The sequence below is a fragment of the Entelurus aequoreus genome, linkage group LG11 (assembly GCF_033978785.1).
Source record: "Entelurus aequoreus isolate RoL-2023_Sb linkage group LG11, RoL_Eaeq_v1.1, whole genome shotgun sequence".
In the NCBI taxonomy this organism is placed as follows: domain Eukaryota; kingdom Metazoa; phylum Chordata; class Actinopteri; order Syngnathiformes; family Syngnathidae; genus Entelurus; species Entelurus aequoreus.
The window spans coordinates 47,383,541-47,512,779 of record NC_084741.1 but is presented as its reverse complement, the minus strand read 5'-3'; the positions used below and the strand labels follow the sequence as shown (position 1 = coordinate 47,512,779).

Genomic DNA, 129,239 nt, shown 5'->3' with positions numbered 1-129,239 from the left:
CCCACACACCCCTATCCCACATCCCTATCTCTCAACCTCCCTACCTCACACACAATCATACCCCCCACCAAAAAACCCACATCAACTACCACTCACCACAAACATTCCATCCTCACCAACAACAACCACCACATCCACCCACCAACATCCCAACCCATTCCCCCACTTCAACTTCATCCATTCCATACTTACCTTTATCGTCTACCTGCACACTTCAGCAACAACCAATCACTGACCCAACCCACCAACTCCAACAACCCATCATGCCTACAAAAACCCAACTAAACTCCAAAAGGAAACATCAGCCAACAACTCCAGACAAATCAACACACAAACTACATCAAACACCACCAACCAATGGAGAACTACAGCAGCAGTAATCAAATGTATTAAGCATCCAAGACAACAACAGCACAACTTCATCTCCTTCGATGTCGAAGAATTTACCCTCCATCACGCAGACCTACTGACCAAAGCACTAGACTTGCTCGACTACGACTCAACACAGGCAACGAAAACAACATCATCAACCACGCAAACACTCCAACTCATCCGCACGGTACACCATGGCAACACAAGAACAATTCACATTCGACGTCACTATGGGAGTTTTGACGGAGCAGAAACGTGCGAACTTGTTGGAGTTTCCTCCTCTCCCAGCTCGCTAGCCTCAACCTGAACCTTGGTATTTACCGTGATGACGGACTGGCAGTGTGTCGCGCCTCGCCAAGGAGCAGCTAGAATACCAAGAAGCGTATATGTCAAATCTCAAAGAGAACGGTCTACGGATCACGATTGAAGCCAACAAGCAAACCGTCAACTTCCTCGATGTCACTTTCAACCTAAGGAATAACAGCTACCAACCATTCACGAAACCCAACACAACACTCCAATACATGCACCATGACAGCACCACCACCCACCACCACGAAAAGAATACCTACCGGAATTAATAAAAGACTATCGATGCTGTCATCTAGCAAAGCTGAATTCGACAAAGCAACCCCCCGTACCAAAAAGCACTTGATGAATGCGGATACAACTTCACCCTCACCTACGAACCCACGCCAGGAAACCAACCAAAAAGGAGCAGAAAACGAAACAACATTATCTGGTACAACCCCCCCATACAGCAAAAACGTCTCAACTAATATTGGCCACAAATTCCTCACCCTGATCGACAAACACTTCCCCAAAGGCAACACCCTAAGAAAAGTATTCAACAAGAACAACATTAAATTGAGCTACAGCTGCATGAACAACATGCGACAAATCATTTCAAACCACAATAAAGCAATTGAAAAGGAGCCGCCCACCACCAGGCAGAACGACTCCAAAACCGACAAAGACTGTAACTGCCGCAAGAAACCTGATTGCCCTCTCAACGGGGGGTGCTTACAATCATCAGTTGTTTACCAAGCAAAGGTAATACGCAAGGACATTAACACATCCGACACATACGTAGGATTAACTGAGGGAGAATTCAAAACCAGATGGAACAATCACAAGGCTTCTTTCAGATGCAAAAGACTCCGGAACACTACAGAACTCAGTAAACACATTTGGAATCTCAAAGACAATAATGTTGAATACTCTATAACATGGCAAATTCTTGCATCCAGCACACCTTACAACAGTGGTAACAAAAGATGCAACCTATGCTTAAAAGAGAAACTGTTTATCATATATCGTCCAGACTTGTCATCCCTCAACAAGCGCAGCGAAATTGTATCAGCATGCCGTCACAGAAGGAAACACCTCCTAGGTAACACATGAGTCAATCACCACGCCCCCACGCCTGCCTGTACCCACCCGCTCTGTGCCCTATATAAACCATGGTATGTGAATGCTTCCATTAAAATCTCCTGAGGATTGAGGAAAACCCCTCATGAAACAGGCCTGTAGAGATGAAATAGTCTTGTGATTTTTTTCCCACACATACATATTATGCTCTACCACGGTATCGAGCACTATTTTTTGGATAATCTAATTAAGACATATATATATATATATATATATATATATATATATATATATATATATATATATATATATATATATATATATATATATATATATATTGTAGGAGCCAAATAGAGAGCCATACTTGAATCTATGTTTATATTGTTATTTTTGAGTGATTGATTTGTGTATGTCAGTGTGCACCGTTTGCAGGTGGTGAAAAGTTCCCACGCAGGCCTATAAGGGGCAGGAGTGCGCTGGGCGCGTGATTGACAGTCGGGCACCAGCATACCGTCTTTGACCTCACCGGTCTGTAGACCTCACCTGTCTGTAGACCTCAGCTTTATATAAGCTACAATTTATTTTGTTTCCCAAATATTCTGTTACTTGATTATTGTAAATAAAACAATCTTCAATTGCGCTGCTGGATCAGTTTGAATTAGTGGATGGAAAGCGGGAAAAGGAAGAATACGTGACAAGGAAGGCTGTGTATGGTGTGAGTCAGACAAGATGCCCGCGCCACAAGTGGAACAAACATTTGAAACAAAGGGGTTATAGGAACAATCACTTTCAGTGTTTTATGCCACTTCAAGTTGTCAAAGACGTGCTGTGGAAGTACAGCCGACAGGATTGCGCACCAAGCAGGAAGCAAGGCCAAATCGCATGGTGCAGGAACAAAGGACTTATTTCATTAAGGTTTGTGATAAACCATCAAACTCATTCGTTAAAAGGACTCTATAGTAATATCAAGTGAGTTTTTCTGGACATTATCATGCAAGAAATGTTTATTTTTGGGACCGCGATCACCGCGTAATGATTTTTAAAAGTTACATTACAAACATTTGGTGACGGGCTTGCGCGCGCGCGCCCGACGGTCCGTGAACGGACATTTAATTCCCAAAAAGGATAAAGACTATTTTTGGACCCTTTTATATTCACTTGGAAGTGTAAACATTTTTTGATGTACCAAGTGAAGGATTTTTGTTGATTAAAAGAGGAAAATGTCAACTAATAATTCAACCGAAGGAGGGGAAATGACGACTATTGCGCAGGAGGCTTCTCGTGTGCGCGCCGCCAGAATAGGCAAAATGTCACACATAACAAGGCGAATGAACATTGTGCGCAATTTGATGGTGGATGCAGAGGCTTTAAAAGAAGTGAAAATAAATATGAGCAAGTTTAATGAGTTCTTAATGGAGTTTAAATCTCTGCACAGATCATATTCTGAAGGTTTAGAGCCAGACGAGCGAAGGGCTGATGACCAAACATGGTATCAGCCTAAAATTGCTCTAATAGATGCCTTTGAAGCTGAGGTGTCCCGATGGATATCAGATCTTGAAAACTCCTCAACCCACACCTGTGCTCCTCCACCCGACGACATTGATATATTTAAAGACAGTGATTTAATAACTGGTAATTTTAAGGACAATTTAGAGGAAGCGGACAGCCTATATAGGCATGAACTAACTGGTCACCCAGGCATAGTGTCAACCAGGGAGGCATCAGTCAAGTCCTACAGTTCAGGACAGTCATCCAATAATTCCTCTTCATCATTGCGGATTAGAGCGGAGGCGGAAAAGGTTGCTTTGACAGCCAGGGCAGCAAGGTTGCAGGAAAAGTATAATATTGAAGAACAGGAGTTAATGTGCAGGAAAAAAAGAGAGGCTTTGGAGTTAAAAACAGAAATAGAGGCGGCTAATGCTAAAATTAACTACTTGAGGGAAGTAGAAGGTTTAGAGGTGCATGGTGCAGATCAGAGAGCAGCGGTTACAGGGGTAGCATTTGATCCATCAAGGTGTGGTTCACCTGTGGGAAGCCCAGTGGTTAGGCCCAAGGAAGGAGTTCAGATGCAGTTCCCCACTACTCTGTTCGATGCATCTATACCCCAAGTTCCACCTGCCAGCTTCCAACCTCAGCAGGCCCCAACTCAACCGCAGCAGGTCCCAGTTGTACCTCTGCAGGCCCCTTGTCAGCCTGCCGGTCTCTATCCCCAGCAGGCCCCTGTTCACCAAGCTGTGCCTGCCAGTTTCCAGTTCCAAACTCAACAAGCCACCCCCAGCTCAACACAGAACAATCAGCTGATCAAAATTCTGGAAGCCCAAAATGAACTGACTAAGATTCTTGTGAAACAGCAGCTTCTGTCCACCCTCCCACAAGGAAGTGTTCCCTTCTTTGATGGAAAAATCTTGGAGTACAAGTCATTCATCCATTCCTTTGAACACATGGTCCAAAGTAAAACGGACAATGACAGGGACAGGTTGCAGTTTCTCATCCAGTACACAAAGGGCCATGCTCAAAAGCTAATCAAAAGTTGTGAATATATGTCACCAGACAGAGGCTACCAGAAAGCCAAAAGGTTATTAAAAGAGAACTTTGGTCATGACTTTAAAATTGCCTGTGCTTACCTAGATAAGGTCCAGACCTGGCCTCAAATTAAGGCAGAGGATTCCAAATCCTTGCAGGAGTACGCCATGTTCCTCAGGAGCTGCTGTAATGCCATGGAGGAGACAGAGTACATGGACGAACTGGACACAGTGGCCAATATGAGAAACATTGCGTTTAAGTTGCCCTTCAAGCTGAAGGAGAAATGGCGCAACAAAGCTTATGAGCAGCAGGAAGAGCACAACCACAGGGTAAGGGTTTTAGACCTGGTTAGCTTTATAGAAAAGCAAGCTCGTGTGGCAGCCCATCCAGTCTTTGGAGAGCTAAGGGTACAGGAGCAGTCAGCCATAGGAAAGGCTAACGCTAGACCCTCTGTAAATCCACAACACTCAAAGTCAGCTGGTAGTAGTTTTGCCACGAGTATTACTATTAGCCCAATGGAATCCAAGCCAGAGTCTGACTCAGAGCCCATTTGTCCACTTTGTAAAAACAAACACCCACTAGAGTTGTGTAGACTGTTCATTAAGAAGAAGCACAGAGACAAGCTTAGTTTCCTAAAGAGCCAGGGCATGTGCTTTGCCTGTCTTTTAATAGGGCACAGGAGTTCTGTTTGTCCAAGTCGTCAGACATGTAGACTGTGTAAAAAATCTCACCCAAGTGTCTTACATTATGATAGGAAAGACAAAATATCGAAAGAGGTAGAAAAGCACTCTAGAAATGTAAGCAGCGCAGGACCAGAGCTATGTGGCCATATAGGGGCCGGGGACCAAGAGAGTGTTCTGTCCATTGTCCCAGTCAAAGTTAAGGCCGGGAAGGGCAGCCAGGTCCTCTCAGTTTATGCTCTCCTTGACCCTGGATCCTCCGCTAGCTTCTGTTCTGAACAGCTTATGTCCCAGTTGAACATAAAGGGAGTAAAGACCCATATCCTACTAAGGACCATGAATCAGGAAAAGTCTGTCCCAACTCACATGGTAGCAGGGCTGGAAGTTTCTGCACTGGACAGCAATCATTTCCTACCTCTTCCTGTTGTCTTTACACAGAAAGAAATGCCAGTCACCACATGCAGCATCCCCAAACAGGAAGACATAGCACCATGGCCATATTTAGGCAACGTTATACTCCCGAGCATCAGTTCAAAGGTGGAGCTGTTGATAGGCACAAATGCTCCAAAACTGTTAGAGCCATGGGAGGTTATAAATAGTCATGGTGGGGGTCCACATGCAGTGAGAACATTATTGGGATGGGTGGTTAATGGGCCATTTAGAGGGGGGAATAGTGAGGCAGTGAGTGCAACTGTGAACAGAATTTCAGTTGCAAATCTGGAGGAGCTTCTGATTTCCCAGTATAATCTGGAGTTCAGTGAGGTAGTGTCAGAAGAAAAGACTGAGCTGTCAGTAGAAGACAAATAGTTTTTAGAGATAGCCAAAGAGGCAGTCCTACAGGACGGACACTACAGCCTGAAATTACCCTTCAGAAAGCTCACGGTCAACCTGCCCAACAATCGTCCAAGTGCCAAACAGCGCCTCCAAAGCTTGAAAAGAAAAATGGAAAGGAACCAGCAATTCAAACAGGAGTACATTGCATATCTCAATGACATTCTGCAAAACAACTATGCTGAGGAGGTGCCAGAGGAGGAACTCAGCCAGACAAATGTTTGGTACGTACCACACCACGGAGTGTACCACCCCAAAAAGAAGAAACTCAGGGTGGTCTTTGACTGTGCAGCCACCTACAAAGGTGTGTCCCTCAACACAGAGCTACTGCAGGGTCCTGACCTGACAAACTCTTTGATAGGTGTCCTTTTAAGATTCAGGAAGGAACCCATTGGGGTCATGGCGGACATCAAGTCGATGTTCTATCAGGTCAGAGTCGACAGGTCTCAGGTAGATTACTTGCGCTTCTTGTGGTGGCCACAAGGAGACACTAGTCTGAGCCCAAAGGAGTACCGTATGTTAGTGCACATATTTGGGGCAGTGTCCTCCCCAAGTTGTGCAAGTTATGCCTTAAGAAAGACTGCCAATGACCACCAAGATAGTTTTCCTCCTCAGATAGCTGACACCATCCGACACAACTTTTATGTAGATGACTGTGTAAAGTCAGTGTCCACAGAACCAGAAGCTAAACAGCTGGTGAAAGACCTTACTGCATTATGCAGTAAGGGGGGGTTTCAGCTTACCCAGTGGGTTAGCAACAATAGAGCAGTCCTAGCTTCCAATCCCCAAGAGCAGAAGGCTAGGGAAGTTAGAACTCTAGACCTCGACAAGGATAGCCTCCCCATAGAAAGGGCTTTGGGTTTACAGTGGTGTGTGAACTCTGACACCTTCCAGTTCAACATCAACATCATGGACAAGCCACACACCCGCAGAGGTATCCTTTCTGTTGTGAGCTCCATATATGACCCACTCGGCTTTCTGGCCCCTCTAATCCTCCCAGCCAAGCAGTTGCTACAGGTGCTCTGTCAAAAGCGCTTTGGATGGGACGAGCCCTTACCCCAAGATCTGAGGGATAAGTGGGTGGATTGGACCAAAAGCCTGGAGGGCCTCAAATGTTTTAGCGTGACACGTTGCTTTAAGCCTATGGCCTGGGGAACACCTACATCTGTTCAACTGCATCATTTCGCAGATGCCAGTGAAGGGGGCTATGGCACAGTGAGCTACATTAGGCAGGTCGGCCCTCAGAGAGTTGTGCATGTTGCATTTCTTCTCGGAAAGTCCAGAGTCCCCCCACTTAAACAAATCACAATCCCACGACTAGAGCTGGCTGCTGCTGTACTCTCTGTAAAGGTGGACAAAATGCTCAGGAAGGAATTACACCCAGGCCTGCAGCCCTCCATCTTCTGGACAGACAGTCAAACTGTCCTCAAATACCTCCAAAATGACCAGGCACGGTTTAAGACCTACGTGGCCAACAGAGTCTCACTCATTCGTGACAACACAGACCTGTCTCAATGGAAGTATGTGGGCAGTAAGGACAATCCAGCTGACGATGCCTCCAGAGGACTGAGTACTGGCAGGTTCATGCAGCAAAGGAGATGGATACATGCTCCTGACTTCTTATGGAAAGCAGAGGAAAGTTGGCCTGCACAGGAAGCATGGGGCTCCAAGTCAGTGTTACAGGATGACCCAGAAGTCAGAAAGAACACTACTGTCTTCACTACAGTGGTAAACACTGAAACCCCCACAAACCAGCTGCTTTCCTCCTTTTCAAACTGGAAAAAGCTCCTTAGAGCAGTGGCATGGTATCTGAAGATGAAGAACATTCTAAGCTTGCTTGCTAAAAGGAAAAAGGAACTCCTCTCAGGTCAAACTGCCACCCGTTCACACAGCTACAACGTGAACAAGGAACTTAAAACTTTCAGGTCCACACTTGGTGGACAGCGCCTCACAGTGGAAGATGTCTCGCAGGCCGAAAAGTCAGTGATCATCCATGTCCAAAGACAATCATTTCCTGTGGAGATGGCAACACTCAAAACGGCTTCATCTAGTGTTCGTAAGAGCAGCAACATCAGCAGGTTAGATCCCATGCTAGATGAAGGCATGTTAAGGGTAGGGGGTAGGTTGCATAGATCTGCAATGCCTGAGGAAGCCAAGCACCCCTGTATCCTCCCCAAAGATGCTCATATCTCAACTCTCATCCTGAGACACATTCACGAACACACTGGACACAGTGGTAGGAACCACATACTTTCTGAGCTCCGAAAGAAATACTGGGTGGTAAAGGGAAACTCCGCAGCCAGAAAGGTGATTTCAAAGTGTGTTGTGTGTCGACGTGTGAGAGGAAAAACAGGAGAGCAAAAAATGGCAAGTTTACCCCAAGAGAGAATCCTCCCTGACCTCCCTCCCTTTACTTATGTCGGGTTAGACTACTTTGGCCCAATCACAGTTAAAAGAGGGAGGAGCCTAGTCAAAAGGTATGGGGCCCTCTTTACCTGTATGAGCAGTAGAGCGGTGCATTTGGAGGTAGCCTACACACTAGATACTGACTCATGCATCCATGCTATAAGGAGGTTTGTCTGTAGGAGAGGACAAGTTAAGCACATTCGATCCGACAATGGCACTAACCTGGTGGGAGCTCAAGCTGAGCTCAAAAAGGCCCTGAGTTCACTAGATGACCGGAAAATCCAAGGCTCCCTTCTCTCTGAGGGAATTCAGTGGACATTCAATCCACCCGCAGCCTCCCACCACGGTGGAGTCTGGGAGAGGCTCATCAGGTCTGTCAGACAGGTACTCAACTCTACTCTCCACCAACAAATCATTGATGATGAGGGCCTGCACACCATCTTTTGCGAGGCAGAGGCAATCCTCAACAGTCGTCCCCTCTCCACAGTCTCCCCAGATCCACAGGACTTAGAGCCGCTGACCCCAAACCACATTCTCCTTCTAAAAACTCAACCCATCATTCCCCCTGGCACCTTCGAGAAAAGGGATCTCTACGCCAGGCGCCGCTGGAAACAGGTCCAGTATATGGCTGACCTTTTCTGGCACAGATGGACAAGGGAGTATCTGGCGCTTCTGCAGGAAAGACAGAAATGGACCCAAGTGAGGAACAACCTGCAGCCAGGAGATGTGGTCCTGGTGGTCGACCCCACAGCCCCACGGGGCTCCTGGCCATTGGGCAGAATACTGGAGACTCGGCCAGATGGAGGAGGCCTGGTCCGGTCAGTCAAGCTCCAAACAAAGACTTCAGTCATCGAAAGGCCTATCACCAAGCTGTGCCGCGTCCTGGAGGCTGAGGGCTGACTGGTCAGTCATGGAGACCAGACCACAAGACACGCACAAGGGACGTAATGTATATACTTTATTTTCTCTCAAGGCTTTGCCTTTTGTTTGTTTATTATGGAATAGGCTCCTTTTTTTTGCATTAAATTAATGAATGTGATTGAGTCTGTAAAGATCAATCAGGGGCCGGTGTGTAGGAGCCAAATAGAGAGCCATACTTGAATCTATGTTTATATTGTTATTTTTGAGTGATTGATTTGTGTATGTCAGTGTGCACCGTTTGCAGGTGGTGAAAAGTTCCCACGCAGGCCTATAAGGGGCAGGAGTGCGCTGGGCGCGTGATTGACAGTCGGGCACCAGCATACCGTCTTTGACCTCACCTGTCTGTAGACCTCACCTGTCTGTAGACCTCAGCTTTATATAAGCTACAATTTATTTTGTTTCCCAAATATTCTGTTACTTGATTATTGTAAATAAAACAATCTTCAATTGCGCTGCTGGATCAGTTTGAATTAGTGGATGGAAAGCGGGAAAAGGAAGAATACGTGACAAGGAAGGCTGTGTATGGTGTGAGTCAGACAAGATGCCCGCGCCACAAGTGGAACAAACATTTGAAACAAAGGGGTTATAGGAACAATCACTTTCAGTGTTTTATGCCACTTCATATATATATATATATATATATATATACATATATATATATATATATATATATATATATATATATATATATATATATATATATATATATATATATATATATATATATATATATATATATATATATATATATATATATATATATATATATATATATATATATATATATATATATTAGCAATTTTTTGTTTTGTTTATTTTTTAGCCATTTTTATGCTTGGAAAGGCTAAATTTAGGACCAATATTTGAAGCCTGAAGTGGCAAGGGCTGACTGTATGGAAAAATGAAAAGATAATTAAAATAAAAAATGAAACATTTTTATATTTGATGTAGCTCTGCAAGTGAATCTCATTACATTGTGACCGTACACCTAATTAAAATGTGTAAATAGTTAGTAGTTATCGCAAAATGCATTATTTTTTCACAAAAAAAATTAGAAGGTCAGCCAATGTTACCAATAGTGTTTAAGAAACAAATTTAACCAATACAGTACATGTTTTAATTGGTCACAAAGTAGCTTTGTAAAAATTGCCGTTTGGCTTCAATAAAACGGCAGTCATGGCTGTTAATAAATAAAGAATGTCCTGCGCGATAAGCATCTTTAAGAATGGAAAGATTTAAAAACAGATGTTATGGTTAACTTATTCAGCGTTCGTACAGCATGAAAAACCTGGAAGTCACGACATTTTTAAATGATTTTTCCAGGTCCTGAAAAAGTTATGGGAAATAATAATTTTTCCAAAGTTTTGGAAAAGTAATGGATATATATCTAGAGCTTTATTAATCCAAGCATTATAAATGTGTCATAGTGAGATGTAAATTGCTACGGGCCGTTGTATTTTGGTGGTGGGAAATATGTATTCAGTCTAGTCCGTGTGGACATTCGAGGGTAACTGCCTGCATGCCCACTAGCGAGTTACATCTATTAGCGAAGTGACGAGGATTATAAAATGCCAACGAAGTGCATCTTCAATAATACATGGCTTTTTAAGGATTAATACATATTGTGGCTGGCAAAAGACACTGACCTGAAATGCAAGCTGTAAAGTAAAATATTTGCCATTGCAAATATGGGCAGGGCAGCGCTGGTTTGTCACTTGAAGAGGTTATAAGCACAAAATTGTAGCCACAGTTGCTTGGAGAAGATGCAAATATAATATATATATATATATATATATATATATATATATATATATATATATATATATATATATATATATATATATATATATATATATATATATATGTATAAATATAAGCATGTGCAATGTGATTTTTCAAGACTATTACTGTTCTGGGGCGCTATTGTGCGTCTTTATTTAGCACGTCTGCAATCTTCGGCTGTGGGAAAAGAGGGGATTGCGCTGCAAAGACACCTGTACATATCGAAAATCCATCATCTTACGTGTTTGTGTCAACATATTTGGACTGTAAGGAATAAATAAAAAAATTGACACATCAGTTATCATTTATTCAGCAATATAATTGCATAATCTTATAGCTGCTGGCCGACTTAACGGGCTGATTAAAACCAAACCAAATGATGCATTTTGGTGTCTGCTGACGATTTTTTATTTTTATTTTTTATTTTTTAATGGCATTTGTTTTTTAATTCAGGAAATGTACTATTGTATTACATCTCCTTGCAGCGTGCATTTTCTTGCGTTTGGATCATTCCAGACACATGAATGCAATCTGGTGTTGTGATGGTCCAACGCCTCCCTGCAGAATGCGCTGACAGTGCGCTAAAAGTAGTTTATTTTGTTTGTAGACTGTGATTACATATTGTAGAATAAAATATAGATGTGTGCTGTTTGTTCGACAACAAGTTGGAGAGCATGATAACATGAATGTAGTGTTTCCATGCGCACCGAATGCCCGTAGTACATTCAAAAACCTCATGTAAATAGGAAATCTGTGCCGCTTTTGCACTTCTTATCAGTTGTACACGCAGTCTTAGTATATCACTCGCAACACGCCCACTTATGTTTAACAATAATGAGTTTTCGGTGGTACCACTGAGATAAAATTATTTGTTTTGGTCTTGAAAATTCAGTAAAACATTTTGGAGAAGTAATGGAAAACCACTGATTAAAAAGTACACAAACCCTGTACATTGAGTGAAATAATATGCTTTTCAAAACATTGCTTTTGTAACATAATGTTGTCCTTCTACTGCGTGCATGTGTATTAGCGGGAGGTAACTAACACGGTTTTAACAGGAAGCGGTATCTGCTGCAAACAGCACCTTTTAAAAGGCTGTTGATTTATATGCATGGTGCGCTACTTAGCAAGGTGAGATTGTCTCCCTCAAAAGCACAAACAAAATCCGTAGCTTGTACAAGCTCCCAAAGAAAGTGGCCTCGTTAAATCTTCTAGGGTTAGTTTTGGCCTCAAGGTTACACCAGAGTGGCAGTTACACCATTTAGACAATTACAGGATTTTCAAACTGACCCGAGGGCATTTGCGATGCTAAAGTGTGATGAGAATTAAGTACAGAAGTGTCCAATTAATAGAATATGCAGATGGACAGCGGTTAGAAATAACCTTTATACGCCACTCACCAGGAAGTGTCCGATGAAACATACGAAGACAATCAGGGAAAGGATAAAGAATGCCATACCAAAGGATATCCCCAAGATTGCAGTCCTGGAAAAAAAAAGTAGTCTTTTAATCTTTTTAAAGAAAATAAAATAACAAATGTATTCAAAAGACCACAATGTTAGACGATGTTAGACACTAGTGTTAAACAATGCTAAAGAGTCGTATCATAATCATACGGTTCATGCATTTCTGCGTGAGCTTGCACACAATTTTGGGTGTCTCTGTTCGTGGGGTTTTGGAGTATTTTTTTTTTTTTTAGATAGCTATGGTGTAACGTCACAGTGAGGTGGACGTAATTGTGTGGTCATTCTTGGACATGCTGTGTCGGCAATCCTCCTCCCTCTTTGCTGAGCGAGACTGCTGCTGCTGGAGCTTCTGTATATTACTTCTCCTTTCATGCCTTCCCGCCTGATGTATATCTACAAAACAAATACTATGTATACTTCCGTGTTAATTTGTCCAGGACATTTGGGCCACTACGAAATGGGATTAGCTGCTGAACATCCGCGGAAAAAGACAGCAACATTACATTTTGGTTTAAAAAAACACAAAAAAAGGTACATGTATATGTATAGTACTATTTTGAGCTAATAAAGGCATGCACACAACAACACCTGTGTGCGACACGCAGTGACATAAATGCTGGTAAAAACAGCTTTTTTTTATAGAACTCTTAATCATAATTGTAGCATGTGCAAGTGTACCTAATGTTGTGACCAGGTGAATCTAATGTTTATAAAGTTTATTTACGATCTTTTCTGAAAATAAAATAGTGTTGACGTTTTCCTTCAAGATATATATTTTGAAAAGATTGATTCTGATACTTTTGGAGAGGGCGGGCCGTGGTTTCATTTGCAATCTGTGAACATCTCCATGGAAAAATATCTTGCAGACCGACTTAAAAAACAGACAGTGGAACAAAATGTTGGCAAAATTTACACAAAAGCATATCTAATACATATTATCTAGCCCAGTGCTTCCTAATGATACAGCCAGGGCCCATTGTTGGGCCGCAAGCACCCTCTGGAGGGCCACCAAATAATATCTGTTCCTCAGCTGTGACCTGTACTGGCCGCAAGAACACTTTTCCACCATTTATGGCACTAATGACAATCTCAAACAAACAGAAGAAGTCTAGAGCTGAAGTCATGGAGAAGTTCCTAAGTGAAAAAAATATGAATAATGTGGCAATTTAGATAAGAAACATATTCATTATTGATATAGTTTATTTGTTTTAGCACAAAATAATTGTATGTGAATTTAGTTTTAATCAGTTATTTGTAAGTCCCTTCTTATGGAGTATATTTGGTTAGTACTTTACATTTTTTTCAAATCAGCCTGACCTAAGCCTAAGGCTAATTGTCACGGTCCGGGCACACGTCAGTGCGCATTAATGTGTGCGCTGCGCTGGGCGCACCTCCAGGAGCACGCCAGGCGCGTGCCAGTCTGGCTGCAGCAAGCAGCTGCAATCAATCGCCGGCAATCAACACACCTGAAGCTGATGATGAGACCTGCCTTCATAAGCCGGCACAACCTGCTATCCCGCGCCAGAACGTAGTTTCCTGTTCAGTACAGTAAGCCGATACGTCAAGCTCTATGCGCACTTTTTGCTCTCTGTGTTTTCTCCCCCGTCTTGTTCATTGTCTCGTGTCCTCCTTGTCGCCTCTCTGCAGCCTGCCTTCGTTCCCACGTCACAAGCTGTGTAGACTCCCCGCGTTCCCTTTGGTTCCCTGGCTGCATCTTGGATCGCGACCTCCCGCCTGGCCACAGACTTTTGACGCCTCGCTATTGCCCCGACTCCCTGCCTGTGCTCACGGACCTACGAGTCTGCCTCGCCCGGTAACACACAACAGTTAATTCACACACATAGTCACACCATACACTTTTGGATGGTCCCCGTACTAGCACCTGCTTCTACGCTGGTCTCCGAACCGGCACCAGCTCCAAGGCTGGTCCCCGTACCAGCACCCGCTCCAAGACTGGTCTCCAAACCAGGACCTGCTCCAAGACTGGTCCCCGAAGCAGCACCCGCTCCAAGACTGGTCTCCAAACCAGCACCCGCTCCAAGACTGGTTTCCGAACCAGCACCTGCTCCAAGACTGGTCCCCGAACCAGCACCCGCTCCAAGACTGGTCCCTGAACCAGCACCCGATCCCAGACTGGTCCCCTTACAAGCACCCAGACTGGTCCCCATACCAGCACCCAGACTGGTCCCCGTACCAGCACCCAGACTGGTTACCGTACCAGCACCCAGACTGGTTACCGTACCAGCATCCAGACTAGTCCCCGTACCAGCACCCAGACTGGTTCCCGTACCAGCACCCAGACTGGTTCCCGTACCAGCACCCAGACTGGTTGCCGTACCAGCACCCAGACTGGTCTCCATGCCAGCACCATGGCCAGCTCCTCAGCCAGCTGCTTCATCTCTGGCTCTGACGACATCGTACTCCTCGTCTTTGACTCTGACGACATCGTCCTCCTCGTCTCTGACTCCGATGACATCGTCCTCCTCGTTTCTAGCTCCGACGACATCGTCGTCCTCGTCTCGGACTCCGACGACATCCTCCTCCTCGTCTCTGGCGGACCTTTCCACAGCGCCGCCATCCTCATCGTCTCCAGTATCGTCGCCCCCGCGACCTACGGCTGGCCGGCCGCACAGGCGGCCATCAGGCACCCACACGCGGCACCCTCTGTGGCCATTGCATAGACGCTTTTTGTGCCAACAGCAGCGATGCCCAGGACAGAGACGTGGAACTCGTAGACTGCTGTGGTTCTGGCGCCACTCGCGTCCGCCTTCCCGAAGGCCAAGACGGTGGCCGTTCCTTGGTCGCCGGCTACCAGGGTTGTCCTCGGTGGATTCGGGGACACTTGGGCCGGCGACCCACCACCAGTTCTCCCCTTCACCCTCCCTTGACTCTTGATCTCTGTGTTCTTCTGGTTCCAGTTTTAGGAAATCTGGAATCTGTCCATAGGAGGTGGGTACTGTCACGGTCCGGTGATGTGCGCATTCATGTGTGCGCTGCGCTGGGCGCACCTCCAGGAGCATGCCTGGCGCGTGCCATTCCGGCTGCAGCAAGCAGCTGCAATCAATCGCCGGCAATCAACACACCTGAAGCTGATGATGAGACCTGCCTTCATAAGCCGGTACAACTTGCTATCCCGCACCAAAACGTAGTTTCCTGTTCAGCACAGTAAGCCGATACATCAAGCTCTATGTGCACTCTTTGCTCTCTGTGTTTTGTCCCCCGTCGTGTTCATTGTCTCGTGTCCTCCTTGCTGCCTCTCTGCAGCCTGCCTTCGTTCCCACGTCACGAGCTGTGTGTCGTCTCCCCGCGTTCCCTTTGGTTCCCTGGCTACATCTTGGATCTCGACCTCTTGCCTGGACACAGATTTTTGACGCCTCGCTATTGCCCCGACGAGCCTGCCTCACCCCTATTGGACTTCCGCGCCTCTCGCGCAGCACTACCGGTAACACACAACAGTTAATTCACGCACATAGTCACACCATACACTTTTGGATTTTGGATATTAATATTTCTTATTTATATACTGTATATTGTTTATATATATAAATAAAGAGAGCTAATACGGCATCCCTGTTGTCTGTGCTGTCTCCTTCCTCCTGTACACATAACATCCATCCATCCATCCTGTGTTAAATAAATAATACTATTTTAATCAACACATGGTTTTATATGGACAAGGTTGTTAACCTGTTAAACCGTGAGTAAGTCAGATATAATTATTGAATATGATTGAAATGTAGAGTAAGATTACTAATTCAATGTTAATATTTTAGCGGGCCATGGTCCCCTCTGTACTGGAAAAGTGTGCCCTGAGGTCAAAAAGGTTAAGAATCCCTGCTATAGACCACAAAAAAGTGCTTTAAATGTCAATCAAAATCATTACAGATATGGTACCTCTAAAAGGTCAAGAAAATGAGTTGACAACAATATTTTTCTGTATACAACATAAGAAATATACTTACTTTGGCAAGACAAGAATCTGCACAATGAAAATGCAGGAAAAGATGAGACAGGCGCAGGTGACATAATATTTGAAGGCTGGCAAGATTGTTGTTCTGTACTAAATAGACAAAAAAGAGACACAAGTGTACAAAACATCCAGAAAAAAACACAAAAGCAATGTTAATTTACAGCTGGGGTAGGGAACCGCGAGCCAGATGTGGTTCTTTAGATGACTGCATCTAGCTGGCAGATAAATCTTAACACCCTAAAACATTCTCACATCTGAAACATATCAAACCCAACCTACAATCATGTTTAACGGATGGACGCTTCAACGTCTGCTTGAACCTTAACATCACCAAGTATCAACCAGACTACAAACCATCAGCAAAACAATGCAGCACCAGACTCATTATACTCTAAAATTATTTGTCTTAAAAAGGCATACACTTAGTTGTATTCAGTGTTAAAAAAATCATAACTCTCATGGAAATACTGTACATTTTCAAATATGTGGGTTTCATGGCTCTCTCAGCCAAAAAGGTTCCAGAATACTGATCGAAACAAGGTTTCATAATGTTCTTGTAACGACCAGTACTGCTCCTTACCTCCTTTTCCAAGGACTTGTTGTGAAAGAACAATGATATTCTTTTGATGTCCTCAGACTTGAGCCACTGCCTGCATAAATCCAGTCAATTTGGATATAATTAGGATAGTTTCCAAACATTACAACAGCAATGATAAAACAATAAAGTATTCATACTATTTTCCTTACTTTTGTGAATTTATGCCATCAAAGGTTCTGATCATTCTTTCATTAAGCTCCTCCTCAAACCGTTTCTTCTGAGACTTTGTCCTTTTAACAAGTGTGGAAAGAGACAGAATATTTTAATTTGACTCAAGATTCGTCATGCATATCAAAGCAGGCAGCAGAAGTCATGAGTTATTAGAAATTGTGTTGCCTTTCACAGTACTGTCATGGGGAAGGGATAATCGAGTCAAAGTAAAAGATCCTGGAGCAGTGAAGTAAAAAACATGCCTTTCTGATCTCCTCTGGAAATGATACTGTCCCATTGGCACGTCCTAAACAGACAACGGAGATGAGAAATTACAAGCTTGCCCATCACTTCAAATGGCAACAAATACATTGTAAATGTAGTGAATGTTACACACAGCTGTGTTGATCTTTCCATTCTCGTTGGTCATGCTGTCCCTGTGGTGCAGGTTGGCAAAAGGCTTGGCTGCACCCCAGGATTCCAGATAACGGGTCATCCTAACAGAGGCTCTCATCTTTGCTCCATCCAGAGTATGTCTGGGCCTGTAGTGATGCTGCGGACTGCGCCGCTCCACCTGGACACAGTCAGCATTTTAGTTCCATCGTTAACAAACTCTTATTAAAAACATGCTTCATTACCTTTGGGTTAATAACCAGATATGTGATGACTCCATGTTCTTTCAGATATGGATCTCTCTCTTGTCCATCCCCATCTTCTACCTTGTAGGCACCATTTAAGTGCTCTAGTGTGACTGAAGTGATGTGCACTCGCCTAAGAATAAATCATTTGAAAATTACCAATTGATCCAGTTTTTTGTGAATAATAAAATTCAATTTATTATGTTCCTCTGTAAGCAGTGACCAGATCCAGACACAGTGAAACATCCAGTGTGTCCAAAATTTTAAAATACTCTATATACAAGAGTTAGGGCTGTCAATCAGTTAGAATATTTAATCAGATTGTGTCCATAGGTAACTAAGCTTTTTTCTCCATTATATATATATATATATATATCTATCTATATATATATCTATATCTATATATGTATATATATATATATATATAATATATATATATATATATATATATATATATATATATATATATATATATATATATATATATATATATATATATAGATAGATATATATATATATATATATATATATATATATATATATATATATAGATATATATATATACATTTTGATTATAGCTGTCAAACTATTAAAATATCAAATCACGTTTTGTCTATAGTTAACTTATAATTAATAACGAATAATGGCATATATAAGTTTTTAAACAGTAAGTGTATCTTATGAAAATGTACACCTAACATGGGACTGAACCATTTTTTTTTTGACAGCTCAACACAAAATGAAGACACAAGACACAACATTTACCAACTGGGGACTAATTGAGTCCTAAAATGCTCTCTCCTCTCCCGTTTTGAAATATATATGATTTTTTTTTTAAAAATAAGGCTGTAAAACGATTAACATATTTAATCATGATTAATTTGTCTATAGCTATCTCATAATTAATCACAATTAATTGCGAATATAATTTTTTTTTTAATCTTTAATAAGCGTACCTTTTTAAAATGTACACCTAACATGGACTGGATAATTATTTGATTTATACAAATGTTTGTTTTTTAAACATTACAGTATGCTTTTATTAACAGTGCAACACAAAATGGTCACAAACAAACATACACACACACACAAACACAAACTCAAGACATTTTCTACCTGGGGGTCTAATTCCGTCCTTTTGTGCTCTTTCGTTCTCCTAATGTGAAATATTTACATAAAGGGGCTGTGAAACTATTACCATATGTAATTGCGATTAATCATGTTTTGTCTATAGTTAACTCATAATTAATTACGATAAATCACAAATATATTATAATATATATTTAATAGATGTACCTCATTAAAAGGTACACCTATCATTGGACTCGACAATTAGTTGTATTTATGCAAATTTTTATTAAACATGCTTTTTTAACGGCTCAACACACACACACACACACCTACCAGCGCAGTCATGTTTTGCTTTATTGTGGGGTTAACAAAAAGAAGCCCAAATAAGCAATCACACGTTCAAAAACAAGCATGGGGCAGGTGGTCCCTTGTTCCCTGGGCACCGCACTTGCTGGTTTGGGTTGGGCTCTCTGGGTGGCTGGGGCCACACTATGGCTCTCGCACACACTGGGAGGCAAATATATTGTACATACAAATTCACATACATACTCACATACACACAATTATTAGTACGTAGAGTATATACACACATACGTATATTCATTCATTATTACATACATATGCGCACACATCGGTACTTACCCACACACATAGATACCTAGGCCCCACATACATACACAAATACAGTACATACATACACACTCACGGTACATACATCCACACGCACATTCACTGTACAAACATATACACATACTGTACATATACAAGCACATATGCATTCATACAGTCATGCATATAATAACGTTTCATCACATATATATTAACATTGTTCCCCTACGGAAAACTGGGTAAAACAATGCTTAATACTGTTTGTATAACAATCTACAAGGTTAATACAGTTCGCTTCTTTTTTGTTCCCTACATTTCTCTGCTTTCTTTTGTAATTCAAGTTATCATTACATATATGCATTGTTGCATTTGAACAATTGTATTGTTGAAAATAGAGATAATTATTGTTATTATACACTATCAATAGTGTTATTTCTATTGGTATTTGTATTGCTCCATTTGTAATGCAATAATGTTCATTCTCATTTCTGTTATTAACATTTACTTCACTAACTGCTACTTTGCTATCACTTTTCGTATCATATTTCATATGAAGTTGCTTGTTTTACGTTGCCTTGGCAACTCTGCTGCTGCTAGCAGCTCGGAACTCCGGTGATAACTCACAGCGACAACAGATGGAAATAACTTTGTTCTTTTAGAGAAAGCGACCTGCCAGGGCTTCGAGGTTAAACTTAACTTCAATTGATATGTTTCTTTCAATTTAACATCAGGCGGACTGTGGATCACACAAGACGCACAATAATCACACAACAACAAAAAACTTTTTGGTAACTTGTTATTATTGCGTTAACTTTGACAGCAATAATAATATAATTACAATATAGTATATCATCCTATATCAAGGGATTCTGTTTTTGATTTTGCTTTTGGGGGATTTTTTTGAATTGCGATCACAGATGGATAAGCACTGGCAATGAGTTTGATCGATTATTATCAGATTACTAATTTCAAGGTTAAACTGCATCACAAACATAGGCTAAAAGAAGGCACCGATGTAATATACAAGCAGATCTTTTGATTTTCTCCGATGACTTTACTCACCCAGGCACGCCTCCCGCTTCCATATGATTAGCCAGCGTGACATCGTGTGACCAGACATCATACTGCCATTTCTGAAGTCCAATCACACCACACAGAACGTTCCCTGAATGCACGCCAACACGCATATTGATGTCAACCCCTGTGGCATCGCGCACTTTCCTGTCATGCATCAAAACCACACTTAGAACTGTGGAGCAGGAGGGAAAAAAATCAACATCCAAACTATCCATCTAGAAAAGACAGCAACTGAATCAAGCACACAACCAAATATAATCAATCATTTCAGTTATTTTTCACACAGAACCTATTTGCAGGCTTTGTAGACATATTGTATTTGTGACCGTTTATCTCAGGATTGTGGAAGGGATCTTTAAACGAAGCGAACTGAATCTGATAAGTGATCAGAGTTTATGAATTAACTGCTCATTAAATACAGCAGCACTGTCTTTGCTGTGTTTGCATTGGATGAAACATATCTGGTATCTTTCTGGATTCCATGAGTTATTATCATCAAGTTATATTATTTATTTATATATTATTGATTTATTGACTTAAAATGGGGCTTACTTCTGTCAAACTGGCTAGTGGTTTTACTGACCTTTCCAACCCAAAAAAATGTTTCCTTAGTAGTGTCATAACCAGTTCAAATGTGAAGTTATATATACACAATAAAGACTCACTAGTATATGAATGAGAATACCCTCATTACTTTGAAAGTCTGGCAATTACGCATTTCCATGGCCAAATAGCAGTGGTGTGCCTTTCTCTGCTGGCCTAACATAAATCATGATCATATATTAATAAAAGTAAATTTTAATCTACTTTCCATAAAGTATTCATCATATTCTCTTCATGTCTTATTAGGTTCCAGTGTTGCTTGTTTTTACGTTAGAATCCAATCCAATCAGAATTCAGCTAGCTTGTTGCCAGCGCTGTATGAATTCTGCCGGATAGACAGTTGATAGACAGTTGATAGACAGTTGCGATAGCCAATCAGATGACGAGTTGTTGACAGTAGCCCATCTAGGTAGCCTTACACTAAACGTGACTGTGATTGGATTTTTACTTGTCACTCCCAAGTGAGAATCCAATCACAAGTTGTAATTTGCGAATACCGGATCCACACCCGGCCAACAGAAAAATTATCAGTTCTCACTTATTTAACTCACAAAGAAAAAGTTCAAATATTTTATTTATTTATTTTTCCACATTAATATGTTCTTTACAATTATTTTAATTTTGACAGTACCATGTAAGGTATGTTTTAAATGCTGATGCAGGTTCATTGATTTTTAAATGTGCCGAAATATAGCCTGTTTTGTACACTGTTGAGGTGATCCAATGCGCAGTAGTGCACAAGTGTGTTTCTGTATAGCATTTCTCCAGCCGTGGTCATGTGGTGACATAAGTTATGGTATTTTGAGGGGTCCTTATCATTGGCGTTGTTAAGCCTATTTTAGGGGGGCTCAAGCCCCCCTAAAATGTTCTTAAGCCCCCCTAAATAATTTGGTGTTAAAAATAAAAAAAATAAAAAATATTTTTTATTTTTTTAACAAATACATGCCAACATATTCATTATAAAGTGGCCCGAATATGAGTTTAAATAAACAATTATATAACCTGTCATTATTCACTCAGTTTCCCCTCACTTCATAGTGTAAGGTAGAGAGCCCCTTTAGTGCGTCGGTATCCAATCCATTCCACTTGTTCATATAGAAAATGCCCACATCACTCAAAATCCAGTCCGCATTTTCTCTGCGACCTTGCTTGCGGTCCTGCAGGTGTACGAAGCACATTAGCACACAGCACTGCAGAACAAGAACCTTGTGTCTGCAATTGTAAATAATTTAGTTTTTAAGTTTTGTGTTTCTTGTAGAATCTATATAAAGTAATATACATTAGCCTATTGTTAAAATAATGAAAACAACATCATTAACTATATTTGTTTTATTGTATTGTTACATTAATAGCTGTTGTATTATTATAGGATGGCTTGTTAAACATTTCATGGGATTTTCAGAGGGTGGAAAAACCAACACATTTAATATAAAATGTAAAATAAATAAATACATAAAAAGAAAAAGAAAAATAATGGTTAAAAGCCATCGTCCCTGGGAGCATTTCATTTCGTCCCGTGCATTTTTTTTACCGTCCCCGGGACGACGGGACTACATTGATCTCAAGCCCTGGAAGTTACATTTTATTGTTTGCATTATTTGTTTCAGCATTGCACTTTGAAGATGGTCCCTCAGCTCTTTGACAGCTTTGGCTCTTTTTCAGATCAGCAGACGGACTCTAAGTCTTTCTTATTTACAGTATATATAAACGTTTCTCATTTCTATTCAGACTTCCATATATATTTAATTTCCTTAACGGCTTGCCATAATATATATATATATATATATATATATATATATATATATATATATATATATATATATATATATATATATATAAATATATTATATACAAGCCAAATCATCCCGATCCAGATATTACTTTAATTCAAGTAATTAAGTAATATTTCCAGGGCTTGAATTTACAACCATTTTAGTCACATATGTGCCCAAAATGTAATCTGTGCAACTTCAAAATATTTGGGAACAAACAATTATTGTATTGTGAGCGAAAGTTGTGGCAGTAGTCTCTATGTTGTGAATGAATAACATAGAGGCTAATGCCATGACTTTCATTGTGTTTCAGTGTATCTTGAAGGATCATGCAAGTAATTGTTTCTTGTTGATGCTGTAAACAAAATGTCACAAACCCATGTTTGTTGTTGTACTGAACACAGATTGAAAATAAACCGACTGAAATAATAATAATAGCAATGAATAATTTCTAAGTCTTTGTTAGCCGTTTGTGAAGTTTTGTGCTTGTGCGCTACGTTCGCTCGCATCCTGCATCTCCTGGGGGCTAAGCCCCCCTGTCCTTAAACGCTAGTAACGCCCCTGGACTCTTTATTAAAGTGGGACTAAATAAGACATCACTTAAGGCCTAGGTGGGAAATGTACAGTTTGCCACTGCCAGCTAGTGTTTTGTTAGCACAAAGCTTCATGTGAGGTTTTTGTATTATGTCTCTGTAAATCCTCCTGAGAGCTTTTTGCTTGATTATGGGGTGCCAAATATACAAATTAAGTCATGATTTTCTGTCAGATACATTTTGAATATTGAGCTCACTTTTCCTACCTTAAATTAAATGTTAAATCTAAATATAAATGTTACATCTATGTCAAAATGTTGAATATTAATGGTGAATCTCAATGTTAAATAAAAAACTTAATTATACATGTGAAATTAAAATCTAAATCTTGCATCCAAAATATAATGTTGAATCTAAAACTAATAGTAAATGTTAAACCTCAATGTTTAAATCTAAATGTCTTGCCAAGCTAAATATTTGCAAAGCTAAATATTTAGAAAATATGCTAATCTCCCACTGATCCCGCGCCTCCCAGAGCGCAACACACCCGTGGGCAAATGATGACTTCATACTGTACTCTTGTTTTTACCATTTAGTCCACAAGGCCACCGAACAAATATTGTTTAGAACAGAAATAAAGTAACAGGTGAGCAAGATAACGCGTTTTTTTCCAAAAAATTAATGTTAATACATTGATACCATGAACTAACAGCGCCGCAAAATGATACACATACAAACATGTATTTATGCACCAAGATAGACATGTAAGGAGAATACTTTTACTCTGCCCCATTTATTATGTCTGATGCGGAACCAAAGTCCTCACATCGGTTTGATCTCCTTGTTTTCAACTTCTTTCATGTCTCTGTGCAACACACAATGGAGCTAAACATTTGGAGATCAACATTTCAAAAAAATGCACAGTTATTGTCGTCATTCTGTCATTAATCCTCTATTATGCTTTGCTCGTAATCACTGAAAACTGCACACACCATTTACAGCACCAGCTGTCACGGATGTGTGCGTGTCTTTGTGTACTGAGAGGCGTGGGGATGGTGGAATATTTGCATATTTTCTAAATATTCAGCTTTACTCTTGGCAAAACATTTGCAAGACAACATTTAGATTCATATTCAGCATTTAGACTTAACATTCAGATTTGTATTTACATTGAAGATTTAAGATTCATATCCAACATTTAAGATTTGGATTTAGCGTTTGGATTTAACATGTATATTAAATATTAAGAGTTCAAAATTATATTCACAATTAAATTTTACCTCAAATGTGAAGAAAAATTGCTGGATGTGAGAAAAGTGAGCTAAATCTGAGAAAAGCAATATGTGAGAAAAGTAAGCTAAATATTCAAAATATTTAGCTAGAAAAGTGTGATTTAAATGTTGTATTCGACATTCAATACTTACAGGCACTGCTTTCCATCCATTTATCCATCCATTTACATGTGTTTTCACACATGTAGAATATAGTTTGCGTATTAGTTGTTAATAGTCAAAATTAAAACGGTACGCAAGACACATTTCCACATAGACCAGGGGTTCCCAAACTACTGCCCGCAGGCCGGGGGAAGTCCCAAGTTAAAAAAATAAACCAACATATTGTTTTTGTTTTTTTTAATCTGTCCTGTCCAGCCACTCAGGCAAATCATATTGTTGATGTGTATATCTGCTGTACAGATTTACTTTACTTCTACCATCCTAGTCATGTCCGTTGTGTCCTTGGGCAAGACACTTCACCCTTGCTCCTGATGGCTGCTGGTTAGCGCCTTGCATGGCAGCTCCCTCCATCAGTGTGTGAATGTGTGTGTGAATGGGTGAATGTGGAAATACTGTCAAAGCGCTTTGAGTACCTTGAAGGTAGAAAAGCGCTATACAAGTATAACCCATTTATCATAGCATTTATAAGTGTGGGATACTTCTCTTGTTGCGTCATTTCTATTTGACTTTATTAAATGTTTGGATTTTTTTTGTGTTTGGCGCAGCTGGACCAGAGCACAAGGGGATACGAAAAAAAGAAAATAGAAAGTGAAATTATGAGGACAAGACATATATTTATATGTATATACACTGTATTGCCAAAAGTATTTGGCCACCTGCCTTGACTCACATATGAACTTGAAGTGCCATCCCATTCCTAACCCATAGGGTTCAATATGATGTCGGTCCACTTTTTGCAGCTATTACAGCTTCAACTCTTCTGGGAAGGCTGTCCACAAGGTTGCGGAGTGTGTTTGAAGGAATTTTCGACCATTCTACCAAAAGCGCATTGGTGAGGTCACAAACTGATGTTGGTCGAGAAGGCCTGGCTCTCAGTCTCCGTTCTAATTCATCCCAAAGGTGTTTTATCGGGTTCAGGTCAGGACTCTGTGCAGACCAGTCAAGTTCATCCACACCAGACTCTGTCATCCATGTCTTTATGGACCTTGCTTTGGGGCTGTATAGCTCGGTTGGTAGAGCGGCCGTGCCAGCAACTTCAGGGTTGCAGGTTCGATCCCCGCTTCCGCCATCCTAGTCACTTCCGTTGTGTCCTAGGGCAGGACACTTTACCCACCTGCTCTCAGTGCCACCCACACTGGTTTAAAAATGTAACTTAGATATTGGGTTTCACAATGTAAAGTGCTTTGAGTCACTTGAGAAAAGCGCTATATAAAAATAATTCACTTCACTTTGTGCACTGGTGCACAGTCATGTTGGAAGAGGAAGGGGCCCGCTCCAAACTGTTCCCACAAGGTTGGGAGCATGGAATTGTCCAAAATGTTTTGGTATCCTGGAGCATTCCAAGTTCCTTTCACTGGAACTAAGGGTTGAGTTGCTGTTGTTCCCAAACTCTTCCATTTTCTTATAATAAAGCCGACAGTTGACTTTGGAATATTTAGAAGCGAGGACATTTCTCGACTGTATTTGTTGCACAGTTGGAAACCTATCCACACTGGAAATCACTGAGCTCCTGAGAGCGGCCCATTCTTTCACAAATGTTTGTAGAAACAGTCTCCATGCCTAAGTGATTGATTTTATACACCTGTGGCCGGGCCAAGTGATTAAGACACCTGATTCTGATCATTTGGATGGGTGGCCAAATACTTTTGGCAATATAGTGTATATCCATCCATCCATTTCCTACCACTTGTCCCTCTCGGGGTCGCGGGGGGTGGCTGGACCCTATCCCATTCGGGCGGATGCTCATATATATATATATATATATATATATATATATATATATATATATATATATATATATATATATATATATATATATATATATATATATATATATATATATATATATATATATATATAACCATATTTTTCCGAGTATAAGTCGCTCCAGAATATAAGTCGCACCGTCCGAAAATGCATAATAAAGAAGGAAAAAAAACATATATAAGTCGCACTGGAGTATAAGTCGCATTTTTTGGGGAAATGTATTTGATAAAACCCATCACCAAGAATAGACATTTGAAAGGCAATTTAAAATAAATAAAGAATAGTGAACAACAGGCTGAATAAGTGTACGTTATATGACGCATAAATAACCAACTGAGAACGTGCCTGGTATGTTAACGTAACATATTATGGTAAGAGTCATTCAAATAACTATAACATATAGAACATGCTATAGGTTTACCAAAAAATCTGTCACTCCTAATCGCTAAATCCGATGAAATCTTATATGTCTAGTCTCTTAGGTGAATGAGCTAAATAATATTATTTGATATTTTACGGTAATGTGTTAATAATTTCACACATAAGACGCTCCTTGGTATGAGTTGCACCCCCGGCCAAACTATGAAAAAAACTGTGACTTATAGTCCGAAAAATATGGTGTATATATATACGGTATATATATATATATATATACATACATACATATATACACACATACACGTACAGCAGATAGCCAGGCCACCGGCAATTCTTTTAACCCAATGTGGTCACCGAGTCAAAAAGTTTGAGGACCCTTAACATAGACCAACATAAATTGGCAAAACATTTTCAAGACAACATTTAGATTCATATTCAGCATTTAGACTTAACATTCAGATTTGTATTTACATTGAAGATTTAAGATTCATATCCAACATTTAATATTTGGATTTAGCGTTTGGATTTAACATGTATATTAAATATTAAGAGTTAACAATTATATTCACAATTAAATTTTACCTCAAATGTGAAGAAAAATTGCTGGATGTGAGAAAAGTGAGCTAAATCTGAGAAAAGCAATATGTGAGAAAAGTAAGCTAAATATTCAAAATATTTAGCTAGAAAAGTGTGATTTAAATGTTATATTCGACATTCAATACTTACGGGCATTGCTTTCCATCCATTTATCCATCCATGTTTTCACACATGTAGAATATAGTTTGCGTATTAGTTGTTAATAGTCAAAATTAAAACGGTACGCAAGACACATTTCCACATAGACCAGGGGTTCCCAAACTACTGCCCGCAGGCACTAACTTTTTTAACTTGGGAAGTCCCAAGTTAAAAAAATAAACCAACATATTGTTTTTTTTTTTTTAATCTGTCCTGTCCAGCCACTCAGGCAAATCATATTGTTGATGTGTATATCTGCTGTACAGATTTACTTTACTTTACAACACCAAGAATAGACATTTGAAAGGCAATTTAAAATAAATAAAGAATAGTGAACAACAGGCTGAATAAGTGTACGTTATATGACGCATAAATAACCAACTGAGAACGTGCCTGGTATGTTAACGTAACATATTATGGTAAGAGTCATTCAAATAACTATAACATATAGAACATGCTATAGGTTTACCAAAAAATCTGTCACTCCTAATCGCTAAATCCGATGAAATCGGCCAAACTATGAAAAAAACTGTGACTTATAGTCCGGCAATTCTTTTAACCCAATGTGGTCACCGAGTCAAAAAGTTTGAGGAACTTTAACATAGACCAACATAGATTGCTGTTTACTTACTTGATGGCCTCACACATGTCCAAGCCCATCTTGACACAGTTCTTGGCATGGTTTGGGAGAGATTCTGGCAATCCAGATACACAGTAGTAACAATCCCCAAGGATTTTTATCCGCATACATTCATTTTCCTGTGTACAAAGGAAGGAGCACATGCTCAGACTTTTAGGCTGGTTTTACCCTGCATAATTCAAGTGACACAATTCAGATTTGTTTACTCCCAAGTGGGATATAATATGTTGGTAATATTTGGGTCATACTGTAGCAGCAAAAAAAAACATACAGTCAAATATCCTCAGTTCCTAATCAGGTCTTCTAAATCTGCCAATGTGACTTCAGTGCAAACGGAAATATTGACATCTGGAGTTAGGCATATGCATGTCTACACAAACCACACACACGTTGTGGATAAATAAAGCATCCACATCAAATCAACTACGGTGAATGCATAGACCATTAAACCTCTTTGCCTTTAACTGTGGATATAGAGCCAACATGACAACTGTTCATATAGAATTATGACAAAGACTATGGTTGCATTGTTAAACGATTGCAATTTAAGTGCAGAGGCAATGAGTATTAGTATCAGTGGCCTAGTGGTTAGAGTGTCCGCCCTGAGATCGGTAGGTTGTGAATTCAAACCCCGGCCGAGTCATACCAAAGACTATAAAAATGGGACCCATTACCTCCCTGCTTGGCACTCAGCATCAAGGGTTGGAATTGGGGGTTAAATCAGCAAAAATGATTCCCGGGCGCAGCCTCCACTGCTGCTCACTGCTCCCCTCACCTCCCAGGGGGTAATCAAGGGTGATGGGTCAAATGCAGAGAATAATTTCGCCACACCTAGTGTGTGTGTGACAATCATTGGTACTTTAACTTTAACTTTATTAGTCAAAATCAGGGCCTGTCCCTGGCATACACACTCTATGTGGTTGTTTAGAGACACAACCACCATGGGCAGGAGGGTATTCATGATTATGGCTACCTGTCACCTCAGTAGCTGATCATCAACGTGATCGTCGTGTTTTGCAGGTGTTTGCTTGTTCTACTCTGATGGATTGAATGACCACATAGATACTTTAATTATACTTTGTTTCTGCTAAACTTTTATTCTGCGGTGCATTAAAATGTCCATTGTGATAGTTTTAGTTCGGTATAGCGGTATCGCAGCCGTGTCCATTCCAAACCACAAAGAGATAATTACTAATTTAGCATCGCTTTGAACGCCAGAATTGTGACAGATTTACGTCCGTATTTTTCTTAAACGGCCGTACTACTTACGTTTATACTGTAGCCAAAAATATAAAAATATAGGGCCTGATTTATTAAAGGTTTGTATGTACTAAAATATGTGCAAACTTGAAAGCACATGCAAAGCTGATCTACTAAGCGTGTGCAAAGTAGATTCTAAACGATGTGCAGTCCATTTTGCAACGCTGTCTTCATTCATGTGCAAAATATATGCTGATCGTCAGAACGCCCACAAATCTGGGAGGAGAAAATGCAAATATATTTATTTAGCACACGCAGTCTGATTTACTAAACTAGAAAGTGATTGTGGCACCTAAATTAGTGTATTTATTTAGCACGTAGGAAAAGTACATGCAAACTGACAGTTCCACAAAACAGCTGCAGGATCAGTGTAAAGACAGACGATGGACAAACGAGAATCCTCCTTCCAACAGGGCGTGTTTGTGTCAAAATATTTTACCCCCAAAATGTTTTTGTCTATTCAGCAACATCCTTTTATAATTTTATAGGTGCATGCTGGGTGATTTATAACCTGACTCTCGCCAGATCCTTGTAGTTCGCTGAGCTCCACACAAGGATCTGGGACTTCTCAATTGGAGATGTATTTCAGAAGGCGGGGCCTTGTAAAAAAATCATTGTATGTGATTGGATAAACCACTTGTCCGTTATCTTGAATGACGTGCTACTTCAACCACTCACATCGAAATCAACCCGTGATGCTAATGAGAGTGACGCTGGGAAATCCAAAACAGAAAGCCGACATATTGGATAACGACAGAGCGAAAAGTTATCTGTTCATCTTTTGAATAATTAATATTTGATAGATTCGACAAAACAGTTGCAATAGCAGAATCAATGTCAGCACACGACTCCTCGCTGCGTGCAGCCATTGTTGTTTGAATCAAACAGCCGCTTCGGCGCTATGTCAAATTTATGAAATCCCGCCCGGCGATCCTGATTGGTTCATCCCTTTTTGCTATCTTGAAGGAGTTTGCACTGCTCTCAAACCCAGATCCTTGTGTGGAGCTCAGCAAACTACAAGGATCTGGTGAGAGTCAAGTTAGGAGATTTAAGGGGCTGATTAAAACAAATTTAATTGATGCGGTTTGGTGTCCTATTGTGATTTTTTTTTTATTGGTGTTAGTTTTTTCACATAGAATATATATTATTAACATATCTCCTATATGAAAAACACTTCTTGAAGTATGCATTTTTTGCGTCTTGAGCACATAAATTCTCAATACTCAAGTTGTTTCAATGTAGATGCAGAACATGACTGTTTCTAAAATGCCCATAAAAAGTGGTGCATGTTTGAAGAAACGGCACAAGTAGGAGCATGATATGATGAATGTGCAATGAATAATCGAGTGTCTCCATGGTGATGCCCTGTAGTGTACTGGCAAATCCTCATTTAAACAAGGCGTTCTGCATCAATTTTCAATTGTACACGCAGTATCACATGCCACACAGCCACTAATAGTACTCACATTTTTTTTGTTTGTACACGTTGTTTTAAAGGCTACTGCACTTTTTTAAATTTTATTTTGCCTACTGTTCACAATTATTGTGAAATATATGACAACGGATAAATAAATAAAAAAACATTGTAAATATTAATGAAACGTAAATAGAAGTCCGCTTACAGTAAAGCCAATGGAAGGTTCACTATTTCGCCCATGAAATCCAATAGATAACCATTCAGAATCCGCCAACAATACTCTATTTACATTTTGTGACTTGAATATTAACCAAGTATTAGTGATATTGTTGTTATATGTTCTGACGCGGACAAACTATTTATAGTGGTGCCGTGATCACTGCTGTGTGTCCCTATGTTTACATCATTGAGGTGTCTGCTGCTTTCTCGCTTCCTTGCTCCCTGGAAGTTTATTGTAGAATATAAATCATGCATCTCACCTGGACAGAAGAAGTCTGAGTAGGCAATCCGACAAGTTGGTACACTTTGACAGACATTTAGGGCACGGAAATGGCAAGAAAGACACAAAAATACGTTTAGACCAACCCCCCGCTCCACCCAGTTTCTTTTTGAGGATTATGAGTTATTCTTAATTTAAATGGGAATATATGAACATCCCAGTAGTCGGCATCCTAATGACAGCAGACATTTTAGAGTAAGTGAGATTTTATTATGTTTGTTTATCAGTGATAAAGAAGAAAAAAGCAAACTTGATGCGTGATGAGTTTTTGAAATGAAGGCGCCGCATATGCTTAAAATTATCAAAATACGTAAATATTAGATATTATTATAAATGTGACCTTTTACTACATTACATACATACTTACATCATGTATATAAAATCCCGATGGAGGTGTTTGGGTGTTTTTTCAAGGGCTTCATAGGCTCCATTGTAAGCAAACCTTTGATCGCATTTATTTAATATTTAAAATGCTAATAAATAAATAACATCCATTGTCATGTCTCTCATAAAGATTGTAAACGATAGGCAAAATTCCAAAAAAAGTGCAGTTCCCCTTTAGCGCCTGGTATTTACATCTTAGTAAATCAGGCTCATAATTTCTTAAGAACATTTGTTTTTTCATTGTTTTTTTCCCATTTGATGTGGTTTGTTTACTTTTTTAAATTAATACAGAAGCAGCATAGCAGTATTGAATTGGCTTCACTCTGGTAGGAGATATCGAACACTTTGCTGTTCCTTTGACCTATCACCCTATTGTTTCTTTACTTTTTCATATTAACTTTCGCTGATGTGTTGGACTTTCACAATATTATGTCAGACCCACTCGACATCCATTGCTTTCGGTCTCCCCTAGAGGGGGGAGGGGGGGGGGGTTACCCACATATGCGGTCCTCTCCAAGGTTTCTCATAGTCATTCACATTGACGTCCCACTGGGGTGAGTTTTCCTTGCTCGTATGTGGGCTCTGTACCGAGGATGTCGTTGTGGCTTGTACAGCCCTTTGAGACACTTGTGATTTAGGGCTATATAAATAAACATTGATTGATTGATTGATTGAACTTTGAAAATTATCTGGAATATAAACACATGACTATTTAACATATTGGACTGACCTTAATTGCAGTATTTTTGTTTATTGTTCTTGTGTATTTATTTATAGTAAATGCACATCTTTACATGGTTACCAAAAGTAATACAGTAAACCCTTGTTTATCGCTGTTAATTGGTTCTGGGCCTGGCTGTGGTAAATGTATTCCCGCAAGGTAGGATTTACTAATTATATATTTAATATTTTCATAGCTACAGCATAAATTCCTGTTTACAACTTTCTAAATACGTTTAACAGTCTATATAAATAAACATTGATGGATTTATTGACCTCTGCAAACTTTGAAGTGCGACGTGGCGAGGGACAAATGTAAATGGGTTGTACTTGTATAGCGCTTTTCTAAATGGTAAATGGTAAATGGGTTGTACTTGTATAGCGCTTTTCTACCTTTTTTTTAAGGAACTCAAAGCGCTTTGACACTATTTCCACATTCACCCATTCACACACACATTCACACACTGATGGCGGGAGCTGCCATGCAAAGCGCTAACCAGGACCCATCAGGAGCAAGGGTGAAGTGTCTTGCTCAAGGACACAAAGGACGTGACTAGGATGGTAGAAGATGGGGATTGAACCAGTAACCCTCAGATTGCTGGCACGGCCACTCTCCCAACTTCACCACGCCGTCCACTTCTACCTTTTTTAAGGAACTCAAATCGCTTTGACACTATTTCCACATTCACCCATTCACACACATTCACACACTGATGGCGGGAGCTGCCATGTCAGGAGCAAGGGTGAAGTGTCTTGCTCAAGGACACAACGGACATGACTAGGATGGTAGAAAGTGGGGATTGAACCAACCCTCAGATTGCTGGCACGGCCACTCTCCCAACTTCGCCACGCCGTATTACAATACTCACTATTGGCTGCAGTCAGGCATACAGCACCTAGCGTGTTACACAAATAATGTTGATGGGGCCACAAACAAAATTTTTTAGGGACACAAAAACCCTAGGTCCCAGTCAAGGTCAAGGTGTCGTTAAATTACATTTTTTCAGGTGTTCACGAAATGTAAAGATGAAACAGATAGAACAATCATATGTAGGCTCTATATCAGAGTTAGGCACTTGCTGTTCAAAAAAGCCTTACATTCATCATGAAAGTATGAGATATTACTGTGAGATAATTTGTTCTCCTTGATTGGTAATGGCAACATTTCATTATGGACACAAACCATACTTTAAAGTCTTCTTTGCATAAATCGTATCTGTTATGCATGATGAATTTTGTATGGGACAATATGTAGTATGTGACAGTGAGCTTTAACTGATGGAATATTTACCTTGGCAATTTGGTCAAATTTGCCAAACAATTCATTGAGCATGTGCACCAACTCTCCAGGTGAGCAGTCACTGGCAAGGCGTGTGAATCCAACTATATCAGCGTACAGTATGCTACAAATCAAAAGAGAAATAATATAATAACACTATTAATCATTGTTATATCAAAACATTGAATTTTTTTAAAGAAGAGCGTTGTACAAATAAACAATACATGCCTGACATTAATGTGTCTCTGAACATAGAGGTTGTGAAAATTGTTTGTGTTCTCTATTTGTCCAAAATTAGGTCCTTTTAGTCTCTGGATGATCTCTGCCTTCATCACACGGGCAATGTGCGCTGGCAGCAGTGACAACAGCAGACGTTCCTGATGACAGCCCAAAAAGTAAAAAGTAAAAAAATAAGCATATTTGAAATGTAAACACATTATGAACACATGACTTAATTGCATAGACCAGTTAGAGCAAATGTAATTACAATTCCTACATCTTGTCTGTGAGCATATGGCATTTTTGAAAATCAATATTAGTAACAAGAATTATCCTAATACAAAATCAATTCATTTAATCAAACCATTACTTAGAATCATTTAATTTTTTAATTTATTTTTTTAATATGAGGTGATATGTAAATGAGTTTATTCTTACTTTGATTTTGTAAACTCTCATGTCTAGAGATGGGTAATTGTTCAAATCGTGCTTGGCCGGTGCTTGAACAGTGCCCGAGCTGGTACTTTAAAAAATACAAATCATACTATAATTTAAAAAAACAACTAAAAAACACACTTAATTTAAATGGGGAATAGGACGTGGGACAACTAGACAAGAGATATCAATGAGATAAAAATAGTAGCCTGTATGTCACTTATCAATCACCTGTTAAACATTTCAGCTGTGTAGTATTTTTTGCTTGTTTGTTTCATGTTGTGCCTGTTTTGGTTTTTTACACAATAACTAATCAAATAAAATAGCATCACATTAGTTCTCTGAAGGCAACATGATAGGGGACACTTCCTATCCTTTTTGCTAAGCTATCTGTCATGATGATACATTCAGGCCAAAAGGCTGAATAAAACATTTGAATCTGAATTGAAACAATAAGTTGAAACTGTAAAAAAAAAAAAAAAAAAAAAGATTTTAATGATCAAACATTAAAATATACGAAAGTAAATGAAAATAAATAATTTGTTCAACACTGATGAATTTTTCAAAATTTAACATCAAAAATGTATTTTTCAATTTCAAAGTCTATTTCTTAAGGCCCTGAATCAGCTTCTTTAATATTTAAGTAATGCATTTAACAAGAAATAAAATAAAAACAGCAGCAACACAGAACACATAAAGTAGGAAGGGGATTCATATAGCGCCGTTCGTTGCGGTTTACCTGACACTTGAAACGTGAGGAATTGGAGGATGTACTATTCACTTTAGCTACCAGACAGCAGCAGAGTGTTGACTTTCTTAAAATAAATGTGTTTTGTGGCAATTCCAACTTAGACCACAGCATCAGTTGCTTTATAGAGTGGCGCTTTCTATCATTTTCAGTAGACTGCATAGCAAAATTATTAACCCACCTGTCTTCCTCTCACATGAGATACACCCAGGAATGGGGCCATATGACTATTTTCCCTACTGTACACTGTGCAAAAAACAACTTGCTTGTGTTGCAATATTAATTTCTAAAATCCTGCGGTTAAGAAAAAATAGCCTTGCTGATTGGTGCATGATATGTAACTGTTGTGTTGCTGTTGCTGTAGTTGCTACCGCCATTGCAATATGTGTGTGGTGTTGAAACTGAGGACTTAAGGTCGGCAATACATTTTAAAAAGTGCATCAGAGTCTGTGCTTCTGTCGGAATACTACATTACTTGCGAGAAGTTACTTGCACAATATTGCCGTCAAGCACTTGTTGCAGGTGGCTGAGTCTGCCTTGATTTAGCACCGAAATGAAGCAAGATAGCTACTTTTTTTGCGACCTCGTTTTATTCTTGTTTACGTCCACACCGGTGCCATTATGTAACTTTCCTTACTCCTGACAAAGGAGTCAAAAACTGGCTTCTGCCTCCTGCAGTTTCAATGATGTATGTCACACTTAACGTATAAATCAACAACTATAATCCAGGAACACAAGTAATCTCATTTTATTGCCAGCTGCAATGAAAGAAAATACGATAGTTTACCATATGATAAATTCCAGGCATTAATACTGTAGTTGCCCACTATGTGCCCTATTCTCCTGTTTTTGCCTAAATGTTTATTTACGCGTTTGAAGTTACACATGTTTCTCTTATACGTATTTTCCAATCCAGTCTGTGGGCATGCACACCCCGCATCAATTGGGCAAAAGTGCCTAAGTCTGGAATTAACACGGGCTCAATACTAATGCCAAATGCCTAGTTTTTGGCTGTTTGCAAATTGTGAAGCATGGAGTTTTACTAACACTTGCGAATGTCACTGGAATCCAAGAAAATGTTAACATTTTATAATTTGAAAAGGCTGTGTCAATTCAGGACGCGCTACAGTAGATAGTATGTTTTGTCATGGTGATGTTTTGTGTGTATGCACGCTACATCAGCGTCTTCTTCCTGTGTGGATGTGAATATTGAGCCGCAAATGAAAGTTTGTTTTAGTTATTGTTTGAGTGACAGCTGACAGTTAAAAAATGTATTGAATCAGTTGATTAAAATGTATAACATTTTTGGTTATCATGCTTTCTACATCCTTGTTGATCATTCATGTTCAATAAAGTGATTGTTGACGATCACCTCTGTGCTTTTTAATAGCTTCTGATAGATGCGATTTGTATGCTACTTCAATGATCAAGGTCCAACCAAAATCGTTGCAAGTATTGAAAGTCCAAAGATGTCTAAACGGGGTCGTCTTGCATTTTATGCCGTTGTCGCACCCTTCTTCAGCCGTTCCACTTACGCAGAGAGCAATTTTTATTTTGATAGTTAATTCAGAGTAGCAATATGGTCCTGTTGTCCTCTAACAGTGGATGTATTCATATTTCACAATTGAAGGGATCAGATTATAATAGTAATAGTTTTCTTGAAGTACAATACAAGAATTCACATGGGCTGAACTCTTTGCAGCCCGAGACGTGCATGAGAAGAAAAGTACTCAAGTCAATGAGAGACTACGTGGAAGGCCAGATTCAACAGGGAACGCCCATATTTAAGGGTTGCTCTAACAAAAGTGTGCATCTTAAATGACAGAGACGAGGGAGAAAATGCTGCACAGTCAGAACCCGCACAATGGTGCAACATAAGGCAGAGCCCCATGGTGACTCCTTAGCTAACAGGACTTTACATTTATGACAATTCACATAGTCCCCCTTGGACCGCTCATTCAAAAATCTGGTACTCTCACTCTGCAGCATGGTACTTTGGATAAAAGCATGAAGCACACAGCATATATTATGAGTGCACTCAGCGCAAAATAGGTGTCCCTGCGCTGTTTCTGCCATCTGTCACAGGCAGCTATAACTCCCCAGGGCAATTTGAAATGCTCCACCCAAGGCAAGTTTTGCTTCAACTGTAAAAACACAAGATTAATTCACCATGGCGAAAACCAGCATTTCTTTTCTTTTGTAAATCAAAGTGGCCAAAATAAAAACACAGCAGCAGCCCAAACGTTAATCAACACCCTGATGGCTCCCACCTTGCACGTAGAAGCAAGTGCTAATTTGTGTGGAGCTTCCTGCTGGAGGCCCAGCAAGTGGGAGGGTAAACTGTTGCTTGGGCTGAATGAAAAATAGTGTTTTGAGGAATGCATACACACTTCATACAAAGAATAGGAATGAAGAACTGACTGCTTAACAGAGACCGTACTTTGTGGTAATGTAGTGACTCTTCAGTGAAATACCATTAAGACTCATGACGACAAAACGTTTGGTATTCTGCAAACAGCATTTCTTAAGGTAGAAATAAAAAGTGTTGTAAAGGCCACTTGAGCATGTAACCCTAACCCCTATTTCCAAAACCATGTATATATTTTTCAACAGCTTTTATGGACTTCCTAAAGTACAGAATTAATGTAGTAATAATAATTAAAAAAGGGATTTATATGTCCCTTATTTTAATTGAATGACATCTAACAGGGTTTCCGCTCTTTCTCTGAAATTATTTTTCAGGACACGCTAACCTGGTAAAATACTTGATAATTGTACCTGCTGTCGCTTCTCAAATTCCAGTTTAATGGGGGATTTGATGCAGTTGCAGGTGTCCTGGTAGGTCTGTTTGAGTGCCAACTCCATCAGATGTTTGTGGTATGCCCCTGCCATGTTGCCACACATGAAAATAATGATATTGGCCAAAATCTGTAAAAAATAAATAAATAAATAAGGAGAAAAACAAATATACTTATTAAGAGTTTGAATCAAACACTGTCCATCAAAAATGTGTTTTCTCTCAATTGTCCATTTTAACTATCCACACCTAAATAAATCATGTAATCAAAACAGTAGTTTTGCTGCTTTGGTTCAAGAAATCAAAGTGGATACATTCATTAAGCCTTAGCAACAAGGTCTCTAACGTGCTGAGGTAGTAACCATAGACAACTGGCCCCACAAATTTGCTATTGAAAAGAATGAACACCTGACTAAAGAGAACATACATATGATGTATTACTCTCTACTTCTGTCTCCTCTCTTGGGAATTTTATTCAAACACAATAATGTCTGGGTTGGGTAAAAGCATTGTGTTTCCTAATTATGTAAGTCAACAGTGTCTTATTAGCAACATACGAGATCCATACTCTTTAACACATTTGTTGTTTGACTGTCATGTCTAATTTTTGCTGAGGTTTCTCTGTTGCAACAACACAGGCCCAAACAACGACTGCATGGATTGCTTTAGAATAATTAGGACGTCACCTTTGACATTCATATGTAAGCATGACTCAGGGAGGTTTAAGAGGTCTTGATTATTTATCCAGCACAAGCTGGTACTCAATGGCTTTTTTAAGTGCTTAAGTAGGGTGACTATCTTACGGTTGTTGGCATGTTTGTGCACACGTTCAGAAAATTCAAACTTTATCATGCCAGTAAAATCATATCTGTGGATATGCTGAGTTTGTATATAGTAGATTTCTAGAATTGTGTTTTGAATGCCACAGAATTTACCAGAGGTCACTGAAAAATCCTCTCAAGTTGCAGTCAGAGACAAAGAACAATGGAGACTGCAATGGTGGTTGATGTTAGAAAGTTCAATTCAATTTCAATTCAAACAGCAGTTATCTAATGGCCTTTATAAAACAAACCAGATATCGACCTTCAGCCCTTACGTATATTCCTCTAGATAATAATCCAATCCCCAATTACTAATTTAGGAATCTCCACCTTTCATCACTATCAGAGGTAATTTAACAAAAAGAAATGTGAGTAAAGCTACAGTCTGGCATCTCAGATTTTTTTTGGATAATTATAACTTTTTTAAGCATGATCTAAATAATGTTGGCCTAATTGAAATGTTGAATCAACTAACCTTATACTGTATGTATTACAGTGCAGTTTTTGTCTTATGTTTCTTTTATAATGTTGTGGCAATCAGTAAAGATTTTCACCAAGGCTTCTGAGAATTTACAATAGCACTCACTCAACGCTACTATAATGGGTGACTATGTGGGTTAATGTTTAGAGGGATCTAATAATGTTTTAAATATATAATCAAAAGGTTGTATACAGTTTGTTTTATGGACTAACACTATGACGATATTTGAATATTTTTTTTACTTTACGGAAATTCATTAACCACATGCGGGCTTGATACCACTTCGCTGCTATAAACAAGGGACTGTAATTGTGCTTTATCTATATGACTGGCAATATTTAAATTGTACTTCTTGTATAAAGCAGATCCCCACTCACACTGTAGTCATTATCTTTGTGCTATTTTATGGTTATTTGTCATTAAATAGAAACATAATTGAATTAAATTGTTGTAAATGATCACCTTACACCTCACTCTTACTCTCAACATTAAATTCAGATTGAATCCCAATAAAGTGTCTTCTCAAAATAACAATCAGAACGTGTACAGTAGAACAGGTCCCGTATACATTTACTGTTAGACAATGCGTAAAAGAGAAAATAAAATAAGCTATAAATGGTTTTCAGTATTCAATGCAACAAATATGAGTGATGTGTTTTCACCCAGGTAGACCTAATACTTCACAACTGCTGCCAAACAGTACATATGCATACTGTAATAAATTCAATTTTTTATCTGACAGCCTGAGAGGAGCTTAATAGGAGAAATGTTTGTTCAGTATTGAGTACACTGTAAGCAGAATGCTCACTTATGTAGCCAGCTGTGGAAATCTGAAAGTGCTGCTAGTTTTGTTAGTTGGAATTATTTTATAAAATAAAAATATTTTTTTCCTTTCCTTAAGTGCCAATTTTAGTTTCAAAATACCTTCGGTTAAGAGGAAACAGTGATAATTATATCGTATATCATACATTACTTACATTACAACTGCATCACAACATTGCTCTATTACTGCAGGGTTTGTAAATTAATAACAGTATACCATGCGGCACATGTCAACTGTATAATAGTACCTTTAGCACAAGCTATCAAAATCTGAAATTTTATGGTTTACTTATTTTGAGATACGAGCGGTCTCTCAGCTTTTTGTTACGCTTTAAGTTGCAGGCATGAGTTAAAAGCCTCTCCTTCGCTAGATGGCTAAGCCAATGTCACAGTGGACGCCTTAAGATCTGGTCTTACTTGCTGGCATTAGGTTATTATTAGAGTTTGATATAACTGAGTTTTCCAACCATAGGAAACTCAACCTTTAGCAGCAGTCTAACTTCCAAATTTTTCTAGCTGACAGCTTCCTCTTACTTGGGCCTGCTTTTCTACCCACAGTTTGACCTCCTGCCCACACCTGAAGCTGCTACTGATGTTCAGGGCGGTTTGTCGCTCTGCTGTGATACAAATGGCCGATGTCTCCAGTCCTGCTGCCCAGCCTTGTGTGATACTAACCCTCCCAGCACATTGCCTGAAAAACAATGACTCTTCTCCACCACTGCACTGATTGTGGGATATAGCATTGTAAGAATAACTGTTTTTTCAACGCCATTACTCACTGCCACCTCAACCCTATTGACCTGCTGTCCCTTTTCGGTAACTTGGCTCACGTTGGATCTAATGAGACGGGTAGACCCTTGTTTTTAATTTACAATGATTTCAATTCATATTATAGGTAACAGTGTTTTGAGTCACGATTACTGAACAAATTGAGCTGGTAAGTTCAGGTACCACTGTACTCTAATTTCCAGTAAGAGGTTTACCATTCCATTTTAAGATGTAATTCTGTTTTTACCTGGCATGAAATAGAAATGATAAGGAAAGAACATTTCAAGAACATTTCAGTACATAACACAGAGGATGTCACAGGAATGACAGGCCAGACAACCAGAGACCTGCAGACTGATGTCCTGGTCTTGGTTCTGGTATCTTGCCATTAGTACAATTAGCAATACAATTCCAGTGATTTGATAGCTGTAAAACAGACACAGGTTTTACAAGGCATATTTTGTGGCATACAAAAGTAAGTTCATGCTCTAACCCTATAAGGTATTTATTGACTGCATCACATCAAATTTATGAAAATGAAAAATATACATTATAGTTCTAAATAGTTTGTACTTTAATTTGGACCCAATGTGGGATAAAATCTCTTCCTTTAAAAAAACAAGCTGCAACATAAAAGAACATTCTTTTAAAGCTTAATACATTTTGCTAAGTTACTGTGACATCACAGTGAGTGTTCTTCAAACACCACCTGGTGAGATTTAAACAAATAATAAGGGTTGTCAAGAACACAATACCTGACATTTAAAAGCCTTAATGAGATAGACTGTTTTTTATTCTGAGCTGCTGAGCTCTAAAGATTGATGTGATCTCACTTTAAAGTTAATAAGAACTCCAAAGTACCGCTTACTGTGAACTGAAACTGTGAGTTTCAAGTGGGTTTGTGATAGTACTTCTGGGCTGCGATGGACTATAACCAAGAAAAATGTATGTCAGGGCTTTAATTTAGCTTTTTCTTTTTTAGGCTAAGCGGTTGAAACATTTTGGTCTTATTGGGACAGTTCAAGCTTATCTGAATCTGCTTATGACATATTCTGTTGGCCAGCTAGTAAAATGAAATGTAGGCAGAAATCACTGCAACTGTGGACTGACGATATACTGGAACTGTTCAACAAAATGTGGAGAAATAATAATATAACAGCACAAAAAAAACTGGTCTCGCTTCTGCCAGTCAGTAAGGTATTACACAAGCTTCCTAACCCACACCAAACAAGAGTGATGTATATATACATATAAATATATGACAAATGTTTTGGTATTCTATTTATTATCGCGACTTTGACTGCCTAAACAGTTCACACTTAAGAGGTAAATACTGATGTCAGCACGAATGCAGGGTTTCCGCTTAAAGGGGAACTGCACTTTTTGTTAGAATTTTGCCTATCGTTCACAATCATTATGAAAGACATGACAACGGATGGATTTTTTGTAATGCATTCTAAATATTAAATGCATGTAAATAAAATGTGGGAGCTCCACTATTCCGCCCTTAAAATCAGATAAAGAACCATTCAATAAGCGCCAACAATACTCAATTTGCATTATGTGACTTGAATATTAACCAAGTATTAGTGATATTGTTATTATAAATGTTAACGCAGACAAACTATTTAGAGCGGCCCCGTGATCACTCCCGGGTGTGCCTATTTTTACATCATCGAGAGGTCTGCTGCTTCCGTGCTAACTTGCTCCCTGTACCGTAAGAAAAAGAAAAAAAAAAGCTAGCGTCGTTATGCGTTTTTTAAATTAGTGAGCTACGTATGCTTAAAATGATCAAAATATGTAAATATCAAATGTTATTATAAATGTGCCCGTTACTTTATTACATATATACTTACATCATGTATATACAACCTTAATGGAGGTGTTTGGATGTTTTTTAGGGGATCTATAAGCAGAATTGAACGGCTCCCATTTAATATTTAGAATGCATAAAAAAAGCCATCCGTTGTCATGTCTTTCATAATGATTGTGAAAGATAGGCACAATTCCCCAAAAAGTGCAGTTCCCCTTTAATATATTTGATTGTGGCATTATATTAACCACCAAACCTTAAAAAATCTGGGTTTTTACTGTGAAAAAAAATTAAAGTAATACAATGTATTGTAGCGTCCACAAGAAAACACACAAAGTCTGACACTTTTTTAGCTTTTATTGCCAATTATGTGTTAACAAAGACCCCAATTCAGACAAGTATTTCCTCCGTGCACACACTGTGTTTCACTCATAGACAAACATGTCCTCATTCTTCAGCAACACGGTGCATTCACAGACATGGGAATAGATTTATCTAATTTATTTTTTGTGCACTATTGACTAGTGATGCACTGAAAATTTGGCCGCCCAAAAATTACTTTAATCACCGAAAAAGCGCTGCAGAAACCGAATGTTGTGATGACGTAAACTATACGCCAGGGTTGTCTGGAACGAAGGCACATGTCCACGATGTGGACTTACTTAAGTATATGCGAAATATACCCACAGACACAGCGGTCTCCAAAAAAATTCAAGATGACATCGGCGGCTTTTAAAAAGAAGGCTCACAGCAGCGCAAAGCAAACAATTTAAGATGACACGGGCAGATTTTAAGAAGAGGAAGAAGTAAAGACTCTCTAAATATGAATACAGTCTACTATACAGCAGAAATAGATGCTAGATTTGTTGCTAGTTGTTTTTAATAAAATGAGAGTGATTAAAAGTTTTGGAGAAATATCTGGAACATTTTTTCTCAACAAAGTACATTGAACTATAAGCAGCAACAATTGAGAATAGGCAAAACTGTATTATGTAAAAAAAAAAAAAGGGGAAAAAAATCTATGAATAATAATAACAGATTTGCCTTTTTAAAGAAAATACATGCATCATAGCAAATAATGTGATGACGTATATTGACCACGACGGAAACCAACATGCGCAAGTCAGCACAATCGATGACCAGCAGCAACAAAAAGAGAAAAATGGCTGTGGCCACTAGTAACAACAACGCAGGGAAAAACATCCAACGTATAAAAACATCTCACCCTAAACATGTAAAAGCTGGCCTTGCTTTTAATGGCGATGGAATTGTGTGAAAAATAGCTATAACTTTTTTTTTTTGCCAAAGTCCGACAGCTAAACTGTGTCTATATACCCTGTGTGCATCTTTCATTAAATTGTTTTTTTATTTTGACAAAGCAGATAGATTTTTCAGTTTGTTTTTATTGCTGCAGTTTGCCGGACCTTTATTTACATACAAATTGATTACTTTTTCTTTTTTTTTATCAGCACCTTTGCTGCCCTTATTTTAAATGGACACAATTTTAAAAGAGTCATTTCTCTAACAGCCTAATCAGTAGCGCAGTATAAATATGTTCTTTGATAATGGAGTAATCTTTATCGTAAATTAGCAAATCCCTAAAAATATCTCAAGGTGAATTCAAAAGCTGATGGCTAAGTCAGAGGTACTGAATAGGTATACGCATCATAATCCAATTAGTCCATTAATTGTTAAGATTGTCGATGACTAGACGATGATCGAAATAGTTGTTAGTTGTTTTTATTACCGTGACAACACTTTGGCTATTGTGCGTGTAATTTGTCTGTGCAAAGCTTTTGTATTACTCTTGTTTGGTCACACCTACCACCTGACGCACAATGGACTACTGCTGTTACGAATCAACACACCTGTCATTTATGAGAGACCCGCCTTCATAAGCCCGCGCGTCTTGCGTTCCAGTGTCAGAATGTAGCTACTTGTACACGTACAGTAAGCCTCATTACGTCTCCAGCTTTCCTTGCCTATGTGCTTCCTCACTCTTTGTGTTTCTCCCCCGTCGTGCTCACTGTGTCTCATTTTGTGTCGTCATCCAGCAACCCGTCTTCCTTCCCCGGTGTCGAGCTGTGTGTCTCGTTTCCCCGGATCCCATCTGGACTCTCTGCTGCCTCCCTGGATCTCGACCTCAATCCTGCCCTCTGACCACGACGCCTCGCTCCAGCCCTTGACCTCCCGCCTGTCTCTAGACCTCTGAGCCTGCCTTGCCCTATCTGGTCCTACGCCTCGATTTCAACACGCACCTTCAACACCGCCTGGTAACAACCTTCACATACTTGCGACACATAGTCACACCATATTCATTTGGATTAAGTACACACTTCACATAGATTTGTTTATTGCAATAGACACGCTGCAAGCTAACGACGTCACTGTCTCTGTGCCGTCTCCTTCTCCCACTGTACTGTTACAACTGCAACAGCGTCAACAATGAGGGTTGGTGTTGCAAACGATCAGTGGACATACTTTCAATATAATCCAACATTAAGAAAAACATAAGGCATAGTAAAGGGAGACAACCCTAATATATGTAGACACAAACTCTCTGATCTCATAAATGGACCTTGTCTTAAACCTTTTTGAGTTTTCGTCGACTCTGTGATGAGGTGGCGACTTGTCCAGGGTGTACCCCGCCTTCCGCCCGATTGTAGCTGAGATAGGCTCCAGCGCCCCCCGCGATCCCGAAGGGAATAAGCGGTAGAAAATGGATGGATGGATGGAAAACTATCACATATAGAAACAACTAAAATGTGTCTAAAACTAATGAGCAAGTTTGCCTAAAAGACAAAGACGAAAACTAAGATGGCTAGAAATAAAGGTGATGTGACCAAAAGTACAATACAAACATGTCTGAACAAGGAAATAATTGTTTAAAGTTGTATCAGTACAAAGAACAGTAAGTTATTATTTAGACTTGTCACAAGGCTTACCTGCCATACCACAGGTTCCATGTGGTCAGATGTGGTGGACAAGCAGGCACTCAACACAACAGTGTGAGAAACAGAGGTGAGGACGCTGGCGATGATGGCGTCCCGCATGGAGAATGACAGCATTGTGTAAACCACGAAAACAATAAATAAGAAGAAGGACACCTGTGGAGAAAGATGTTTTTGTCAGACTTGAAAAGTGTCTTCTACAGTCCATTATTTTATTTAAACTGCATATAAAAGTGATGAAAAGTCCAAGATTCTAAAGAATCTGTTATCTGAAGCCCAATTAACATTTACTTAGTTAAGACCAAGCAATTCCCTTCATAAACACATGGTCATGGAAAAGAAGCAAATCCTTGGGTCAAGACACTAGAGATTCGGAGGAGTCTGATTTGACTATCAACCCAGCCAGTCAAATCGTCTGCTATTAAACCCCTTTTCCTCTGTGGGAGGAAGGCAAGTTAAATACCTACTGTGGCCCCCTGCGTACAGCAGGTGTGTTGGGAAGATGGATCGATTGCATTCATAATGTCTTCTTTAAATATTTATTAAAGACTTGTGCGTGCAGACAAACATTATTTAGAGTGTGAGTGTTTATTCATATCCACTTTCAATTCCGGCTGTCACTGGGGAGCGATCTTTGCTTCCGGTCACCGGCTCACACCGGAAGTGTAGCGCTCCTTTTGCAAAAGTAATGATCCTTCCGTAGGTGCACATATGTAAACTTTGTTACAACTTTTACTTCCTCCATTTCGTCAATTTTGATGTCCTCTTGGTCCTGCGCCAAAGCCCAAAGACTTCACAAACTCTGATTTTGTCTTTTTTGAGGTAGAAAAAGTCGCAAATGATATCTTTGTTTTGTTCACTTCAATGAAAGATGAAATTCCTTTGCTAAATATACATAAGTATTCCAAGTTAATTAAATATAAGAGCGAGAGCACATCCATGTGATGTTACTGACACCTAGTCACCAGTCAATATACACTACTTTATATAATCATTTGTTTATTTCTCAGCCTTAGATTTAGCTGATTGTTGACCAAATCTAACAAATCAGATTCAACTTTCAAAATTCTTATTTGAAGACAGCCCTACAAGTCACTCATCCTCAGTAACTACCAGGATGAGTTTACATTATATTATATATATATATATATATATATATATATATATATATATATATATATATATATATATATATATATATATATATATATATATATATATATATATATATATTATATAAGAGGTTCCGCAGCCTCCGAAGCAGAACCTCCAGGTTCTGTAACAGCTTCTTCCCTCAGGCCGTAAGACTCTTGAACGCATCATAATTAAATTATCCCCTCAACTCCCCCCAAAATGGATTAACTCGCTGGAATAAAAAAGACAATATAGCATGCATCCATAAACGTGGACGCATGTGACAAAGTGCAATATATTTATCAGTACAGTAATCAATTTATTTATTTATATATATATTTATATATATTTATTTATTTTATATATATATTTATATATTATTTATATATATTTATTTATTTATATATGCACCTTATTGCTTTTTTATCCTGCACTACCATGAGCTTATGTAACAAAATTTCGTTCTTATCTGTGCTGTAAAGTTCAAATTTGAATGACAATAAAAAGGAAGACTAAGTCTAAGTCTAATATTTTCATGAGATGTAGTGTCCATTGCAGAGGATGCTCGTTCTCAGGAGAATAAAACATTGTTCCACTTATAAACTACCTTTACCCAGCCCTTTACCTAGCTGCCTTAATTCCTGCACACATAGCATTCATCATAGAATAATACACAACTCACATAATGTTTTTTCTGTAGTGACTGTGCCAGACGTGAACATGCATTCTACTGAGGTAGCAAATTATGACGTGTTCAATCTATCGCAGCATCAAGCAAATAATCTCAACATTCCCATCATATCAATTCTTAGATGTGATCGAAATTATTTAAGGCGCACTAAACAAAATAAACGTAATGTTATTTTTATCACTATTACAGATACCATTAACACAAATTCCTCAAAACAGTCCGTCACACTGCTACCTCTCTATCTTATCTAGCTGCCTTATGCAGCCATTTGCACAATGGTGATGGAATATGCTACTAAGGAGGGAAATCAATGTCTTAATCACACGGCATCAGGAGCGTCAAACCTTTGGACTTAAAAAAATTGGCCGGGGGCCGAAAGCGGACTGCATGCAAAGTAACTATATATATATATAATATATATATATATAAAACCCAAAACCAGTTGGCACGTTGTGTAATTCGTACATAAAAACAGAATACAATGATTTGCAAATCCTTTTTAATTTATATTCAATTGAATAGACTGCAAAGACAATATACTGTATTTAATGTTCGAACTGAGAAGTTTAATTTTTTTTGCAAATAATCATTAACTTAGAACTTAATGGCAGGAATACAGTGCAAAAAAGTTGGTATAGGGGCGTTTTACTACTGTGTTACATGGCCTTTCTTTTTAACAGTACTCAGTAAAAGTTGGGGAACTGAGGAAACCATTTTTTAAGCTTTTCAGGTGGAATTCTTTCCCATTCTTGCTTGATGTACAGCTTAAGTTGTTCAACAGTCCGGGGTCTCCGTTGTGGTATTTTAGGCTTCATATTGCGCCACACATTTTTAATGGGAGACAGGTCTGGACTACAGGCAGGCCAGTCCAGTACTCACACTCTTTTACTAAGAAGCCATGCTGTTGTAACACGTGGCTTGGCAATGTCTTGCTGAAATAAGCAGGGGTGTCCATGGTAACGTTGCTTGGATGGCAACATATGTTGCTACAAAACCTGTATGTACATTTCAACATTAATGGTGCCTTCACAGATGTGTAAGTTACCATGCCTTGGGCACTAATACACCCCCCATACTATCACAGATGCTGGCTTTGGAACTCTGCAATCCGGTGGTTCTTTTCCTCTTTGTACTGGAGGACACAACGTCCACAGTTTCCAAAAACAATTTGAAATTTGGACTCGTCAGACCACAGAATACTTTTCCACTTTGCATCAGTCCATCTTAGATGAGCTCAGGCCCATCGAAGCCAGCGGCGTTTCTGGGTGTGTTGATAAATGGCTTTGGCTTTGAATAGTAGTTTTAACCCACACTTACAGATGTAGGGACGGACTGTAGTTACTGACGGTGGTTTTCTGAAGAGTTCCTGAGCCCATGTGGTGACATCCTTTACACACTGATGTTGCTTTTTGATGCAGTACCGCCTGAGGGATCGAAGGTCCGTAATATCATCGCTTACGTACAGTTATTTCTCCAGATTCTCTGAACCTTTTGATGATATTACAAATGGTGAAATCCCTAAATTCCTTGCAATAGCTGGTTGAAAAATGGTGTTCTTAATCTGTTCGACATTTTGCTCACACATTTGTTCACAAAATGGTGACCCTCGCCCCATCCTTGTTTGTGAGTGACTGAGCATTTCATGGAAGTTGCTTTTATACCCAATCATGGCACCCACCTGTTCCCAATTAGCCTGTTCACCTGAGGGATGTTCCAAATAAGTGTTTGATGAGCATTCCTCAACTTTCTCAGTCTTTTTTGCCACTTGTGCCAGCTTTTTTGAAACATGTTGCGGGCCTCAAATTCCAAATGAGCTACTATTTGCAAAAAATAACAAAGTTTACCAGTTCGAACGTTAAGTATCTTGTCTTTGCAGTCTATTCAATGAAATATAGGTTGAATAGGATTTGCAAATCATTGTATTCTGTTTTTATTTACCAGTTACACAATGTGCCAGCTTCACTGGTTTTGGGTTTTATATATAGCCTATACATATACACTACCGTTCAAAAGTTTGGGGTCACATTGAAATGTCCTTATTTTTGAAGGAAAAGCACTGTACTTTTCAATGAAGATAACTTTAAACTAGTCTTAACTTTAAAGAAATACACTCTATACATGCTAATGTGGTAAATGACTACTCTAGCTGCAAATGTCTGGTTTTTGGTGCAATATCTACATAGGTGTATAGAGGCCCATTTCCAGCAACTATCACTCCAGTGTTCTAATGGTACAATGTGTTTGCTCATTGGCTCAGAAGGCTAATTGATGATTAGAAAACCCTTGTGCAATCATGTTCACACATCTGAAAACAGTTTAGCTTGTTACAGAAGCTACAAAACTGACCTTCCTTTGAGCAGATTGAGTTTCTGGAGCATCACATTTGTGGGGTCAATTAAACGCTCAAAATGGCCAGAAAAAGAGAACTTTCATCTGAAACTCGACAGTCTATTCTTGTTCTTAGAAATTAAGGCTATTCCACAAAATTGTTTGGGTGACCCCAAACTTTTGAACGGTAGTATATATCTGTACATAATATTATTATTATTATTATTATTATTATTATTACTATTTTATATATATATATATATATATATATATATATATATATATATATATATATATATATATATATATATATATATATATGTATATATATATATATATATATGTATATATATGTATATATATATATATATATATATATATATATATATATATATATATATATATATATAGCCTATACATATATATATATATATATATATATATATATATATATATATATATATATATATATATATATATATATATATATATATATATATATATATATATATATATATATATATATCTGTACATATTATTATTAATATTATTATTATTATATAATGGGTATATAATTATTAACAATTATGGGCGGTTGGATTCGCAACTGTTAACCTTTAATCCTGAACAACCTGTTTCAGGGTCGGGCTGCTATCAGTGCCCAACCGGGGCTGTTGAGTTGGGTGGCTAGATCTAGCAGGGTAGGAAGAGCTCAACATCCTTGGCCAGACATTTTCCCAGGAGACAGATACTCCAACAAAGCTGTACCTGCCGGGGTCGTCTTATATGTGGTAGTTTATGCACCTCTTCGACATTATGCGTCGGTAGGCGAGACGGTGAAGAAGAGTCCGCACACCTCTTCCTCACTTTAAAATTTAATGTTCTGGTCAGGCATACAGGTGGCCGAATACCAAGCCAGGCACCACACAATATCCAACCGTGTTCAAGCCCTACGGCGATGGAGAAGTGGTGACAGGAACAGGCAGAGGATGCTGCTGGGAGTTCATAGCCATGACTCTGCATACAGGTGGCTGTGGGGGGATGGTCGTCCATGTACACAGGGGTAGATAGAGTGCCCATATCCTCCCACAGCGACAGAGCAGCCCTTGTTCGGGATAGCACTGCAACATACTAAGTTAATTGCCAGGTTACTACGCCAGTACCAGATAGACATAGCAGCTCTAAGTGAAACAAGATTCGCTGGGGAAACGCTGTTCAAGGAAGTTGGTAAAGACGCCCAGACAACCTCTGGCGTTGGATTTGCTATGCGCACCAAACCTGCAAGATAGCTTGACAGCCTACCTCATGGGCTCAAAGATCGACTGATGACCCTGCGTCTCTGGCTCACAAAGGACTGCTTTGCCACTGTCATCAGTTAGTTAAGTTAAGTTAAAGTACCAATGATTGTCACACACACACTAGGTGTGTGTGTGACAAGCGGACAAGTACAAGAACACAGTGGCAGTGGCACATGTTAGACCAGGGATCCCCAAACTACGGATCCGGCCCTCCAACGTCCAAAATCCGGCCCGCGGGAAGTCCCAAGTAAAAAAAAAAAAACCTTTATTTTTTTAATTTATTTTTTTAAATCTGTCCTTTCTAATATATATTCTACCACTTGTTACTCTCGGTGTCTCCTAGCCGCTCAGGCAAATCATGTTGTCTAAAAATGCATTTTCCCATCGATAATGTGACATCATCGCACTCTGAATATATATATATAAATATATATATATATATATATATATATATATATATATATATATATATATATATATATATATATATATATATATAAAACCCAGTCCACGGCCAAATTTTTTTAACCCAATGCAGTCCCCGATTTAAAAAGTTTAGGGACCCCTGTGCTAGACTATGCTATAGTGCGCCAAAGAGACCGGTGTGATGAGAGGAGCAGACTTTCTGGTCCGATCCTCACCTTCGGAGCAGATGAACATACAGCAAGCCTGGAAAATGAAAACGGCTAGAATCAAGCACCTGAGGAAACTCCATAACGTTCGGCCAACCCCCAATATCGAAGCGTTGCAGCAGAGCCTCCAGAAATCCCTGTCCAACACAGAACGGGAGCACTGCAGCTTGGAAGAGGAATGGAAGTCCTTTCGAGAGGTCGTCTACAGCGCTGCAGCTGATACCCTTGGTTTCGTGGGGAGGAAACACCGTGATTGGTTCAATGAAAATGAAGAATCTCTTTGATGACAAGATCAGAAGCAAAAAGAAACAGGACTACCAGAAGGCAAGGTGACTTCTCCAGCAGAAACTGCGGAAGATGAAGAACGACTGGTGGTAAAAGAAGGCTAAGGAACTACAAGCAGCAGCCGAGAACCATGACATGAAAACACTTTTGTTCCGTTTATGGACCTAAGGCATCCGGTTCAACCCCAGTAAAATCTTCTGACCAGTCCACCTTGCTAACAGCGAAAGCAGACATACTTGCTCGCTGAGCAAAACATTTCAACAGTGTCTTGAACGGAGAGTCAGCCTTTTCTGAAAAGGCAATTGCATAGCTGCCTCAACTATCAGTGAAATGATGGAAGACCTCTCTACTAGTGCCGAGGTTGCCGAGGCGTTAAAGCAGACAACTCCTAGAAAGGCACCTGGTGCGGACTGAATTCCTGCGTACATCAAGCATGGAGGTGGCATACTCTTAGACAAACTGACGTCCTGTTCAGGTCCATTTGGACAGGAGGAGTCCCACAAGACTTCAAAGATGCATCCATAGTGCACGTACACAAGGGGAAAGTAAACAAGATATCCATGGAACAACTATCGTGGGATATCACTCCTGTGCATCGCTGGGAAGATTCTTGCCAGGGTCACCCTCAACAGACGGACGGCCTTCACCCTAACATAAAAGGTACCATCACTCTATCTAGGAACATAGATTACTGGCTGAGTCACACTTGACTAACTACACTTGAGCAAGCTCGGACACACTTACAGTGTCTGTTAGTCCGGGTGAGGAGTCAGTTAAGATAGAACTAACCAGCGCCAGGCTGGAAAATTCCTGCACACATAGCATTTCTCATAGAATAATACACAACTCACATAATGTTTTTTCTGTAGTGACTGTGCCAGAGTTGAACATGCATTCTACTGAGGTGGCAAATTATGACGTGTTCAATCTATCGCAGCATCAAGCAAATAATCTCAAGATACCCATCATATCAATTCTTAGATGTGATTGAAATTATTTAAAGGCCTACTGAAACCCACTACTACCGACCACACATTCTGATAGTTTATATATCAATGATGAAATCTTAACATTGCAACACATGCCAATATGGCCGGGTTAACTTATAAAGTGCAATTTTAAATTTCCCGGGAAACTTCCGGCTGAAAACGTCTAGGTATGATGACGTTTGCGCGTGACGTGAAGGGTTGAAGCGGAAGTGTTCAGACACCATTGTATCCCAATACAAACAGCTCTGTTTTCATCGCAAAATTCTACAGTATTCTGGACATCTGTGTTGGTGAATCTTTTGCAATTTGTTCAATTAACAATGGAGACTGCAAAGAAGAAAGCTGTAGGTGGGATCGGTATATTAGCGGCTGGCTACAGCAACACAACCAGGAGGACTTTGAGTTGGATAGCAGACGCGCTACCGTGACTACAGCTTTGGCTTCCAAACATTTGATCGCTTGCCCGTACGTGCGTGTCGCTATGTACATGTCACGTACGTAACTTTGGGGAAATATATGTTTCTTGCCGACTCTGACGGCGGCCGGGGTGTTGTCGAAAGCTACAACGCCCGCCGCCGCGCCGCTGTCCTCACCTTGACTTCCTCCGTCTCCGGGCCGCCGACCGCATCGATGAACGGGTGAAGTCCTTCGTCACGCCGTCGATCGCTGGAACGCAGGTGAGCATGGGTGTTGATGAGCAGATGAGAGCTGGCGTAGGTGGAGAGCTAATGTTTTTAGCATAGCTCTGTCGAGGTCCCGTAGCTAAGTTAGCTTCAATGGCGTCGTTAGCAACAGTATTGCTAGGCTTCGCCAGGCGGTACAGCATTAAACGTGTGGTTACAGGTCCAGAGTTTGGTAGTATTGTTGATCTTCTGTCTATCCTTCCAGTCAGGGGCTTATTTCGTCTGTTTCTATATGCAGTTAAGCACGATGTTATCACGTTAGCTCCATAGCTAAAGTGCTTCGCCGATGTATTGTCGTGGGGATAAAAGTCACTGTGAATGTCCATTTCGCGTTCTCGACTCTCATTTTCAAGAGGATATAGTATCCGAGGTGGTTTAAAATACAAATCCGTGATCCACAATAGAAAAAGGAGAGAGTGTGGAATCCAATGAGCCCTTGTACCTAAGTTACGGTCAGAGCGAAAAAAGATACGTCCTGCACTGCACTCTAAACCTTCACTCTCACGTTCCTCATCCACAAATCTTTCATTCTGGCTCAAATTAATGGGGTAATCGTCGCTTTCTCGGTCCGAATCGCTCTCGCTGCTGGCGGCCATCATTGAAAACAATGGGGAAATGTGAGGAGCCTTTCAACCTGCGACGTCACGCTACTTCCGGTACAGGCAAGGCTTTTTTTATCAGCGACCAAAAGTTGCGAACTTTATCGTTGATTTTCTCTACTAAATCCTTTCAGCAAAAATATGGCAATATCGCGAAATGATCAAGTATGACACATAGAATGGATCTGCTATCCCCGTTTAAATAAAAAAAAATCATTTCAGTAGGCCTTTAAGGCGCACTACACAAAATAAACATAATGTTATTTATACCACTACTACGGATACCATTAACAAAAATTCCTCAAAACAGCCCAGTATCTATAATATGGGCTTTTTAAACATCAGATTATTGTCTCCCAAAACGTTATTAGTTAATGAGGTCAATAGAGACAACGATCTTAACGTCATTGGTCTCAGGGAAACCTGGCTAAAACCAGATGAATTTTTGCCACTTAACGAGGCATCTCCTCCTAACTATATGAATGCACATATCTCCCGTCACCTTAAAAGGGATGGAGGGGTTGCATTAATATACAATGAAAACAGTGGCGTGCCGTCACTAGAGGCAGGGGAGGCAGGGCCTCACCTGCCGTCATGGAAAGAAAAAAAATGTAAAAAGAAAAAAATAATAATTAAATTGTTATATGTATCCAGTGATTGTACTAAAGTTATTTTCCATTTAACTTCACCAGTTTTAGATTATTTTTATTTTTATTTTCACATTTGCCGTTCAAATACTGAGAAGAGACGGTGCGGTGATCAGCAGCCAGATGAGGCACGTCACTGATTTGTGCCTCAACATGGATTGTGCACAATGACTCGGCTAACTGCTGAGCTGCTGTGCAGTGAGACTGTATTGCTATATGAATTATATCAGCTAACTAAACTATGGCATAGTTTAGTTAGCTGAGGTATATAATGTACAGTGTATTTTGTAAAAAACTGTATGTGTGTAACATATTTCTTGTGCTGAGCATTCATAAATATGCTGCAAAAGACGTACTGGTTGAGGCTCGCAGTAATCCGGCCTCCTGGTGGTAGAGGGCGGTAGTGATCCCAGAGATCATTCCTCGGCCGCAGAAGAAAAAAAAAAAAAAAAGTTTGCAAGTGATTGTTTATTTCCTCTAGCCTGGACTTTTATTAAAAACATGGAGGATTACATATGTAAAATAAAACAGTTTTCTAAACTGGACTTTCAATCGAAGCAGGAGGTAATAATTAAAGGTATACCAACGCCGGAGCTAAAAGGTTTGCTTTTGACTTCGAGACAGAAGACCCGTTCTTTTCAAACGGCGTGGTACACACGCAAAGGCTGTCCAGCAAGAAAGGTAAGACCATAATAATGTTTTTTTTATTAAATGTGCTTTTTTGTGTGCTACAGTTGTGTAAAGAATGCTGGTATGAGCTTTTAAACATAACCCGTTAACTGCTGCCAATCACATGGTGAATAAGATACTATTTAGGGTTCATATGTTTGTAAATCTGACTGTGATGATGCAGTGCCTCACCTGACATTAACCTCACCGCACGCCACTGAATGAAAACCTTAACCTTACTCCTAACCTTAGTAATAAATATAAATCATTTGAAGTGCTTAATATGAGGTCTATCACACTGCTACCTCTCGTGATACTCCCATACACTAAACTATTGTCCGATCATTTCCTTATAAAATTCGAAGTTCTGACTCATTTTCAACAAGCTACTAATAACCACTGCTTTAGCAACCGCAACATTAATGCTGTCACAACTATGACTCTTGCTGGCCTACTGCCTTCGGTAATGGTGCTATTCCCAATTTATGTGGGCTCTATTGATAACCTCACTTACAACTTTAACGATGCCCTTATTTAGCTTTAGCACCGCTAAAGCTAAATAAGGCCCCTAAAAGGTGTACCCCCTGGTTTACAGAAGAAACTAGAGCTCTTAAAGGCCTACTGAAACCCACTACTACCGACCACGCAGTCTGATAGTTTATATATCAATGATGAAATCTTAACATTGCAACACATGCCAATACGGCCGGGTTAACTTATAAAGTGCAATTTTAAATTTCCCGCGAAATTTCCGGTTGAAAACGTTTATGTAAGATGACGTATGCGCGTGACGTCAATGGTTGAAACGTATTTGGACACCATTGTATCCAATACAAAAAGCTCTGTTTTCATCGCAAAATTCCACAGTATTCTGGACATCTGTGTTGGTGAATCTTTTGCAATTTGTTTAATGAACAATGAAGACTGCAAAGAACAAAGGTGTAGGTAGGATCGGTGTATTAGCGGCTGGCTGCAGCAACACAACCAGGAGGACTTTGACTTGGATAGCAGACGCGCTATCCGACGCTTGCCGCCGACCGCATCGATGGTAGTTACAGGTCCATGGTTTAATAGTATTGTTGATTTTCTGTCTATCCTTCCAGTCAGGGGTTTATTTCTTTTGTTTATATCTGCAGTTAAGCACGATGCTATCACGTTAGCTCCATTACTAAAGTGCTTCGCCGATGTATTGTCGTGGAGATAAAAGTCACTGTGATTGTGCATTACGCGTTCTCGACTCTCATTTTCAAGAGGATATAGTATCCGAAGTGGTTTGAAATACAAATCCGTTATCCACAATAGAAAAAGGAGAAAGTGTGGAATCCAATGAACCCTTGTACCTAAGTTACGGTCAGAGCGAAAAAAGATACGTCCTGCACTGCACTCTAGTCCTTCACTCTGACGTCCCTCATCCACGAATCTTTCATCCTGGCTCAAATTAATGGGATAATCGTTGCTTTCTCAGTCCGAATCGCTCTCGCTGCTGGTGTAAACAATGGGGAAATGTGAGGAGCCTTTCAACCTGCGACGTCACGCTACTTCCGGTACAGGCAAGGCTTTTTTTATCAGCGACCAAAAATTGCGAACTTTATCGTCAATGTTCTTACTAAATCCTTTCAGCAAAAATATGGCAATATCGCGAAATGATCAAGTATGACACATAGAATGGATCAGCTATCCCCGTTTAAATAAAACAATTTCATTTCAGTCGGCCTTTAAACTATCATGTAAAAAGCTGGAACGCAAATGGCGTGCGACTAAACTTGAGATTTTCCATCAAGCATGGATTGATGGTTTAATAACTTATAAACGCACGCTTACTTTAGCTAAAACTAATTACTACTCCAATCTCATCCGCCTCAATAAAAACTATCCTAAATATTTGTTCAGTACAGTAGCATCGCGGACCCAACAAGGGACTTCACCCATTAGCTCCACCCACTTGGCTGAAGACTTTATGAACTTCATTAATGAGACAATGTAACTCTTTAGAAAGGACATTAAAGACAATGCATCCCAGCTACAACTGGGTTCTATTAACATATGTAGATATGAATGTATGTATGACATATGTATTGCCCTCCAAAATAATCTCTCTATTTTTGATGAAATAACATAAGAGGAACTCCTGCGATGTGTAAATGGAACAAAACAAACATATTTACTTGACCCACTTCCAGGGGAACTTATCAAGGAGCTGTTTGTAATATTAGGACCATCAGTGCTAAATATTATTAACTTATCACTTTCCTGTGGCACTGTTCCCCTCCCGTGGCACAGTTGGGACAGTCGCAATGCCAGCAACCTGAGGGTTCTTGGTTCGATCCCCACCTTCTACCAACCTCGTCACGTCCGTTGTGTCGTTGAGCAAGACACTTCACCCTTGCTCCTGATGGGTTGTGATTGGGGCCTTACATGGCAGCTCTCGCCATCAGTGTGTGTAAATGGGTGAAAGTGGTAATAGTGTCAAAGCGCTTTGATTACCTTGAAGGTAGAAAAGTGCTATACAAATATAACCCGTTTACCATTTAAATTTACCAATCAAAACAGCGATTATTTATCCGTCTTTAAAAGACCTAACCTCGATCCTGACCTCATGGTAAACTACCGGCCTGTGTCCCACCTTCCCTTTATCTAAAAAAAAATTGTTGCACAGCAGCTAAATGAACACTTAGCGTCTAACAATCTCTGTGAACCCTTTCAGTCTGGTTTCAGGGCAGAACACTCAGCAGAGACAGCCCTCGCAAAAATGACTAATGATCTATTGCTAACTATGGATGCTGATGGGTCATCCATGTTACTGCTACTTGATCTTAGCGCTGCTTTCGATACCGTCGATCATAAGATTTTATTGGAACGTATCAAAACACGTATTGGTATGTCAGACTTAGCCTTTTCTTCGTTTAACTCCTAACTTACTGACAGGATGCAGTGTGTCTCCCATAACAATGTGACCTCGGAGTATGTTAAGGGAACGTGCAGAGTTATACAGGGTTCAGTTCTTGGCCCTGCACTCTTCAGCATCTACATGCTTCCGTTAGGTGACATCATACGCAAATAAGGTGTTAGCTTTCACTGTTATGCTGATGACACCCATCTATACATACCCCTAAAGCTGACCAACACGCCGGATTGTAGTCACCTGGAGGCGTGTCTTAATGAAATTAAACAATGGATGTCCACTAACTTTTTGCATCTTAACGCTAACAAAACGGCACCTATTTAATAATACAACCTTAACATTTGACAATCAACATTTACACAAAGCGACTCGGTAAAGAATCTCTGTATTATCTTCGACCCAACTCTCTAATTTGAGTCACATATTAAGAATGTTACTAAAACAGCCCTCTTTCAGGTCCGTAATATCTAGGGTTGCCAACTGTCCCGTATTACCTGTGACGTCACGTATTTGAGGCAAAAGACGCGCGTCCCGTACGGGACGCTGTTTGTCACAGGCTGCAGGATGTCTGTGTGCTGTATCCGGAGGGCACTAGGACAGCTCGGCGCCGCTCGGCACGTGTTTGTGTGTGTGGTGGTGTGTGCGGACCTTTCTTTCTTGTTCTTGTAAGTGTTCCTTTTTTGATCCAGCACCCATCCCAATTGTTTTTTTTGTTCTTTTTTTTCCCTCTGTTTTGCACATTTTGAAAAAATAAATGTATGGTTGAAGAATACAATTTTCTTGTGATTATGGTATGAATAGGACTTACAGTAAGTGCAACAGTGGTCTAGTGGAGGTGTAAAGTTAATTTTTTAAAAGAATTTTGGCATTTTTTTAAGCATTTTTTCAAGCCCGGACTGAAATAGGGGACACCCAAATTTTCCGACCGCCTGCGAGATGTCCCTTATTTCAAAGTCTGGGTGTTGGCAACCCTGGTAATATCGCTAAAATATGTCCCATTTTTTTCACCATCGACGCTGAGATCATTATTCATGTGTTCATTATGTCTCGTCCCGATTACTGTAACATATTATTTTCGGGTCTCCCTATGTTTTGTTTTGGCCTTAGTATTCCCTGAGGAACATAGGCCGCCGACGAAAGCCTTCCATCCATTCCGGTCTTGTGCCCTTCGGTCGAGTTGTTGCCATTAAAGCCCCTCAGCCCTCATCTCCTGTTCCGTGCTTCTTCTCCATGCTTCTTGCTTGAATCTCCCTATGTCTAGCATTAAAAGATTACAGTTGGTACAAAATGTGACTGCTAGACTTTTGACAAGAACAAGAAAGTTTGATTATATTACGCCTATACTGGCTCACCTGCACTGGCTTCCTGTGCATTTAAGATGTGACTTCAAGGTTTTACTACTTACATATAAAATACTACACGGTCTAGCTCCATCCTGTCTTGCTGATTGTATTGTACAATATGTCCAGGCCAGAAAATTTAGTTCTAAGAACTCGGGCTTATAAGTGATTCCCATAGCCCCAAAAAAGTCTGCGGGCTATAGAGTGTTTTTTAATTCGGGCTCCAGTACTCTGGAATGCCCTGCCGGTAACAGTTAGAGAGGTTACCTCAGTAGAAACGTTTAAGTCCCATCGTAAAACTCATTTGTATAGTCTAGCTATTAAATAGACCCCCTTTTAGACCAGTTGATCTGCCGTCTCTCTTTTCTTTTCTTCTCTGCCCCCCTCTGCTGCGTGGAGAGGTTATCAGGTGACCAAAGAAGAACCGCTAGCTGTTCAAAGTCGGAACTAGGGGTGGACCACTCCTCTGTGCATCAGTTGTCTCCATTCAAGATGATCCCCTGCTGTCCCCACTATGGGCTGGACTCTAACATTATTAACCGTATCAACTCAGCATCCATTGCACCGGTCATCAAGGGGGTGGGGGGGTGCCTACATCTGCGGTCCCCTCCAAGGTTTCTCGTTGTTCCCATTGGGTTGAGTTTTTTCTTGCCCCGATGTGGTATCTGAGCCGAGGATGTCGCTGTGGCTTGTGCAGCCCTTTGAGACACTTGTGATTAAGGGCTATATAAATACATTCTGATTGATTGATTGATTGATTGGTGATTGGATGTTGTTTATAATATTCATAAAGTTCAAAGAGCAGGTTGTGTCATGTGTGATCATTTTTGTTGAATTTTTGTACTGGTTGATTTATTTTTTTCTGCACCGTGACTAGGGAAGGTTGTTTGGGTTGGGTCAAATAAGTAAATGCCGTAAGTCCTTGTCTTGAAAGAACAATTAAAGACAGAGTTAATTTTGTTAGCCACCAGGTAGTGACAAAATGGCGGCAAGGTGTTAATGAATGATGGGTTCCCACTTCTCTGTGAGCGCTTTGAGTATCTAATAATAGAAAAGCGCAATATAAAATCTAATCCATTATTATTATTATTAATTAGACCAATGGGTATATATATATATATATATATATATATATATATATATATATATATATATATATATATATATATATATATATTTATATATACATACACAATATACACAGCTCCTGATTCTATTGTCAATTGAAATCGCGCCGTCTTTCGGGCCAAACTGAAGACGCCGGCGGGCCACATTTGGCTCGTTGTTTGGACTCCACTGCTCTACACATTCAAGCTCATGCAGCGACACAACAGTGACAATTATTAAAGGTATATAGGCTGCTAACTGTGAGGCAGTAATGGTTATGGATAGTGGTTCCATAATTGTTTTTTTAACCCCTTGTATACATAGGTGTTTGTTCAGCAAGGTGAATCTAAGGCAGTCACAATAGTATCGTGATGCCAGATTTCCCTCAAGACAGATATTCTTTCACTGAGCCTTCAGCACAGTGTAATTTAAGAAAACAGTCATTGGTGTTGCATGAAGAAAAAAAAGCGTTACACAAACATATTAGGGCCTTTAAGCATATTTTAATGAGCTGTACAAGTTGACCTATATCAACACCAGTAGCTCTGCTGGCTTATCTAACCTCCCTTAACTGCATGTGTCCAAGAAGGGGTCGGTCTGCACTTCTGCCTTAAACCTGGCGCCTCTAATGTAGCATGGAGAGTATTTGGCTTTTTTACACCAACTTTGAATACAGACACACACATTGCACATTGTGCAGGGCGGAGGGCAGCTCATCTGCTGGCGGACATGGAGAGAAAGAGGTCAGTGTTCTTCTCTCATGCTGCAGCCAGGTGCCAGTTAACCTTTCTGTGGTTAATTTCGAGGCCAGTGGAGGCAAGGTTTGTGTAAAAGCGACAGCCAGATGGAAGGACTGAGGGAAACCAAGGAGTAGAGACAAACATCTTCCTTGTCATAGATTCAATCACAAATAGTCCCTTTCTAGTTTCTGGGAATAGAGAGCTTCATTTGGGTCACAGTGAAAATGTATTCCTGTATGCTCACCAAAAATGAATATAGACTTCACAGACGTTTTGTGTGGAAATTGATACCCTGTGCACCACTAGCTTTGTTTGTTTTTTTCTCGTAAAAAAGGCCATATGGGTCCGAAAAACTTAAATTGCAATGCTTTTTGTCTGGCTAGTTATTGTAGTCGCTGATGTGGATGTCTGAGATCGGCACTCTTCCAAGAACATATAAACATAATAAAACGAAGTTTTGGAGCAAAGCAAAGTGAAACACACCAGAAATGCAAACGTGTGTAGAACTTGCAACACAAAGTGCTTTTCACCAGTTCAGAAGAAAACTATATTTGACACTAATAAGACAAGGCATGGCACTGAGGGTTGAGAAAAACGCCACCCTTGAAGTGTCCACACTTGAGAATGAAAAAAAATATATATATATGTATACAGTGTATAAAAATGTTTATATATATATATATAACATTTTTATATATATATATATATATATTTGTTTTAAGTATTTGATATAATCAGCAGTAGATAAAGTCCACTCATTAACCAACCGAGGTCTGGGGGATGAATCTGGCCCACTATATGATTTCAGTACATTTGTAGCCACTGCTGCCCTGGGGTGGACTGACGGAAACGTGGGCGCCAATTTGTGCCTACGGCCTCTCCGACCACCACACATTGCAGCACGACTTTTAACAGGGGCCAGGAAGCGCAAGCATATAACCCCAATTCTTGAGACTTTGCACTGGCTCCCTGTTCAATTTAGAATTGATTTAAAAATGTTGCTGTTTGGTTTTAAAGCTTTGCATGGACTGGCACCTCATTATATCTCGGACCTCATCCAAATTTACACTCCTGCGTGCACTCTGAGGTCCGAGAGCCAGCTCCAATTCGTGGTGCCCAAGACAAGACTTAAAACCAGGGGAGACAGGGCCTTCTCTGTGGTCGGCCCTAAGCTCTGGAACACTCTGCCCCTTCATGTTCGAACTGCTCCCACGGTGGAGTGTTTTAAGTCTCGTCTGTAACGATCTGGGCGCATTGTGATGCAGAGTTTGTTCTCCCGAGATGCAGACGGACTTCGGACACAGCGTGCAGGTAGGACATTATCTATTTTAGCAATAAATTAGGCGGAACAAATAAAAGCGTGCTCATAGCACGGAAGGCAAAAGCTAAGGGGGCTAGCGTGGGAGCTATCAAACAAAAGGAGTGTTACACCTTTCCTGCTTCCGGCTCCCAGACCGTAGTCGAGGAGCGCAGGGGAGACGTTCCTCCAGGGCCGATGTACTTTGGGGGTAACACCCTTCACTTTACCCGGCAGTGGGTCTTTACAGCTCCGGACTCGAGGGTGAATGATGAGGCCGGCGGTTTGTTGCAACTTTGTGACTTTATTGGTGTCTTGCACACATACACCCACCAAGCTACTAGCACCTGCAGGCAAGCACTGTTACCGCTCCCTCACCTCTCTCGCCCACTCACTCACTGACGTCACTCACCTCACATGCTGTCATGTCTTAAAGGGCCACACACACACATACGCTACTCTCATAACAGGAGCTTAGCGTGGAAGCTAATATACCAAAACAGGAATCAAATCGTCATTAGCTGTTGCTTGTAGCAAATTAGAAAGCCAGACTGACTGACCGGCAAAGGCAGGATTAAATAGTGCTCTGATTAGTGCTCGGGAAACAGTTGAGCGTCCCGAACACCAATCAGAGACAGATGAACACAATAAGCACCCATGGAACAGAACAGAAAACAAACCCAGGGGTGCACAAAAACAGGAATTGAGGGAGTCCAAAAACCAAACAGAACATGATCCGGGCAGCTGATCATAACATTGTCTTAAAGGCCTACTGAAACCCACTATTACCGACCACGCAGTCTGATAGTTTATATAGCATAATGAAATCTTAACATTGCAACACATGCCAATACGGCCGGGTTAACTTATAAAGTGCAATTTTAAATTTCCCGCTAAACTTCCAGTTCAAAACGTCTATGTATGATGACGTATGCATGTGACGTCAATCGTTGAACCGGAAGTATTGGTACACCATTGAATCCAATACAAAAAGCTCTGTTTTCATCTCAAAATTCCACAGTATTCTGGACATCTGTGTTGGTGAATATTTTGCAATTTGTTTAATGAACAATGAAGACTGCAAAGAAGAAAGTTGTAGGTAGGATCGGTGTATTAGCGGCGGGCTGCAGCAACACAACCAGGAGGACTTTGACTTGGATAGCAGACGCGCTAGCCGCCGACCTCACCTTGACTTTCTCCGTCTCCGGGCCGCCGACTGCATCTATGATCGTCGCTTCGTCGATCGCTGGAACGCAGGTGAGCACGGGTGTTGATGAGAAGATGAGGGCTGGCGTAGGTGGATAGCTAAAGTTTTTAGCATAGCTCTGTGAGGTCCCGTTGCTAAGTTAGCTTCAATGGCGTCGTTAGCAACAGCATTGTTAAGCTTCGCCAGCCTGGAAAGCATTAACCGTGTATTTACAGGTCCATGGTTTAATAGTATTGTTGATTTTCTGTCCATCCTTCCAGTCAGGGGTTTATTTCTTTTGTATCTATCTGCATTTAAGCCTGATGTGCTATCACGTTAGCTCCGTAGCTAAAGAGCTTCGCCGATGTATTGTCGTGGAGATAAAAGTCACTGTGAATGTCCATTTCACGTTCTGGACTCTCATTTTCAAGAGGATATAGTATCCGAGGTGGTTTAAAATAGAAATCCGTGATCCACAATAGAAAAAGGAGAAAGTGTGGAATCCAATGAACCCTTGTATCTAAGTTACGGTCAGAGTGAAAAAAGATACGTCCTGCACTGCACTCTAGTCCTTCACTCTCACGTTCCTCATCCACAAATCTTTCATCCTGGCTCAAATTAATGTGGTAATCGTCGCTTTCTCGGTCCGAATCGCTCTCGCTGCATTGTAAACAATGGGGAAATGTGAGGAGCCTTTCAACCTGTGACGTCACGCTACTTCCGGTACAGGCAAGGCTTTTTTTATCAGCGACCAAAAGTTGCAAACTTTATCGTCAATGTTCTCTACTAAATCCTTTCAGCAAAAATATGGCAATATCGCGAAATGATCAAGTATGACACATAGAATGGATCTGCTATCCCTGTTTAAATTAAAAAAATTCATTTCAGTAGGCCTTTAAGACCCACTTTTATTTTCTGGCTTTTAACACTACGTGAGTTGTGTGGGCCTCTGTGTTTTTACATTTTTATTTCTATTTATTGTTTTAATTGGTTTTACCCTTTAAAATCGTTTTTAATCATATTTATTTTTATATTGTTTTTATTTATTTATTTTGTTTTTATTCAGTCATTGGTGGAGCTAAGGATAGTATTTGAATCGTGTTTTTAATATTTTTGTGCAGCACTTTGGAAACATTTTTGTTGTTTAAATGTGCTATACAAATAAAGTGGATTGGATTGGATTGGATTGGATTATTCACATTCATACACTAGTGTTAGTGACACTGGGAGCAGGATAGGTTACGTGTCTTGCCCAAGGACACAAGGGCAGAGACTAGATTGGCCAAAGCAGGATTCAACTCTCAAGTTTCTGGATGGCAGCAGCTCTACCATCTAAGCCACGGCATCCCAATATATAACTGTATCATTATCTAATATTGCAATACATAATATATTAACATACATTCCAAACCTTTTTTTGAATGAAGACTTGGTGTTACCATTTTAAAAAAAATATTTACAGTTAAAAAAACAACATACATTTTCGATACAATTCTGGCGACTGAGCAGACAGTTTTTTATCGTAAGATATAATGTTTTTTGTTTTTTTACATTGTACACAAAAAATACAAGAATCAAATGCATCTGCAAATGGCGAAACTCTGTACATTTCTATTCATATATTATTCACTGTTATAATCGACCATACCTGTGATGTGGCCCTCAATGAAAACAATTTTGACACCCCTAAACAGCTTACACAGCACCCATATATTTCTCCAGCCATTCAGGAAATGACACCTCATTTTTTAAAGTGAAAGTGTGTTCTAACACCGAAACAGAATGTCGGACCGTTTTACTTGCAGTGGCTTGTGACACGACAATGGCTGTTGGCACCGCCTACAAAACCGGGCAATGTGACCCTCAATGCCGCCCGACCCCGGGCAATGGTTGTTGTATATGCAGGAGGTACATGTCTGACCTTGGCAACGCACAAAACAGACAGAGCAAATAGAAACTATATGGGAACGGGAATCTAATGAGTGTCCGCCATATAAAAAAGTGCGGAGAAGTCAGCCACATGATGTGTGTTTTTGTATGTTGCACATGATGGAATCTTGGCATGACTTGTAAACTGGAGAAGAGACAACCTAACAAGGTTAAAGACTTAAAGGTAACGGTAAAGGCCATGTGACAGGTAGTACAAGGAATAGAAAGTAGTGCTTTCAGGAGTCTGATTCTAGCTCAGCATATCGCTTAATTAGTTGAGTGGCTATTTGTGGTGTTTTTGCAAAAAAAGCAAATGCTGTTACCGATCTGTCGTTGTAGTTTTTTTAATGATATTTTAGACACAATTCCTTCACTTATAAAGTATGCAAAGTTTCGGATAAGAAAAATAAGAAAACAGATCCAGTGCCGCAACAATTTAATGAATTGATATGTAAATGTGAAGTAGAACCTACTGTGTTAGGTAATACCCATTTCGGAAAAAAAGGAATTAACTTACTTCCCAATGCCTAAAGGCAGTCACTAATTCCTGCCAAGGATCATCTAGCACCGCAGCATAATTTGCTTAGAGTGCAGAATGTTTTTTTCTTAAATGGATGTTCTGACATCCAACGCTGCTAATTGGATCATGAAATGGGGGAGGAGGGAATAATGGAAGGGTTGCAGGGTGAAATATACCTGCTGACTTCTCATTCAGACTGAGGTTGGACGTGGTAATGGAATTGTGAGGAGCTTCCTTCACTGTGGTTTAGGCAAGCGTATGAGGCTCCTCTCACTGACAATTACATTGTCAAGGCTTTTTCATGCTGCTCCCAGGCCATGAATCAAACCCATGATAATGCCAAAGTGGGTTCATAAAATAAATTATGGAGATGGAGTGTCAGATTACATCAGGCTTTTAGTCCACATAGTCTGATGTGATCCGCTTAAAAGTTTGATTTACAAGGCGTGTTTGTACAGTGTCTGTTAATTCGCACCACGTAGAAAAGACATGTTAATTGCATGCTCCAGTTATTACACGTAAAGGCCATATTACAAAGGTGCTTAGTTTGCTCCCCCTCTAATCAATATGTGCTTTACTACCAAACAGGGTGAATTTATGCAACGCTTGTGCTTTAACAGTGCTCAGGGCGTGTTTATCTCACACATAAATACAGAGTCATGTGCGGAGCCAACAAGCTCAGCGTAAATTAAAAAAACTTCACCCTCTTTATTTTGCTGAATTTCTCTCTGTTTTTCTATTCCTTAACGTCCACATAATCCCTGTTTCAAAGTCAGATGGTGCTGGTGAGACTTAACCATCCTGCCAACAAGTCAAATCATCAATGCTACCAGTTCAAGTTAATTATTGGACCAAAATTTAACATGATTATGTGTTGTGTTGCAAATCTGGCAGCACATGATCGCTCTGATGGACTTATTTTCAAATTGACTGGGCAAAACTAATTAAATGAATTATTAATGAAATGTATTATTATATATTACTTGAATTTGCTTTGTTACCTATAACACAAAGCTAAAAGACAATGGTTTGTTTATTTAGATTATCATATATTGACCGACAGTGGATTCGTTTTAGCATCTTCGATGTATGAAATATATCAAAGTAGCCCCCACATCCTTTTAAGCAGGGCTATTCAAATACATAGTTTTGAGAGCCTCATTTCGAGAGAGCGAAGAACCGGGGGGCCGGACCTCTTTATTTACTAGTATTCTTATTTTGTGAATTCTGAGGACCAGCGTCTTCTGCAAAGGACATTAGATTTTTGTATATTTATTTTATCAGAGGTATGAATTTTGGGGAAACATTTTTTATGAAAGGTGGGAATCTTTGGGAACCTCAGGATTTGATTCCGAGTCTCGGGGTGACGATGCGATTCCAAATCAATTTTCGATTCAACATGATTTCTCGTAATATATTATTTGTAGTGGTGTAATGATTTGTTTTAAAAATGATTCGATGTGATATTTGTGATTGTCGATACGATGATGGATGATCTTAGTTTTTTAGAACGATACGATTTAAATGCTTCAGTGAGTTGAAATCAATTCAGTAACTTTTCAACAACAAAAAAATCAAGCAGTGTGACCGTGAAATGATTACTGCATACTGGGCACTGCAGGTGAAGTTTCCTACATTCTTGTTATTTATTGTAAGAGAATTAGAAAGAGATTAATTATGCATACAAACAAGCAAGATTATTGGCCATTGTATTCACATCTTATTTGACAAAAGATCCGGAACAATTTGACTACAAACCCCAAAACCAGTAAAGTTGGCAACTTGTGTAAATTGAAATAAAAACAAAATACAATGATTTGCAAATCCTTTTAAATCTATATACTCAGTGGCCTAGTGGTTAGAGTGTCCGCCCTGAGATCGGTAGGTTGTGAGTTCAAACCCCGGCCGAGTCATACCAAAGACTATAAAAATGGGACCCATTACCTCCCTGCTTGGCACTCAGCATCAAGGGTTGGAATTGGGGGTCAAATCACCAAAAATGATTCCCGGGTGTGGCCACCGCTGCTGCTCACTGCTCCCCTCACCTCCCAGGGGGTGATCAAGGGTGATGGGTCAAATGCAGAGAATAATTTTGCCACACCTAGTGTGTGTGTGACAATCATTGGTATTTTAACTTTTTTAACTTTAATATTCAATTGAATAGACTGCAAAGATAAGATACTTAAGGTTCAAATTGGAAAACTTAATTTTTTGCAAATATTAGCTTATTTGGAGTTTGATGCCTGCAACATGTTTAAAAAAAAGCTGGCACAAGTGGCAAAAAAGACGGAGAAAGTTGAGGAATGCTCATCAAACACTTATTTGGAACATCCCACAGGTGAACAGGCTAATTGGGAACAGGTGGGTGCCATGATTGGGTATAAAAGCAGCTTCCAAGAAATGCTCAGTCAGTCACAAACAAGGATGGGGCGAGGGTCACCACTTTGTGAACACATGCATGAGCAAATTGTCAAACAGTTTAAGAACAACATTTCTCAACGAGCTATTGCAAGGAACTTAGGGATTTCACCATCTACGGTCCGTAATATCATCAAAAGGTTCAGAGGATCTGGAGAAATCACTGCACGTAAGCGATGATATTACGGACCTTCGATCCCTCAGGCGGTACTGCATCAAAAAGCAACATCAGTGTGTAAAGGATATCACCACATGGGCTCAGGAACCCTTCAGAAAACCACTGTCAGTAACTACAGTTGGTTGCTACATCTGTAAGTGCAAGTTACAACTCTACTATGCAAAGCAAAAGCCATTTATCAACAACACCCAGAAATGCTGCCGACTTCTAAGATGGACTGATGCAAAGTGAAAAAGTGTTCTGTGGTCTGACGAGTCCACATTTCAAATAGTTTTTGGAGACTGTGGACTTTGTGTACTTCCGGACCAAAGAGGAAAAGAAGCATCCGGATTGTTATAGGCGCAAAGTTGAAAAGCCAGCAACTTAAGCTGTACAGCAAGCAAGAATGGGATAGAATTCCACCTGAAAAGCTTCAAAAATTGGTGTTCTCAGTTCCCAAATGTTTACTGAGTGTTGTTAAAAGGAAAGGCCATGTAACACAGTGGTAAAAATGCCCCTGTGCCAACTTTTTTGCAAAGTGTTGCTGTTATTAAATTCTAAGTTAATTGTAAGTCAATTGCGGGAGTATGTTTACAACTATATATATATAGACATATTATTTTGGTTTATTTCATCACAAAAACTAACATCTAATCGACAGCATCCGGGCACAGTCACACTTTCTTGGTAGCAGTTATGGCGCCTGTTGTTTAGTTGGCCATACTCTCTCTATAAACGGCTCTGACATCCATGTGACGTTACTTACACCAAGTGATCAGTCAGTATACATTACTACAAATCCCCATCATCTGTTTATTTTGTTCGTTAAACAAAAACAAACAAAAATAAATTTGACTGATCATCGACGATGGGTAAAATCAAACAAATCGACTATGAAATTATTTGGTCCAAGACAGCTTTAATAGACAGCGCTAGCAGTAACTCAAAAAGTTTGGACATATGTGTAATGTTTTTCTTAGGGGACGAGATGGCTAAAGGATGGGGAAGGAAATGAGGAGAATGCAGACAATTCTCTGTAATGGGTCGAGGCTGGACCACACAGATAAGCCCTTCTCCCTAGTATCAGCAAACAGAGGGGTCTTTGTCAGGAGCGGATAAGCATCCAATTGATTTCAGGTTGGAAAATGGAACCTCCAATTTATACAAACCAAACCTTGGACCGTGCCGATGGGAAAGGCAACACCGAGTTTGGGGTCTCACAGTGATACATATCTTACAATATAGATCATTTCACTGATTGGGTTGGTTATGAACACACATAGCATTGTTATTTTAACGGGGACTATATGATTGTGGTCATTTCAAATTAAAAATGTGTAAAACTACATGAATCATCAGTTTTTTGACAAACCAAATAGATTTGAAAAAACCCCCACATATGTCATGAGAATGCTGCTGTTATAATATATATATATATACCTGTATATAATATATATATATATATATATATATATATATATATATATATATATATATATATATATATATATATATATATATATATATATTGCCAAAAGTATTTGGCCACCCATCCAAATGATGAGAATCAGGTGCCCTAATCCAGAGGTGGGCAGTAACGCGCTACATTTACTCCGCTTCATCCACTTGAGTAATTTTTGAGATAAATTGTACTTCTAAGAGTAGTTTTAATGCAACATACTTTTACTTTTACTTGAGTATATTTACAGAGAAGAAACACTACTTTTACTCCGCTCCATTTATCTACATTCAGCTCGCTACTCGCTACTGATTTTTATCGATCTGTTAATGCACGCTTTGTTTGTTTTGGTTTGTCAGACAGACCTTCAAAGTAGGATCTATCGCATGCCTGCGTTTCACCAATCAAATACAGTCACTGGTGACGTTTGACTCCGTTTCACCAATCAAACAGAGCCAGGCGGTCACATGATTAACTGCACATACATTTTCAGCGGCAAACAACAAGCTTGAGCTTACATGAACTCAACGTCAAATTTGAGGAAGCACATCGCGGTAAGTAACGTTTGTAGATATTTTGGCTGTCACCGTAGGCTGATGTTAGCTTCCCTGCTATGAATCACTGTCAAATGTACACCTCAGCCATCAGGCACATGAAGAATAACTCCTTTGAATTCCTTCTAAGTCAGGGGTCGGCAACCTTTACCACTCAAAGAGCCATTTTGGCAAGTTTCACACATTAAAGAAAGTAATGGGAGCCACAAAAATGTTTTTAAAATTTAAAATGAAAAACACCGCATACAAAGTTTACATGCTTTGTGCTATGTTAACCAGGGGTCTCAGACACACGCACCGGCACGCACTTTAATGTGGGAATTGGATGTTAGTGCAGCCCGCGAGTTTTGGATGAATGTCGCTTGCGTCACACTTGCCAACCCTCTCATTTTTCCCGGGAGACTCCCGAACATCAGAGCGTGATGACACTGCATTTGGCGCCCTCTACAGTCTGCCCAATCAGTGCACCTGCTCGGCCACAAGTGGAATGCAGCTTTAGCTTGCTCACGTAAGAGACAGCAAGGCTACTAACTCAGCAGCCACACATCTTACACTGACGGTACCATTACCCAGAATCCCATGCAGCCCTAACTCTTCCGCTCAACCAACCACGAAGAGGGGGGGGGGGGTTGATGTGTGGGGGGATTTGGTGGTAGCGGGGTGTATAATGTAGACCGGAAGAGTTAGGACTGCATGGGATTCTGGGTAATGGTTGTGTTGTGTTTATGTTGTGTTACAGTGGGATGTTCTCCAGAAATGTGTTTTTCATTCTTTTTTGGTGTGGGTTCACAGTGTGGCGCATATTTGTAACGTAACAATGTTGAAGTTGTTTGATACGGCTACCGTCAGTGTAAGCTGTGTGGCTGATGAGTAACTATGCTTTGCTGTCTCCTGTGTGAGCAAGTGATAACAACATACAACATGTGGCTGGCCTGGCATGCTGTAAGTAAATGCTATAGAGGACAATTACTGCAGTGCAATTAGGGCATGCCCTTTATATAGTAATTAGAGTGTTAATAGGATTATTTGTCCCTGGGAGTAGTCTATGAGAGACACTGACATCTATAGGTCTCCTGGGAAAATCGAGGGGGTCGGCATGCATGTAGCTGAGCCGCATCAGAGTGGTCAAGGAGCCGCATGCGGCTCCGGAGCCGCGGGTTGCCGACCCCTGTTCTAAGTCTATAACAAGATCTGAATGCTCAGTTACAGCTCTTGTTATTACCAAATCTGTGTTATATGTGTTTTATGTTGCACGATTGCACCAAGAAAAATTATTAGTTTGTGAACCCGTTCTCAAACAATGGCAATAAAACTATTCTGATTCTGATTCTGATTAACGCACTGCAGCCTCATAGACAGACAGACAGAGACACACTCACACGCACAGTCGCACACACACTCAGTGTGTTCTCAGGTGCAGCCCACACCTATCAGTTTATGGTTTGCTTAAAGGCTAACTTGTTATTTTCTTTTGCAATCTCTGCCTACTGAGCCTATGGTGCTGTTAGGTTATTGTGGCTCAATTTGCCTTAATTTTTTTAATGTGAATGTATTATTATTTAATATATATTATTGTTTTAGTTGCTTAAGAGATATTCCTGGCTCTGAATTTGCTCATTGCTATTTTTATGTTTTTGTGCATTATTTGTTGCCCTCATCAATAAACGAACAGGTTACTCATCAGTTACTCAGTACTTGAGTAGTTTTTTCACAACATACTTTTTACTTTTACTCAAGTAAATATTTGGGTGACTACTCCTTACTTTTACTGGAGTAATAAATCTCTAAAGTAACAGTACTCTTACTTGAGTACAATTTCTGGCTACTCTACCCACCTCTGCCCTAATCCCTTGGCACGGTGTATAAAATCAAGCACTTTGGCATGGAGACTCTTTCTACAAACATTTGTGAAAGAATGGGCCGCTCTCAGTGATTTCCAGTGTGGAACTGTTATAGGATGCCACCTGTGCAACAAATCCAGTCGTGAAATTTCCTAGCTCCTAAATATTCCAAAGTCAACTTTATTATAAGAAAAGTGAAGAGTTTAGGAACAACAGAAAGTCAGCCACCAAGTGGTAGGCCATGTAAACTTACCGAGAGGGGTCAGCGAATGCTGAAGCACGTAGTGCAAAGACTTTCTGCAATTTCAGTTGCTACATCACTCCAAACTTCATGTGATCTTCCAATTAGCCCACGTACAGTACACAGAGAGCTTCATGGAAATGGGTTCCATGGCCGAGCAGCTGCATGTAAGCCATACATCACCAAGTCCAATGCAAAGTGTCGGATGCAGTGGTGTAAAGCATGTCACCACTGGACTCTAGAGCAGTGGAGACGCCTTCTCTGGACTGAGGAGTCACGCTTTTCCATCTAGCAATCTGATGGACGAGTCTGGGTTTGGAGGTTGCCAGGAGAACGCTACATTTCGGACTGCATTGTGCCGAGTGTGAAATTTGGTGGAGGAGGAATTATGGTGTGGGGTAGTTTTTCAGGAGTTGGCCTTGGCGAAGTCCCAGAGAAGGGTCAATTGACACTTTTACCTAGAAAACACACAAGAGGGTCATTTGACCCCTAGTCCCCCCTGTGGACACTCCTTTTGTTATGAAAATGTGGCTGTTAGTGGCACACGGCAGGGGGCCACTTGAGCCTGTGTGGGGGAGGGGACCTTACAGCTCAAGCTTTAGTTCTGAGGTAGGTTGTGTGTGTTTTTGCAAGGATCAACAGAATGAAGGGATCAACACTCTGACATTTATTGTTAAAAAAAATACAAAACAAAACATATTTACAAAGAATGAAAAAGCAACTGTTTTCCCAGTTTTGGTGTGGAGGGTTGTTGCAGAAGCAATTGTTATTTTTGTGTGCCAAAAATAGTTAAAAAAAAAAAATTTACAAAGAAAAAAGCATATTTACAAAGAATGAAAAACCATGTCCATGTAAACGTGACTGACATACATTTGAGCAGTCACTCACAATCCTGGCACTGCCATTGCTCCTTTCGGCATTTCCCACATGTATAATTTTTCTGTCTACCTAGACAAACTGCCCCTAACAGCCTCATTACCATAACAAAATGAGTGATTAGTGTATTCGGGAAAAGCGTCGGGCCAAATGACCCCTCTCTGGGTCTTCTAGGTAGACATAAAAATGCTGGGACTTCTAGTGTTAATTCAAGTGAAAGGAACTTTCAATGCTCCAGGATACCGAAACATTTTGGACAATTCCATGGGATGGCACTTCAAGTTCATATGTGAGTAAAGGCAGGTGACCAAATACTTTTGGCATAATAGTGTATATGCTGTTGTAGTGCATTCTTTTTAATGTACAAGGTTTTCAACTGAACCACAAATAATCTCTGTAAAAAAGTAACATATGCATTCAAGGAGCTCAGTGGGAAGTGTAGGGACATCAAGCCGGGAGTGTGAGTCAACAATTCTATCTCTCCAGATAAATGTTAATTAACGTGGTTAAGATGCTGCAGTCACAGTGCGCGGATGGTATAATGGCCTGACATTTTCAGTGAGTGGAAGAACGAGATGAATAGAATGACGTGTGCATCAATGCACCTCGAGATGCTGCTTTGTGACAAATGAGTCCACATTAGACTTTAGTGCTGTATTGCTAGGTACCAGTGAATGAGGCGAATGAGTGTTATTTGTATAAGCTAACCATTTAATGGGCTCTGCAAGTTCCATTGAAAGTAGATATATTTGAAGGCAGGGGTATAATCTTGCCACGTTCAATTGCAATGTTGCCACATAATACAATACCAGAATAGTCCATAAATGAACTGTCATCAAAGCACAACAATGACTAGAGTTCCCGACTGAACAAGAAACATAATTACAAAAAAACAGTAAATTAAGTGAAGGGTTATAACAATTTTTGCAAAGCTGATTTAATGCAGGTTATTCTGTAAGGTTATTAAGCACATTTTCTTTACTGTTTAGAGAAATGTATATTGAATAATGATGTATTCGCTAAGCTTATTTTCCAATGCTTAATCGTTGCATTTAGTCTTACCAATCATGTCTTGCCAAATCAATGATTTTTATTTTATTTTTTTCCGCAGAAACATAGCATTGATATTAGGGCCGCAGTTCTGAATTATTAGTTAGTTTTTTTCATTAATCGGCATTGAGGCTATAACGCGTGGTTATAGCCTCAATGCATATTCCAGGGTAAACAGTGGAAATAAATATTTTTCGACTTCCCATCACCTTCATTCTTTTTTCTAATGAATTCACATCATCAACATTTAAGTTGTGCTTTTAACATGTGTGCGATTGTAAAAAATTAATCAAACTCTCCGTTGTTCACCGCCACACAAATCACATTACCCACACACCACTGCTCTCATGTGTTGTCTGGCAGCTGCCGTGTGGAAACTATGTCCTGATATTTAAAGTTCCGTCACTGCATTTGATCCATATGTTATATTTTTTAAATTAATTTCACTAATTAAACGATTAATGGAAGCAGCAGAACATAAATCAAAGCTTTTTTTCTATTTGAATTAATACATTTAATAAATGAAATGTTGCAGATATAATTAATATACAGTAGGGGGTGACAATGCACTTAGCTTACGAGATGGAACAATATATATTTTTTAACATTACTCTAAAGCAGGGGTGGACCGGGTCAAAAAGTGTGTGTGGGGACCTTAGGAATAATTATTTAAAAATGTGTAAAATGGCTGACACAAATGTTGTGTTTATTAATAATTTGTATTATGTATTATTTCAGCTTTGTAACATCACATTATGCCTTTGGCTCTTTTTTCCATATTTTCTGGATTGTTTTGTTTAATTTTTTTTCCTACAATGTGCCACGGTCCACAAAAGAGTCAAGCCACAACTGGTCCCTGGGCCACACGAGGGAAGGTAATTAATGTTTTAAGAACCTTCAAATATCTGGCGTATGCAGTTGAGAGTTGTTTCATGAGATCAGAGTGCGTGAGTTTCAACCATGTGATGCGTGACGTCAACAAGGGTGCGCTCAGAGCAGCCTTACCTGTGTAAGCTTAGCATTGGCTAACATGCGACGAATGGAAGTTAATAACTAATTGCGAGTTAGTAAAGCGATTGAATGTGCCTCGGTGATTGAGTCTCTTTGTCCACAAACAAGGATTGCATGGTTATCACTGCATTGAATTGCTGTGATGTTGCCTCTTCCTATATGATATCAAGTTAATTTCAAAAGTGGCGTGCCACATTACTTCAATCGTATTGGTAACGGCGTTGTAATGTACGTACAAGTATTTGGATTATTCGTTGGTTAGAAAAATTAAGTTATAATGTAACAAAGTCATTCCAAACTCTGATTTTTAATGCAATTGTTAAACCAATGTTGGTTCGACAAGCTAGTCAATCATAGTCTTTAATGCTGGAACACCTATTATTAACATTTAAGTCTTTCATACAAATGTTTACTGAGGTAGTAAAGCAAATTATCACTTTCTCAAATCTCCGCAACTCTTTTCTTCTGGCAACCAAGAATTCTCCCTGCAGGGCATTCAAACGGAATTCAAGTTTAAGGCACTTCCATATTGGCCTCGTTTTCAAACCCGCAAGGTATGTTTAGTTATTTATACTGTCTATGAATAAATGACAGAGTGCTCCACATACTTTTGCACACAAAAAAATAAACTGACCACAAAATTCTTGGTCTTACCTGGTCCCACGGACAGACAATCCCACCGGAAAACATAAAAAGGTAACCCATGGCAACCAAGCAGGCCCAGATAACAAGGGAGAAAACTTGAAGGAGCTTCTTGAAAATGGATTCAATGCAGACCAAAACAAACACAGCCAGGAAGATCGCCAGCGCCGTGGGCACCGTGATTACAAAGGCCATGTGGTCCTCAACGTTCTGGAACAAGAAAGACAAGGATTCAAAAATAAAACCTTTTCTTATTATGCATTGGGGCAGTTCAGCAGCAGATTCAAAATAACAGCTCAACAACAATTCATTTGCTTTTACTTAAAGTGACCATCAACATGCATGTAGGACAAGCACTGAAACTGAAACCCTAACTTGCAGTTTAAGTAAACTTATTAAAAAAAAGAAAAAAACAGTAATGCATTAAAAAGTCAACTCAAATATGCTATTTGTCTAGGTTATTATTTTTCTGTTTTTGTTAGTTTAAATTTCTGAGTTTATTTTGACTGTGAATGGGTGGTGTCAGGGTAATTTCTGACATTAAATATAAATTGTATGTAAAACACTTTGTATTACATCTTCTATGGATGAAAAAAGCTAAAAAAATCAACTTTGTTTGACAGATTGATTGTAGGGATCAAAAGATTGGCTTGTTTTTTTGTTTGTTTTGTTTTTTAGAATGTAGGAAGTTACACGTTTTTATAAAGGAAATAATCAGTGACAGTGGTTGTATGGTCTTTTTAAGTTTCCTTATTTGTTAGTTTTTTTTCCTGTCAGCGCTCTTATTTTAGTTCCACTTCCTGCTTGTCTCCCTGAGCACTATTTCCCCACCTGCTGCTGATTGGCAGCCTGGCCGCACCTGTTGTCAATCAGCTGGCTGCTATTCATGCCTGCCTCACCCTCCAGTCAAGGCTCAATGATTGGTTTCCTGTTTTCCTATTTCCTTTTTGACATTAAAGTCATGTTTACCTGCGCTACGCCTGCCTTCGCTGCATCTTGGGGTACAAGACCGACAGAACCTGACAGAATCATCGAGCCAAGAACGAACCCTGCAGAAATTTGCTGGGCTATCTGGAGGCAACAAATGGCTGCTCGGGAGAAAGCCGCAGAAGAGAAGTGTACCCGCTTGGTCTCCTTGATGGACAAGCTCTATGGCTTGAGTGCTGCACGGTGTGGTTCTTCGGCTCTCTTCCACCCGTCCCTGTCGTCTGTTCCAGGGAGGCGGCCAAAGTCGGCAGGACCCGAGACCCCCCAGGTCCTTCCCCGCTCCCTCAGCCTTTCATGGGATGTCTGGAATCCGTCCCTTGAGGGGGGGGGGCTCAGGTCAACTGTGTGACAGGGGAAGCACAGCTCTCACCTCTTCAATGTGAGGCCATCACAGACGCCAGCTGTGGACACGCCAACAGCCCATCTGCCTGCTGCTCCAGCTCTGGAAACACCATCCTCGTGTCCAGCGGGCCGTCCAGCGGGCCGTCCCACGGCGCTGCCATCTTCGTCTCTGGCGAGCCGTCCCATGGCGCCATCATCCTTGTCTTCGGCGAGCCATCTCATGGCACCGTCATCCTCGTCTCTAGCGGGCCGTCCCATGGCGCCGTCATCTTCGTCTCCAGCGGGCCGTCATCTTCATCTCTGGCGGGCCGTCATATTCATCTCCGGCGGGCCGTCCGTCGGCGCCGTTATCTTGGTCTCCGGCGGGCTGTTCCACAGCGCCGTCATGTTCGTCTACGGCGGGCCGTCCCACGGCGCCGTCATCTTCCTCTCCGGCGGGCCGTCCCACGGCCCCGTCTTCTTAGTCCGCCATGCTCGTTGCCTGACTTCCAATTCATGCTTTATTTGTAGGAAATATTCTAAAATATTAATCATGATTTCATATGGGTTGTGTTTTCATTGTAAATATTCCAAAAGGTGATAACCTATCCTCATACTTTTACAGTGAGATCATTATTTAGAATTTTCACTTAGCTAAGAAACTTTATGGCACAATAAAAACTACACAGGCGACATATAACCTCCATGCAAATCAACTTTACTGGAAAATGTTACACACAAGAGCATTTTAACAATATAGGAAAAATATTGCCTACATAATACATTATCATCCGGGGAGAGCTCAAAGTAAAGCCGCTGCTCCTCCACATGGAGAGGAGCCAGTTAAAGTGGTTCGGGCATCTGGTCAGGATGCCACCCGAACGCCTCCCTAGGGAGGTGTTTAGGGCACGTCCGACCGGTAGGAGGCCACGGGGAAGACCCAGGACACGTTGGGAAGACTATGTCTCCCGGCTGGCCTGGGAACGCCTCGGGATCCCCCGGGAAGAGCTGGACGAAGTGGCTGGGGAGAGGGAAGTCTGGGTTTCCCTGCTTAGGCTGCTGCCCCCGCGACCCGACCTCGGATAAGCGGAAGAAGATGGATGGATGGATGGATGGATAATACATTATATGTTATTTATAAAATACAAATATAAATACAATAAAAAATAGCACAAAAGATAAATGTGAATTTAAAATTGGACTACCATACCTGGTGTGTACACCTAAACTTGGCTACTTAAATCCATAACAAAGCAATGACCCAGAAAAGTGCATCGATGTTGCTTCCTTTCCCTTGACCTTGGTGTTTTTTTTTAGTCAGTGTAGCTCCAGTCGAGTCAGGTAGCACGCATAAGAAAGTAGCGTTTTGCAATTTGCATTTTAATGAACTGCTCTCAAATGCTTATCGGTTCTCGACATTCGCTTGAAGGAGCCGTTCCAAAGACTCTACTCGTTCATGAACTTCACATCTCTGATTGATATTCAATTTATGTTATGTTCTGCACATTTTTGAAGACTTAACCTTCAATTTGAGGGAACAAGTGCACTATTTTGGGGATGGTAATATGTACCTCCTAACACTGTTAGTGCACTTGATGGCATTTGAGTGAGCAGAGGTGGAGTAGGAGGTAATTGCCCATTTGCGACCAAATCTGACATTGAGTATATATGGAACAGACAAGGCCCACAGGTAAAAGTCAAACCATATTATTTACATATGTGTGCATACATGTGTATATATGAATATATGTATATATGTACATATATACATATGTACAGTATATATGTCCTTTCAAGCATTTATTGTTTTTCTTATTTACAGCTGGTTTGTAGTTTGGATAGATGTGTCTGTGCCTACATCGCTTGACCTATTCCCATAACACAAAATGACAGGGAACATACACTCCATCCACTTACACTGAAGTCACATCATCAGATATCTGATTCATATCCAAAATATGATAAAGGCCTGATGTGATAATGTATTGACTTTGATGGCTGATTTTCATGCAGAATGTTATGAAACGATTATTTGTGAGAGTTGGCCATCAGTCCAAGGTATAAACAGCTTAGAACAGGTTGAGCAGTAAAAAAAATAATAGATCATTGGATACAAAGCATGCAAGGTACAGGAGAGGTAGGATGATGCTGAGGCATAGGGTACATTTACAAGACAATTATGTTGTAAAATGGAGAGTTTTTAAACAGTTTAAAACACACCGCATTCGCAAAGAGCTCCCTAAAAAACACCTGAAGACACTATAATGTGCATACTGTTTATTCCAGGAAAATTTTTGTACCATACATTCATTCATTTTTCAAAATTAAACCAAACATGTGAATACACGTACTATAATACACCTCATGGTGCAACCTGGACACATCATCAGTGATTCTCCCGGGGTCATAGGGTGTTTCGGGTCTTAATCAAACACCCTCACCCGGGCGACCCAGCCGAGGGTGATCAGTCCCTCGACTTGTGTCCAGGTAGCGCACTACGCCACGCGTCCCCCCTCCTCAACCAGAGCCAACGTGAAGCCTTTTCAGACGCTTCCAAAATGTTTTTTATGGCTCTTCTCCTGTGCAGTCCACAAATCCCAAGGAGCCCCAGGACCCGGTGTAAGGACTTGCCTGCAAAACCCCTGCAGCCCACCTCAATAGGCTCGCAGCGGGCCTTCCACCCGTTCCTCCGGCAGTCAGCCACAAGATCTGCGTACTTCGCTCTCTTCCTTTCCTGAGCTTCCTCCATTCTGTCCTCCCAGGGGACAGTTAGCTCAAGGAGTACCACCTGCTTGCTGGTTCCAGACATCAAGACCATGTCTGGCCGGAGTGTTGTAGTTGCGATGATGTCTGGGAATCGCAACTGCCTTCCCAGGTCAACCAAGAGCTGCCAGTCCCTTGCTGTTGTTAGCATGCCCCCCTGGGTCTTCTTGGAGGGTTGAGGTTTCTCTCCTGCTCGGACAAAGGCAATTGTGCTCTTGGTTGGGTGTTGCCGCTTACTGGTGTTGATGCCCATGCAGATGGTGTCTGCTATTGCCCGCAGGACCTGGTCGTGGCGCCACCGATACCTGCCATCTCCCAATGCCTTTGAGCAACAGCTGAGGATGTGTTCTAATGATCCTCTTTTCTGACAGAGCTGGCACACAGGTGCGTCTATCAGGCCCCAGGTGAACAGGTTAGCAGGGCTTGGGAGGACATCATAAACTGACTGGACCAAGAACTTAAACTGGTGTGGCTCCGCTTTCCAGAGTTCGGTCCAGGTGATCTTGCGACCAGCTATGTGCTCCCACTTGGTCCAGGCCCCCTGCTTGCTCATTCCCACCACTCTGCTGAAGCGAGCCTCCTCCACCTCGGCGCGAACCTCCTCCTGGACAAGCTTTCGTCTTTCCTTTCCTCTGGCTCTGCTGTAGTTTGGTTTGGTGTTGCTACCCAGCCCAGCCCGACCAGTGGCTATGGTTCCCACCAGGGTGCTGTGCCGCAGCCTCGCCTCTGCCCGCTCCACTGCATCCTGGGCACGCCACTTCCTTCCTGTTCTGACCTCCACACCTGCTGACGATACTTTCCCATCAGCAGAATCTCTGTAGAGCAGGACTTCTCTGGCCCGGGAAACCTTGAACTCCTCTGCCAGACTACTGAAAGGAAGCTGCAGCTTGGTGTTGTGCCCAAACAAAGCAAAGCTGCTTAGGCTCCGTGGCAGACCCAGCCACCTGCGCAGGGACGAGCTGATCTTCCTCTCAAATCCCTCCACGATGGTCATTGGGAATTCGTACATTAGCAGCGGCCAGAGGAGACGAGGCAGGATGCCATGCTGATATATCCAGGCCTTGAACTTCCCAGGAAGTCCTGACTTGTCCACAGCTGAGAGCCACATGTTGAGGTTATCGCTGGTAGCTTGACGTGCAGCGGTATCCTTCAGATCACCAGTGAAGAGCTTGCCCAGGCTCTTCACTGGCTTTTCTAACACAGATGGAATTTGGGTGTCTGCCAGACTGAAGCGAAAGCGGTCGGTTACCTTTCCTTTTCTTAAGACCAAGGACCTGGACTTAGAGGGCTTGAAACTCATTCTTGCCCAACTAATGAGTCGATCAAGGCCTTGAAGGAGCCATCTGCAACCACACACTGATGTTGTGGTTACCGTGAGATCATCCATGAATGCTCTAATCGGAGGTTGCCGGGTGCCGGATTTGGACAAAGGGCCTCTGCACTCTACTTCCGCAGACTTCACAAGCATATTCATGGCCAGTGCAAACAGGGACACAGAGATTGTACAGCCTGTGATGATACCTTTCTCTAGACGATGCCAATCTGATGTCGAAGTGCCAGAGGACACCCTCAGACTAAAGTTGTTGTAATAGTCGAGGATGAGATTGCAAATCTTCTCTGGAACGTGGTATCTGCTCAGAGACAACTCCACCAACTTGTGTGGAATTGATCCATAAGCATTGGCGAGGTCCAGCCACAGTACTGTCAAATCGCCTCTGTTCTCTCGTGCCTCACGGATCAGCTGTGTTACCACACCAGTGTGTTCGATGCACCCTGGAACTCCTGGGACTCCTCCCTTCTGCACCGAGGTGTCAATATAGGTGTTCTTCAGGAGAAATCCCATGAGGCGATTGGAAACGATTTTGAAGAAGGTCTTGCACTCAACACTGAGGAGGGAGATTGTCCTAAACTGCTCGATGTTCCTTGCATTTTCCTCCTTGGGAATCCATACTCCCTCTGCGTACGTCCACTGCTGAGGTACTTTCCCTCTTTTCCAGATCACCCGGAAGATCTTCCAAAGACGCTCCAACAGGCGGGGACACTGTTTGAAAACCTTGTACGGAACTCCACTTGGGCCTGGTGCTGATGCTGTTCTGGCAGATTTGATTGCCTCTTTAACTTCCTTCAGGGTGGGTTCACTGATGTCGAACAGGATGCAGGGTTCTGGTGGGCATATGAGGGCTGCACAGTGGCCGAGGTCTTGCTCTCTCATGCCGTCGCTGTAGGTGTTCTTGATGTGGAGGTTGATTTCCTCCTCGGGACATGAGAGTTGACCACTGCGTTTCTCTCCCAGCAGCTTCTTTGTGAATCCAAATGGATTTGCAATGAAGGCACTGCGCTTGCGGGCCCTTTCCTTGCCTCTCTTCCTGTGCCACTCGGCACGTCGCAGGGTGAGTAGCCTATCCCTTACCACACCCCTCAGTTCTGCCAAGGCTGCCTTCTCATTCTCGCTTGCCTTCCTGTACTGGCTCCTGAGTACTCTCAGTTCTTGTCTGAGTTGGGAAATCTTGGTTTCCCGCCGGTTTGGAATTGGTGCTGCACTGGTAGTCTTGGTGGCACGTTGTTCCTTTATGCCAAACCTGTCTGATGCAATGCCAATTATGAATGTGCTCATTGTCTTGAGCCTCTGGTCCACATTACCCTTGGCTGTTGCTTCCAGGGCTGTATTAACATCTTCATCAAACTGTTTCCACTCTGACTCCTTGTTGGCAGCGGGCCACAATATCCGACGATGCTCTGACGGTCTGCTTTGGGGTTGCGCCGGTGGTGCTTGGAGGTTCTGGGCACTGTGGGGAGTGTCCGGGCCTAGATCCTCCTCCGTCTCATCAGGTGCCGTACAGGGTACTGGCACTGTGCGTTGCGCCACGGGTTTCCTTAGGCAGCCCATCTTGGTCTGGTGTATCTTTAGACCCGTCGGGTTTTTGCAGACCTTGCCACATTTGCAGACTGCACTCGACTGCACAAATATATATATAAATATATATATATATATATATATATATATATATATATATATATATATATATATATATATATATATATATATAAATATATATAGCGTACAAAACAAGTGTTGATCTGTAAAGACTTGTTTCATATCCTTTCACATCTTTTACAACTTTTAATAAATGAATTATATGTAATGGGAGTTTCATATGTCGTGCTGATTTCCAACTTATTTAGCAGTTCAGTACTTTGCTCAAGGACACCTCAATGTAGAATTAGTTGCACATTTAAGAAATAAGTCATTTAGGTTTTCGTTTACTTTGCACAATGAAAAATGGCTTATTTCTTTATTATGAAATAATAATCTTATCTTTTTACATGTTTGTTTGGCAGTGTTTATATTGTACATGTGCTGTGCATATGTATTGTATAAGTCAGCAATCAATATGGAATTTTTACATTCCTCCTTTTTAACTGAGTGCACATCAAGTAAGATGAGGAGTTGAAAACACATCCATTATGGATTTGATTCTGCTTCAGACATACACTGAGATCTGGAAGTTCTTATAACAATTTCAGGACTTTCTTTCAAGGTGAACACGACGTCGCTTAGTGATGGGAGAAATATAACTCAGCTTATTCTTGCTTCCTAATGCTCGAGGGACAACACAAATGTTGAAAATTACACATTAATATGTAAGAGTCGCATCGATCAAAGAAACATCCAATCTTGGCTTCTTTCATCTCGGGGGGATGTTGATCCCTACTTTGCATTTTCTAGAAGGAAGGACTTGCAGTTTGCTGATGGGCCTCAGTGTTTCCCAGTGTGCCAGTATCATCCAGCCATGATGACAACGCTGTGTACTGCATTATGTTTAGTCTTTTAGAAAAGTATGGTGCTCTAAAAGTCATACATTTATTAAAGGGGAACTGCACTTTTTTTTCGGAATTTTGTCTATCGTTCACATTCCTTATGAGAGAAAATAACACATTTGTCTTTTTTTTTAATGCATTACAACTCGTAAATAAATGTCCGCTTACACTGGAGCCAATGGAAGCCATTCCGACCATAAAACCCAATAAATAACCATCCAAAAAGCGCCAACAATACTCCATTTAGATTTCGTAACCTGAATATTAACCAAGTATTAGTGATATTGTTATTATAGGCGTTAAAATTTAGGACCTATATTTAGTGGTGCATTGATCAGAGAGAGGCGACTTCCTTATGCTGGCTGTACTGACATCATCAGCTGGTGAGCTGCTTTCTCGCTTCAGAGCTTGTAAAAGTTTATTCTACATCATAAATCAGCCCCCCCCCCCTTTGAATTGATTGGTGCTGGAGCCTATTCCAGCTGCATTCAGGCTGGATAAGTCGCCACCTCATCGCATGGCCAGATAAACAGACAACATTCACATTCACATTCACACACTAGAGACCATTTCATCAACCTATCCCCAGATGCATGTTTTAATAACTATAGAAAAAAACACCACCAAAAGGATTTCTTATCGTCCGCTGTCTGCTCCGTTGTCCACAGTTTGCAGACATTCTCCGTGTATGTTTTTCTCTCGAAAAGTGTTTGTCCATGTTCCAACACATTTATCCCGCACGTTAAGAGCATTAGTGAACTGTTGAAAGCAATCTAAAGCACTAATTTGTGTTGGTAAATAAGAGAAAGATTACCATCACTCATCTACGTCATGTAAATTTTGCCTCTTTCCAAGTCAGCATTGCAAATTAAAATCTGTTCTTAATTACCCTACATGGATGAATAAATGTAAAATAAATAAATACCTGTCAAAGAAGAAATACATGTTTATATACTGCATAACCCAGCAAGCGTAGTGGTGCGCAGTAGACTTGAACAGGAAGTAGGTTTAAGCTACTTGGGAAGAACACAGAACAAGAATTGTGATGAATATCTTGAACCCTTTTTTTTTTTTTTTTACAGAGACAAAGATTATTTATGTATTTAATATTTGTTTACTTACTATGGTATATTATTTGTTTATTATTTATTTGTTTACTGCTATGTTACAGAGGACAAGGAAATAGGATAAAATTGCTATGGTATGATAATGGGTAGGATTAAATAATCTCAGCTTCTTCCTACTCCTTTTCGGACGTGCTGTAATGAAACAACTGGAAATATGTGATGCATTACAGTGTATTGTATGCATGTTCAAAATGAACTGAACTGAACTGAACATAAGAGTTGGTCAGTTGTTACACATTGCTGTTTCCGCTTCGTCTACACACGAAACAAACATAGGGTTTGATTAGACAGTTGACGTGCACATTTGAGTGTCGCTCAGAGACAATTTTGATTGGCGAAAATGCATATTGGCCAAAACATGCAGGGAAATTTGCACGATCCACACATTGTGAAATCCTGGAGAGACTGTTATTTGGTGTATATTGGTGTATAGACTGTTATTTGGTGTAACATAAACAGATTGAGGTAATGTATGTCTATAGCATGGTATGAATAGAACATATAGTATAATATAGTAAGTTCCTTTATAAAGATTGTATGGAAATGGCTCTTTTGTCACGGCGTGGCTTGGTATTGTTGGTGTAACCCCAGGATAAAGAGACAGGAATAGCGACGTGCAGATAAAAGTCATTTTAAACAAGAAAAATATAGAACAAGAAAAAAAACCACTAACAGAAAGTACACGCAGCAAATACAAATAACAAACCAGCACCAGCGGGTAAACGACGTTGGAAGATAAACTCTCCTGATTGGAAATTATAGGGACAGGTGAGTCTCCTATTTAATGACAAGGAACAGGTGAAGAAACAGGTGCCTGACATGCCAACAGAGGAAGCATAACTAAGAGAGAAGAGCGCTAACAGGAAAATATACAAAGTATAGCAAAGTACAACACAAGTCCAACACAATCATGACGGATGGTGACTTCTTTGACCTGGAAATTGATTTTGTTGTTGTTTTTATTGTTCCTCGCATTAATTAGCCCATGATTTGTACAGATTAGAAATTGACCTGATTCATCGGACTGTGTTTAATCTGGGGGCACCCCTCTCTGTACGCACTTCACGCGCTATTAGTACAGCAGTGCGATCTGTGGGGGGCCCTGATTTGCGTGGAGAAATGCATGTAAAATGTCAATTCAGTTAAACTTGGCGCTTTATATGACATTTTTCCTACAAACATATTTCTATCGCTTCCTGCTTTGTCACTGATTAGATTACAATAGAAAATATCCCAACATAGTCCCATTGACTCCTTCTGAGTGCCTGTCTTAAATGGAAAACAAATTGAATTAGGAAAGTTTGTTTTAATGATGTTCAAATGTTTTTTTGGAGGGGCGTGGCCCTGCGGCGAAGCGGAATGTGTCAGGACCGGCTTCGAGATCAGCGACAGGTGAGTAGATGGCCCACCTGGGCGCGTTTATCTAATCACCTGTCGCTCTGTTAAAGGCAGCAGCTGGGAAGGAGAGAGGGTTGTTGATGGTGGCTGGAGTTGGAGCACGAGAGCGAACGAGGGCGAGAGCAGGATTCGCACAGACTAAAAGACAAATTGCTGAAAAGCACTCAAGACTTTATTGAAAAATAAAAACTGTGTCTGAAAGCCCTGAAAAGGAGCTGTGATGTCTGTGTTTGGTGGCCCGACGAACCCGGAAGTAAGCGACTTCCACAGTTTTATTTTGCACATAATTATTTGACAGTTTCAGTCCCATGAATTTAATTTAGTACAAAACATACATCAAATTAAATTCAAGCTTGTTTAAAAATGTATAAAAAAATGTTCACGTACAGTCGTCCCATGCCACATCGTGCTTTGAAGCATATGCTATGTGCTTTGGGGCTAAATTGAGCATTTTTAATCATAAACATGGCTAAATGGACAATTAATATAAATTCTACAATAGTATTGGCCACTAGATGTCAATCAAAACATGTTGTGCAGTATCATGGCCATGCACAGACAGGAGACAGCATTGCTATATTAATAATAATAATAATAATAATGGATTTGTTTTTATATCGCACTTTTCTATTGTTAGATACTCAAAGCGCTCACAGAGAAGTGGGAACCCATCATTCATTCACACCTGGTGGTGGTAAGCTACATTTGTAGCCACAGCTGCCCTGGGGTAGACTGACGGAAGCGAGGCTGCCAGTTTGCGCCTACGGCCCCTCCGACCACCACCTATCATTCATTCATCATTTCTTCACCAGTGTGAGCGGCACCGGGGGCAAGGGTGAAGTTTTGGATTAAAAGAGTGTAAAGGTGATATGCGGGTGTTATTTCATGTCTCGAGGGTTCATATAATGTTAAAAATTGTCTTTAGAATTAGTTTTTTTTCAAAAGCTATGAAAATATTCAAATCATAATTATTTCCAACTTAAAATAGAATAGTGTGAACAATGTTTTAATTGTTGCTCAAATAAAAGGGCCCCAAAGTAGTTCCTCTTTTATATTTAATAATGCATTGACTTGAATATAAGACAGTATTTGTCCGTTGAAAAAAACTAAAACAATGGATCGTATCATATTTGGGTTCTAGAGATTTATACACTCAATTCAATATATCTCATACTTGTGTTTTTTTCTAAGAGGATTTTCAGGGGTTGTCTTATATTTGGGTCAGTACTGTATTTGTTTTTTTTTACATGTAGTTGCTTTGATCTTAGTATTTGCTTTCCATCTGTTGCAAAGCTTTGACGTTTTCTTCTCCTGTCCCCCGCCCCCATCTTTCCTCTGTCTCGTCCCCATGAACGCAGTCAATGCAGCAGGACAGGAGGGGATGCGTGTGGCCGCAGAAAGCGTTTGTCTCGCCCAGAGCAGAGCTCCAAAACGGAGCAGGATTTAGGTCATCCAGTTTGCAGGAAAGGGGGATGATAAGATTCAAATGAAAGAGGGCGAGAAATATGAGGAGGTGAGAGATGGCAGGCCCAGAATGAAGGATGGACTGAAATAGAGGAGGATGGAGAATGAAAGGGTGGAGCAAAGGTCATGCCAATCTCGCATAGACGGAGCAAAAAGGCAGGATGTAGGGCAGGAAGACTCAAGATAATAAGACAATCTCTGCCTAGAAATCAGTTGTTAAAATGGTTTATTTTTGGTATATTTTCAGAAATGTTAACACTACATTCAAACACATTTCAGTTTGGCTCCTTCTGAGTAAAACCCCATGACTGTTTAACATTAGCTAAGCTTTACCACGAATGCAGAAAGCTTGGTCAGATGCATTCATTACATTAGTGGGACAAACACAAGTTGTGACTAAAGTCAGAAAAGAAAAAGGAAGATTCCCCACGTACAAACCCCATTTCCATATGAGTTGGGAAATTGTGTGAGATGTAAATATAAACGGAATACAATGATTTGCAAATCCTTTTCAACCCATATTCAACTGAATGCACTACAAAGACAAGATATTTGATGTTCAAACTCATAAACTTTATTTTTTTTTTGCAAATAATAATTAACTTACAAATTCATGGCTGCAACACGTGCCAAAGTAGTTGGGAAAGGGCATGTTCACCACTGTGTTACATGGCCTTTCCTTTTAACAACACTCAGTAAACGTTTGGGAACTGAGGAGACACATTTTTTAAGCTTCTCAGTTGGAATTATTTCCCATTCTTGCTTGATGTACAGCTTAAGTTGTTCAACAGTCCGGGGGTCTCCGTTGTGGTATTTTAGGCTTCATAATGCGCCACACATTTTCAATGGAAGACAGGTCTGGACTACAGGCAGGCCAGTCTAGTACCCGCACTCTTTTACTATGAAGCCACGTTGATGTAACACGTGGCTTGGCATTGTCTTGCTAAAATAAGCAGGGGCGTCCATGGTAACGTTGATTGGATGGCAACATATGTTGCTCCAAAACCTGTATGTACCTTTCAGCATTGATGGCGCCTTCACAGATGTGTATGTCTTGGGCACTAATACACCCCCATACCATCACAGATGCTGGCTTTTCAACTTTGCGCCTATAACAATCCGGATGGTTCTTTTCCTCTTTGGTCCGGAGGACACGACGTCCGCAGTTTCCAAAAACAATTTGAAATGTGGACTCGTCAGACCACAGAACACTTTTCCACTTTGCATCAGTCCATCTTAGATGAGCTCAGGCCCAGCGAAGCCGACAGCGTTTCTGGGTGTTGTTGATAAACGGTTTTCGCCTTGCATAGGAGAGTTTTAGCTTGCACTTACAGATGTAGCGACCAACTGTAGTTACTGACAGTGGGTTTCTGAAGTGTTCCTGAGCCCATGTGGTGATATCCTTTACACACTGATGTCGCTTGTTGATGCAGTACAGCCTGAGGGATCGAAGGTCACGGGCTTAGCTGCTTACATGCAGTGATTTCTCCAGATTCTCTGAACCCGTAGATGGTGAAATCCCTAAATTCCTTGCAATAGCTGGTTGAGAAAGGTTTTTCTTAAACTTTTCAACAATTTGCTCACGCATTTGTTGACAAAGTGGTGACCCTCGCTCCATCCTTGCTTGTGAATGACTGAGCATTTCATGGAATCTACTTTTATACCCAATCATGGCACCCACCTGTTCCCAATCTGCCTGTTCACCTGTGGGATGTTCCAAATAAGTGTTTGATGAGCATTCCTCAACTTTATCAGTATTTATTGCCACCTTTCCCAACTTCTTTGTCATGTGTTGCTGGCATCAAATTCTAAAGTTAATGATTATTTGCAAAAAAAAAAAATGTTTATCAGTTTGAACATCAAATATGTTGTCTTTGTAGCATATTCAACTGAAGATGGGTGGAAAATGATTTGCAAATCATTGTATTCCGTTTATATTTACATCTAACACAATTTCCCAACTCATATGGAAACGGGGTTTGTAGATACTGAAAGTCACAATGGACAAAACCATACATTCATCTAAACCTCTCAAGACTGGTTTTGGCAACTAATCAGACAAAAGTCACCATGTTGATGACATGCTTCTGACCATGCATGGAAGTTGCTGTTGGTATTTAGCAAACAATGCAAAGCGTTTCCCAATATGTGACGCGTGCTACTTTATGTGAGGCTGTTACATAAGAGTATTATTATAATCCTTTATCAAGAGCAGTTGCATCACACATGGAACATGATCTGTTGCCAAAATATGTGAAACTAAAATATACTATGAGATTATAAATCCTGTACAAGCACGGAGGTTCAAATGACTATTATCTTTATTTTAAAACTGCCAAGGTGTAGTCTCTTACTTTAATTGATTCAAAAAATAAATGTAATGTTCCAAAACAAATAAGGCCAACAAACGTTCAAATCAAGCGACATATTGTTTGAAGCAATTTAACTTTACTGTGAATGCAAAATAATTTTACAGAATAAATCTGTAAAATTATTTTGATGATTAAAGGGCCCCTTTATTGATGACAACATTGGCACTTATATTATAGTTATGTAGTTCAAAACAGTGTCTACAGATAAAATTCCCACCAAAGTAGAAGCAGTAGTGATTTTAGGCTGGTTTTGAACAGGTTTCAGCACATTTTAAATGGTCTATTATTAGCTACAAATTGCATGCATCATCCTGCTGATGTCACATACAGAAGACAGGAGGCAATTTAATTTTACTCAATATGTGTTTTGGTAGCACCTTCATCCAAAATCACGTTATTTTTGCACATAATTTGAAGGAATTAAAAGACATGTCTGCCAGATGCATTGTTGCATGTTGTAGCAAGACAACTGAAGAAGGGGTCAGTCTGCATGCATTTCCAAATGATGGAAATATGAGCACCTCTCCAGGCAAATTGACTTGTGCAAAATGGGACGAACCCAGCAAAAGGAGTGTAATTTGCAGCGATAAATTTGAATGATTCTGACTTCGCAGAAGCACTTTTTTTGTCGGAGTTTGGATGGAAGAAATGTAAAAGACTCAAGCCAAATGCGACTCAGAAAATCAGGTGCACTCTCGAGGGAAGACAAACTGAGTTAGAACCTGTAAAAAAGCGGATCGTGCGCTCAAAAACGGGAGAAAAAGAAGGTAAGCCGCTGGGATTCAATTGTATGTCCTCTTCTACTGATGTTTTTTCTGAAGATGCTTAAAAAAAAATTTGAAAGAGCATGAGGAAGCAGGCTATGGTGTCTATGGAAGAGGAGATGGAAGAGTCGGGAAGTGGCGATTCTTTTATATTTATTTTTTGATCATATTTTCAATAATATCAGATTTGAAGTAGTCATGACAAAAAACATGCAATTAGTTGATCATAATAATAGTTTTGCATGTCTTTATCCACACTGTGTATCCAGTTCTGTAGGTTACTTCACGCCAAAAGGGGCCGGCATATCAAGTCCGACGATGGAAAGGGTCGTGTTCTAAGTACAGCAAGTTCTTTTTTTATTATTATTTTGGTAACACTTTAGTATGGGGAACATATTCACCATTAATTAGTTGCTTATTAAAGTAACAACGACTTAATTTAGAGTTATTTGGACACTAGGGGAACATATAAGGGTTAGGGTTAGGGTTAGGGTTGGAGTTAGGGTTAGGGTTACTAATAAGCAATAATTCTGAGGTTATTGAGGGAAGACTCTTAGTTAATGACTTACTGGTTGTATAATAAGGCCATGCAGAATAAGGCATTAATAAGTACTTAATAATGACTAATTAAGAGCCAATATGTTACTAATTTGCATTTTAATAAGCAACTAATTAATGGTGAATATGTGTTCCCCATACTAAAGTGTTACCATTATTTTTATTATTATTCCCGGGCGCGGCCACCGCTGCTGCTCACTGCTCCTCTCACCTCCCAGGGGGTGAACAAGGGGATGGGTCAAATGCAGAAGTTAATTTCACCACACCTAGTGTGTGTGTGACAATCATTGGTACTTTAACTTTAACTTTATTTACCTATCACCCAAAAACTAATTGATATCAAGAGAAATGACTGCCTGAATCAGTTTCATAAACAAAAAACACGGGTACTTTAATAACAAATATTGACGAGGGAAGTAAAAAGGTTTAACTTCTCAAAACAAACAAATCAATTAGATTGTTTATAAACCAATGCTGCTAATTTACAGTATATTAACTAACATTAGACAAAAAGGTACTGAATAGCTGTGGGGATTGTTGAGTAACTCACTACATGTTGACATCCACAATTTGTCAACATTAACAATAATATCACAATATAGCAAATAGGCCTATGCATAAGAGGGGAAACACATCCATAATACTTGATCATATTAAAATAACGTTACTTAATTCACTTTAAGCAAACATAAGAAATATAATAAATTTACAAAGCTAGGTAGATTTTCTCACCAGGTATGTGTAATAGAATGGTTGTTTAACAATACAAAGTCATGCTAAGATTTAAACTACTAGTACAGTTCATGCCGTGCCCCTGTTGTATTCCCCAGAGGGCCCGTGGCTTCTTGCTTGCTCTAAATTTGTCAGCTTTTCCAAGCGAAGATAACCGTGTCAAAATAGTGCGAGCCCGAGAATCGCCTCTTGCTTTGTGCAGTCGACTCAACCGTGAACTCAAACAATAACTAAGCCCCTTATTCCCCACTTACTTTTATCTATGGCTCCCATCACATTAGTGCTGCCAGGAGGACCACATGCTGGGGACTTGCGAGTGACTATTAGTGTTTGTCAAGCTTTTTTGCCATGTGTGCAGATATGAGAGAGACTTGAGTGTGGCTTTGTGTTTTTGACACCCGTGTGGACTAAGTGCCCTGCGCCACACACTCCTGATGTGTCCTTACTGGCAACCTTTATCTTGGTGTGATTTCTTTTGTCTGTGCTCCCATGTGTCTTGATGCTCTCATTCCGACCGTTTAAACAGGAATATCCTGCTGCCACAGCAGATGAAATGTGATGACTTCACACCCTGCATTAACGTGTGCATTAAACATGTGTGGGATTTGGAACTCACCAGCCCCGATGCAAAGAACACCGTCAGCAGAGCCAGGCATGCTCCCATCACTATAAGAAGCAGGAACACAATGAGAGGATGCTGCTGGCTCATACAGTAGTAGGACTCATACAGCCAGTCCCGGGATCTGCTCCTCTTCTCCTGACCTCCTTTAACCCCCTCGCCGGATGCCCCGGCCCGGTCCAGGAGGTACCGCTTCCTCCGTATTGCCTCCTGCCACATGGATCTTGGAGCCGAGAAGGGAGAAGCGGCTGGGAAACCAGAGGAGGCGGTGACGTCTGAGGTAATAGTTTCCACCACAGATGAGGGGCAGTTGCTGTGCTCCACTTTCCTCCTGCTGCTATTGCTCCTCCTGGGTACCCTGGTGTGAGTGCTCCGGGTCTCCTGAGGAACCTTGGAGACCTCCCCGCCCTCCTCCCTACTTAAGTCCTTCAGGTAGATACAAGTGAACGGCGGCTCTGAGTCAGAGGCACCGTGCGCCGACCGGAGAGGTGGAAAGAACGCACCAAGGTTTGAGCGCAGCATCCTCCTCCGCCTCCTCCTGCCAACATGTTGGAGCGGGGAATAAAAGGAAGAGAGGAGACTGAGTGCTCTTTAGAGTGAGAGGGAAAAAAAGTGGGAGGGAAGTGAAGGGTAAGGGGTGGGGATGACGACTAAAGGGGGAGGGGAGGACGTAGGTGCAGCAGCAGTAAGGAGTGAAAAAAAATACCATTATTACTTTTCACAGTCAGATCTTTTAGATTTCTTGGTGAGGGGGAGATTTTCCTTCCGTCCCCAAATCCCTATAATTATGCGGGGTTCAAATGGTTCTCTTCAATGTATGAATGTATGCACAATAGGTTTACATAACACATGAAACGTGACGAATTTGCCAATTTTGCTAGATTGTCATGGTCTTCTTGTTCATCTCGCTCCTCCTCCAATCGGCTCTCTCTTTCGACTGTATGAAAACATTTCTGAATAACATCCGAATTGCGACTGTTACTTGTAGTGATTGTAACTTGACTTAACATTTTCAAGAATTGAGTTTAAAGAGATGTTTTTTAGGCCACAGTCACCCTTACTCCCTCTGCATATACATCAGCAGCCAATAGGAGCTTTTATTATCCGTAACCTATTTTGAAAAGGTTTTATTATAATTTATACACCAAACCTGCATGCATTGCAAAGATCAGTTTAAACAAGGAATTGTGTCGAAATGAGAATTTATTTTGAATCGAATTTTCACTACAAGAATCAAAATCAAATTGAATTGTGAGTTGTTTGTATTGAGTTGTGTGTGTATTTACCTTTCTGTTTAGTTTGAGTTGATAGTGTATGGCATTTTTTTATTTTCCCGGTGCTTGTGTGTGTTTTTAAGTAAACATTTTTTTTGTTTCCTTCCTGGTTTCCAGCAATCCACCTGCCCCTCGTTCTGGCATTCTAAAATTGACAGTATGAGTCTCAACGGTCAGACATTTAAAGTAGGTTTTCAAAGAAAATAAATGATGTACATTCAAGTAAAACATTTAAAAAATGTTTGCGTTTGAAATTCTGATGATACAATTGATTGTGTGAAAATATTGGCGTTATTTTTAAAGTTGATTTGAATTATGCAAGTTATGTATTAATACAAATTCAAAATTGTTCATCTGATTTGTAAAATTAATCTTTTGCATTAAAATGGTCATTTCGTGGCAGATGAAGGAATGGATGTTTGTTTCAGCAAAACACATCTTTATATTATGACTGCCGACAAGTATTAAAACAATACAATATATATCGAGCCAACACTGCTCACTCAAACCAGGATCTCAAACTATTGCCCCAACTACATGCCTATCGGGTGAGAGGTATGGTCTTAGAAATGAGCTTGGGAAAACATGGTCAGAATCTAAGGGCACCCTTGACAAAAAGGAAAAAGGCAGCAAGGCGGAACTCCCCGGCAAAAACTCACCCAGAACGTGGAGTGGCTGACTTAGCACCAACTCAGCGGGTGCGGTGCAAAGATCTTCTTTAGCATGATGCGCAATCCATTTAGTGTAAGGCTTTAGTGTGCTGGTGGGTACTGGCACGTTGACATGGCACGCAAGCAGCTGCCCACTCCGCACCTTTCGGACATTCTTCCAGACGAACTCGGCACCAACCAGCTTGACCAAAACCCAAACGCCTGGGTGCAAGAGGGAGTGGATTGCAATACAATACCAATACAACCAATACAACCCTTGGTGTCATAATCTTTTTTACCAATTACGATCAAGAGCAGAACTTGTGGAGTTGGGTTATTTACGTTTCGTGTTTTGTGGCGAGCCATCACACCAAAGTTTGGCGGCATGTCATGCCCACATCCTGTCATTTGTAAAACATTTTTTGCAATTTATCATCCTCCATCAGTTTAGTTTCCGTCTCTTATCAGCTTAAGTGCAGAAATGGCAGATCGGTGATGGCTCCACCCACTACGAGTTGGTAGGAATAGGCATTTCAGGGTGTCAACATTATCATTTCTACCGAATGAGATCAAAATCAGAATTTGTGGAGCCGAGTTTTTAATCTTTCGTGTTTTGTGGCGAATCATGGTAGCAATGTTTGGCGCTATGCCACGCCCACAGCTTATGGCGTAGGCAAAATGTATTCGCAATTTATCATCAACTCTGTGTAGTATCTGCAATTTAACCACGACTCATTTGGCCAAAGTCCCTAGGAGGAGTTCGTGAAAGTACAAACCGTTGGTTTTGCTGAAAAATGGCCAAAAACCATCGGAGCCAAGTTTGGCGCCATACCACGCTCTAATCTTATGGCGTACGAAAAATTTGTTTGCAATGTATCTTCGCCTATATGAGTATCTGTGATTTGTAACCGCGTTTCACTTGGTCAAAGTGCCTCGGAGGACTTCTTTAAAGTGCGACCCCTTTTTTGCGCCGAAAAATTGAAGACGAAAACCAAGATGGCCGACTTCCTGTTTGCTTTCAGGTATGGGTTCCTGAGACTTTTATGTGCATCCCGTCATAATGAAGTTAAAGTTAAAGTACCACCGATAGTCACACACACACTAGGTGTGGTGAAAGTACCCTCTGTATTTGACCCATCCTCTTGTTCCACACCCTGGGAGTTGAGGGGAGCAGTGAGCAGCAGCGGTGGCCGCGCTCGGGAATCAAAATAATAGATGTCTCCTGCGAAGTTTGTGTCGATATGTAAAACTGGTAGGAGTGACTATTTTTTTCTAATTTTAAAGGTGGCGCTAGAGAGCCAATTTTGAAATGTCCTTTTTGGGACCCCAAACATTTTTTTCACCACACCTGACGCACCTGCAAATAATGGGGATTTTTCGTGCATGTTAAGGGCCTCAAAAAGGCATCCAAACAGAGAAAAGAAAAAACTAAAATTTCAATAGGGCCCTTGAGGTTGAGCTCTAATAAACAGCTTCCAGCCCATGCGGCCCAGACCAGTGTTTTTCAACCACTGTGCCGCGGCACACTAGTGTACCATGAGATATTGTTTGGTGTGCCGTGGGAGATTATGTAATTTCACCTGATTGGGTTAAAAATATTTTTTGCAAACCAGTAATTATAATCTGCAAATGTGCCGTTGTTGAGTGTCTGTGCTGTCTAGAGCTCGGCAGAGTAACCGTGTAATACTCTTCCATATAAGTAGGTGGCAGCAGGTAACTAATTGCTTTGTAGATGTCGGGAACAACGACGATGGTTTGCAGGTAAAAAGGTATCCAACGCTTAAACCAAAAATAAACAAAAGGTGAGTGCCGCTAAGAAAAGACATTGAAGCTTAGGGATGGCTATGCAAAACGAAGCTAAAACTGAACTGGCGGCGAAGTAAACAAAAACAGAATGATGGACGACAGCAAAGACTTACAGCGTGTGGAGCAGACTGCGTCCACAAAGTACATCCGTACATGACATGACAATCAACACCAAAATAGGAGCGCAAGACAAGAACTAAAACACTACACACAAGAAAACACCAAAAAAACTCAAAATAAGTCATGGCATGATGTGCCAGGTCGTGACAGTACACCTACTTTGAGACAAGAGCTATATTGATGCATGGGTTGGTTATGGTTTAAAGTCATATCCATCAATTGCGACAACGACTCTTTACTAACAACTGAGTTTTATTTTTTAATGATTTCTGCTGGTGTTGTGCCTCTGGATTTTTTCAACGCCAAAAATGTGCCTTGGCTCAAAAAAGCTTGAAAAACACTGGCCCAGACTGTCTCAATTGGAAAAACAACTTGATGTGCTGGAACCACAAAACTGGGTAACTCTGCCGGAACTCTGGTAGCCCCTTGCCTTTGTGTTGCGAGAGCCAGGGCGACATGGCCAAGGAGGACACATCTTCATCCACCGCTTGAAACATGTTCCACGGGGTCACCTGTGTGGCAGTTAAAGACATGCACATTTACTTGTGAATAAATTGAGAACAGGAAGTGAATAAAAAAGTTTCAGCAACTGTTATGTAAAGAAAAGGGGTAGGATTAAATAAGCTCTGCTTCTTCCTACTCCTTTTCGAACATGTTGAAAAGAGAAACTGGAAATTGTGATGTATCATGTTGTATGCTTGCATGTTCGAAATAAACTCAAACTCTAACTCTAACTCTAACTTCTGCAATGTTTATTCCAAGGCTGCAGACAAAAAATTAATCAATACATTGCACATTAAAAAGAGGATCTCAAACCACTTCTACATACCTTTACCTTTTGGGTGAGAGGCATGTTCCTAGTTTCTGCCAATTTTTTTTAAATAACCCACATGCTAGATACCAGATTCACGGACACAGCTACCCCAACTCGTCCAGAGGAAGACGCATAAATACATTTCCTACCAGTGTGAGGAAGTGATCCAAACGCATAATGTAATTTGTGCCATAAATGAGCAATCTCCAACACATGACTCCACCGTTTTTTTGCTGGATGAGAAAGCCTCTCTGAGAGAAGAGATTAATAATACATGACATTGCCCAAATACTGCATGCACTCAACCATAAAAGGCACACATGGAAAATACCCTACGCGCAGAGAAGCAAGCCAAAAAAAGACGCACTGCTGGCAGAAGTGCAACTTTTATAGTGATGAAGAAAACTGTGACTTGCAGATTAATTTAAATCATGCACACCTAGTTTGACAGTTAAGATTAAATTACAGCTTCAATGCAGCTCAGAGCAGCATCCAAGCATTTTTAACCTAATCAGAGCAAATAATCAAATGACTGCTACAATTTCTAAGACTGCTACTACACTTTTTATTTAAAATTGTAGACTCCCTCATTTAGTTGTGCAGGTACATTTCAAAATTACTGAGTTAAAATATCCATTCATCCATTTTCTATGCTGCGTGTCCCGATTCGGGTCACGTTTGAGCTAGAGCAGGGGTGGGCAATTAATTTTTACCGGGGGCCGCATGAGCAACCCGAGCACTGCTGGAGGGCCACACGAACAATATTTCAATTACATTTTGCTCAAATTATTTTTGATATACCGTAAGATAGATAATAATAATATTTTCATTTAACCTAACTTATCTTTATACAAAAGCAGAAGGCTTTTGATGGTTTTATTTTTAACACTTTCTTACACAAAACTTCCTGATGTATATTACAATACAAAAATTTCAATTTCTGTCACTTCATCCTGCATCCTCTTTGTTGTGAATGTAGCACACCTGTAAGGTGATTGGCGAAGAAGGAAGAAGCGTTGCTGTTGCGGAAATGAGGAGTGAGGATTGGTTTTCCTTTTGGAAAGAACGAGATAAGTTGAGCTGTGTTAGTATAGGTTGCTCAATAAAAGTTTAAAAAGAGCGTCAGACTTGGTGTGCACTTCTTCTGGACGCTACAATTGATGTTACAAGTGGGATGAAATGCCTCCCAGTTCGCCTTGCCATCAAACCTGGGAGTCTTCATTGAGGGCGGAATTCCCCCCGTGGCAAGCAGCGTGGCTGCACCTGTAAACGCTCTCTCTCTCTCTCTCTCTCTCTCTCTCTCTCTCTCTCTCTCTCTCTCTCTCTCTCTCTCTCTCTGTCTCTCTCTCTCTTTGCGGCGAGCTCCTCACGTGGCACGTACCTCCCGATGACGTAGCACACAAACAGTGCAGTATGCGCAAAGTTTTACTTCTGACACCAATTGTAGCGTCCAGAAGAAGTGCACACCAAGTCTGACGCTCTTTTTAAACTTTTATTGAGCAAGCTATACTAACACAGCTCAACATATCTCGTTCCTTCCACACGCACGTCTCCTCACTTCTCATTTACGCAACTCAAGAAGACAACATCTACTTCAGCAGGTCGTTACACTATATTCTTTAAAGACAGCAACGTGTGTACCACAAATAAGCACACGGCTTTACCTTTACTTGGCAGTCCATGTCTTTTTTAAAACACGCCATTTGTCATGAACTTTTCTCTTTTTAGCGTTTCGGGGATAACCGGGCATAATTGTCGCTGTGCGCCTTCCCTCACAGGACATACGCACATATAACACTTTTCAAAATAAAAGCAGCACAGTTGTATTGCACGCACGACAAAGATGTTTTTTTAAAATGTATTTTGTATTTGTGATTGCCGCTGCGCGCACGAGCATACGTCCGCACGGAAGTAATACAAATAACGCTTTTCAAAACAAAAGCAGCACCGTTGTATTGCACACTCGAAATAGATACTTTTTTAAATGTATTTTGTAATTTATAATTGGCCTCACGCGGGCCGGACAGGGACGTACAAAGGGCCGGATGCGGCCCGCGGGCCGCAGAATGCCCAGGTCTGAGCTAGAGCCTCTCCCAGCTGACTTTCTGCGAGAGGCAGAGTCAGCTCTGGCAACATTGGCACACCCACAGAGTAAGCCATGTCCGCCCTGGGCTATAAGCTGTTTATTTTATTTCATTTATTTATTTTTTACGTCGGAGCAGGTGAAAATAAGATGATCAGTAATCAAAACAAAGGTACATTGACTAAGACGATAAAACAAGTAATTGACATGTTAGTAAAAGTAGTTAAACATGACAAAGAAGTTGACAGGAACAAAATCCAATCATATTTAATTTCGTCTTGTCAATGGGTGGGACAAATTCGTAATATATCCAATCACAGCTCTTAAATGGCGTACATTGAAAGAGGGTGTGGGTTAGGTATGAACGAGAAACAATCAGATTATTTTCCTTGCGGGATAAGGAAGTCACCGGCAAAACCAATATGTGTGATTTTACCATGTAATATTTGTACACCAGAGAGATTGTGAACAGGACACATTTTATTTTTACTGCTATGATGCTATCAGCAGGCGAGTCATCAATTCTGACATCGACATACCTGTAAGTCAAATATATTATTTGCTGCTTTCTGTCACGGCGCATGCGCAATCCCTCTTGCCATCTGCAGCAAGCGCAGCCGGCAGCTCCGCTAGGAGCGCGCCGGGACACGCCCCTGCTCGCTCGTCCCGCATCGCGGCCACGCGCCTGCACGGCTGCAGGCAATCATCAATCGCGCACCTGGGTCTGATGAGGGCAGACGGCATAAAGACCAGCGGACCCGAATGTAACCTATACGTGCTACAAATCAATGCAATATATATATGAGGTGTTATGGGCTAGGAACAGAAGACTAGGTGTCACGACGCGGACTCAAACCCGTGTTGCTCCTGCAACTGAGTGTCAAAATTCCTCCTCTGGCTGCTTGCCCGGACACGACCCTGCTCGTGCTGGGCGCAGCACGCTCAGACAATGACAAGGCTGCAGACAATCACGCGTCTGCACACCTGCATCTGACGAGAGGGAGCGGCATAAAAGACCAGCGAAGCCATGAGACCTTCGCCAGAACGTAGCCAATCTCCCCTGAGTAAGCATCACGTCTGGCACCCCTCCCTTGTTCCTTGCTCGCCTTCTTGTGCTCTCCCTCGATCCCGATTTGATGTCTTTTGTGTTTTCCACAGTGTCTTCTGTGATCGTGTCTTGCCTCACGACCTCCTCCCGGAGCTTTGCTTGCCTTCCCCGATCCTCGACCACTGCTTGGACCCTGACATCGTTGCCTCTCTCCAGCCCCCGACTGCTTGCCTCCCTGCTGACTGCCTTTTCGCCTTCCCCCTTGGATTCGACGAAAGATACATCCAACACGCACCAACAACACTCTCTGGTAAATTCCACATCATCAAAGGTTTTAATAAACCTTCTAAACCGCAGTTCTGCCCTGGTGTTGCCTCCTTCCCTTTGCCTAGTACACAAGACTAGGGTTTCGATTCGGAGAGAGAGGCAGATCTTAAATTGCAGTTTGGTTGACACCGTGTATTAGAGAATGTGTGATGGACAACAGATATATACACAACAATGAGTTGAATGGCCATTCAACATGAAAGTAATTTGGAAAACAACACAGTTACTATATACATATATACAATTCTAATTCCATTAATTAGTGTCTCTGGATCTTGAATAAATCTCAGTTCAGACTTAATAGAGTTCTTGGGAAAAAAAAGGATGGCAGTACAGTCCATGTACTGCAGGATAAGGATGGAAATTGTAAAGGGTCTGCTCGAGAGCCTCCTACCCGCCCAGACAGAACAGGTGGTGGGGTTCCTGGCTGAAATCTTCCAAGAACGATCCTTGGACTAGATGCTTCTTTTCCTTAGCTCGCCATCAAAAAGAGAAGCCTGGCCTGTGTAAGAGCCAGGACCATTCTTATAAATCCATGTGTACACAAAATATCTTCATTAAATAACACTAATTGTATTATATGGTTGGGCATCTGGTCAGGATGCCACCCAAACGCTTCCCTAGGGAGGTGTTTGGGGCACGTCCGACCCGTAAGAGTCCACGGGGAAGACCCAGGACACGTTGGGAAGACTATGTCTCCCGGCTGGCCTGGGAACGCCTCGGGATCCCCCGGGAAGAGCTGGACGAAGTGCCTGGGGAGAGGGAAGTCTGGGCTTCCCTGCTTCGGCTGCTGCCCCCGCGACCCGACCTCCGATAAGCGGAAGATGATGGATGGATGGATGGATGGATGGATGGATGGATGGATGGATATTTGTATTATAAAGTATTCAGAATATGTTCTAGTTCTTTCCTCAATATTGTACAATATAAATCAATAAACATGTCAGAATCACAATACGCAATAAAATGCTAAAATAACTATTAGCAGCATAAATATGACCTATACAGAGCAGTCAGTGCACTAAAAGTGCTTATTATCAAAACACATTTAAAAGTACATTCGATACACAAATAGTTATCAAAGGTTTAAATCATAAACCTTGTATATGGACGATTGAGAATATGCCACAAAGACTATTGCAATGAAACAATTGAAGAAAGATTAATGCTAAAGGTGCTATGTTCATAAATATGGACTCACCAACTCTTCTACAGTCACACACAGCTTAATGACAAAAAACTCCAGCGCTGGTAGTCGGCTCTATAAAGTTACAAATAGGCATTTTACGTTTGTAGTTTAGACTCAGTCAGCACAATATTTCAGGTGAAAACGAGAATAAAAACCTACCTCGAGCAGAAATACAATCGGTTTCCCCTCAAGTTCTGTCTACTGGCCACTTCCTGCTACCGGCTTATAAGCACAGCTAATTGGACCATGGTGGTCACGTGACTAGGAAGAGCGCAAAGAGTAAATAGAAAAGCAAGATTATACCAGTCACTGCAAAAGGTATGAATTTGACACCTGCGTTACACGAAGATCCAGTGCCGGAACGTAGTTCACTCCCCGTAGTAGGCATCCCGTCTCTGGCTTCCCTCCTCGTACCTGCTCTCTCTGTGCTTTCCTTCTGCCAGTGTCTTATGTCCTCTGTGTTTCTCACAGTGATCCCTCTGTATCCTGTGATTGAGCTGTGCGCCTCGACTCCTCTCCGGACTTTGGACTGCTTCCCTCGATCCTCGACCCTCGCATGCACACGGACATCGTCGCCTCCCTCCAGTGCCCGATCTCTCGCTTGCCCACGCACGGACTGTCTTCTTGCCTTGCCCCTCTGGACTTCTGAAGGATTCATCCAACACGCACGCACAACACCCACTGGTGACATTCACATTGCTAATACTACACATCGTCTTGCACCATTCTCTTATAGTGGCATACACACCCCAGTATATCATCAGATTCAATAAACCTATTGAACTGATTCCTGCCGTTGTGTCGTCTCCTTCCCCCGCCGTACGTAACACTTTCAGTGTTGCGCCAAAAACTGATTCCGTGTCAAATATTGATTCCCGCCGCCTCAGTCTGGACCCTCTCACCAGGGGCCCAGGCTTAGACTGAATTCCCCCCCACCCCACCCCCTAGCGTTTACCTGTTTTTTTTTTCACCTTTTTTGTAAGGGGCGCCGAAAGTTGGCTGACCCATTAGCGATCCTGTTCTGTCTCCCTGTATTGTTTGTCTGCTCTTGAATGGGATTGTGCTGAAAATCTTAATTTCCCCCGGGGATTAATAAATTACTTCTGATTCTGATTCCAAATCTGATTTATGAACATTTCTTTCAATACATCGATTATAGATATAAAAGAAGAGAGTGATTACCATATTTTTGGACTATAAAGCGCACCTAAAATCTTCTTTATTGTCTCAAAATCGACAGTGTGCCTTGTAACCCTGTGTGTTTTATGTATGTATTAATTATGGTTGTGCTTACTGATCTCAAACCAATGTTATGTGGTACATGGTGAGTGGGACCAGTAGATGGCAGTCACACATAAAATATATGTGTGGACTGCAGGTTGACACTTGTTGTTCAATAATTGAGGCTAGCAAGCAAGACCAAAACTTTAATGTTCAATTGAGAATATAGAACATTACACACAAAACTGAAAAATCTGTCAAAATGTTTTATACGACTTTGACAAGCTACGAAGCTGCACCGATTGATGGATTGTCATCAACATATATCCTATGAGAAACAGTTCCTCTCCCAAATCAAAATGGTTTACATTGTAAATGTATCGCAGGACTGTTTCTAAAATGTCCATAAAAAGTGGTACATGTCTTCAGCTTGTTTGAAAACATATAGCACAACGCGACACGCAGAAACACGATAACATGATGTGCAGTAAAATGATCGAGTGTCTCCATGGTGAAAGCCCCGTAGAGTAAATGCAAAAACCTCATTTAAATTAGGCGGTCTCACCACTTTTCATTTGCAGGTGCAGTCTTAGTAGATCACACGCAACACGCACATTAATAATACACATAATTGTTAATGTTTGCGCACGCTGTTTAGTGCTTGGTATTTGCATCCTAGTAAATCAGGCCCTTCGTCTCAATCACTTGTCGGACAAAGTGAGACATTAACTTGATATGGTACATTGGTTTAGAGATGTGATTTTGATTTTAATATTTTGACGGCTGCCGGCTAGATGCACTGGGTCACACAGCTCCAACAATCCATGAAAAAGCTTGAAAATAAGTTGACATCCATCCAGCCGAGCAACATTTTCATGTTTATGAGGAAGATAAACATCAAACTGCCGGATCATTTTTGTGATTTTTGACTTGTTGGAGACTTTTTGATGACATGTGCTTCGATGCACTGACACGCCATCAGTACTGGATTGCCTGGGATCTGAAAGTATTCTGAAAGATCACCTGGATTCTGAAAGTACTTTCATCACTAAAGAATGGCGACTAAGAAGTTAGCAGAAGAAATGGAGGAGGTGAACAAGTCTTTGAATTTCATGTCAGAGGAACTGAGCAAAGTAGCAAAACAGCAAATGGGCCTTCTGGATTTAATTGATGAACTTAAGCAGCTGAAGGCAATAAGCAAAGACAAAGACAAGAAGATTGAAGAACTTGAAAGAAGAGTGGACGATCTAGAGCAGTACTCGAGGATGGATGACCTGGTGTTTCTGGGCTTGAGACAAGCCACCGCTCCTATGCTCGGATCACAGCAGGTGACAAAGAAGGAGAAGATGCACCAAGAGGTGAACTGCACACGCTTGAGCAGCAAGTCATCAACTTCTTCAACAACAAAGGAATTCCTGTATGCAGTTCAAGTATAGCTGCATGCCACACCATTCCACTGAAACAAAACAACAGCTCCAACATCATCATCCGCTTTGTGAGTAGAAAACATAAAATTGAAATGCTTAAGCTGGGTAAACATTTGAAAGGCACAGACAGGAGTGTATGAAAATGAGCATCTCACAAAGAGAAACGCAGAATTTGCAAGACAAGCCAGGATCTTGAAAAAGGGAAAGCAAATCCAGGACACATGGACAAGGAACTGTAAAGTAATGATCAGATTGAATGGTCCACCAGAACAGGCAAGGGTATTAGTGGTCAGAGACTTGAAGGACCTTGAACAATATAAATGAAAAAGATGATCATGATAAACAAGTGGAACAGTGGGGAAATGTTCCTTGTTGACTGTGTACTGTGTGCAGAGAAACAGTGTGTACAACCAACATGATAGAAGAACAAATGAGCTGCACAAAATTCAAGTCTTTTGACTTTCATGATCATAAATGCTATGAGTTAAAAAATAACATTGACCCAGATATTCACTTCAATCAGGACTCTAATGTGGACTGTGAATATTATACTGAAGAACAGTTTAATTCAAATGTTAAAATGGAAGGCTTTTCTGTGATTCATTTCAAGAGCAGGAGTCTTTACAGTAACTTTTCCAAAATTAAAGAGTATCTTAAACAAATACAGCAAAGGTTTACCATAATAGCAATTTCCGAGACTTGGTTGAGTGATAGTAAGGAATTACTGGATGGATTAGACGGATATGAAAGGTTTTGGCAAAACAGGTTGAACAAAAGGGGAGGGGGTGTTGTATTGTTTGTGATGTCCTCTCTCAAATGTAGGCAGATTGCTGACATGACAACTGCTATTGACAATCTGATGGAATGTGTAACTATTGAAATCAGTGTTGAAAGATCCGAAAACAGATTAATTAGTTGTATTTATAGAACTCCAGAAACATGCATTGATCAATTTAATGAGACCATTTTTGAGTTATATGAAATACATAATGATAAGGTGAACTTGATTTGTGGTGACTTCAACATTGATTTGCTGAAATTTAATGATCACATGAAAACCAATGATTTTGTTAATCTTATGTTTAGCTTGAGTTTCTTTCCACTAATTGTAAAACCTAGCAGAATAACAAAGGACAGCTTAACACTGATTGACAATATTTGTATAAATGTATTTGGTGGGAAGAGAAAAAGTGGACTCTTAGTGACTGATGTAAGTGATCACTTGCCTGTCTTTACAGTGATTGAAATGAACAAGGAGCGAAACTTACAAACAAAAAGACAAATAAATAACTTTGTTAGAATAAAATCACCAGAAGCAGTTAAGGCATTCAAGGCTGATCTTTTAAATCAGGATTGGCAAAATGTTTTTGTAGAGGATACTAATGAAGGATACGATACATTCCTGGATATATTTCTGACACTTTATGACCGTCATTGTCCATTGAGAGAATATAAGCAAAATATTAAAAAGAGGGAGAAACCATGGATAACAAAGGGTTCAGTAAAAGCATGTAAAAAGAAAAATAGGCTTTACAAGGAATTGATTAAACATCGAACAAAGGAAAATGAGGACAAATATAAAAAGTATAAAAACAGATTGACATGTATCTTGAGGCTGCAACAAAAAACTATTATGAACAATTGCTGCATAAACATAAAAATAATATAATTGAAACTTGGAATGTGCTTAATACTATAATTAAAAAATCTAGCAAAACGGATTTTACAGCAGATCTGGTAAAAGATGACAACTCAATTATTCAAAATATAGAAGAAATAGCTGAGGAATTCAATAAGTTTTTTATGAATGTTGGCCCAAATTTGGCAAAAAATATTAATTTTAATATGAATGATGAGAAAAAGTTAAAGCGTGTATCTGACATTAAAAATTCAATGTTTCTTGGCGGAGTCTGTGAAAGTGATGTGTTAGAAGTGGTCAGAAAGTTTAAAAACAAAAAATCTGTCGATGGTAACAACGTGGATATGTCACTTGTTAAAGAAGTGATGGATTGTGTTCTGAAGCCATTTACTTATACATGTAATAAATCTTTATCAACTGGAACTTTTCCTGACAAAATGAAAATTGCTAAAGTTATTCCGATTTATAAAAATGGTGATAAACATATGGTCTCAAATTATAGACCGATGTCTCTACTACCTGAATTTGCAAAAATTATTGAGAAATTATTTGTAAATAGACTTGATAAGTTCATTGACAATCATGAGCTACTGAATGATCAGCAGTATGGGTTCAGGAGTAATCGATCTACATCCCTAGCGGTGATGGACTTTGTAGAAAACATAGCTACAGCAATAGAAAAAAGTATTTATTTACTTATGTAAAGTTTTTGACACAATCGATCATTCCTTACTTCTGCAAAAAATGGAAAACTATGGCATAAGAGGTGTTTCACAACAGTGGTTAAGTAGTTATTGAAGTAATAGATCTCAATATGTGGAAATTAATAAGACTAAATCACAGCCAAGAAGAGTAACTTGTGGGGTTCCACAAAGCTCTGTATTGGGACCTAAGTTATTTATACTTTATTTGAATTATATTTGTTCAGAATATAATAAATTGAAATGTATTATGTTTGCAGATGATACAAATGTATATTGTTCAGGAGAAGCCTTGAAGGAAGTGTTGAGGATAATAGAGGTTGAGTTGATTCAGCTACAAAAATGGTTTGATATTAATAAGTTATCATTAAATGATAAGAAAACTCAATTGATGGTGTTTAGTGGCGCAAGGACAAATTGTGAAGCAAAATTAAAATTAAATCTAGTGGAAATTGATAGAGTATATGAAACTAAATTCTTGGGAATAATAATTGATCATAAATTATGTTGGAAACCGTATATTGAATATATAAAGGGAAACATATCCAAATCCATTGCTATTCTTTATAAAGTAAAACACATGCTGAATAAGAAATGTCTGCATATGTTATATTATTATTTTATTTTTCCATATTTAACATATTGTGTTGAAGTTTGGGGAAATGTCTATGAAACAAACATAGACCCAATAATTAAACTTCAAAAAAGGGTCATTAGAATAATACACAAAGCGTGCTACTATGAACATACCAATCCATTATTTATAAGTTCTAATGTGTTAAAATTTTCAGATATTGTGTTTTTAAAAACAATGGAATGTATGTTTCGAGTAAAGAACAACAGCCTTCTAGCTTGTATTCTTAGGTTATTTAAATTAAGAAGAGAAAACTATAATTTACGGGGATATTGATTTTTGAAATAAATAAAGTAAGAACGAATATAAAATACAAATATATTTCAGTTTTAGGAGTTAAATGGTTGAACAAGCTCAGTGATGAGCTAAAGACATGTACTTCTTTGTTAAGGTTTAAGAAAACCTTGAAAGGTAAAATAATTGAAAATTATAAAATATAGTAACAATTACTTTCATCCCATTGATTTTTTTTTAACGTTGATGTTCCAGGCAATCTAATTTTCAGTGAATGTATAGGATAGGCAAATATAAGCTTTGGTTTCAGCCTATTCCTTTTTCGGTCATTCTTTTTTTTTTTCTTTTCTTTTTGTGTGTAAATGTGTATGATTGTTAAATATGTCTAATCTGTACTGTTAATCTGGTCACGCAAAATGGTTGATGGTTGATTATATGACCGAAATAAACTTATTTCATTCATTCATTTATTTCATTTCATTCATACTGATATGCGATAAGCTGGCGACTTGTCCAGGGTGTACGCCGCCTTCCGCCCGAATGCAGCTGGGATAGGCTCCAGCACCCCCTGCAAGCCAGAGAGGGACAAGCGGTAGAAAATGGATGGATGGATGTTGTGAGTTGATGCATATGACTCTAGGGTAGAAGTTAAAGCAATCTTCTTCCCGCTTTCAGCACAAAGCACTGTGCTCTCTTTCATCATCCCTTCTCAGCACTCTGCTGTGCCCTTTTTATCACCTCGGTTCTCTCATCTTTCACTTCCAACTTTTGCTTCTTATTTCATTCACACATTATCCCACCAACATCTTACCTTGACATCATTTCCTCTAACCTCTGTCATTCTCTTTGTGTACCTTACTTTTTCTCCTTTCGCATCGAATACAGTATTGATGGACAGCAAATGTAATTCACTAAAAATGTAGCAATTATAACGACACGTTAATAGTTATTTTGCTGATGTGTATTTTTCAAGATTCCGGTGTAAAGTAGCAGTTAAGCCACGCAGTACTGGAGGTCTGCAAGAATATAATCAATAGTGTTGTAGAAGTGGGTCAAAAGCGGGTTGCGTGTCCTGTAAGATGGGACCAAGCCAAGCCTCAGGCATCTGCGTTCAATAAAAACGACACACAAGTTTTTATTGTGTGACTTGTGCTGCAAACTGGCAGTGCCATAACTTATTATATATTGTATTATGTTGTAAATGTATTATATGTTTGTGTTGCAAAATGTAGAATGTTATATTGAATAAAATAAACATGTAGTTATACATAATATAAGTTCAATCAATCAATCAATCAATCAATGTTTATTTATATAGCCCTAAATCACAAGTTACATTATTTATTATTATAAATGACATTGTGTTAATGTCTATATTATTACATAACTTAGATAACATGGTTTAATTCAAAAGTAAATACATTCATTTATTGTCATTGTAAATACATACAATAAAATGTCATTTAAAGCACAAGGTCAATAAATGTATAAATCAATAAATACTAAGACAATCAAATATACTCAATTCACAGTTCACAGCAGCCACATTTCACACATGCATGCAAGCAAACGGTGCCTAAAAATAGGCAGTGATCATTGAATAAGTCATTTCTGTATTGAAAAAAAAAGACCCACATTTATTGCACAGGCCTTGCACAGATTTTTTGGGGTGAATTATTTAGTTTGATGGTGGATGGATAAATTACTGTACATAAAGTCGATAGAATTGATAAAATGCGTAAATTGACAATAATAATAATAATAATAATAATAGATTGTATTTGTTTAAAGCACTTTATATTGAGTAAACAATCTCAAAGTGCTACAGTGTATTAACAAGAATTGTTGTCTACCTTTACAGCTGAATAAATAAAACGGCATTGTCTTCATAACTTTTCTGTTACAGTCTTGGTCAAGGGGGTGACCCCAGGATGCAGAGACGGGAGACAAGGTAGAATTACAAAAAGGAAAACATTTAATTAGTCAAAAGGGATAACTAAGGGCGATGGGGCAGAAGCGCACACCATGTAACATGGACAAAATAGGTTCCTCAGTGGTCGGCAGGAGAAATGGCCATGGCGCACTGAGCAGGGCAAAGGTCCAACAAAAGAATCCTCTTTACCTCAGGGAGGCTAGGAAGCAAACACAAAAGAGGTTAGGGAATTCAGGACTAAGGAGCGACAACATACCAGGTCTGGGGAGGTGAAGCATGCGCATGCACGAGAGAGGTTCAGGAGACATTAACCGGCAAGGCCAAGCTGTCAGTGACGAGCCTAAATACTGGCGGGCTAATTGCTAGCAGGTGTGCCTCAAAGTCCGCCCCTTGCTGAGGACGAATGACTGAATACACATGTGCAGACATCACAACAAAGGAGAAGGCAGGATAATGATAAAACACAACATTTTCTTTCCTCTCCTAATATAGTGTGACTTGCCACGCTTGAAAAAGTGTGTGCTTAGCCACACATCTTGTTGATTTCATTTCTGTATTGAAATTATACAAAATATATACAGTATATACTAATTCGCAACAAAATATTCTAAAAGCAGTTTCATATGGAGTCTACACTCTTTTTACTGTAGCGTTACTTCCTGATACCAAGCATGCTTTGTCGATAGTTAATATTATGTGACAATGCTATTATGAGCTAACACAGAGGAAGCACTTTTCTGGTGACACACCGCTTTGTCGTGACCATGGCGGAGAGGGTATACGTCTCGGGAGGCTAAAGGTTGCGTCACTGCTGTTTGCAGATAATGTGGTCCTGATGGCACCTTTGCTTCGTGACCTTCAGCTCTCACTGGATCGGTTCGCAGCCGAGTGTTCAGCGGCGGACATTTTAAGTCACACAAATGTTTAGCGCTCTGTGAAATCAATGTTCCCAGGAAAATATGTTTTAGTATGTTTTTGCCTAAAATGGCCAATACAGTGTAAACATTACATCTTATCATGAATGTGCTTGTTACTGAATTATACATGTTTATAGCATGTACCATATTTTTCAGACTATAAGGCGCACTTAAAACCCTTTCATTTTCTCAAAAACCATCAGTGCGCCTCATAACCCGGTGCACCTAATGTACGGAATAGTTCTGGTTGTGCGTACTGACCTTGAAGCAATCTTATGTAGTACATGGTGTAATGATAAGTGTGACCAGTAGGTGGCAGTCGCATATAAAAGATACATTTGGAATGCAGTGTGACGGCTGTTCAATAAATGACGCTAGCAAGTACTTGTAAGCAAGCAAAACCGAAACTTTGATGTTTCATTAAGAATATAGAACATTACAAACAGTGCCCATAAATCTGTCAAAATGTTTTTGTACGATTTTGGGAAGCTACAAACCCGCACCGCTTGGTGGATTGTCAAAGTATTGCAGCTACCGTAGTCAGACGAGTGGTTCAACAACCGGATATTATTATGGTGTGTGTATAAGGACTCCAAAATGGCAACTATAGGAGACATAATGTGGCAGGTTTTTTTTCGACCTATTATACAGTTATGTTTCTTACTTATTGGTCAGTCTGACTTATTGCTGCGTAAGTCCTAAAAAATGTGCGCGCCGTAGTCAATAAGCTTCTATTTCTCCTCTGTCCTCTTGTCGCGGGGCATTGTTGCCATTTCTAAAATAAGGTAACATACAGTTCTAACTTATATCCGTTAGTATGCAAGCACTAAAAATTACCGAACGGTACAAGAAAGATAACGGTGAGAAGATGCTGTCGAAGTGGAGCCACGCAAATAAAACCGCCCACAAAACGGCGCATCCTGAAGAGACGGTCAGAAAGTGGCTGGAAGACGGTCTGTAAAAAATGATCCGCGGAATATTTAGACCAGGGGTGCTCACACTTTTTCTGCAGGCGAGCTACTTTTCAATTGATCAAGTCGTGGGGATCTACCACTCATTCATATATATAATTTATATTTACTTATTTATGAAATATATGTTTTGTTAACAATTTAAAGGTGTTTGATGATAATGCAAGCATGTTTAACACATATAGTTAATACTGTTAATAAATTAAAGGTGTTTAATGATAATACAAGAATGTTTAATATATATAGTTAATATTGTTAACATGTTAAAGGTGTTTTAAGATAATGCAAGCATTTTTAATACTTAATATTGTTAACTAGTTAAAGGTGTTTAATGATAATACAAGCATGTTTAACACATATAGTTAATATTGTTAACAAGTTAAAGGTGTTTAAAGATAATACAAGCATGTTTAACACATATAGTTAATATTGTTAACAAGTTAAAGGTGTTTAATGATAATACATGCATGTTTAACACATATAGATTCCTTTCTTTCATGAAGACAAGAATATAAATTGGTGTATTACCTGATTCTGATGACTTGCTTTGATTGGAATCAGACAGTGGTGCTGATAACGTCCGCATTTTCAAATGGAAGAGAAAAAAAGTCCTCCTTTCTGTCCTATACCACATGAAAGTGGTTGGTTTTTGTCATCTTATTTGTCCAGCTTCCATACTCCTTTGTATACACTTTACAGGAAATACATTGGCGGCAAACTCCGTAGCTTGCTAGCTTGTGCACGCCAGCTTTCTGAGACTCTTAGCGCAGGCAGGATGAAGCAGAGCTTTTATTGTGAAGGCAGGAACTGTGCAGTCGGTCTTTGGAGTTTTGACGACAGGTACGGCGCCACAGTCTGTTGAAATAAAAAGTGTTTCTCGCCTTTCTGTCTGTAATTTTTTTCTTAATAATGAGCTGGCAGCAGCCAGCGTCATCTCAGAAGACCCTCGGGTGCCGTGAATGTCAATCAAGTGACGAAAGTGACGTCATAGTGAAGATTTATGATCGCTCATTTTTAGGACTATTTTTTTAATGCCTGGCTGGCGAACGACTGACCCCTCCTCCGCGATCGACCAGTAGATCGCGATCGACGTAATGAGCACCCCTGATTTAGACCAAAGCATCATTACATGTTATGTAGACCACAATGAAGTGTTTTAAATGTAAAAAAAAAATCATAATATGACCCCTTGAATGTGCCTTATAATCTGGTGCGCCTTGTTTATGAAAATAGACCTGAATAGACTCGCTCATCCGCATTGTGCCTTATAATATATACTGTATATAATATATATACTGTAGATAATATATATACTGTATATAATATATACACTGTAAAGCGATGTTTGAGGTTTTTAAGAGGGCTTTACAGGGGGAATAGATTAAGATTAATATTAAAGATTAAAGTACCAATGATTGTCACACACACACTAGATGTGGTGAAATGTGTCCTCTGCATTTGTCCCATCCCCTTGGGGAGCAGTGGGCAGCAGCGGCGCCGCGCCCGGGAATCATTTTGGTGATTTAACCCCCAACTCCAACCCTATGTTGCTGAGGTTATGGGTCCCATTTTTATAGTCTTTGGTATGACTCGGCTGGGATTTGAACTCCAACCTACCGATCTCAGGGCGGACACTCTAACCTCTAGGCCACTGATTGTATCCCCATTACCAGTTTTTCAATATTTACAATGCAAATAAACAGAACGACGTTTTCTTCTCACATAAGATGTGTAGACGATGGGCACAAAACCAAATAATGTGCACTTCCCTTAACTGTTAATGTTATTTCCATTTCAAGGGTCGCCATTGTGAATCAATCGCTTGTGCACTAGAGCGTGTCCTCATGGTTTACCACTTAATAAAAACTAAATTCACACAAGGCTGCTCATTGATTCACTCTAGTCAACGCTCAATCTCTCTCTCAAAACGACACGTACTGTACTCTAGGGAAATCTGTGTCACCTTAGCCTCGACCAGTCCTTCTCAAATAGCGTTGGGGGGGCAAAACAGAAAATAAAAAAGTTAAAGTTAAAGAACCAATGATTGTCACACACACACTAGGTGTGGCGAAATTATTCTCTGCATTTGACCCATCATCCTTGATCACCCCCTGGGAGGTGAGGGGAGCAGTGGGCAGCAGCGGTGGATTGAGAAGCACTGGCCTCGATAGAGTGTAGACTAGTGTACAAATATTCAACTACAAAACCCAAAACCAGTGAAGTTGGCACGTTGTGTAATTCGTAAAAAAAAAAAAACAGAATACAATGCAAATCCTTTTCAACTTATATTCAATTAAAAAGACTGCAAAGACAAGATATTTCATGTTCGAACTGAGAAACTTAATTTTTTTTTTGCAAATATTATTTAACTTAGAATTTAAAGGCAGCGACACAGTACAAAACAGTTGGCACAGGGGCATGTTCACCACTGTGTTACATGGCCTTTCCTTTTAACAACACTCTGTAAACGTTTGGGAACTGAGGAGACCAATTTTTGAAGCTTTTCAGGTGGAATTATTTCCCATTCTTGCTTGATGTACAGCTTAAGTTGTTCAACAGTCCGGAGGTCTCCGTTGTCGTATTTAAGGCTTCATAATGCGCCACACATTTTTAATGGGAGACAGGTCTTGACTACAGGCAGGCCAGTCTAGTACCCACACTTTTTTGCTATGAAGCCACGCTGTTGTAACACGTGGCTTGGCTAAGTCTTGCTGAAATAAGAAGGGGCGTCCATGATAACATTGCTTGGATGGCAACATATGTTGCTTCAAAACCTGTATGTACCTTTCAGCATTAATGGTGCCTTCACAGATGTGTAAATTACCTATGTCTCGGGCACTAAAACACCCCCATACCATCACAGATGCTGGCTTTTCAACTTTGCACTTATAACAATCTTTTCCTTTTTCTTTTCCTCTTTGGCCTGGAGGACACAACGTCCACAGTTTCCAAAAACATTTTGAAATGTGGACTCGTCAGACCACAGAACACTTTTCTACTTTGCATCAGTCCATCTTAGATGAGCTATGGCCCAGCAAAGCCGGCAGAGTTTCTGGGTGTTGTTGATAAATGGCTTTTGCTTTGCATAGTAGAGTTTTAACTTGCCCTTACAGATGTAGCGACAAACTGTAGTTACTGACAATGGATTTCTGAAGTGTTCCTGAGCCCATGTGGTGATATCCTTTACACAATGATGTCTCTTTTTGATGCAGTACCACCTGAGGGATAGAAGGTCCGTAATATAATTTCTTACGTGCAGTGATTTCTCCACATTCTCTGAACCTTTTGATGATATTACGGACCGTAAATGGTGAAATTCCTAAATTCTTTGCAATAGCTCATTGAGAAATGTTGTTCTTAAACTGTTCGACAATTTGCTCACGCATTTGTTCACAAAGTGGTGACCCTCGCCCCATCCTTCTTTGTGAATGACTGAGCATTTCATGGAAGCTGCTTTTATACCCAATCATGGCACCCACCTGTTCCCAATTAGCCTGTTCACCTGTGGGATGTTCCAAATAGGTTTTTGAGGAGCATTCCTCAACTTTCTCAGTCTTTTTTGCCACTTGTGCCAGCTTTTTTGAAACATGTTGCAGGCATCAAATTCCAAATGAGCTAATATTTGCAAAAAATAACAACGTTTTCCAGTTCAAACGTTAAGTATTTTGTCTTTGCAGTCTATTCAATTGAATATAGGTTGAAATGGATTTGCAAATCAGTGTATTCTGTTTTTATTTACGATCTATACAACGTGCCAACTTCACTGGTTTTGGGTTTTGTAAAATGTTTTGGGGGTCACATTTCCAGAAAACTCAGGACCAGTGGACTGGACTTTTCCCTTCACTATTAATCCTATTTTGTAGATTCTGGAGAACCAGAGTCCTTAACAGTAGACATTTGATTTTGGTATATTTATTTCTCTGAGTTACATTACAGCTCAGCTGTTTTTAAGGACCTTCTGCAAAAAAGTGAATCTCTCTAGTTTTATGTACTGGACTCACACAGGCCACTAGTAGAATAGTCTACACGATGAAAAAGAAAGGACCTAAAATGGAACCTTGAGGAACGCCACTAGTATAACTACAGAAGTTGACCAAATGACTACTGACTGCATCTAAAGTAAACAAACTAAAGCAACACAAACTCGCATGGCTGCGGTTGCAGGAGACAGGAAGACGACGTGCAGGTAAGACTATTTAATTATTGCAACGCAAGATACTTTGCTTAGCTCACAGCATGCAGCAGACAGAGTTATTAACATTCAAACACAAAACAATCCTCAATCCCTTACTGGAGGGCGTGAGGGGGAAAAACGCTCAGGTAGACAGACAGGAATAAGAACTAAATTAGGAGCGCCAAACAGGAAACAAATGCGGCAAATAAAGAAAAAAAATGACACAAGTGAGATTTGATGTGACAGATTGTCACAGTTGCTACTCCCTCAAAAGACGAATACCAGACGTTTTGTTCCAAAAAAAACATACAAAAAACCCCCCCAAAAAACAGGGAGGGAGGCGGGAGGTCTTGGAAGAGATTCGCCTAGCCCTGTGTCAAGTGGAGAGTCAAGTGGTGGCGAGAAGTAAATTGGCGATGCCGCTGATAAGGAGGCGGACGAAACATGCAGGCGTCCACGGAATGGTCACATTCCTGGCCGAAGAGGAGGCAATGTGTTTACAGTGGTTCAAGTTCCTCTATACAACAGGTGCTCTCCAATGGTTTTAGAAATTTCCTGCAAAAATGTTTGCCTTCCAAGTTTTGAACTAAACTCAGGGGCCGGTATGGCGTCATTTCCGGGCCGGATTTGGCCCCTTGGCCGCCAGTTGAATAGACCTGGTGCAGAACATCCATCCATCCATCCATTTACTACCGCTTGTCCCTTTCAGGGTCATGGGGGTGCTGGAGCCTATCTCAGCTGATCTAAGTTTTAAAATGTTACATTAGTTGTATGACCTCACTTTAGTCTATCAATCAGAAAACATCACTCAGTTTAAAATAAACATGCATAATCAACAATGGATGAAACTCTGCTGGCACACAGTAATTACAGATAACTGCCACTCTAAAATGAGAGACAAACACAGGGAACTTCTTACAAATGTAAAATGATGCCTGGTTTACGTTATCTAATTTACAACGTCTTCATCCCCTCAGGTGACAGAAATAGCCTGCATGGTAGGCAAGGAGCTGGTCTTGATTCACACATAAAGACAACAGGTAATGAAGCGACTGGCAGATATTGACCTGTCCGGGGTTCAGTGAAGGTTGAGGAAAAACAAACGCCGCTTCTTTTCCTGATGGGGTGTTTTAAATGCGCGCCTCTCACACTTAGCGTGTATGCATCTACATACCTGCACACAATTAAAAAGCCAGATGTATTGATTTCTTGCTAAACGGCTTCAGTTTGCCAATCTGAAATCCATTTGTCATCACTGTGCCATGCAATATTTTGATAAAAAAAATAGCTAGGTTTAAAGGGCACCTACGATGAGTTTTGTCTTTTTTTACTTTTAAATGTTGCTGGATATTGGATACTTGTATGAAGTAATGCCAAAGCGTCAAATCATAAGGTTCATGCATTTTGGTGTGAGCTTGCACGCAGTTGTGGAGCCACTGTTCGCAGAGTTTTGCAGTCTGGCTACGTTGTGATGTCACCGCGAGGTGGAAGCACTTATAGTAATATAGTAATACCTCGTTTATTGCTGGTAATTGGTTCCATACGTGACTGCGATAAATTCATTTCTGTGAAGTATAGGAATTATTAATCATATATTAAATATATTCGTAGCTTAAGTATACAAATGGTTTACTATACCTTCTAAATACATTTTTCAACATTATACAGTACATGAAGTAACGCCCTTTAGTTAACTTTACACATTTTTAATATGATACCGTAATGCTGTCGGAGGCTGAGCCAATCAGTGGCCATGATACTGAACAGCGTGCCCCAATTGGTTTGGTCACATTTATCAATACTACTGTATTATTGAGATTTTTACCGGATTTACTAATGTTCATGTTTAAAGTTGCTTAATTTAGGGCAGTGGTTCTTAACCTTGTTGAAAGTACCGAACCCCAACAGTTTCATATGCGCATTCACCGAACCCGAACCGTAATCATAAAATGATGTTATTATATTAAATAAATTCTAATAAAGATATGTTTTACAAACAGAAAGATACAGGAATCTACACATAATCCCATGTTTACATCTCATTGTGCAACATGTGAATGTTTTAGTGGAAACTAAATGCGATATCTGAAAGGGGTACACATTATTTCCAAAGTAAGACCCCCCACCCAGACATATAATACTAGTACACAGCTCATGAAAAACAATATGTTATAGTCATTGTAAGTGGGCCAAAACACTTATATTAGAAAACAATCTCATGGAAATGACTGTTGTCATTTGATTACATTAATAAAACATTTAACTTGTTATTTAGTCAGGTTTGGGACCGGTGTGCTGCAGGTGTGACCACATGTGCTCCACCGAATGCTCAAGGAGTTTTTGCGTTTGCTCACACATATGGAAAATTAGAGGGAACATTGTTTGGGGGTATCCATAATACGGCGATAGGGAGAAGTTTTTTTTTACACGATGAGCCGGGCGTGTCTTGACCTCCGCGGCGGAGGCTCTGCCGAACCCCTGAGGCCGACTCACCGAACCCCTAGGGTTCGATCGAACCCAGGTTAAGAACCAATGATTTGGGGCAAACATGTTTGAAGATTATGCTTAATTATATGTTTTTTAAAAACCCCAAAATTCTGCAACACTGAAAAGCCGCAATATTTGAAGCGTGATGTGGCAAGGGACGACTGTATTTAGACATTAAGTAAAGCTCTCAATTTGAGGCCATGGGGAAACACAAAATAATAAAAAAATATTTTTTCCTATATAATTTTGCTATGTGCATAACATCGACGTGCAACATGTGGTGACTAAAAACAGCTAGAAACTGCTTTTTTATGCAGTCCTAATCGAACGCAGGGCGTGTAGCTAATTTTGTGACCGGGTGAATCTGTATTATGTTTATGAAGCTATATTATGTTTATGAAGTTTATTTTTGACTGTGTCTGGGGAAAAAAGCAGTGACAACTTCAAAATATATTTAAACACTGTGTATTTAAAAAATATTAATTATGGTACTTTTGGAGAGGGTGGGAACGCCTCCACAAGCAAACATCTTGTAAACAGAGTCAATAAATGGGTTATAAAAGCAAAATGTACGCAAAATTTACACCAAAGTATGTTTAATAATTTATATCTCGACCACAAGGAAGTGTTTTGAATCTAGATTCAAATCATCATAGGTCCTGTTTAAGTGTCTTTACTGTGGTTGTATCCATAATATTGCCTCTTCGTAATATCACATACTGCAATGCAAGAGCAGCACTTTATGTTAATGGTGTGGAAAAGAAAGGAAATATTTCCATTTGCATTGAAATCAAACTCTGAACAGTGGGATGCCTATAGGCATGGTCACTGTATTGTTGTTGGCAACCATTACATGATTGATTGAACGTACTTTGCAGTCGTCACGGTTACTTTGCACTCTTGCTTCCATCAGCAAAACAGCAGGAACAACTGTTTTGCCATTTTTATGAACAACTCATATGCCACACAGGAACTTTTCTGTTCTAATCCCAGGGTAAGCAGCATATTTGCTGTATTTGAATCAATCCTTCTATCCATCTATAGGGAAACAGGGCATTCTATTTTTGTCTCCGGATTTCATCTGGCATAACTTAATATGTAGTAGCAGTATGCACATTATCTGTGCATAGTCAATGGAATAAATCATCATAACTTGTTTTGCACTACTAACTGAATCTGCTTAGCCTTTCCAGTCTATAAATTCAATTGATTGCAATCGGTTGATTGAATCAATGGCTGGTGTTACTCTTTGAAAGGATGTTGAAGTTAATCGGGTAAATTCAACATTTAATTCTACATACAGCACAAACACATTATGCCTTAAGCGGTACTTTGTCATATATATATATATATTAATCGTATGTTTATATAAAGCACCAAGAGGCCAGAGTGTTAATTACAAACAGCCTGCTCAGTGGCCTTGTGGTTAGAGTGTCTGCCCTGAGATCGGTAGGTCGTGAGTTCGAACCCCGGGCGAGTCATACCAAAGACTATAAAAATGGGACTTATTACCTCCCTGCGTGGCATTCAACATCAAGGGTTGGAATTGGGGGTTAAATCACCAAAATGATTCCCAAGCACGGCCACCGCTGCTGCTCACTGCACCCCTCACCTCCCAGGGGGTGGGGATGGGTCAAATAAGAGTAATTTCACCACACTTACTGTGTGGGACTATCAGTGGTACTTTAACTTTAACAGCTGGAGGGGGACTATTCTTCCCAAAATTTGACCACATTAGATTTAACAACTTAATCTAATCAGAAACTAATAACTAGTCATTTGGAGTGTATTGTATAAGAAATATGCTGAACAAAAATATAATCTCAACACTGGTTTTTGCTCCCATTTTACAAAAAACTTTTACTATATACACTAAAGACCTATTCCTCTCAAATATTGCTCACAAATCTGTCTAAATCTGTGTTAGTGAGCATTTTTTTCTTGGCCAAGATAATCCATCCCACCTCACAGGTGTGGCATATCAAGATGCTGATTAAACAGCAGGATTATTGCACAGGTGTGCCTTAGGCTGCCCACAATAAAAGGCCACTCTGAAATGTGCAATTTTGCTTTATTGGGGGTCAGGTGGGTGTCAGAAAAGCAGTCAGTATCTGGTGTGACCACCGTTTGCCTCACACAGTGCAACACTTCTTTGCATAGAGTTGATCAGGTTGTTGAAATGTTGGTCCACTCCTCTTCAATGGCTGTGCCAAGTTGCTTGATATTGGCAGGAACTGGAACACGCTGTCGTATAAGCAGATCCACAGCATCCCAAACATGCTCAAGGGTATGTATGGCCAGTCAAGAACTGGGATGTTTTCAGCTTCCTGGGATTGTGTACAGATCCTTGCAATATGGAGGTGTGCATTGTCATGCTGCAACATGAGGTGATGGTCTCGGGTGAATGGCATAACAATGGGCCTCAGGATCTCATTATGGTATCTTTGTGGATTCAAAATGCCATCAATAAAATGCACTTGCGTTCGTTGTCCATTACATAGGCCAGTCCATACCGTAACCCCACCCCCACCACGTTATTCGATTCACAACGTTGACATCAGCAAACCGCTCTCTCACATGCAGCACACATGCTGTCTGCCATCTGCCCTGAACAGTGAAAACCGGGAAACATCCGTGAAGAGAACGCCTCTCCAACATGCCAGACACCATCATATGTGAGCATTTGCCTACCCCAGTCGGTTACGACGACTAACTGCAGTCAGGTCGAGACCTCGATGACGACGACGAGCATGCAGATGAGCTTCCCTGAGACTGTTTCTCACAGTTTGTGCAGAAATTATTTGGTAATGCAAACCATTTGTTGCAGCAGCTGTCCGGGTGATTGGTCTCAGACGATAATGGACGTGCACCAGCTGGATGTGGAGGTCCTGGGCTGGTGTAGTTACACGTGGTCTGCGGTTGTGAGGCAGGTTGAATGTACTGCCAAATTCTCAGAAACGCCTTTGGAAACGGCCTATGATAGAGAAATTGATATTCAATTCAAGGGCAACAGCTCTGGTGGACATTCCTGCACTAAGGATGCTAACTGCACACTCCCTTCAAACTTGCGACATTTGTGACATTGTGCTGTGTGATATCAATCAATCAAAGTTTACTTATATAGCCCTTAATCACATATGTATTTTAGGGCTCCACAAGCCACAACAACATATTCAGCTTAGATCCCACATCAGGGCAAGAAAAAAACTCAATCCAATGGGAACAACGAGAAATCTTGGAAGGGACCGCAGATGTGGGGACACTCCTGGATGACCGGTGCAATGGATGCTGAGTGGATACAGTTAATAATGTGAGAGTCAAGTCCATAGTGGGGCTAGCAGGGGATCATCTTGAATGGAAACAAGTCAGCAGTGCAGAGACGTAATCAACTGATGCAAAGAGGAGTGGTCCATCCTGGGTCCCGACTTTGAACAGCTGCAGCCTCATCCGTGGAGGCTGATCCGTGGTCACCTGATAACCTTTCCACGCAGGAGAGGAGGCAAAGCACAAAAGAGAGACAGCAGATAAACTGGTTTTATTTTTTTCTAAAACCCTTTTCCAAGATGGTGCCACTGTAGTGGCTGCTGTTGGCAGGAGCTCTGTGCTCTTGTGTCATCCTTTTGTGTTTCCCTCTTGTTTTCATGTGTTATTATATATATATATATATATATATATATATATATATATATATATATATATATATATATATATATATATATATATATATATATATATATATATATATATATATATATTTGTTTGCCTTTTGGTTCGGGACCCTTTGGGACTGTGTGACAAGGGGTGGCACTTTTTTTTTGTTCTTCTTTTTGTGGACTTCTGGATAAATGGTAAATGGGTCATACTTGTATAGCGCATTTCTACCTTCAAGGTACTCAAATCGCTTTGACACTATTTCCACATTCACCCATTCACACACTGATGGCGGGAGCTGCCGTGCAAGGCCCTAACCACTACCCATCAGGAGCAAGGGTGAAGTGTCTTGCTCAAGGACACAACGGACGTGACGAGGTTGGTAGAAGGTGGGGATTGAACCAGGAACCCTCAGGTTGCTGGCACGGCCACTCTCCCAACTCCACCAGGCCGGATCTGGCTCCCGGGAGCCTTTTGGCCATGGAGACCAGCTGCTGGGTCTCTGCCACACTAGAGTCCGTTTGGAGAGTCCCGGAGGAGAGACCGTTTCACCCCCCCCCCTATTGTTTACCTGTAACTCACCTTCTTTGTAAGGGGCGCCGGAAATTGGCAGACCCGTCAGCGATCCTGTTCTGTCTCTCTTTAATGTTCGTCTGATCTTGAATGGGATTGTGCTGAAAATTTTACTTTCCCCTCAGGGATTAATAAAGTTTTTCTGATTAATAAAGTATTTCTGATTTTTACAACTTTTTTTAAACATTTGACTTAAATGCTTCTACTGAGGTAGCATTTCTAACTGTTACCGGTAGGGCATTCCAGAGCACTGGAGCCCGAATAGAAAACGCTCTAAAGCCCGCAGACTTTTTTGGGGCTCTGGGAATCACTAATAAACTGGAGTTCCGGAACTCAGATTTCTTGCCGGACATATGGTACAATACAATCAGCAAGATAAGATGGAGAGAGACTGTTTAGTATTTTATACGTAAATAGTAAAACCTCAAAAGTCGCATCTTAAGTGCACAGGAAGCCAGTGCATGTGAGCCAGTATAGCAGCCCCATTTTGTACCAACTATAATCTTTTATTGCTAGACATAGGGAGGCCCGAAAATAATACTTTACAGTAATCGAGACAAGGCGTAACGAACGCATGAATAATTATCTCAGCGTCGGTGATGGACAAAATGGGACACATTTTAGCAATATTACGGAGATCTGCGGTCCCCTTCAAGGTTTCTCATTGTAGCCCATTGGGTTTAGTTTTTCCTTGCCCTGACGTGGGATCTGAGCCTAGTGTCGTTGTGACTTGTGCAGCCCTTTGACACACTTGTGATTAAGGGCTATGTACATATACTTTGATTGATTGATTGATTGATTGATTGATTGATTGAATTGACTGTTTTTGTCGCTCTGGTCCATGATTACTTCAAAACAGATATGGTTAAATCTATGAACAAAAAAGAAATAGCAATTTCCGGACTTCCCTGCACTTCCATGTCCTCTACCATAGACACCACAGCCTGTGTTTTCTCGTGCTCTTTCAGCATTTCCGATTATTAACGAACATTTTCAAAGGGTAGGAGATGGGAGAGAGTCAAGGAGATAGGATGAAAGCGTGGGAAGAGGAGGCATGTGGTTGGTGGGATGAAGGGTCAAAAAGATCGGATTAAGGCGATGACTGGATGAGAGGTCAAGAGATTGAAGTCGAGCTCCAAGCATGGAAGAACCCAATGGAGCGAGGTGGAGCACGTCTTGGAAATAGCTTGGACTCCTTGAAATGGGAGGAAGTAAGAAGTAAGACTACAACAAAAAGACAAAAAGTAGAGGATATAATTTTCATTTGGTTTAGTTCATGATTAGCTATCCTACATTCAATTAGTTTTTTTCCCGTTTTGACAGTTGGAACACATTCCCTGTGCCTTAGGAATTGCATTCAGATGTTTTGCATCTGTTCCACTTTGGTTTAGTGCGTAACAGCAGTGGTCCCCAAACACCAGTCCATGGATCGATTGGTACCGGGCCGCACAAGAAATTAAAAAATAAAAATAAAAATATATATATACTGTATATATATTAAATTTTTTATTTTTATTAAATCAACAGCTCACTGGATCGGTTCGCAGCCGAGTGTGAAGCGACTGGGATGAGAATCAGCACCTCCAAGTCCGTGTCCATGGTTCTCGCCCGGAAAAGGGTGGAGTGCCATCTTCGGGTTGGGGAGGAGACCCTGCCCTGCCCCAAGTGGAGGAGTTCAAGTACCTCTGAGTCTTGTTCACGAGTGAGGGAAGAGTGGATCGTGAGATCGACAGGCGGATCTGTGCGGCGTCTTCAGTAATGCGGACGCTGTATCGATCCGTTGTGGTGAAGAAGGAGCTGAGCCGGAAGGCAAAGCTCTCAATTTACCGGTCGATCTACGTTCCCATCCTCACCTATGGTCATGAGCTTTGGGTCATGACCGAAAAGACAAGATCACGGGTACAAGCGCCCGAAATTAGTTTCCTCCGCCGGGTGGCGGGGCTCTCCCTTAGAGATAGGGTGAGAAGCTCTGTCATACGTGAGGAGCTCAAAGTAAAGCCGCTGCTCCTCCACATCGAGAGGAGCCAGATGAGGTGGTTCGGGCATCTGGTCAGGATGCCACCCGAACGCCTCCCTCGGGAGGTGTTTCGGGCACGTCCGACCGGTAGGAGGCCACGGGGAAGACCCAGGACACGTTGAGAAGACTATCTCTCCCGGCTGGCCTGGGAACGCCTCAGGATCCCCCGGGAGGAGCTGGACCGAGTGGCTGGGGAGAGGGAAGTCTGGGCTTCCCTGCTTAGGCTGCTGACCCCGCGACCCAACCTCGGATAAGCGGAAGAAGAAGGATGGATGGATGGATGGATAAATCAACATAAAAAACACAAGATACAGTTACAATTAGTGCACCAACCCAAAAAAACTCCCTCCCCCATTTACACTCATTCACACTCATTTGCACAAAAGGGTTGTTTCTTTCTGTTATTAATATTTCTGGTTCCTACATTATATATCAATATAGATCTGCAGGGATACAGTCCGTAAGCACACATGATTGTATTTCTTTATGACAAAACAAAACAAAACAAAAAAAAAACACCCCCCAACCCTCCACCCCGGTCCGTGGGACAAATTTTCAAGCGTTGACCGGTCCGCAGTTACAAAAATATTGGGGACCACTGCGTAACAGATGACGTGCATACCATTTCTTCTGCAACATCTACTCAAATGTATCTGTTACAGGGATATGTGGTCAGGGTGTTGCCTCACTTGTCATGATGTGCAAAAAAACGAATAATAAAAATATTTTCTGTATAATTAAAACCGCTTTTTAACATTTACTTGAGTAAAGATCACAAAATGTGCACAGAATATTAATATTTTCTGTATAATTAAAACCGCTTTTTAACATTTACTTGATTAAAGATCACAACATTTGCAGAAAAAGCAATCGTGAGGCTTCTGCGTGCGTTGCTGCTTATCTAGTGTGTGTGTGACAATCATTGGTACTTTAATCTTTAATCTTAAAAGAGGGGAGTGCACAAGAAGCATACAGAAAGCTATGCACGGTTTTACAAAACAAAGCAACACTTTGAGGAACAATAACCAAGCAGACTTGCAAGCAAAACACAAACAATGGTCCAGAGGACAGGGCTGGCATTTTAAGCATCTTAATTGGCAACAAGGAACAGGTGTGTCCTGATTGCCAATCAGGGACAGGTGAGGAAGCCAGTGCCCAGACAGGAGAAATAGTGCCAACCTGTCATGACAGTAAATCATAAATTTTTTTTCATACTATTATTGTCTGAGCATTTTCCATACTGCTTGTCCTCAAAAGGGTCAAAGGTGGACTGGTCACCAGTTAATCACGGGGTACATATGGACAAACAAAAAACGTTGAGTTCCCTAGGACATTTTTAGGGACAATTCCGCTTGCTTACTTTTTATTTTGCCCAATGTGTGTTTGTTGTGCTGTCATTTTTGTGTTTGCATCGTTATTGTAGTAAGTGTCTAGTGGGATTTAAGATTACCATAATATTTATTCATTATGGTGTGTGGGCTGCAATTACACTAAACTATAAAGTTACTGTACGTAGAGGGCCACAAAATATGGGCTCGTGGACCGCCAGTTTGAGACCCTGATTTACATTCTCCAATTAATCGAGTTCTTCTTAAATAGGGCAATGACAGGAGGGTGACGCGTGCGTCCCCGGGGGAACATGCTTTATCAGTATCATGCAGTTTGATGCTTCAAATCCCTCTTTGAAAAAATCTGCCTGAATTTCTTATTACTTTTTGTTCTGTAGGTTTAAGTGTTTTACATATTATACCTCTGAGTTAATGTTGCTGATCAATACATCCATCCATCCATGTTCTACTGCTTGTCCCTCTCAGGGTCTCGGGGGGGCTGGAGCCTATTCCAGCTTCACTCGGGCGGTACACCCTGGACACTCACAATCACACACCTATTTATTGTTGCCAATCAGCCTATCTACAGGTGCAAGTCTTTGGAGGTGGAAGGAAGCCGGAGTACCCGGAGGGAACCCACGCAGTCATAGGGAAAACATGCAAAATGTATTATTATTTATTTAGTTTATTTATTTTTATATTTCAGTATCAAATGGTTCAAGTTGGTCAAAATGCTATTAGTTTAAATAAGGATTTTTGTTCTATTTCAGGCAAATTGGTGCACTTTAAATGTTTTCTGTAACAGACTAAAAAACAATGCTAATAGTTATTCTTTGTTGTAAGTTGATCTACATTTCTTTCTTTATTCTTTTTTGTTTTCTTTTCTTCAATGTTAATAAGGATCTAATGTTATGCAGAAGTGTACTTATAACAATTGTGTAGACAAATTATACTATTTATAGTCGCGGCTGAGAGTGGGGCGGGGGTGAAATGTTTTCTTCTTCCTAATGGGGTCGTAACAAAATATTTGAGAAGCACCGAATTAACCTAACATGCATGGTTTTGAAATGTGTGAAAAAGCCAGATATTCTATTTCTTTAACGAAAACAACTTCAATTACTCATCATTTAAGACAGGGGTGTCCAAAGTGCGGCCCGGGGGCCATTTGCGGCCCGCAGCTAATTGTTTACCAGCCCGCCACACATTCTGCAAAAATTGCAAAATTGATAATATTGCAAAAATTTAAAAACACATTTAAAAAAAGTGGAATGAGGTGAAATCTAACAAGAAAAAGTTGCAATGTTGACACAAAGCTGCCAGGCAGGCTGTTTTTTTTCTTTTGTCTTTGTTTATGTTTCTTTTTTTTTTGCCATTGCTAAAAAAAAAAAAACAACACTAAAAATCTATGTTACAATGAATTATTACTTAAAAATATCACTTTTAAATGTTTTATGTGGAAAAAATATTGCATATATTGTGTGTTTGCCATATAAAAACATCAAAGTTTTATTTGACCAAAGAGAATAAAACAAACAAAATAATAGTTAAAACGTAAAATCGAAAGATATATCTGAAGTTGATCTCGTAATTTAATTGTTAAAAGTAAAAAAAAACTAATAAAAATGTATGACTTTATGAGTGGGGGACCTTTTGGATCCCAAATATATTTAGTAGGATTTTTTTTAACTTTTCACTGTGATTACTCAAAAATATTAAATTAAATGTCAGTTTTACTATAAAAAACAAAGTTGTCTTAGACAGAAAACCTTTTTTTTTTTTTACTTTATATCAACCTCAAGTTGATATAGAGATTTACTGTAAGCGTTAAATAAATAAAAAAATAATAATTTGACTTATTTTTAACAGTTTAATGACTGAGACCCTTTATAGTCCCCGGGAGCCCTAAAGGTTTAAAAAAAAAATCCATATATTTTGTTAAGGTTTGAAAATGAAAAATATCAAAATGGCCCCCGCATGCTTAAATTTTTTCCGTGTATGGCCCTCAGTGGAAAAAGTTTGGACACCCCTGATTTAAGAGGTCAATTCAAAACCTGTTATGGTATTTTACGAGTCACCTTTTTATTCACTCATCCTTAATAAAATAATGTTGA

General features: G+C 40.3%; 3 protein-coding genes across 5 annotated transcripts; 1 reads left to right on the top strand and 2 right to left on the bottom strand.

The window, feature by feature from the left end:
• Positions 1-8,223: 8,223 nt before the first annotated feature.
• Positions 8,224-9,446, top strand: LOC133660184 (uncharacterized). 3 transcript variants are annotated; one of them, XM_062063422.1, is made up of 3 exons: positions 8,224-8,554; positions 8,671-8,798; positions 8,862-9,446. In XM_062063422.1, the coding sequence occupies exons 1-3, from the start codon at positions 8,277-8,279 to the stop codon at positions 9,074-9,076; spliced, it is 621 nt and encodes a 206-aa protein (XP_061919406.1). In that variant the 5' UTR covers positions 8,224-8,276; the 3' UTR covers positions 9,077-9,446. The 3 variants fall into 3 exon arrangements, with proteins under 3 accessions (XP_061919406.1, XP_061919407.1, XP_061919404.1); XM_062063423.1 differs by having other exon boundaries at positions 8,671-9,446; XM_062063420.1 differs by having other exon boundaries at positions 8,224-8,798.
• Positions 9,447-12,085: 2,639 nt separating this feature from the next.
• On the bottom strand, positions 12,086-95,914 carry LOC133660183 (adenylate cyclase type 2-like). The gene is made up of 16 exons (XM_062063419.1): positions 95,844-95,914; positions 93,908-94,448; positions 76,999-77,196; positions 45,756-45,917; positions 38,087-38,236; positions 34,135-34,283; positions 33,919-34,030; positions 28,339-28,466; positions 20,451-20,609; positions 17,709-17,841; positions 17,468-17,644; positions 17,334-17,377; positions 17,070-17,150; positions 16,903-16,972; positions 16,315-16,412; positions 12,086-12,371 (listed from the first exon to the last, which is right to left on the bottom strand). Exons 2-16 carry the CDS (start codon positions 94,430-94,432, stop codon positions 12,272-12,274), a joined length of 2,286 nt encoding a protein of 761 aa, XP_061919403.1. The 5' UTR covers positions 94,433-94,448; positions 95,844-95,914; the 3' UTR covers positions 12,086-12,271.
• Positions 80,759-83,959, bottom strand: LOC133660182 (uncharacterized). Its single transcript, XM_062063418.1, has one exon. The coding sequence runs from the start codon at positions 83,942-83,944 to the stop codon at positions 80,759-80,761; it is 3,186 nt and encodes a 1,061-aa protein (XP_061919402.1). The 5' UTR covers positions 83,945-83,959.
• Positions 95,915-129,239: the final 33,325 nt, after the last annotated feature.

Excerpts from the sequence above, each read along its gene's own strand:
- LOC133660184 (XM_062063420.1), top strand. The coding sequence starts at position 8,277 with ATGAGCAGTAGAGCGGTGCATTTGGAGGTAGCCTACACACTAGATACT. Across the intron at positions 8,799-8,861 it reads CCAGGCGCCGCTGGAAACAG|GAAAGACAGAAATGGACCCA; the intron begins GTCCAGTATATG and ends GCGCTTCTGCAG.
- LOC133660183 (XM_062063419.1), bottom strand. The coding sequence starts at position 94,432 with ATGCTGCGCTCAAACCTTGGTGCGTTCTTTCCACCTCTCCGGTCGGCG. Across the intron at positions 17,645-17,708 it reads ATCTGGTTATTAACCCAAAG|GTGGAGCGGCGCAGTCCGCA; the intron begins GTAATGAAGCAT and ends GACTGTGTCCAG. Across the intron at positions 12,372-16,314 it reads CAGATTCTTGTCTTGCCAAA|GACTGCAATCTTGGGGATAT; the intron begins GTAAGTATATTT and ends TTTTTTTTCCAG.
- LOC133660182 (XM_062063418.1), bottom strand. The coding sequence starts at position 83,944 with ATGGGCTGCCTAAGGAAACCCGTGGCGCAACGCACAGTGCCAGTACCC.